Source organism: Ovis aries, chromosome X, assembly GCF_016772045.2.
Source record: "Ovis aries strain OAR_USU_Benz2616 breed Rambouillet chromosome X, ARS-UI_Ramb_v3.0, whole genome shotgun sequence".
Lineage (NCBI taxonomy): Eukaryota > Metazoa > Chordata > Mammalia > Artiodactyla > Bovidae > Ovis > Ovis aries.
Window position 1 is genome coordinate 119,677,848 of NC_056080.1, and position 144,179 is coordinate 119,822,026.

At 38.7% G+C, this 144,179-nt stretch overlaps 1 protein-coding gene across 2 annotated transcripts; it reads left to right on the forward strand.

The window, feature by feature from the left end:
• Positions 1-2,800: 2,800 nt before the first annotated feature.
• On the forward strand, positions 2,801-100,048 carry IL13RA2 (interleukin 13 receptor subunit alpha 2). 2 transcript variants are annotated; one of them, XM_012107504.3, is made up of 11 exons: positions 2,801-2,856; positions 5,987-6,038; positions 73,359-73,485; positions 79,133-79,284; positions 80,336-80,489; positions 81,484-81,604; positions 85,551-85,735; positions 87,103-87,245; positions 88,711-88,855; positions 92,380-92,495; positions 93,221-93,367. In XM_012107504.3, exons 1-11 carry the CDS (start codon positions 2,831-2,833, stop codon positions 93,251-93,253), a joined length of 1,254 nt encoding a protein of 417 aa, XP_011962894.1. In that variant the 5' UTR covers positions 2,801-2,830; the 3' UTR covers positions 93,254-93,367. The 2 variants fall into 2 exon arrangements, with proteins under 2 accessions (XP_011962894.1, XP_060264448.1); XM_060408465.1 differs by lacking the exons at positions 92,380-92,495; positions 93,221-93,367 and adding an exon at positions 98,006-100,048.
• Positions 100,049-144,179: the final 44,131 nt, after the last annotated feature.

The following is a 144,179-nucleotide window of genomic DNA, read 5'->3' on the forward strand; positions in this document are numbered from 1 at the left end:
AAGTATATCTGGCTCTAGGTGAGTGATCACACCATCATGATTATCTGGGTCGTGAAGATCTTTTTTGTACAGTTCTTCTGTGTATTCTTGCCACCTCTTCTTAATATCTTCTGCTTCTGTTAGGTCCCTACAAATTCTGTCCTTTGTTGAGCCCATCTTTGCATGAAATGTTCCCTTGGTATCTCTAATTTTCTTGAAGAGATCGCTAGTCGTTCCCACTCTATTGTTTTCCTCTATTTCTTTGCATTGATCACTGAGGAAGGCTTTCTTATCTCTCCTTACTATTCTTTGGAACTCTGCATTAAAATGGGTATATCTTTCCTTTTCTTTTTTGCTTTTTGCTTCCTTTCTTTTCACAGCTATTTGTAAGGCTTCCTCAGACAGCCATTTTGCTTTTATGCATTTCTTTTCCATGGGGATGGTCTTGCTCCCTGTCTCCTGTACAATGTCACAAACCCACCTCCATAGTTCTTCAGGCACTCTATCTATCAGATCTAATCCCTTGAATCTATTTGTCACTTCCACTGTATAATCGTAAGGGATTTGATTTAGGTCATACCTGAATGGTCGAGTGGTTTTCCCTACTTTCTTCAATTTGAGTCTGAATTTGGCAATAAGGAGTTCATGATCTGAGCCACAGTCAGCTCCCGGTCTTGTTTTTGCTGACTGTATAGAGCTTCTCCATCTTTGGCTGCAAAGAATATAATCAATCTGATTTTGGTGTTAACCATTTGGTGATGTCCATGTGTAGAGTCTTCTCTTGTGTTGTTGAAGAGGGTGTTTGCTATCACCAGTCCGTTCTCTTGGCAGAGGTCTGTTAGCCTTTGTCCTGCTTCATTCTGTACTCCAAGGCCAAATTTGCCTGTTACTCCAGATGTTTCTTAACTTCCTACTTTTGCTTTCCAATCGCCTATGATGAAATGAACATCTTTACGGTGTTAGTTCTAGAAGATCTTGTAGGTATTCATAGAGCTGTTCAACTTCAGCTTCTTCAGCATTACTGGTCGGATTACTCTTATATTGAATGGTTTGCCTTGGAAATGAACAGAGAGCATTCTGTCGTTTTTGAGATTGCATCCAAGTACTGCATTTTGGACTCCTTTGTTGACTATGATGGCTACTCAATTTCTTCTAAGGGATTCTTGCCCACAGTAGTAGATATAATGGTCATCTGAGTTAAATTCACCCATTCCAGTCCATTTTAGTTCACTGATTCCTAGAATGTCGATGTTCACTCTTGCCATCTCCTGTTCGACCACTTCCAATTTGCCTAGATTCATGGACCTGACATTCCAGGTTCCTATGCAATATTGCTCTTTACAGCATTGGAGTTTGCTTCTATCACCAGTCACATCCACAACTGGGTGTTGTTTTTGCTTTGGCTCCATCTCTTCATTCTTTCTGGAGTTATTTCTCCACTGATCTCCAGTAGCATACTGGGTACCTACCGACCTGGGGAGTTCATCTTTCAGTGTCCTATCTTGTTGCCTTTTCATCCTGTTCATGGGGTTCTTAAGGCAAGAATACTTAAATGGTTTGCCTTTCCCTTCTCCAGTGGGCCACGTTTTGTCAGAACTCTCCACCGTGACCCGTCCATCTTGGGTGGCCCTACACAGCATGGCTCATAGTTTCATTGAGTTAGACAAGCTTGTGATCCATGTGATCAGATTGGTTAGTTTTCTGTGATTTTCAGTCTGTCTGCCCTCTAATGGAGAAGGAAAAGAGGCTTATGGAAGCTTCCTAATGGGAGAGAATGACTGAGTGGGAAACTGGATCTTGTTCTGATGGGCGGGTTCATGCTCAGTAAATCTTTAATCCAATTTTCTGTTGATGGGTGGAGCAGTGTTCCCTCCCTGCTATTTACCTGTGGCCAAACTATGGTGGAGGTAATGAAAATAATGACGACCTCCTTCAAAAGATCCCATGTATGTACTGCTACACTCCCTGTTCCCAACCCTGCCACAGGCCACCACCGACCCATGCCTCTGCTGGAGACTCCTGGACACTCCTGGGCAGGTGTGGGTCAGTCTCTTGTGGGGTCACTGCTCCTTTCTCCTGGGTCCTGGTACTCACAAATTTCTGTTTTCTGTACTGAATACTAATTTCCTTGAGGAGAGAGAAACTATATCTTATGTTTGTATCAAGTACTTAGCTCTTGGTTTTTCAGTGGTAGGTGCTCAATTAATATCTGCTAAATAGAAATAGAAGAATATAGGAATGTAGACAACATTAAAAGGCAGTCTGGTTTCTATTCCCAAATAGAAAAATTATTGTCATGTGATCTTGGAAAATGAACTTTTTATTTTCCTCTTTTAGAAAATGGAGTGAATATTTCCTGTTCTTCTTATCTCAGTGGCTTCTTATGAAACTCACATGTAAAAATAAATATGAAATTTAGAGCTATGTATTGCTCTGATGTGTTCATCTTGTTTTTCAAATATAAACTACTTTGGAAGCTTAATAAAAAACTATAAAAGGAAAATGACAGAGGATAAAATGTTAACTGTGTCCTGAAAATTAAAATAAATGCCTTTTAGTGTGTTTTGCCTTTAGAATGCTGACACTTTCCTCCAGTTGTTCAAACAAATTGTTTAAATGAACATATTGTAAATGTTACAGGGGTTTTCCTGAAAAGGAGAAAGAAGGAAATGTAGACATTGCCTCCCATTTCCAAATGCTTCCTGTAGTCCAAGTGGTGTCAGCATTCCCTTTGTTCTTGTTTTAGTCAATTCTACTTAAAAAGAAATCATTTAGAGATAAGTGGAAAGCACAAAAGGGAAATCATTGGGACAACTTCCCCCATTTAGTTTCAGACTCATTGCCAGAGAATATGAAGGCTTATAGTCACATGAGAAGGTAAGTCTAAAACTTACCTTTCTAATACTTAACTTTCTATAAATAAAATGTTCATTTTCTAAGATCACATGACAAAACTTTTCTATTTAGTAATAGAAATCAGGCTGCCTTTTAATGTTGTCTATATTCCTATATTCTTCTGTTTCCATTTAGCAGATGTTAATTGCGCACCCACCACTGAAAAACCAAGAGCTAAATACTTATCATTTCTATTTTGTTAACTAAGGTAACCAAATGCCTTTGGGTGTTTTTTTTTTTTTTTTGAATGTGAGGAAACAAACTACGGGAGTTTAATGAAACTGGGGAGATGTAGCACCTTGGGAGAAAGGAATTTGATATTAAAATCTCAGGTTTTTAATAGGTAGAGTTCCCAGGAGTATGAAAAAAGTGAGGTTTATGTGGAGTGAGGCTGACCAAGTGTACCTGATCAAAGTTAAGTTTCATGAGCAATCCAGGTGAGATATTTTCTGATTATGCTTTAATCATATTTTCTTCTGGAACATTTTAATACTCTTTTCAGCTACCCCAAAACCACTTATTATACTCCTACTTCTCAAATCAACCCATGATTGTCTCCATTTTATTTTCACTTTTCTTGTGTTATTCTCCTTTACTCCTTTTGCTTCGTACATGTGTGCCCTAAGTGTTTACAGATAATACATATGTGACTGTGTATATGAATATATTTATCTATATAAATGATGAAGTACAACTTGTAACCACTGAATAAATGTTTTGAAATAAATAAATGAAGGTAACATCCAATAATATTTTGCAATTGGATGAATAGTCCTTGTCATTTCTGTTTTCAACTTCATGATTTATATTTTTACAAATTAATAATTTATTCATTCATTCATCAAGTATTGACAAATTACCTACTCTTACCCTGATGCTGGGAATATACTGCTGATCTCACAAAGCTTGCACATTTTACACAAGTATATATATAAATAAACCAATAATATAACCTCAGGTAGTGGCGAGTATGGCCAAAAAGTTGATTTTTTTTTCATAAGATGTTACAATATAATGAAGGAACTAAAACAGTGACTGGCATTGTGATAGTGACTGGCAATCACTTTCTCAGGCTGTGTTGGTGTCTAATTGACATCGGGTGGTGAGGGAAGGACTTTCAGAGGTGGTGACACTTCAGTTATGAATAATAAGCTGGTGTGACAGAAAAGCATTCCCGACAGAGAATAGAGCACGTTAGTACTGAGGCGGGATGACTGTGAGCTTTCAACTTAATGAGTTAACTGATGTTTGATGCCTTCAATAATATATCAAAATAGAGCATGTCATAGTGCCAATCTGTATACTCACTATCCCTCAGGGACTGTTCAACTCATTCATTCATTTAGGACATATTTATTGAGCACATAATGTGTGTCAGGTACTAGTTATAGGCACTTGGTCATCATCAGGAACAAAACAGACAAAAATAACTGCTACATAGAGCTTACAGTCTAGAGGAGGGAAACAAGCAATAAATGACAACTCACTAAATGATATTTTATATTAAAAGGAAATGCATGCTTTGAAATATAGAAGTAGGTGTGGTATGTGTTTATGCACGAGTGTGTGTGTGAGTGATTGGTACAGGTTGCAGTTTTAAACAGAGTGGGCATAGTGTTGGTCTTATTGAGAAGGAGATGCTTAAGAACCCAAGAGAGTAAGTCAGGTACTGAACCAGACCTTAGAGAGGCATTAGTTATTGTGTAATATATAGGAAGACAGCTTTTAGATTGACAATATCTTCATACACTCCAAAAGTTCAAATTCCAAATATATAACATGGCAATTAGACCATAAAAATGCATGGGATGCATTATAGAATTCTCTAACTTCACAAAATGAAATGGTCTGGAAATGAGGACAAGTATTCAGTGCTCAGCCAAAATATTTCTCTGATGACATAAGAATTAGGGAGCCAAGAACCACATCACCCACTCCAGATTTCTGGCTTCCTCCCAAGAGTCTAAACATTTGTTTCCTGAGAAATACCACTTGAATAATTCTTGACCTCTGGACAGGATATCACAAAGCTAAAACTATATTGCCTTATTTTTGAGGTTAAATTAGGACTTTTACATTTTTTTAAAAAATTTATGTTTTGTGCACTGTGGTTATACAGCTATATTTTGGATGATATTGGCAATTGCTTAATATTATTCTGAGAGAGAAAATCTTAGGTAAGGAGCAGATACTATAGACTCCATGTAAATTCAAGAGTTTTAGAGTGTAAAACATAAAAAGAGAAACTCAAATCCAGGCAGGCCTTACCAAAATTCTGAAGCAAGGCATTTACCTAGAGTAACAGAAAATAGGTCATGGGACATAAGAGATGTGTTCTGAGGGGAATGTTGAAGGAACAGTGTTCATCAACTCAGAGAAGAGAGGCCTGAGGGATAATTTAATAATTATCTTAAAATATCAGTTACTTAGATGCAGAGGATAGTCAATGGTTTCTTTATTCTTAGATGGCTAAATAAACTTAAGAAAGCATGGAAGATTTTTGTTACACCCTTAAGGAGGAAACTTGATTGTGAAATATTGGAAATGGATCCTGAGGAAAGTTGTGGAATCTTCTCTCTAAAGAGTTTTATAAATAGGAGAAAGTCTCATCTGTCTATGATGGTTTGAGTGGAGCAGCAAGACCTAGTGACTCCAAGGATTCTTCTGTAGTACTACATTTGGTGCACTAGCTCTTTTGGAATCATGTTGACTTCAAATAATGTTGGAGTGTACTGGCATGATTTGCATTTAAACTATTGGTTAAGTGATTAAAAAAAAACAAACTTCTGTAAGCAAGTTGAGATCTTTAATAGTTTCCTCTCATTTCAAAACATAAATGATGGCCTGAATAATATTTCAGTATGTTTCTTTACAGTGTCAGTAGTAATTATTTCATTGGTGGTGATTAGTATTAATATCACTCATTAGAAGGAGGGAAAATAATGTGAACTATGCCAGTCCACACAAGTTCTGTTGCCTTAAGCATTTAGTAAAAGCAAACTACTTATTTGAATAATTTCCTTTCCATAGATATCACCAAGAGGTTACCACATTTAATATCTTTTGTCTATAAGTTCATTTGCTTTTAACTCATAGTACTCTTCTTTCATAGGCCTTGTGGAAACAATTCACAAGAAGTGACTGAATCTCACACATTTGAAAAGGTAAGTTTTAATTTTCTTAAAATTTATAGTAAAATTGTATAAAGTAAATGTATCTGTAACAAAGCAAATTTTATTTTAAAGAATTTTTGGAGAATAATTAGAACTGAATATGACTTTGTAGGTCATCAAGCTTATTTTACTGTTGAAGAAATGGAGGTCCTGAGAAAGTAAATTTGTATTCAATGTAACAATAGTAGAATTAGGGCCAAAATTCAGGCTCCCTAACTCATGGTCTAGTGCTCTTAATACACATCACTAAATCTTTCTCTATTTTGGTGGTTTTGGGGGAGGTCTCAGGAGTGTGTGTATGTCTGTGAGTGATAAGAAACTAGATTCACGGAAGTTTGACAGGCTTATGAGAGAGAGAGAATTTAGAAGAACATGTTCTTTAAAAATGAAGGACACAGGAAGAGTACCATGGCAGAGGGAGACTCATATAGAAGATATTTCTTATGATTTTAGAAATGACCTTTTTCTTTTGGGTCTCATAATGGGCTAAGGAGGAGAAGGGAGAGATACTGATTTACCATGCATGGAAATAAAGAAAGTTGTTATCATAGGAATTTGACTCATTAAATATCACAGATGATAGTTAAGAAATTAAGTGTGGCTCCAGTTTCATCCATCTCATCAGAACTGATTCAAATGAATTCTTTTTAATGGCTGAGTAATACTCCATTGTGTATATGTACCACAGCTTTCTTATCCATTCATCTGCTGATGGGCATCTAGGTTGTTTCCATGTCCTGGCTATTATAAACAGTGCTGCAATGAACATTGGGGTACATGTGTCTCTTTCAATTCTGGTTTCCTCAGTGTGTATGCCCAGCAGTGGAGCCAATTATACAGAGTGAAGTAAGCCAGAAAGAAAAACACCAATACAGTATACTAACACATATATATATGGAATTTAGGAAGATGGCAATGACGACCCTGTATGCAAGACAGGAAAAAAGACACAGATGTGTATAACGGACTTTTGGACTCAGAGGGAGAGGGAGAGGGTGGGATGATTTGGGAGAATGGGAATTCTAACATGTATACTCTCATGTAAGAATTGAATCGCCAGTCTATGTCTGACGCAGGGTGCAGCATGCTTGGGGCTGGTGCATGGGGATGACCCAGAGAGATGTTGTGGGGAGGGAAGTGTGAGGGGGGTTCATGTTTGGGAACGCATGTAAGAATTAAAGATTTTAAAATTTAAAAAATAAAAACTAAAAAAAAAAAAAGAAAAAGAAATTAAGTGTGGTATATATTGGCGACAACAAATCTCACCAAACCTTATGAAAAAGAATGTTCACAGCTATTGAATTTTTTTCTAAGGTGTCCATAGTAAGGGAGCATCTGTGTAGCTTGGAATTAGAATCTGTGTCATTAAGTATTTGGATAACATAGCAGATGAAAATTGTCAAATAGTGTGTCACTCTAAAAGACTCATGGTAATGTGGAAGGCCAATGTTAAAATAAAAGAAAAAGCATATGGCCCAAATTTATACACAATCAAGCTACCTTGTTCTAAATAAAAACTATGTTTGCTGGACCCATCTCAATTTCTCCCTCCCTAGACAACTCAAGTCCTTCTTCATATTTTTCTTGTGTGCCAGAGAGGGTGGGTCAGAGGGAAGATAGGGAATACTTCCAATAATCCAAGGAGAAGATAGTGAGACTTCCTATTTATCATTTATCTCCTATTTCTCATTTAAAACTCCACGCAGACATCATCCCCTCACTGAAACTCACTGCCTGGATTTCCGTAGACCCATATGGAAAAAAAAAATGCTTCTCTCTATCAGTTAGTATTTAGTGGACTGCATTCCATTTGTCTTGTCACCTCTCTACCTTTCCTGGACTAGACTATCAGCTTCTTGAGGGAAGGAAATATATCTTTATGCTTTTCTCCTAATTTAGGTTTTTCAGCCTTTAGGAAGAAGTGGAAATGATAGCTGCTTTTTCACACTGGCTTCCTTACAATCCTTTATTCTATCTTTTGGGTCTCAGAGATTCTGCAGCCCACTCTGGCATATGGAATTGATAAACTAAGGAAGGAATCTGGTTATTGTTATTTAATGTTTAGGAACTTATAATTATCTGTAAATGTTACATCTTGAGACACTCTTTGCTACATTTTCTCTGAAGGATGGGCCTCTTTGATATCACTAGTGAAACTTAAAAGATTTCTATTAAGCATTTAAGGAAAATTGTTCCTCTTACTTAAAAAAAAAAAAACAGACAGCTTAGGCATAGTTGCCAATTGTGGGAATGAGGTCTTTGATGGTTTAGCAATTCTTGCTCTCCAATTTCCTTCCCTTTTCATATTTTCTTATTATGTTTATCTTCCCTCTTCTAGGATTTTTTAAAAATTTTGTTCATATGTGCATCTATGTATGTATACCCTCATTCCTTACAAATCACTAAAATTAGCAGCCCTAGTCTCTACTTTGGAGAAGGCAATGGCAACCCACTCCAGTACTCTTGCCTGGAAAATCCCATGGGTGGAGAAGCCTGGTAGGCTGCAGTCCATGGGGTCGCACAGAGTCGGACACAACTGAAGTGACTTAGCAGCAGCAGCAGCAGCAGCAGCAGTCTCTACTTTGCAAAATACTCAAGATAAGAATGAGTCATACTGTGCAAATGTGAAATATTTAACACATACCTGCCTCTTTCCCATATGGGGCTTGTAACCCCAATAGGTGGCAAGGGGTAAATCTTGACAAGTAAATGGACAGATAGAGCTTTGTTTTATTCAACCCTTGCCCAACCTTCTGATCAAAATCTTCTATCACCCAATTCACACATAGCCTTACTGTGTGCCAAGCACATAGTAGATGCTTTATACATATTCATTTAATTCTTGCTACAATTCTGTGAAGGGCTTCAGTTGGTAAAGAATCCACCTGCAATGCAGGAGACCCCAGTTTGATTCCTGGGTCCGGAAGATCTGCTGGAGAAGGGATAGCCTACCCACTCCAGTATTCTTGGGCTTCCATTGTAGCTCAGCTGGTAAAGAATCCGCCTGCAATGTGGGAGACCTGGATTCAATACCTGGGTTGGGAAGATTCCCCTGGAGAAAGGAAAGGCTACCCACTCCAGTATTCTGGCCTGGAGAATTCCATGGACTACAGTCTATGGGGTCACAAAGAGTCGGACACAACTGAGTGACTTTCACTTTCACAATTCTGTGACGTGAGACCTATTCCTATCTCCATTTTAAAGATGAGGAAAGTGAGGCATGAAGATGTTTTAGTACATTCTCTAGAGTTACACAACCAATAAGTAATGGTGCTGAAATTCAAACCCAGGCAGTATGACTCCAGAATTAATGTTCTCAGACAGTATACGAAGATCTGAAGCTGTTGTGATTAATTTTCTAAGTATATCTGCATTTCTCTTTGCTAATCTATGTCTTCTTCTAAATGTGTGTCACATATATATGCTAGAGAGCAGCTCAGAACCAAGGAAGATGGTATATAATTTGCTCTCAACATTCGAATACACAAGGATTAATGGGAATCTGCGAGAGAGATCAGTTGAAACTAGTAGTAACAGAAAGTCAGCACAACAATCCAGTGATACAGAATGAAATATTAAAAAAAATTTTTTTTAACAGCTTAGTGAAGTGTGGAGAAAGCAATGGCACCCCACTCCAGTACTTTTGCTTGGAAAATCCCATGGACGGAGGAGCCTGGTGGGCTGCAGTCCATGGGGTCGCTGAGAGTTGGACACGACTCAGTGACTTCATTTTCACTTTTCACTTTCATGCACTGGAGAAGGAAATGGCAACCCACTCCAGTGTTCTTGCCTGGAGAATCCCAGGGACAGGGGAGCTTGGTGGGCTGCCATCTCTGGGGTCGCACAGAGTCAGACACGACTGAAGCAACGCAGCAGCAGCAGCAGCAACAGTGAAGTATAATTGATATGCAAAGAACTGTACATATTTACTGTGTATAATTTGATAAATTTTGAGGATTTTTTTAAAGATATCTTTTGAGTCCTGAAATTATGAGTCTTTGTACAACTTTCTCTTCAGGGAAATTTTCATTTGTTGCCCCCTAGTTGTCACGAGAGCACAAAAATTATTAATTGGTCTTCGAACTTAAATGGAAAATAATGGAAATGAGGTGTCTTAAAGTAAGAAAGTTTCATATTTTAATGTGGTAATGCCACTAGCCAGGCAATGAAAAGTTCTAGAAAAGAGCTTTGTAAGAAGGAGTCTTATAAAGTGAATAAGACTGTGACTTTTAGAAGCTTAGTGATTAGCAGTGGAGTGTTAATAGTGCTGAGACCTTGACTATTTAAAATAGAATAAGTTAAAAGAGGACTGAATATACTTTTGTACTTGAGAATAAAGGACATAAAGATTAAAACCAGTGAACATCAATTAGTTTATCTACTGATATTAGATAGTTGTTTCAATCACCAAATGTTTATCTTTTGCAATTGTGTGGTAATTCTCTAGAATGACCCATGCCTCAACCTGCTACACAATCTAAAAATACAATCACCAGACAGTCTCATTCTCAGTCTCAGAACTTTAAGGACCACATATATATCATTAAGGCTTCCAAGGTGGCTCAGCGGTAAAGAATCCACCTGCCAATGCAGGAGACATGGGTCTAATCTCCGGTCAGGGAAGATCCCTTGGAGAAGGAAATAGCAATTTACTCCAGTATTCTTGCCTGGGAAATCCCATGGACTGAGGAGCCTGGTGGGCTATAGTACATGGAGTTGCAAAAGAGTTGGACACATCTTAATAACTAAAACAACAGCAATGTATCATTAACTCTAGTTCTGAGCTCTCCCCTATATTCTAGACTTGTGTATCCAACTGTCCACTCTGTATTTTCACTTGGAAGTTTAATGAACAACTCACTTACCATGTCCAAAATTGAATTCCTCATACCTATGCCTAGCCTGCTCCTCCCCTAGTGTGCCTCCTTTCAATAAATGGCATCATCATTTACCTAATTGCTTAGACTAGAATCCTTGGTATCATTTTAGATTACCCTCTCGCTCACATACCCCACATTTGATCTTTTAGAAGATCACACCAGACCTACCTTCAAAATATATTCAGAATATGGCACTTTCCACCATCATAGTACAAACTGCTAATATCTCTTGGCTAGAAAATTACTAGAAAACTGTTTCCTTTTCCAGTTTATTATCTATTCAGCAGCTGGAATTATATCAAAGATACAACTAATTTCATATACTCCCTGATCAAAATCTTTCGGTGACTCCCATCTCACTCAGAACAAAAGCCAAAGTCTAAAACGGCCTAGGAGGCACCACACAAACTGCACCTCTACCTCTCTGACCTTTCCTCTTCTTACTTTCTTTCTTGCTTACTCTGCTACCAACCCACAGAGACAGTCCCTCATTAGGGCCATTGTACTTGTTGTTCCATCTGCCTGAAACACTCTCTGCTGTTATCTTCGTGACTCCCTCCACCTTTTTATTCAGTTCCTTCCTCAAAGAGGCCTTCCTAATCATCCTTTCTAATAGCCTTGTTCCCTCACTCCACCCATCACTATTTAGCCTCTTAACCTGCCTCTTATGTTTTGTATGGCATTTATCATTACCTAACCTATTTTTGCTTGTTTGTTTTATGGTTTATCTCTAACACTGGCATATAAGTTCAGTGAGGGCAGGAATTCGTTCATTCATTGTTGTATGCTGCTTATCTAACACAGAACTCGATGTTTGCCAAATAAATGATTGACTGAATGAATGAATGATGGTAATCTAAGGAGACGGAAAAGGCAATGTCAACCCACTCCAGTATTCTTGCCTGGAGAATCCCATGGACAGAGGAGCCTGGTAGGCTGCACTCCATGGGGTCACAAAGAGTCGGACACGACTGAGTGACTTCACTTTCACTTTTCACTTTCATGCATTGGAGAAGGAAATGGCAACCCACTCCAGTGTTCTTGCCTGGAGAATCCCAGGGACAGGGGAGCCTGGTGGGTTGCCGTCTATGGGATCGCACAGAGTCGGACACGACTGAAGCAACTTAGCAGCAGGAGCAGCAACCTAAGGAGAAAGTAGGTCACAGTCTGAGGAGAGAAATGAAGCATTTCTTCAAAGATATGCTGGCAATCTAAAATATAATTCTCAAGATCTTCTCAATATTAGTTAAAATAATCCAGCTGTTCTCTTTTCAAGCAATATAACCACTTTGAAGCCAACTGTTAAATATGCAATAAATATGAACCATAAGACCTATAGTTTTCTTCTAAATGAAATGCAAAGATTAATAGGTGAAATGGTTTTGAAACCCAGTTTAGGAATTGTTTAAGCATTTTAAAACCCCTGTGCCAGTATTAGAATGACAACTTGAGAAAATTAAAATCTATTGTTGATCTTTATTTTTTCTAACATATGCTGTGCCATGGCTGTAGGAATTTTCTGCTGATTGTCCGGTCTCCAGCTGGGACTTAACTTCCTAACTTTATTGAGACTCAATCCAAGGATACACATGTGTAAACTCTGGTTTCCTGTTAGTAGTTCATTAACAAGTTCATCATGTGTTTATTCCTGTCTTAGCATTATCAAGAGACAAATCCGGAAAGGTCATGATTTTACAGTAAAATTCTATATGATTATTTCTCTGAACTCTTAATTGATGAACTGTTTCTATTATAGTACATTTAGATGTAAAAGGGGATAAGTGGAAGAGTTGTTTTGTAACTTGTATTCTTAGGAAAAATATTTTAGGTAGAAAAGACTCATCTGGAGAATAGTCTGTTTTAATGAATTTATGGGAAAAAGGCTTTACCATGTTTCATCAGTTATTTTCAAAAGATTCAAATAAATTAAACAGTATTTAATATTAAATATCAGTATGATAAAGTGGAAACTGTTTCTTATACCAGCTGTTACTGACTAAATGGCTTTGATTAGGTCATCTCTGTATTCAGGGCTTTAGTTTACTTGGCTGTAAAAAAGGGTGTTAGACTATGATTTTTAGATTAGTTTCAGCATTTTGGCAGTGTCTCTGAACATGATACTTTCTTACCTTTGAAAGTAGGAATATCAGTTTTCATGATATGATTAATAAAAATGTTATCTTGATAATTGTTGAATCTAGATAATGGGTACATGCAGTTTCATTATATTATTTCTACTTTTATTTATCTTTCAATATTCTTAAACAATAGTGAATTTAGAAATGTGAAAAAATGCTTGATAGCAGATGCTATACTATGTTGGAACTAATATTGTGAAGTCTATTTCATGTCTATGTTTTTCCTCTTATCATTTCAGGGCATATTTATTTTTTTGGAATTTATGCATTCTTTGATTTTTAGATTCCATGTGCAGATACCTTTGGGAAGAGTAACACATTAAGAAATATCAATTGTATTTTGAAAAATTGAAGTATTATTGATTTACAATATTAGTTTCAGGTGTACAGCATAGTGACTCTTTTTTTCTATAGGTTATTACAAGATAAAGGTTATAAAGCCCTGTGCTATACAGTAAATCCTTATTGTTTATCTATTTTATGTATAGTAGTTTGTATCTGTTAGTGCCATACCCTGAATTTTTCTCTCCCTCCCTTCTCTTTCATAACCATAAATTTGTTTTCTATGTCTGTGAATCTGTTTCTGTTTTGTGCATAAATTAATTTGTATTATTTTCCAGATTCTACATATAAGTGATTTCATATAGTGTTTGTTTTCTCTAAGTTACTTCACTAAGCATAATACTCTTTAGATCACCTATGTTTCTGCAAATGGCATTATTTCATTCTTTTTTTATGGCCAATATTCCATTGTTTATACATACCACATCTTCTTAAGCCAGTCCATTGTTGATGGGCACTTGGCTTGCTTCCATGTGTTGGCTATTGTAAGTAGTGCAGCTGTGAATTCAGTTGTACTTTAATGAGGATTTATCCCTATGTTATTTAGGGTTACACAGTAAGTTGTGATAATCAAGAGACCTTGAAATATTATGGCTCAAGCAACAGACCAAAGGTGGGCATGCAGCACTGCTGCAGGAGGTCATCCAAGCCTGAGGGTCCTTCTGCCTGTTGCTTGCTGTCTCCTAGTATGGTGACTTTGTCTATGTGGTCAAATTGGCTCCCATTATCATGTCTGTGGTGTAGTCAACTGGTTTAGTGAGGAGAGAGAAAGAAGAGGACAAGAGTTTTCTTGTCAAAATATGACCAAAGGTCACACACATCACTGCTGCTTGCATATCATTGTCTAAATTTCTCTCATACCTAACTGTGAAGGAGTATGGAAATGTAGTCTCTGGCTCAGAAGCCTTGCACACAGATAGAGCTCCTAAGATTCCATTACTAACAGGAAGAATATGAAAATGGATGCTGACAAAAAATCTTTGCTAAAGTTTATCAAACAACATTATCTTGACAAGTTTCCTGAAAGACCTAGGCCTTTGCAAATAGTGAGCTGTATGACTCAAGCTGGAATCAAGATTGCTGGGAGAAATATTAATAACCTCAGATATACAGATGACACCACCCTTATGGCAGAAAGTGAAGAAGAACTAAAGAGCCTCTTGATGAAAGTCAAAGAGGAGAGTGAAAAAGTTGGCTTAAAGCTCAACATTCAGAAAACTAAGATTATGGCATCCAGTCTCATCACTTCATGGCAAATAGATGTGGAAACAGTGGTTGACTTTATTTTGGGGGGCTCTAAAATCACTGTGGATGGTGATTGCAGCCATGAAATTAAAAGACGCTTACTCCTTGGAAGGAAAGTTATGACCAAACTAGACAGCATATTAAAAAACAGAGACATTACTTTGTCCACAAAGGTCTGTCTAGTCAAGGCTATGGTCTTTCCAGTGGTCATGTGTGGATGTGAGTGTTGAACTATGAAGAAAGCTGAGCACTGAAGAATTGATGCTTTTAAACTGTGGTATTGGAGAAGACTATTGATAGTCCCTTAGACTGCAAGGAGATCCAACCAGTCCATTCTAAAAGAGATCAGTCCTGGGTGTTCATTGGAAGGACTGATGTTGAAGCTGAAATTCCAATACTTTGGCCACCTGATGTGAAGAGCTGACTCTTGTGAAAACACCCTGATGCTGGGAAAGATTGAGTGCAGGAGGAGAAGGGGATGGCAGAGGGTGAGATGGTTGGATGGCATCACTGACTCAATGGACATGGGGTTGGGTAGACTCTGGGAGTTGATGATGGACAGGGAGGTCTGGCATGCTGCAGTTCATGGGGTTGCAAAGAGGTGGACATGACAGAGCGACTGAACTGAACTGAACTGATAACTCATAAAGAAATGGTTAAAAAGACAGTTGACCTGTTTGTAGTGCTTTCTAACATGAACTGATTATTCAGTCTCAGATTCTTTGACCCCAAATGATATCCTACCATTCAATTCAATGCTGATGCTATCTGTAGTTAGCAAAGACCCCACAGGTTAAGAGGTCAATCCCTCAAGACTGTCCCCACTTCAGATGCCAGTCAAAAGTTCCAGTACTTCTGACCAACCAGCTGTAAATTCAGAAAGTCCTAATGACTCATTTTAGGTTTGATAGTTCATTAGAATGACTCAAGGAACTTTGGAAAACACTGTACTGTCTATTAATGGTTTATTATAAGAGCAGCCAAGTGGGAGACATGTAAAAGGGCAAGGTATTCATGGCGGTAGGGGTGCTTCAATTCATGGAGCTTTTATTCTCTCTCCAAGTGTGTCAACTTCCTTGTATCTTGATGTGCTCACCAACCTTGAAACTCTCCACGCCAAGTTGTTTAGGAGTTTTTATTGAAGTTTCATTAGTTAGGCATAACTGACTAAATCTTTGGTGATGGAACTCAACTTCCAGCCCCCTCTCATCTCCCAGGAGCTCAGATGATGGGGATGATAGTTCCAACCTCTAATCTAAAGGTTGGTTCCTCTGACAACCAACCCTCATCCTGAGCTAAGTGGGGGCTCACCAATCATCACCTCATTAGCATAAGCTCAAGTTTGGCTGATAGGAGATCATTAAAAATACAGAAGACACTCCTTTCACTCAGTAAATCCCAAGAGTCTTAGGAAACTTGTGCCAAGAACTTGGGACAAAGAGCAAATATATTAGGAGCGTCAGTCTCCTACCTACTTGCCAACCCCTCTACTCCCCGCCCCCAAACCATCTCTTCTTAAAGACACTCACCTTTTCCACAACACATATAGAATGAGTTCTTTCCTCTTAGCTTCCTTAGGTGCCAATTATTCTGTCGTAGTGTACTGTTCCTATCATACAGAACTATAATTGTCAAGTTTCTAGTTTCTGTCCCTCTAACTAGAGTGTGAGCTACATGAGATAGTATCTAACTCACATTTATACCTTAAACATCTAGAGCAGTGCTTGGCACATCATTGCTATATGAACCATTGAATAAATGTGAGTGAATAGAAAACAGAATCTTGTACTACTGACCTTTGGCAGTCTATGTGTCTGTGTTTAAGTGTGTGTGGTGTTGATCTGGTGACTGCATCATGATGACGCTAATTGTATTTCCTAGCTTTTGTGGGTTTCCTGAGAATCTTAGCTCTGGTATCTTGCTGTTGAATCTGTGGTAGTCTGTAGAGGAATTTGGAGTTCACAAATGAGTAATAGCTGGTTTTAGAGTATTAAAAACTGGATTCAGGGGAATGCAGGCAGTCTAGATGCTGTCTGTCTCACAGAGTATGTTCTTTATAGCACACTGCTTTTCTGTAGACATGTCAACTCTACCAAATAACTTTTCAAGTCAGTTTTCTGGGGTGTTATGATTTTTAAAAAAATCCCCACAGAACCTGAGAAGTTTGACATTTGCCTGAAAGTTTAAAAACTGTTCTCAAATTCAAAGAATTTTTTTTTAGAAAGTGTATGTGTTTGTACATATAAACTACATATTCAATGGTTATTTAAATTATTTTCAAATACTTATTTTTCTTGTTCATGCTTATTTAATGTCTTTTAGCATTACAAAGAAAATAATACTATGGCACATTAAATAATGTCTTTGCTAATTGCCTCATTTTATCAAAAGTTCAAGAATTCCCATTTCCTGTTTTGGTGGGAGTTGCGTAACTTTACACAATGAAAAAGATATCATGACCCCTGCCAGTCAGCTATTTTAGCTGCTGAGGTATCAGGAAGAATCCCAGAAGTAGTTTTACAGGAAAAGCACTGGACTAGTTGTGAGGTCTACCCAAGTTTTATTTTTCTTGAATGTTTGATTTCTGGAAGTAATTTAACCTGTTGAAACTTGAATGACATTCATTTTTAAAACTGAAATCTTATCTACTTAACTATCTCAGGGTGCTAATGGAATAAATAAGGTAATAAATATGTTAAAGGAAATCAACCCTGCATATTCATTGGAAGGACTGATGCTGAAGCTGAGGCTCCAGTACTTTGGCCACCTGATGTGAAGAGCCCACTCATTGGAAAAGACCCTGATGCTGAGAAAGATTGAGGGCAGGACGAGAAGGGAGTGACAGAGGATGAGATGATTGGATGGCATCACTGACTCAATGGACAAACTCTGGGAGATAGTGAAGGAGAGGGAAGCCTGGTATGCTGCAGTCCATAGAGTTGCAAAGAGTTGAACTCAACTTAGCAACTGAACAGCAACAAAAAATACGTTCCTGCTAAAGAGCTCATGGATAGTACTTGTCTATCTTAGTAATATCAGCCTATGAAGGCTCAGTTCTGACATACTCTTGACCCAATAAGAACCATTCTGTTTTAGCAGGTGGAGGTTTGGAAAAAGCCTAATGTGTGCTATGCCTCTGAAATTGATCTGGGCCCCTGGGACACTTTGTAAGCTCAGGCTTTAGATTTTCTCTCTTACCCCATCATCTGCTACTGGCTGTTTAATTGGACTTTGGTTCCGATCTGAAGTTTAGTTCTTTTTCTGTGTCTCTGTTGAAATTGGGATCCAGGCCTAAATCTTTGGCCTAGGTTTTGCTGACCGCTTTTCAGGGATTGACTGCTTGCAGAATCATTTGTATCACCTTGACCAATTCTCTCAGAAGAATGACCTTATCCCAACTGTTCTTAGAAACTTCCCTGCTCTGAGGCTTTGATGTACCTCTTCATTTCATGTCCCTTGGGTTACACTGACCCTCAGTTCAGTTCAGTTAAGTTCAGTTGCTCAGTCAGGTCCGACTCTTTGTGACCCCATGAATTGCAGCACGCCAGGCCTCCCTGTCCATCACCAACTCCTGGAGTTCACTCAGACTCACGTCCATCGAGTCAGTGATGCCATCCAGCCATCTCATCCTCTGTCGTCCCCTTCTCCTCCTGCCCACAATCCCTCCCAGCATCAGAGTCTTTTCCAATGAGTCAACTCTTCACATGAGGTGGCCAAAGGACTGGAGTTTCAGCTTTAGCATCATTCCTTCCAAAGAAATCCCCGGGTTGATCTCCTTCAGAATGGACTCGTTGGATGTCCTTGCAGTCCAAGGGACTCTCAAGAGTCTTCTCCAACACCACAGTTCAAATGCATCAATTCTTCGGTGCTCAGCCTTCTTCACAGTCCAACTCTCACATCCATACATGACCACAGGAAAAACCATAGCCTTGGCTACATGGACCTTTGTCGGCAAAATAATGTCTCTGCTTTTGAATATACTATCTAGGTTGATCATAACTTTTCTTTCAAGGAGTAAGCGTCTTTTAATTGCATGGCTGCAATCACCATCTGCAGTGATTTTGGAGCCCAAAAAAATAAAGTCTGACACTGTTTCCACTGTTTCCCCATCTATTTCCCATGAAGTGATGGGACCGGATGCCATGATCTTCGTTTTCTGAATGTTGAGCTTTAGGCCAACTTTTTCACTCTCCACTTTCACTTTCCTGACCTTCATCAAATGTGGGTTTATACCCTTTTTTCGTTTTGGTATAGGATAACTTTCAGTAGTGGGAGACTGCTCCAACTAGTCTTGTCCCACTTCCTTTCTCTACACCAATTAGGCTTATTCCCAAATTCTCTCTCTCTCTCTCTCTTTTTTTTTTTTTCAGGAATTGCAACATGCTTTGTATCTGGGTCAGAGTAATGAGTGCTAAAGTATAAGCATACAAAGTATAACTGGCAACTTCTATTGATGTCACTAGAAAGCCATCAAGTAGGACTTTCAGTATATTAAAATGAGTTGTCTTTTTGGTGTCTTTCCCTTCACACCAAAGAGCAAAGCTAAGCCTATGCTTTCACTGACTAAGCTATCAAATCAAAGTAGAAGTTCAAATCTAACCAACTTTAATTTCTGAGGCATGGTGCATTATTGTTTCCAACTTCATTTTATCAACTATACAGTTAGCCCTCCAGATATGGGTATTCTGCATTCACAGATAAGGAGGGCCAGTTGGACTATACCATTTTATATAAGGGACTTGAACATCCATGGATTTTGGTATCCATGTGGGGATCATGGGACTAATCCCCTATGGGCACCAAGGTATGACATTTGATTTATGGTTTTGCCAACAAAAACACACAGTGTGAGAGTTGTGAGTTAAGTTTTATTTCAGGCAAAATGAGGACTATAGCCTGAGAGACAGCACCTCAGATAGCTCTGAGAAACTGCTCCGAAGAAGTAGAGGGGAAGGTCTAAAATATGTGATTTTGGTGAAGGGGAAGTACATGTAATCAAGCACATATTTTTTTACAAAAGTTTCTGCTAGTCTCTTGTAGGTGACTGCTAGTCACGATAAACAGGTGTCACCATTAATGATTTTAGTGATTTTCTAGATATGAGGAGATACAAGAATTGGGCTCATAAAATCAGCTCCTAAAAATATCTATCTGAAGACCTGTCCTGCCAACGGAGTTCAGGGCAGAGAGCAGGGTGCCTCATTTCTGCTCTCTGCCCTGAGCTCCTTTCAGGTGTTGTTGAAAGTCAGCAGCTGTAGCAGCACATGATTTAATCCTTGTAGAGGTAGATGGCAAGTGCCAATTTGTAGTTGACAGTTTGTCTGTCTATAAATAAATGTGCTGTGTTATGCTAAGATATTATTATACTTCTATTTCTTTAATTGTACCTCTCCATTATACTACATAGTATAATACAGTATTTGCAAGGGCCAGAAGATTTGGGGGAAACAGGAAGCTTGAAAACTTCCTAGAGAGTTTTTTTAAAGTAGAAGATAAATTAATTAATTGGAATTGTGATCACAGGGAAAAGAAAGATTTTGAATCTAGGTCTCTATTTCCTTATCATCTTGTCAGCAAATTCTGATTATAAAATTCCTCATGTAGGCCTGATAAGTAATTTCTGACAAAAGAACCAAACTAGCTGACATCTGAAAAGCAAATACCAAATTCCCTGAACAATTCTGTTTCTTTCCATCTTCAACTTCAATTTAAGGGGAAGCATTAACTATGCAAATGAATAAAAAAGGAAAAAGACTTAGGTAAAACAAAGTTAGTAATGGAGTGAAGACTGTAATCCACGGTCCCCTCTTCAGTCAGACTCTTTGCTTTTTATTTGTTTATTCATATATTTAATGTAAAATATATCTTTGTTATCTGAGAGAAGTTATCAAGTCTGAACCTGTGTTCCAAAGCAAGAAAGATACTTTTTATCCATTGGAATATTAGATGGTATATAGACTGAATCCAATCTCAGTTCATTCTTATTTTGGAATAAATCAGTCACCATTTAATCTACTTTCGAAAAACATCAAAAGTATCCAAGCTTCTTATAGTTTTGCATAGTTCCTGGTCATGGAGATAAAATCAGAAGTGTATTAAAAACTGTGGAGACTTGAAAGATGAGGGCCAACTTGATGGTGATCTGAGTTTCTTAATTTTGTCTGGGTTAACATAAAATCTTGTTTGGTTATGTAAAGGGTTATTTGAAAAACTTTCAATGGGAAAAAATATACATGACACTTACTGAGTTTTAATTACAACACCGGGAATATTAGAAATGAGGGAAAACCTTAGTCATCATCTAGTTCTAACTGCCAATTTTACATTTGAGAAACTGACTGTTTCTTAGGGGAAATGCAGAGGCAATTTTTGCTTGGAATTGAAAGTTAGACTAGATGAATTTTGAGGTTCCATTCAGTAAATTTTTTTGAAACTGAGGCCAAAGAAGTTAAAGAAATTGCCCAAGGTCACCTAGCTGACTGTGGGAAAGAGAGTCTAGAGTAGAATCCAGGTTTCCTGATTCCTTGTCCATCTATGATTCTTTACATACTTAAAGATATTTGAAACTCAACACAGTAAAGCACTCTGAGGAAACAACATAGTCCTGGCAATCACATATTTAAGTTTAATCACTTACTTATCTTTTAATTCCCAATGTGGTGAGTCACATAGTAAAATAACATTGGCATACTGCAATGCCATATAAGGAACTAATTAAAAGGGAAAGAAAATCATTCAGATGACCTTTGTGATTTCCTCTGAATCTTTTGACAAATATAACCTTGAATGCTGACCTGTTTGAATTCACATATTCTCATGACAGTACATTTGGTGGATAAGACTTTAGTTCTAAGGTCATTTAAAATCTGTTAAGCTAGAAAACTATTCATTGAGACAGATTTTAGTGACGTTGCAGAAGAATTCAATTAAAGCTGGACACATTATTTGCTTGTAGTAAGTCTGGAACTTAAATTTGAGGGAGGGAGTGTTGGGATTAGAGGTAAGCTATTTTGAATAATTTTTTGTTTCACTTTATTCACTTCTTTTAAAAGGGGCTCATAATTCTTTTTTGTGGCAAAAATTGACTTGACAATATTAATCTGTGGAAATATTGTAATATTTTACATGAAGTTAACTAATAGGTGATGGATAATCGGAGTAAATAACACTTGATTTTAATTTTTATTATTCTCGTCTTATTAGCTTTTCTTTTATATAAAAAATCATACCTTTTATAAGCAAACCTGGTCCATTAGAAATGGTAAAGATAGTTGCATTTTAGAATTAAGAGGTTTTCTGCGAGTTCTGTGTGATTTTTTTTTCTATAAATGTGAATTTTCCACTTCACTGTAACTTTTCTCTCTTAAGCTTAGAAATAACCATAGCGCTCCTTTAAAATGAATGATTTATTTTATATGACAGTTTGATTTAATGTATGGAGCATGCATACCTCTATATATGATGATATCATTTATTTGAATATTATGGTTACATATATAGTAAGTTATTAAAATAAAATTTCCAATTTTCACTGTTTTTGCTCTGAAGTCAACTAGCATTTTATGCATCTGATGTTGTCTTCTTTTGAAAGAATATATAGTTAACACTTAAATGTGACTATCACTTTTATACATTGCCCTCATTTTGGGTGCTTCCAGACTATCTTTCTTTTTTGAATATGTAAAAAGATATATAAAATTAGGGCATGAATACAGGGTGTCTATCAGCTGTCTTTGGTCAAATTTTTATTGATATACAGAATTTTTAGAGTGTTTAAGACTTAATCTCATAAATGATTTCTTATTGTTATTAAATAATAAACAAAAGACTAAGAGATCGAGTTTTCAGTTCTAGATCCTCCCATATAGTCCTGTGACCTTGGGATGGACATCCTCCCACCTCTCTGTCTTTTCTTCATCTGTAAAATGAACCAGGTGTCCTGACTCTGCCTAATGTTGTGAAAGGCAGTAGAAATGTTTGAAATGATTATTCAAACAATAAGATTAAACAAAAGAGAGACAGAACAACTATTGGATTCTTAATTTTTTTGATGCTATGATGTTACCTGTAAATGAAAAACTTGCCTTCAGGGTATTTTTTTTTTTTTTTGACAATCGGATAAATATCACCTGTACTTTTCTACAACTTGGAGAAGTTGCGGTGAAATAGATTGTTGTTCCCTTTGATATATTTTTCAGTGTCTCCAAAGAATTGATAAGAGGTGGCTCCTAGATATGGGAGAAGCTGAAGACAACTAATAGCAATTGGGTTTTCATGCCCAATATGCTGGGCTTCCCTGGTGGCTCAGACGGTAAATAAGCCACTTGCAATGTGAGATATCAGGTTCAATCCCTGAGTTGGGAAGATCCTCTGGATAAGGGAAAGGCAACCCACTCCAGTATTTTTGCCTAGAGAATTCCATGGACAGAGAAGCCTGGCAGACTACAGTCCATGGGGTCGCAAGAGTCAAACATAACTGAGTGACTTTCACTTTCACTCTACTTTCATCCCATTTAAGTATTTCCCAAGGAGATCCAACCAGTCCATTCTGAAGGAGATTGGCCCTGGGATTTCTTTGGAGGGAATGATGCTGAAGCTGAAACTCCAGTACTTTGGCCACCTCGTGCGAAGAGTTGACTCATTGGAAAAGACTCTGATGCTGGGAGGGATTGTGGGCAGGAGGAGAAGGGTACAACAGAGGATGAGATGGCTGGATGGCATCACTGACTTGATGGACGTGAGTTTGAGTGAACCCCAGGAGTTGGTGATGGACAGGGAGGCCTGGCGTGCTGTGATTCATGGGGTCACAAAGAGTTGGACATGACTGAGCGACTGAACTGAATTGAACTGAAACCCCGAGTATTACTGCTTCCATGTTATAGGTAAAAAAATTTAGGTACAGAAAGCTGAAGTGTGTTTTTTAGATCTGTGTGGCTGCAATGTCTGGGCTCTTCCCATTATTCCATGCTTCTTCTATAGTCTCATGGAGACAATACTGAGAAGATTTGGAATTATGTCTTTCATTTTTTCTGTTGGCTCAAGATTTATACTGGGGAGATAGATAACATAGAGTCACAGTAGGTAGGCAAGTGCCTACATGATATGATTTGCAAAGCAGTTGACAGGTGCCTGTCCACAAATATCATCTTCATTGACTCATCACGTTCACTTTCCCTGAGATTTTACCTCTAAATGATTACTTTGCTTGTTTTGTTTATCTTTGCCAGTGGAGATGTTGGAAGGACTTCCAAATGCACATACCCCTGGGAGAGTTCATGTATTAAGTCTTTCATCATTTAATATCTTAGCAGCAGTGTGAAATTACAGAAAGAACTCAGATTTAGGAGCGAGGAAGACCTGGAACTGAATTCTGATTCCACATGCTAATTAGCTGTTTAACTTTCATGGGATAATTAATCTCTCAGAACTTCACTTTCTTCTTGAGTAAAACAATAATAATAATATATGCATATATATTAATTACAACATATTAAACATTTGGTATGGGTAGCTGTGGTAGAGTGGGAAGAGCACTGGAATGGAAGTCAGGAGATTTGGTGTCCTGCCATGTTTTTTTTTTACTTGTGTAGGCAAATATTTATTGAGCATCCACTGTGTCATGCACTGTGCTAGGTACTGAGGATACAACAGGGAATAATTTGAAGTTCCTGCTTTCTTATATCTGAAATTCTAGTTTGGTGCTAAGCTAACTATATCCATATCATACACATGTAGAAAAGGATTAATGTTCTTCACGTTTTAGAGACGGGAAACTAAGGGTTAAAAGGTATCATAGTGAGCAAAGCAAACATACTCCCTAATGCTCATTGGAAAATCTCATGGACAGAGAAACCTGGTGGGCTACAGTCCATGGGGTTGCAAAGAGTCAGGCACGACTGAGCGGCTAACACTTACTTACTTAATCCTCATTGACTTTATTGTCTAATGAAGTAGAAGTTAATTAGATAAATATAAGGTTAAAACCATTATAAGTCTTTAAAGGAAAAGTAGTTAGTGCTCTAAAAGCATGTAACAGAGGATGCACATCAGCTTCTCTAAGTGACATCTGAGCTGAGATCTAATAAATGAATAGGAGCTAACCAGGTCATTCTACATGTCATTATTCAGATGGATTTCCTTCAGCTCTTTTATGCCCTCTTTGTTGGCTGTTGCAAATGGTCACTTCTCTTAAGTCTTCTACTCAGCTATTGCACATTTATTCTCAAGAGGTGGATTTGGGTCCTATTTAACATAGAAAATAAGAGCCACCAGGTGTGTCTGAACCTCTCCTCCATCTACCTCATCGTCTTTTATACATACATTGATTTGCATCTTCATCCATGCTTTTGTCTGAGGAAAAACTAGCCCTCTATCAATTCAAGTTCAATCTCTCTGCCTTTGTTTTAGATTCCATACCTTCCTATTGCTATTTCAGGGATCTTTTTTTATACAATTTTCACCTTTCTCTTCTGTACTTTTAACCCTTTCCTCTCTGTGAGTTCTTTTCTTAGCAAGAAGGGGACAAAGACCATTTCTTGACCCTTCTTTGTACAACCGAACTTCAATAATGGGTCCACACATATAACTGCCTTTACCATGGTCACTGCTGCTGCTGCTGCTAAGTTGCTTCAGTCGTGTCCGACTCTGTGTGAGCCCACCAGGCTCCGCCGTCCCTGGGATTCTCCAGGAAAGAACACTGGAGTGGGTTGCCATTTCCTTCTCCAGTGCGTGAAAGTGAAAAGTGAAAGTGAAGTCGCTCAGTTGTGTCTGACTAGTAGCGACCCCATGGACTGCAGCCTACCAAGCTTCTCTGTCCATGAGATTTTCTAGGCAAGAGTACTGGAGTGGCTTGCCATTGCCATCTCTGACCATGATCACTAATTACTTCTTATTTCCAGATGCATTTCAGTTCTTGTCTTGCTTGCCCCATGCCTTTCCTTCATTGACACACGAGGCTCTTGGCTGTTGAATGCTTTTTCAACATTCAATCTTCTGCTTCACTAATGTCAATGATTATCAGTTTCTCCTGTCAGTACCATTTATTACTATCAGATTAAGTCCAAAGTCTTAACAGAACTCAGAAGGCATGCTTATGTATCAACTGTTCATGGAATTTCCCAGGTAAGAATACTGGAGTGGGTTGCCATTTCCTGCTGCAGGGGATCTTCCCAACCCAGGGATTGAACCCAAGTCTCTTGCATCTCCTGCATTGGAAAGCAGATTCTTTACCACTGCACCACTTGGGAATGTACTGGTATACTGCAGCCAAAGCAAACCACTTGCATAATAGATCCATGAATTCATTAAGATTTCTCACTTACTTGCTTTTGCTTCATCAATTACCATTGAAGAGAAATCCTTTCCTCAAATTCCCCAGGCACACACCTACTCCTTATCTATGAGGATGTTTAGATACATATTCCTGTAAGGACACTTACTTGACTCCACCACACCCAGAGTAGATTATGTGCCAGTCCTCTGTGCTCCTAAGTGCTTGCCTCTCTCTTGAAACTTACCACACCTTATTATAATTGGGGCTTTCCTGGTGGCTTAGTTGGTAAAGAATTCGCCTGCAATGCAGGAGAATCAGGTTTGATCGCTGGGTTGGGAAGATCCTCTGGAGAATGGAATGGCTACCCACTCCAGTATTTTGGCCTGCAGAATCCCATGGACAGAAGAGCCTGGCAGGCTAGGGTCCATGGGGTCACAAAGAGTCAGACATGACTTTAACTTTACTTCATTATAATTGAAGTTCAGTTAGTTCAGTTTGGTTGCTCAGTCGTGTCTGACTCTTTGTGACTTCATGGCAACGTCAGGCCTTCCTGTCCATCACCAACTCCCGGAGTCTACTCAAACTCATGTCCATTGAGTCAGTGATGCCATACAACCATCTCATCCTTTGTCATCCCCTTCTTCTCCCACCTTCAATCTTTCCCAGCAGCAGGGTCTGTTCCAATGAGTCAGATTTTCCCATCAGGTAGCCAAAGTATGGGAGTTTCAGCTTCAACATCAGTCCTTCCAGTGAATATTCAGAACTGATTTCCTTTAGGATGGACTGGCTTGATCTCTCCAAGGGACTCTCAAGAGTCTTCCCCAACACCACAGTTCAAAAGCATCAATTCTTCGGTGCTCAGCTTTCTTTATAGTCCAACTCTCACATCCATGTATGACTACTGGAAAAACCATAGCCTTGACTAGACAGACCTTTGCTGGCAAAGTAATGTCTCTGCTTTTGAATATGCTGTCTAGGTTGGTCATAAATTTTCTTCCAAGGAGCAAAAGTCTTTTAATTTCATGGTGGTAGTCACCATCTGCAGTGATTTTGGAGCCCCCAAAAATAAAGTCTGACACTGTTTCCAGTGTTTCCCCATCTATTTGCCATGAAGTGATGGGACCAGATGCCATGATCTTCATTTTCTGAATGTTGAGCTTTAAGCCAACATTTTCACTCTCCTCTTTCACTTTCATCAAGAGGCTTTTAGTTCTTCTTCACTTTCTGCCATAAAGGTGGTGTCATCTGCATATCTGAGGTTATTGATGTTTCTCTTGACAATCTTGATTCCAGCTTGTGTTTCCTCCAGCCCAGCATTTCTCATGATGGACTCTACATGTAAGTTAAATGAGCAGGGTGACAATATACAGCCTTGATGTACTCTTTTCCCAATTATGAACCAGTCTGTTGTTCCATGTCCAGTTCTAACTGTTGCTTCCTGACCTGCATACAGATTTCTTAGGAGGCAAGTAAGGTGGTCTGGTATTCCCATCTCTTTAAGAACTCTCCACAGTTTGTTGTGATCCATACAGTCAAAGGCTTGGGCATAATCAGTAAAGCAGAAATAGATGTTTGTCTGGAACTCTTGCTTTTTTGATGATCCAACAGATGTTGGCAATTTGATCTTTGGTTCCTCTGCCTTTGCTAAAACCAGCTTGAAAATCTGGAAGTTCACGGTTCACGTACTGTTGCAGCCTGGCTTAGAGAATTTTGAGCATTACTTTGCTAGTGTGTGAGATGAGTACAATTGTGTGGTAGTTTGAGCATTCTTTGCCATTGCCTTTCTTTGGGATTGGAATGAAAACTGACCTTTTCCAGTCCTGTGGCCCCTGCTGAGTGTTCCAAATTTGCTGGCATATTGAGTGCAGCACTTTCACAGCATCATCTTTCAGGATTTGAAATAGCTCCACTGGAATTCCATCACCTCCACTAGCTTTGTTCGTAGTGATGCTTCCTAAGGCTCACTTGACTTTGCATTCCAGGATGTCTGGCTCTAGGTCAGTGATCACACCATTGTAGTTTTCTGGGTCATGAAGATCTTTCTTGTGTAGTTCTTCTGTGTATTCTTGCCACCTCTTCTTCATATCTTCTGCTTCTGTTAGGTCCATACCATTTCTGTCCTTTTTTGTGCCTATCTTTGGATGAAAATTTACCTTTATATCTCTGATTTTCTTGAAGAGATCTCTAGTCTTTCCCACTCTGTTGTTTTCCTCTATTTCTTTGCATTGATCACTGAGAAATGCTTTTTTTGTCTCTCCTTGCTTTTCTTTGGAACTCTGCATTCAAATGGATATATCTTTACTTTTAATTGAAGTTAGCATCATGAAATAGTCCACAAATGTGTTTATGTAAGAAGTTTCACATTGAAATATGTTCAGTTCCCTTGTATGCAACATTCTGCCAGATAAATAAAATATGCAATTTCAGCCAATACTTAAACCTCCTACTGGCTCAAGCAAATATGCTGAAACCTTAGACAACACCACACTGCCAAGGAAGCCCTTTTGGTCACTAATCAGTAATTTTCTGTCAACTCTATGATATAGTCTCTGATATACCATTTTGTCTCTGTCAGGTATGGTCATTTTTGGTTTGCTGCTGCTTCTTCTGTATCATGCTTAGGGGACTGGATGATTGCTGGAACTGAGTCCCCTGTGTCTAGAGCCCAGAATACTCATTACAATTTCTCTGAGCTTTTGCCCTTCCTTGGCTGCCACTATCGAATGTTGAGTTCTCCTGTTCTCCTTGCCACCTCTAAACCCTATCAGAGCCATGACTTCTTTTTGTCTATAGTGTATGTCCCTTTCTTTCTTGAATATCCTAAAAGAAATTCTATCTGTCTTCCAGAGACCTGCATTGGTACCTCCAAGCATGATCTCTCCAGTGAGCTTGGGTTTTGGGAATACAGAAGCCATGAAGCAAAGTCTGTGTGGAAAACTTCAAATTTCAGTCCTGGAAACTGGGGATTAGGGATCTCCTTAGGTGAGGTAAAGAAGAATAAAAAGGCTCAACTATCTTCTTGAAATTGTAGGGAGAAGTGAAAAAACTTAGACCAAAATACAAATACTTATCCCAAAATATATTGGCAATACTTGTGTGTTCATGAGATTCTCCCTTCACTAAATTGTGAGTGCCTTTTAACATACTGCAGAATTTCATTCCCTAATATTTCAGCACAGAGGAGACTTCCAAAATTCAGTCTGGGAAGAGGGAGTGCAGAAAGCTTATAGAAGTTAAGTGCTATGCATGCCTGCGTGTTCAGTTACTTCAGTCACTTCAGTCATGTCTGATTCTTTGTGACCCTATGAACCCTATGGAGCCCACCAGGCTCCTCTGTCCCATTGTTTTCTCCAAGCAAGAATACTGGAGTGGGTTGCCATGCTCTCCTCCAGGGGATCTTCCTGACCCAGGGATCAAACATATATCTCCTATATTGCTGGCAGATTCTTAAACAACTGAGCCACCTGGGAAGCCCAGAAGTTAAGTGCTACTTGAGCTAAATCTCAGTGACTAGGGGCAATCAATGATTAGGCTAGATAAAACAGGATTGGTATAAGGGGACCGGCATAACTGACAGCTTAAAGATACAAGACTCTACTTTTCAAGATCTATAAGTAGGAGATGAGACTGAAAGTGTTAATAAGATCCGGATAATAAGAAGTATTGATTACTATGTTAAAGAGTTTATCCATTATTTTATGAGAGGCAATGCTGTATAGAGATTAAAGCACAAACTCTGAATGATACTTGCTTGCCTTTGAATCTGTCTCCATTCATTACTACCTATGGGACCTTGTGATAATCATTTAGCTTTTCTGTGCCTCAGTTTCCTTATTGGTAAAATAGGATGACATCACTACCTATTTCATAATGCCATGGTCAGGATTAAGTGAATTAATACAGTGAAGTGCTTATACAAACACTGAGCACACTATAAGCAGCGTTGAATTGTGAGCCATTATAAACTGACTGTAAAGTAAAATAAAAAATAAATAAATAAAAAATAAATAAATATAAACTGACCTGTAGAGCAATGGGAAGCCAGTGAAGGAGTTTGAATGGATGTATTTGTGGTTTGAAAAGGTCACACTGGCTACAGCTTTGAAGATTGCTTGAATCTGACATATTGTATGGGGTAAAATGTATCAGGATGTAACTGTACTTCATCAGTCAAGGAATGGTGATGGTTAGGCTTAGGGTCATGACAGTGAAGATGGAGTGATATGGATGGGTCACAAAGGTATAATAATTAGAGAAGGAGATCATGGTTGAAGATAAATGAAAGAAAGTAATCTAGGATGATTCCTATGTTTCTGGTTTAGGACACTACTTGGGAAGTCATACTGTCATTTGGTACTGGAAATAGAGAAAAGAAAATTGATGATAAGTTGCATCAGTGTTTTGAATATTTATAATCCCCATGTGTATTCACGTTCTTTGAAACAGAGACAACTGAACTACATCATCTGTGTTTTGAAATCATGTACTGAAGGGTTATTTGGATATTTTAAGAAAATCTTCATAAATGGAATTTATCAGTGTTCCAGGAAAGATATACTTCCTTCTCCATGCCTTTCTTTGATAAGTACAGGTTTGTTATTTATACAAGTCAAAAATATTATTGGTGACTTATGTAGAAGTATCAAGGCACTATGATAGAGCATGGAGACTTTGTTTTGGATCAGGAGTCTGTCAGTTTTACAAAATTAGAGGGTCTCTGGAAATAACTAGTTCATAGTCAAATTCATATCGATTCATTCACTCATTCAGCAGACATTTATTGCCTACTATGTGACAGGCCTCATACTAATACAAAAGCAGAAGCAGTTTCTGCTCTCGTGGACTTTACAATAACCAGAATTGATGGACCCTACTCAAACAGTCACAATTATAAATGTGTAATTTTAAATTCTAACTACTTTGAAGGAAAGTTTCCAGTGTCAGTGTTTTATGAATTAAAAGGATTGTTTCTAGAATCAGACTGATTAGGCTGGAATACTGCTTCTTCCTACTTAAGTAAGTAAATGTTAGTTGCTCAGTCATGCCCGACTCTTTGCGACCCCATGGACTGCAGCCCACCAGGTTCCTCTGTCCATGTGATTTTTCCAGGCAAGGGCACTGGAATGGGTTGCCATTTCCTTCTCCAGGGGATCTTCCCAACTGAGGGACTGAACCCAGGCCTCCTGCACTGCAGACAGAGTTTTTATCGACTGAGCTACAGGGGAAGCACTTCCCTTGTACTTACTATCTTCCTACTTACTCTCTATGTAATCTTGGATCAGTAATTTAACCCTTCTGTGTCTCATTTTCTCATGTAAAATGGAGAAAATAATATGAGTAGAAGTGAACTAGTTCAAGGGGGATAGAAAGAGATACAAATATTCCAGAAAGATGGAATAATAAGTGCACCGGCCCTGTAGTGAGAGCCCAGAGCACAATATAGAAGAATTTATAAAAGGCATCTGTAAAAGTAGTCAGATGCCACAATACTTAGGACCTTGAGAATCAAGTCAAATATTTTTATCTTTATTCCAAAAGGAAGCCGTGAAGAATTTTTAGTAAGGAAGTTGCATAATCATATTTACATTTGGAAAACAGAAGAAAGGCACTTAACTTACAGTGTGGAAATAGGGTGGTGCCACAGTAAATTCAGGGACATGTATTAAGAAGTTATTGTAAGAGTCCAGGCAAATTATGATGATTTGAACTAGTATGGGAAGGAGACAGATTCAAGTAATTTCACAGGATGTTTGAAAAATGGACTAAATGATTATGGGTTAGATGTGAGATATAGATATTAGGTGTTTATTCTTTGATTACATGTCAATTCTTTGATTTCTGGTTTATACTGTTGAATAGATTCCACTGCCAGTCAGTGATATGGGACCACTACACCATGATACCTTGAAACTACTACACATCTGGCAAAAGGACCCCTTCTCAGTTGGAAGATTGTGATTTTGATATTTTGCATTTGTGTTGTGTTTGAGACTTCTAAGTGTACAATTTAAGAAAACGATTAGATATACAGGTCTGGTGCTCAGAACAGGAACAGTAGCTTGAGTGAGAGATAAATGTTTGAAAGTCATTAGCATATAGATGGTAATGGAAGCTAGGGAGTGGATAAATTTTCCTAGGGAGAACATAGAGTCAAAGAGACGAGGGTTTCAAAGAACTTCATTTAATATTAGGATAAGTAAATTGTGAACCTTTATGAAATGAAAAGTGTAGCCAGAGAGGTAGAAGGAAAACTGGGACATTGCTGTGAGAAAAGCCAAGGGAACACCGTTTCAAGAAGGATGGTGGTCAACAGATGAATTCCACTAAGACTGGGCTAAAAAAAGATTGATTGGATTCAGTCACATGAAGGCCACTAGTTATTCTTAGGGAAACCTGTTTCAGCAAAGTCATGGATTGGCAGAAGAAGCCGGTAGGAAATGGAGTGGTGAAGAGTGAGTGGGAGGTGTGAAAATAGCAAAGATAGACAACTCTTCCTAGAAATTTGACTGTGAAGAAGATGGGAGAATTAGAGCAGCAGGTGGAGACAAATATATGGGCAAGGTATTTTTTTTTTTAAGTTTGGGGAGAAATAAGATATTTTAATGCTAATGTATATGTTGAACTGATATTTATGTATTTGTACACACATCTCATGTATATTGAAGATATATGTAGTTGTTGTTGTTCATCTGGTAAGTCGTGTCCGGCTCTTGGGACACCATGGACTGCAGCACATCAGGCTCCTCTGTCCTCCACTATCTCCTGGAATTTGCTCAAACTCATGTCCATTGAGTTGATGATGCCATCCAACCTCTGTCACCCCCTTCTCCTGCCTGCAATCTTTCCCAGCATAAGAGTCTTTTCCAGTGAGTTAGATCTTCACATCATGTGGCCAAAGTATTGGAGCTTCAGCTTCAGCATCAGTCCTTCCAATGAATATTAGGGTTGACTTTTTTAGGAATAACTGGCTGGATCACCTTCCCTGTGGCTCAGCTGGTAAAGAATCTACCTGCAATGGGGGAGACCTGGATTCAATACCTGGGTTGGGAAGATCCCCTAGATAAGGGAAAGGCTACCCACTCCAGTATTCTGGCCTAGAGAATTCCATGGACTGTATAGTATACTGGGTCGCAAAGAATCAGACATGACTCCTGCTGTCCAAGGGACTCTCAAGCATCTTCTCCAGCACCACAGTTTGAAAACATTAATTCTTCAGCGCTCAATCTTCTTTATGGTCCAAACTCACACCTGTACATGACTACTGGAAAAACCATAGTTTTAACTATATGGAACTTTGTTGCCAAAGTGATGTCTCTGCTTTTTAATATGCTGTCTAGGTTTGTCATAACTTTTGTTCTAAGGAGCAATTGTCTTTTATTTTCGTGGCTGCATCAAGTGTCCTCAGTGACTTTGGAGCCCAGGAAAATAAAATCTGCCATTGTTTCCACTTTTTCCCCATCCATTTGCCATGAAATGATGGGACCAGCTGCCATGATCTTAGATTTTTGAATGCTGAATTTTAAACCAGCTTTTTCACTCCCCTCATTCACCTTCATCAGGAGGCTCTTTAGTTCTCTTCACTTTTCACCATTAGAGTGGTGTCATCTGCATATCAGAAGTTGTTGATATTTCTCCCAGCAATCTTGATTCCAGCTAGTGATTCATCCAGCCTGGCATTTTGCATGATGAACTCTGCATATAAGGTAAATAAGCAGGGTGACTATACACAGCCTTGACGTATTTATTCCCCAATTATGAACCAGTTCATTATTCTATGTCCGGTTCTTACTATTGCTTCTTGTCCTGCATACAGGTTTCTCAGCAGACAGGTAAGATGGTCTGGTATTCCAATTTCTTTAAGAATTTTCTACAATTTGTTGTGATCCACACAGTCAAAGGCTTTAAAGTTGTCAGTGAAGTAGAAGATGTTTGTTTGGAATTCCCTTGCTTTTTTGATGATCCACCAGATGTTGGCAATTTGATCTCTGGTTCCTCTGTCCTTTCTAAATCCAGCTTGAACATCTGAAAGTTATCAGGTCACTGTTGAAGCCTAGCTTGAAGGATTTTGAGCATTACCTTGCTAGCATGTGAAATGAGCTCAACAGTACAGTAGTTTGAACATTCTTTGGCATTGATTTCCTTTGGGATTTGAATGACCTTTTCTAGTCCTGTGGCCACTGCTGAGTTTTCCAAATTTATTGGCATACTGAGTGCAGCATTTCACATCATCTTTCAGGATTTGAAATAGTTCAACTGGAATTTCATCACCTCCACTAGCTTTGTCCATAGTGATGCTTCCTAAGACCCACTTGACTTTGCACTCCAGGATATCTGGCTCTAGGTAGGTGACTAACCAACCTATCATGGTTAACTGGGTCATTAAGACCTTTTTTTGGGTACAGTTCTTCTGTGTATTCTTGTCACCTCTTCTTAATCTCTTTTTTGTTGTTGTTGTTAGGCCCATACTGTTTCTGTCCTTATTGTGCCCATCTTTGCATGAAATGTTCCCTTGGTATCTCTAATTTTCTTGAAGAGATCTCTAGTCTTTCCCATTCTTTTGTTTTCCTCTATTTCTTTGCACTATTCACTTAAGACTTTCTTATCTCTCCCTGCTATTCTCTGGAACTCTGCATTCAGTTGGGTTTGGATTTATCTTTCCCCTTCTCCTTTGCTTTTCACTTCTCTTCTTTTCTCAGCTATTTGTAAGACCTCCTCAGACAAACATTTTGCCTTCTTGCATTTCTTTTTCTTGGGGATGGTTTTGGTCATCACCTCCTGTACAGTGTTATGAACCTCTGTCCATAGTTCTTCAATCACTCTGTCTACCAGATCTAATGTCATGAATTAGTTTGTCACCTCCACTGTGTAATTGTAAAGGATTTGATACCTGAATGGTCTAGTGGTTTTCCCTACTTTCTTCATTTTAAGCCTGAATTTTGCAATAAGGAGCTGATGATATGAGCCATAGTCAGCTCCAAGTTTTGTTTTTGCTGTATAGAGTTTCTCCATCTTTGACTGCAAAGAATATAATCCATTTGATTTTGGTATTGACCATCTTGTGATGTTCATGTGTAGAGTGGTCTCTTGTGTTGTTGGAAGAGGCTGTTTACTATGACCAGTGTGTTCTCTTGACAAAACTCTTAGCCTTTGCCCTGCTTCATTTTGTACTCCAAGGCCAAACTTGCCTGTTACTCCGGGTATCTCTTGACTTCCTACTTTTGCATTCCAGTCGTGTATGATGAAAAGAACATCTTTATTTGGTGTTAGTTCTAGAAAGTCTTGTAGATCTTCACAGAACTGCTCAACGTCAGCTTCTTTGGCATTAGTGGTTGTGACATAGACTTGGATTGTTGTGATGTTGAATGACTTGCCTTGGAAACTAACTGAGATCATTCTGTTGTTTTTGAGATTACCCAAGTACTGCATTTTGGACTCTGTTGTTGACTATGAGAACTATTCCATTTCTTCTAAGGGATTCTTGTCCACAGCCATAGATATAAAAATAGTCTTATTTAAATTCACCCACCCATATATTTTAGTTCACTGATTCCTATAATGTCTATGTTCATGCTTGCCATCTCCTGCTTGACCACGTCAAATTTCTCTGGATTCATGGACCTAACATTTTAGGTTCCAATGCAATATTCTTCTTTATAGCATCAGACTTTACTTTCATCACCAGTTCAGTTCAGTCGCTCAGTCATATCCGACTCTTTGGGACCCCATGGACCGCAGCATGGCAGGCTTCCCTGTCCTTCACCAACTCCTGGAACTTGTTCAAATTCATGTCCATTGAGTCTGTGATGCCATCCAACCATCTCATCCTCTGTCGTCCCCTTCTCTTTCTGCCTTCAATCGTTCCCAGCAGGAGGGTCTTTTCCAGTGAGTCAGTTCTTTTCTTCTCATCAAGTGGCAAAGTATTGGAGTTTCAGCTTCAGCATCAATCTTTCCAATGAATATTCGGGACTGATTTCCTTTAGGATGGACTGGTTGGATCTCCTTAATGTCCAAGAGACTCTCAAGAGTCTTCTCCAGCACCACAGTTCAAAAGCATCAATTCTTCATTGTTCAGCCTTCTTTATGGTTCAACTCTCACACCCATACATGACTACTAGAAAAACCATAGCTTTTAACTATACAGACCTTTATAAAAAGTAATATACAAAGTAATGTCTCTGCTTTTTAATATGCTGTATAGGTTGGTCATCACTTCCTTGTTGGCTCAGATGGTAAAGCGTCTGCTTACAGTGTGGGAAACCTGGGTTTGATCCCTGGGTCGGGAAGATCCTCTGGAGAAGGAACTGGCAACCCACTCCAGTACTCTTGCCTGGAAAAGCCCATGGACGGAGGAGCCTGGCAAGCTACAGTCTGTGGGGTCACAAGGAGTAGCACACGACTGAGTGAGTTCACTTTCTTTCTTTCTTTCACTTTCTAGGTTGGTCATACCTTTTCTCCAAGGAGCAAGCGTCTTTTAATTTCATGGTTGTAGTTACCATCTGCAGTGATTTTCAGTCAGTTCAGTCGCTCAGTCATGTCCAACTCTTTGCGACCCTATGAATCAGCATGCCAGGCCTCCTGTGATTTTGGAGCCCCCCAAAATAAAGTCTCTCACTGTTTCCATTGTTCCCCATCTATTTGCCATGAAGTGATGGGACCAGTTGCCATGATCTTAGTTTTCCTAGTACTGAGTTTTAAGCCAGCTTTTTCACTCTCCTCTTTCACTTTCATCAAGAGGCTCTTTAGTTCTTCACTTTCTGCCATAAGGATGGTGTCATCTGTGTACCTGAGGTTACTGAAATTTCTCCTGGCAATCTTGATTCCAGCTTGTGCTTCATCCAGCTGGGCATTTTGCATGATGTACTCTGCATATAAGTTAAATAAGCAGGGTGCCAATATTCAGCCTTAACATATTTCTTCTCCAATTATGAACCAGTCTGTTGTTCCATGTCCAGCTCTAACTGTTGCTTCTTGACCTGTATACAGATTTCTCAGAAGGCAGATAAGGTGGTCTGGTATTCCTATCTCTTTAAGAATTTTCCACAGTTTGTTGTGATCCACACAAAGACTTTGGCATAGTCAATAAAGCAGAAGATGTTTTTCTGGAATTCCCTTGCTTTTTCTATGATCCAACAGATGTTGGCAATTTGATCTCTGGTTCCTCTGCCTTTTCTAAATCCAGCTTGAACATTTGGAAATTTGTGGTTCATGTTCTGTTGAACCCTGGCTTGGAGAATTTTGAGCTTTACTTTGCTAGCATGTGAGATGAGTGCAGATGTGACATTGCCATTCTTTGGGATTGGAATGAAAACTGACCTTTTCCAGTTCTGTGGCCACTGCTGAGTGTTCCAAATTTGCTAACATATTGAGTGCAGCACTTTCACAGCATCATCTTTTAGGATTTGAAATAGCTCAACTGGAATTCCATCACTTCCACTAGGTTTGTTTGTAGTGATGCTTCCTAAGGTCCCCTTAACTTTGCATTCCAGGATCTGGCTCTAGGTGAGTGACCACTCCATCATCGTTATCTGGGTCATGAAGATATTTTTGTATAGTTCTTCTGTGTATTCTTGTCACTTCTTCTTAATATCTTCTGCTTCTGTTAGGTCTATACCATTTCTGTGCTTTATTGTGCCTGTCTTTGCATCAAATATTCACCACCAGGCACATCCATAGCAGAGCATCATTTCTGCTTTGGCCCAGCCTCTTCATTATTTCTGGAGCCATTTCTCTGCTCTTGCCCAATGGCTTATTGGACACTTACCCACATACAGGGCTCATCTTCTGGTGTCATATCCTTTGCCTTTTTATACTGTTCATGGGATTCTCGAGTCAAGAATACTGAAGTTGTTTGCCATCGCTTCTGTGAAGATATAGGAGAAAAGAAAATATTAAATTATAAAGACCCTGATAATGTGATCAAAGTTGGAGTCTAAAACACACATGAACGGTTTTACCTTGGTAGGGAATATACTCTTTTCTTTTATAACAGTAGGGAAGGAAGAGAGGATATGGGGAAAATGTGGAATCAAGAAAATGAGGGAATCTCCATACAATAGTTTCAATTTTGTTTTTATTTATTTGTTAAAATTTTTATTAGAGTATAGTTGATTAACAATGTTGTGTTGGTATCAGGTGTACAGCAAAGCGTGTCAGTTATACATATACATATATTCACTTTTTAAGATTATTTTCCCATATAGATCATTATAGAGCATTGAGAAGGGTTCCCTGTGCTATCCAATAGGTCCTTATTCAATTTTGCTTTTAAAGAGACAAAGTCATGTGCTGAGATCAAGGGAGAGGAAATGAGAGGATGGAAGATATTGGAAGAAGTTTATAATTATTGTCAAGAATGGAATAAAGCTAAACAGAGTCATATAATAGTGTTTCTGAGCAGTATTGTGGGTTCCTTTAAAATTGAATATTATAACTTTATCATGGAACTAATCTATTCTGAGACTTATTCTTTCAGCACTCACCTTCTGAGGTATGGGCCCAGAGAAAGCCTGAAGGTTGGACTCATTTTATTGGTTGGGATTTTCTTAGGAAGTTAGGACAAACAGGCAGAGGGGCAGTTTTAGTTTGAGAGTATGGGAGCTTATCTAGATTTAATAAAGAAAGGAAGAAGGCAAAGTCTGCCAAATGGATTTGGAAAAAACAATCCAGTTGTTGCAAAGCTGAAAAATCATCACAGTGACAGTACTTAAAATGTAAGCTAGAGTGAAAGGGGATTATGGGAAAATCAGTTAACTTCTCTGGCCTGTTTTCTCATCTGCATATAAGCCATGGTGACAGATGGTGGAAGCCAAGTATGTTTTTGGTGTGTAAATTTATATGTACTGTTCATACTGTTCATGGGGTTCTCAAGGCAAGAATACTGAAGTGGCTTGTCATTCCCTTCTCCAGTGGACCACACTCTGTCAGACCTCTCCACCATGACCCGCCCATCTTGGGTTGCCCCACAGGCATGGCTTGGTTTCATTGAGTTAGACAAGGCTGTGGTCCTAGTGTGATTAGATTGACTAGTTTTCTGTGAGTATGGTTTCAGTATGTCTGCCCTCTGATGCCCTTTGCAACACCTACCTTCTTACTTGGGTTTCTCTTACCTTGGGCGTGGGGTATCTCTTCACGGCTGCTGCAGCAAAGGACAGCCGCTGCTCCTTACTTTGGACGAGGGGTATCTCCTTACTGCCGCCTTTCCTGACCTTCAAGGTGGGATAGCTTCTCTAGGCCCTCCTGCACCTGCGCAGCCACAACTCCTCGGGATGCTCCTCCCAGCCACCGGCCCTGGCCTCGGGCGTGGGTGGCTCCTCCCAGCTGTCGCCCCTGGTCTTGGGCTCGGGGTGGCTCCTCAGGGTCACCACCCTTGGCCTCGGGTGCGAGGTGTCTCCTCCTGGCCGCCCCTGACCTCGGATGCGGGGTGTCTCCTCCCAGCCGCCGCCCCTGACCTCGGATGCCAGGTAGCTCCTCTCGGCTGCCGCCCCTGACCTCGAACGCTTATTTAACTTATATGCCAAGTACATCATGAGAAATGCTGGACTGGAAGAAACACAAGCTGGAATCAAGATTGCCAGGAGAAATATCAATAACCTCAGATATGCAGATGACACCACTCTTATGGCAGAAAGTGAAGAGGAGCTAAAAAGCCTCTTCATGAAAGTGAAAGAGGAGAGTGAAAAAGTTGGCTTAAAGCTCAACATTCAGAAAATGAAGATCATGGGATCTGGTCCCATCACTTCATGGGAAATAGATGGGGAAACAGTGGAAACAGTGTCAGACTTTATTTTTTTGGGCTCCAAAATCACTGCAGATGGTGATTGCAGCCATGCAATTAAAAGACGCTTACTCCTTGAAAGAAAAGTAATGATCAACCTAGATGGTATATTCAAAAGCAGAGACATTACTGTGCCGACTAGGGTCCGTCTAGTCAAGGCTATGGTTTTTCCTCTGGTCATGTATGGATGTGAGAGTTGGACTGTGAAGAAGGCAGAGTGCCAAAGAATTGATGCATTTGAACTGTGGTGTTGGAGAAGACTCTTGAGAGTCCCTTGGTCTGCAAGGAGATCCAACCAGTCCATTCTGAAGGAGATCAACCCAGGGATTTCTTTGGAAGGAATGATGCTAAAGCTGAAACTCCAGTACTTGGGCCACCTCATGAGAAGAGTTGACTCATTGGAAAAGACTCTGATGCTGGGAGAGATTGGGGCAGGAGGAGAAGGGGGCGACCGAAGATGAGATGGCTGAATGGCATCATGGACTCGATGGACTTGAGTCTGAGTGAACTCCGGGAGATGGTGATGAGCAGGGAGGCCTGGCGTGCTGCAGTTCATGGGGTCGCAAGGAGTCGGACACGGCTGAGCAACTGAACTGAACTGAACTGAAATTTATATATATATATATATAATTCTTTTGTTAGTAAGTATCAAGAGAATTGGGGCTTCCTTGGTGGCTCACTGATAAAGAATCTGGCTGCCAGTGCAGGAGACCTGGGTTCACTCCCTTGGTCAGGAAGATCCCCTGGAGTAGGAAATAACAACCCACTCCAGTATTCTTGCCTGGAGAATTCCATGGAAAGAGGAGCCTGGTGGGTTACACTCCATGGGGTTGCAAAGCGCCAGATATGACTGAGCAACTAAACAACAACCAAGAGAATCAACAGGGCCTAGGGATTCCTGAAGAGCTAACTGCCCATTTCTAAGAAATGAAACAGGGTTGGAGGGTAGAAGGAATTGGTCATTCTAAATCTCCCATGGATGGCCCATCAAAGGAAGGCAAAGCCATTCTTTTCCAGGTTTGATTCTACTACAAATAGTTATTTTTTTCTAGGTATGTGTGATTACTCTCTGTCTTTGGAATCAGCCATTTTATTTATCTAGCACTTCGGCAGGAAGAACAGTGTACATTATTATTGGAATTAGTACTGATTCATTGAGAATTTGAACTTCAGGGCATTTTGAGAATAAACAAAGCATGTGGATGAGCTGTCAACATATGAAAAAGGTGAAACAGCATTGGACTAAAAATATGTGCATGCACCATCAGAACATCATTCAGAAAGCTGTGGCAACAGCAGCTCATGATGGAGGGGAGAGGGCTATGGTACCTGTTAAGTTCCTTATATTAGCAGAATCTGAAAATGGCCAGAGAGCATTCTCTGGCATTTATTTGGAACAGTAAGGACTTTGAAGGCCTCAAGGAGGAATACTGAACTGCTGTCACATTGTATTTTGTCACTGTGAAAAGTTTCTATTTCAGCATTTTGTGATTTATAATATTTATAGGTGGGATGGATCAGTATGATGTTTTCCCCAGATATCTGGTTGGAGACTCCAGCCAAGGGAAGTGCTACGTCATTTAAATGTTGCCCTTTGCATGAATGAACTGAGTGACTTCTTGTTGCTTCCAAGTTTTTGCAGTTGTGAATAAAGCTGCTATAAATATTTGTATGCAGGTTTTTCTGTGCACATAAATTTTCAACTCCTTTTGGTAAATAATCAAGGAGCATGACTGCTGGATCATATAGTAATAATTTGTTTAGTTTTGTGCAAAATTGCCAAATTATCTTCCAAAGTGGCTGTACCATTTTGCATTCCTACCAGCAATGAATGAGTGTTCTTGTTGCTTCACAGCCTTATCAGCATTTATTATTGTCATCAGTGTCCTGAATTTTGGCCATTCTGATAAGTGTGTTTTGAGTTACTGTGTTGTTTGTTTTGTTTTTCTTTTTTGCTCTCCTTCAGTAAACTTGATGGCAGGGAACTCTGTGTCTAGGTCAATTGCATATCTGTAGCCTTGAGAGCAAAGAAGAATGCTTAGGAAATGTCTGTGAAATGAAGATCTGGATGGATGCCTATGACCATGTCAGTATCAATAGAGCAATCAATGGCACAGGCCATAAAAATAGACACTCTGAGGTTCTATTTTGGTGAGAAGACTCTGAAGTCATTTAGTAAACATTGTCTAACCCATGCTCAAAGGCAGCTATCAAAAACAGTGAGAAAATGGGTAAGTAGGCAGATTTACCACTTAAAATTATGAAGTGAATTTACAGCTTTTAAGCAGATAAAGAACCAGTCCTCTTAAAGCAGGAAATTCATTTTTATGAAGGGCAGTCAGCCCAGTGAAAAACAATAAAGGTCTGCCCACATACAAGTAAAAAAGAACTTTCTTGGTCATAAACACTTTTAAAAAGTAAACTTACAAGGTTACAAAACTGGACTAATCTTCTAGTAATGCTTGGAAAATATTCTGAAGCCAAAGAATTAAGGAAAATATATTAAGAAAAGAGAATGTGCTGTGCGTAGTCACTTAGTTTGACTCTTTGCAACCAAATGGACTGTAGCCTGCCAGGCACCTCTGCCCATGGGGATTCTCCAGGCAGGAATTCTAGAGTGGGTTGCCATGCCCTCCTCCAGAGGATCTTGCCAACCCAGAGATTGAACCCAGGTCTCCTGCACTGCAGATGGATTCTTTACCATCTGAGCCACCAGGGAAGCCCAGGAATTTTTGAGTGGGTAGCTAATACCTTCTCTAGGGGATCTTCCTGACCCAGGAATTGAACTGGGGACTCCCACATTGCAGGCAGATTCTTTACCAGCTGAGCTACCAGGGAAGCCCCAAAGAGAGAATGCTATAGTCTTTTTGAAATAAGAACAGCCAGAAGTTTAAAAAATATATATTTATTTCCACCTAATGGAAAAGAAAAAACATCAATAAGAGAGGGAAAGAGGGAGAAAATAGAAAAAGAAGAATATAAGGAAAGAAGATGAGAGATCTGTGGGAGAAGAAACAAACAGCAGGAGTGTGAATGATGAAATAGGACCCTCTATGCTGAGTTTCAAATAGACTGCTAATCTAAGCCAGAATACAAATCTTCTTGCTTAAAGATACACACTTATTGGAACCCTTTGGGAGTTTGTATAGTTTTATTATTTGATCCCTTTGTTTCAAAGTTTTCAAAATACCATATAGGTTTTATGTTCCCTAGAATCAGAATTCTGATATGCCTTCATTCTGATCTTCAGTCATATTTCTAGACCAATAGCCAAATTTTTAAAGTGCCTTCACTGTTATGATATTAGATAAATATGGAAGTGAATGCATTCCACAGGATCATTTTTTTTTAAAAAAGGAATTCTGATTCTGTTTTCTAAAGAAATGTTGTAAAATTCTTAATTTGGATCTATTTATTAGTAAGAGTTTCAGCTTTCTTCAGCTGCCAGTGTGTTACTCATCTTTACCGTCAAACTTGGAGTAAGAGATTTTTGTTTGTTCTCATATGATCAATATTTGAAAAATTAAAATCTTTCTTTGGGGGAAAACTCTTGATTATTCTGCCATAACAGATTATGTATTAACTTGTAGATTCAGTGGTTCAATACCTATTTAGTCACTTGCTTATGTTTCCAGAAGGATTTCTTATATTGGTGACGATAAAGATGGTTGACAATAAAGATGGTTGGGGAGGGGGGATATTTTTGTTCTTGATGTACCCTGTTTTGAAACTAGAAATCTGTCCTGTGACATGCAAAAGAAAGCAAATTATTTTTAAAAGAACCCCCCCCCAATATAAAGTTGTTTCTTTAGTTGTTACTTTTGCTGCAGAAGACAAATTTAGAAGAAAAAGAATGAAATCCCAGATTGCACATAGATGGAAAGTAAAGATGTTCAATGGTCTGGAAAAATTGCAGGCTTTTAAAAATAATATTTCATTGGAAATGTGAGAAGATGCAGATACCTTAGCAAAACAATTTGAGCAGATGTGAAGTATTTGTTAAAATAATCACTGGTGAAACTAAACTGTGATCGTTTCTAATTGTCTCAGAAAAATGTTTTGCCTTAGTATGGTATGCTTTGATAAGGATCAATACAATCCTAAAATACTCTGACCTGCATTCTTAAAATAAGAACATTCACTGTTACTAAGCAGGTATGACCAAAACCCAAGTAACAACAGTATCAAGCCTTTATGTAAGATGTTCTCCATTCATGTCTTCAAAGGGAAGAAGTGAGTGACTTCCTCCTAGCAAGAGCACCTTATGTTCTTTCATTACAAAAGTCTCAAGAGAATTAATTATCCATACTCATTGTCTCTAATTTTTACCCTTCCATTTGTTTCCTGAACCCACTTTAATCTGTTTTGCTCCAGACATTCCACTTGTTCCCTTATCAATGTTACCAGTTATCTTCAGTTTGCCAAACTTATTAGACCATTCTCAGGCCTCATCTTACTTGGCCTATTGACAGCTTTTAAAAAAAATTTAAATTATTTTTAATTGAAGGATAATTGCTTTACAATATTGTGTTGGTTTCTGCCATACATCAACAGGAATCAGCCTTAGGTATACATATGTCTCCTTCCTCTTGAACCTCCCTCCCACCTCCCACCCAATCCCACCCCTCTAGGTTGTCACAGAGCACCAGATTTGAGCTCCTTGCATCATAGAGCAAATTCCCACCAGCTATCTATTTTATGCATGGTAATGTATGTTTCCATGCTACTCTCTCAATGCGTCCCACACTCTCCTTCCCCAGCTGTGTCCACAAGTCAGACTTACTGACAGCTTTTGACATTGTCTATCACTTTATCCTTGAAGCATTTTCCTTACTTGGTTTCTGAGACACCACAAATTTTGGGTTTCTTTCTCTTTTCCTTGGCCTCCCTTTAGTGCCTTTTGTTGGTACCTTCTCATCACTTTGGCCTCTCTATATTGGAGGGTCCCATATATCTCAGTCCTTGCTCCTCTTCTCTTTATCTTATCTACACTCTATCCTGTGTGGGTGTGTGTGCTCAGTGGCTCAGTTGTGTCAGATTCTTTGCTACCCATGGGCTGTAGCCTGCCAGACTCCTTTGTCCATGGGATTTTTTTCCAGCAAGAATACTGGAATGGGTGGTCATTTTCTCCTCCAGGAGATCTTCCTAACCTGGGGACTGAACTTGCATCTTCTATGTTGGCAGGCAGATCTTTACCACTGAGCATCCAGGGAAGCCACACACTATACCTTAGGTGACTTTAATTAATCCTATGGCTTTAGATACTACATACATACTGATGACTAGAGACCTCAAGAAAATTAGAGATACCAAGGGAAAATTTCATGCAAAGATGGGCACAATACAGAACAGAAATGGTATGGCTCTAACTGAAACAAAAGATATTAAGAAGAGGTGGCAAGATTACACATGATTACTCATGATCTTAATGACCCAGATAACCATGATGGTATAATCACTCACCTAGAGCCAGACATCCTGGAGTGCAAGTCAAGTGGGCCGTAGGAAACATCACTACGAACAAAGCTAGTGGAGGTGATATGAACAAAGATGGTGCAGGTGTTGGAACTCCAGCCGAGATATTTCAAATCGTAAAAGATGATGCTGTGAAAGTGCTGCACTCAATATGCTAGCAAATTTGGAAAGCTCAGCAGTGGCCACAGGACTAGAAAAGGTCAGTTTTCATTACAACCTCAAAGAAAGGCAATGCCAAAGAATGTTCAAACTACTGCACAATTGTACTCATCTCACGTGTTAGCAAAGTAATGCTCAAAATTCTCCAAGCCAAGCTCCAACAGTACACGAACCAAGAACTTCCAGATGTTCAAGCTGGATTTAGTAAAAGCAGAGGAACCAGAGAACAAATTGCCAACATCTGTTGGATCATAGAAGAAGCAAGAGAATTCCAGAAAAACATCTACTTATGCTTCAATGACTACTCTAAAGCTTTTGACTGTGTGAATCACAACAAACTGTGGGAAATTCTTAAAGAGATGTGAATACCAGACCACCTTACCTGCCTCCTCAGAAACCTGTATGCAGGTCAAGAAGCAACAGTTAGAACTGGACATGGAACAATGGACTGGTTCCAAATTGGGAAAGGAGTACATCAAGACTGTATGTTGTCACCCTGCTTATTTAACTTAGGTGCAGAGTACATAATGCAAAATACCGGGCTGGATGAATCATAAGCTGGAATCAAGATTGCAGGGAGAAATATCAGTAACCTCAGATATGCAGACGACACCAACCACCCTTATGGCAGAAAGTGAAGAGGAACTAAAGAACCTCTTGATGAAGGTGAAAGAGGAGAGTGAAAAAGCTGGCTCAAAACTCAGCATTCAAAAAACGAAGATTATGGCATCTGGTCCCATCAATTCATGGCAAATAGATGAGGAAACAAAGGAAACCGTGACAGACTTTGTTTTCTTGGGCTCCAAAATCACTGCAGATGGTGACTTCAGCCATGAAATTAGAAAATGCTCGCTCCTTGGAAGAAAATCTATGACAAACCTAGACAGCATATTAAATAGCAGAGACATTATTTTGCTGACAAATGTCTGTATAATTAAAGCTATGGTTTTTCTACTAGTCATTTATTTATGAGTGTGAGAGTTGAACCATAAAGAAGGCTGAGCACCAAAGGATTGATGCTTTTGAACTGAGGTGTTGGAGAAGACTCTTGAGAATCCCTTGGACTGAAAGGAGATCAAACCAGTCAATCCTATAGGAAATCAGTCCTGATTATTCATTGGAAGAACTGATGCTAAACCTGAAGCTCCAATAATTTGGCCACCTGATGCAAAGAACCTACTCATTGGGAAAGACCCTGATGCTGGGAAAGATTAAAGGCAGGAGGAAAAGGAGGCAACAGAAGACAAGGTGGTTGGATGGTATCACTGACTCAATGGACATGAGATTGAGCAAGCTCTGGGTATTGGTAATGGACAGGGAAGCCTGGCGTGCTGCAGTCCATGGGGTCATAAAGAGCTGGACACCACTGAGTGACTGAGCAACAGCAACAACATGTATTGGTGACTCTCAAAAATATATCTATAGCTCCAATCTTTCCCCTAATTTCCAGAACCAAGTCCAACTGCCTACTCACCTTCTCCCTTTAGATGTTTAATTGATCTGGTGGTGGTGAAAGTCACCCAGCTGTGTCCAACTCTTTGTGACTCCATGGGCTATACAGTCCATGGAATTCTCCAGGCCAGAATACTGGAGTGGGTAGTCTTTCTCTTCTCCAGGAGATCTTCCCAACCCAGGAATTCAACCCAGGTCTCCCGCATTACAGGCAGATTCTTTACCAGCTGAGCCAAGAATTCTCCAGGCCAGAATACTGGAATGGGTAGCCTTTCTCTTCTCCAGGAGATCTTCCCAACCCAGGGATTCAACCCAGGTCTCCCGCATTACAGGCAGATTCTTTACCAGCTGAGCTAAGAATTCTCCAGGCCAGAATACTGGAATGGGTAGCCTTTCTCTTCTCCAGGAGATCTTCCCAACCCAGGGATTCAACCCAGGTCTCCCGCATTACAGGCAGATTCTTTACCAGCTGAGCCAAGAATTCTCCAGGCCAGAATACTGGAATGGGTAGCCTTTCTCTTCTCCAGGAGATCTTCCCAACCCAGGGATTCAACCCAGGTCTCCCGCATTACAGGCAGATTCTTTACCAGTTGAGCCAAGAATTCTCCAGGCCAGAATACTGGAATGGGTAGCCTTTCTCTTCTCCAGGAGATCTTCCCAACCCAGGGATTCAACCCAGGTCTCCCGCATTACAGGCAGATTCTTTACCAGCTGAGCCACAAGGGAAGCCCAAGAATTCTGGATTGGGTAGCCTATCCCATCTCCAGCAGATCTTCTTGACCCAGGGATCAAATTGGGGTCCCCTGCATTGCAGGTGGATTCTTTACCAACTGAGCTATCAGGAAGCCATAAGATGTTTTGTTAGGCAGCTCAAACTGAACCATGTAAAACTGAACCTTTGTCCATCATCCTCATGCCCCACAAACAATTATCTAGTTTCCCATTACAAAAATAGAGGAATCATCCTCTGATACTCCACAGTCAATGGATCAGTAAAATCCTATCAGTTTCTCCACTGCTGGCAAATTGGTGCAAGTCACCGTCAGCTCTAGCCTGGTTTATTGCTTCTACCCTTCCCTTCCATATAGAGTAGACTTTTCAACTATAATGGACATCATCTCACTCTACTCACAACTATCCAACTGCTTCCCATTTTACTAACTATAAATAGGAAATTCTGTACCATTGCCCACAGTCAGCCTATCTTTGTGAGATTGTCTAACTTTATCTGTTTCCTATCCTACCAGTCTTGCTAGAACTACTAAGCTGATTCCCTCCCTAGATACTTCTGAATGTGCTAATCCTTCAACATGGGTTCCATCCCTGGTCTGAGAAGATTCCGTAGAGTAGGAAATGGCCAAGCACTCCAGTATTCTTGCCTGGAGAATCCCATGGACAGATGAGCCTGGTGGGCTATAATCCATGGGGTCACAGTGTCAGACAAGAGTTAGTGACTAAACAACAACATTCCTTCTCCCTGGAAGTTTCTTTCCCTGTATTTTCACCTGGTTCAGACCCTCACTTCACTGAGGTCCTTAATGTTATTTTTCTCAGAGAGGCATTTCCTGATCACCCTATATAAAATGAACTCTCTTTCATATTATCCTGCTTTATTTTTATGAAAGTTATAATTATCAGATACGTTTATTGTCTGTCTCCCACTCCAGAAAGTTAGTTCTGAGAAAGCAGGTTCTTTGTTTTGTGCACTGCTGTTAACTCCAGCGGCTGGAACAAATCCTGGTATGTAGTAGGCTTCCAGAAATAATTGATGAATAATGAATACATGCTAGAAATATTTGTGTCTTCTTAACATTCTTTCTGTTACTGATGGCATGATATATTACATAACGCCATATTTTCATACATTTACATGCTCATGAAAAGACATATTTTACTGTTATGAAAGATTATTTCCATCTTATAAAATTTATTTCAGATTTTAAATGTATTTCTAATAGCTTTTAGGTTACACTCACTTTTTATTCTTCTTAAATATGTGTCATCCAAATTTAACCCTTTTGAAATTGCTGACAACTCATAATTTTATTGAAGAGATGATAGTCATTTTTGCCTTATAATTATTAATACAAAATATTTTCATTTTCAGATTTAGAAATCCTAGGTAAAATGGTTAATATTTTTTGTTGTTGTTATCTTTTTTAATTGATTTTTTAAATTGAAGGATAATTGCTTTCAGAGCTAGAATAGTTAATTTTTTTTTAATGTCTACACTTTTTAAATTTTAATTGAAGGCTAATTACTTTTAAAAATTGTGGTGGTTTTTGCCATACATTCACATGAATCAGCCATGGGTGTACATGTGTTCCCCATCCTGAATCCCACCTCCCACTTCCCTCCCCATCCCATCCCTCAGGGTCATCCCAGTTCACCAGCCCTGAGCATCCTGTCTCATGCATTGAACCAGTACTGGCGATCTATTTCACATATAATAATATACATGTTCCAGTGCTATTTTCTCAAACCATCCCACCCTCGTCTCTCCCACGGAGTCCAAAAGTCTGTTCTTTACATCTCTGTCTCTTTTGCTGTATTGCGTATAGGGTCATCATTACCATCTTTCTAAATTCCATATATATGTGCTAAGATCTGATAGACAGAGTGCCTGATGACCTATGGATGGAGGTTTGTGACACTGTACAGGAGACAGGAATCAGACCATCCCCAAGAAAAAGAAATACAAAAAAGCAAAATGGCTGTCTGAGGAGGCCTTACAAATAGCTGTGAAAAGAAGAGAAGCAAAAAGCAAAGGAGAAAGGAAAGAAATACCCATTTGAATGCAGAGTTCCAAAGAAGAGCAAGGAGAGATAAGAAAGCTTTCCTCAGTAATCAATGAAAAGAAATAGAGGAAAACAATAGAGTGGGAAAGATTAGAGATCTCTTCAAGAAATTTAGAGTTACTAAGGGAATATTTTATGCAAAGATGGGTTCAATAAAGGACAGAAATGAAATGGACCTAACAGAAACTGAAGATATTAGGAAGAGTTGGCAAGAATACACAGAAGAACTATACAAAAAAGATCTTCATGACCCAGATAATCACGATGGTATGATGACTCCCCTAGAGCCAGATATCCTGGAATGTGAAGTCAAGTGGGCCTTAGAAGTATCACTACAAACAAAGCTAGTGGAGGTGATGGAACTCCAGTCGAGCTATTTCAAATCCTGAAAGATGATGCTGTGAAAGTGCTGCACTCAATATGCCAGTGAATTTGGAAAACTCAGCAGTGGCCACAGGACTGGAAAAGGTCAGTTTTCATTCCATTGCCAAAGAAAGGCAATGCCAAAGAATGCTCAAACTACCCCACAATTGTACTCATCTCACACACTAGTAAAGTAATGCTCAAAATTCTCCAAGCCAGGCTTCAGGAATAATGAACCATGAACTTTCAGATGTTCAAGCTGGATTTAGAAAATACAGAGGAACCAGAGATCAAATTGCCAACATCCGATGGATCATTAAAAAAGCAAGAGAGTTCCAGAAAAACACCTATTTCTGCTTTATTGATTATGCCAAAGCCTTTGACTGTGTGGATCACAATAAACTGTGGAAAAATCTGAAACAGATAGGAATACCAGACCACCTGACCTGGCTCTTGAGAAATCTGTATGCAGCTCAGGAAGCAACAGTTAGAACTGGACATGGAACAACAGACTGGTTCAAAATAGGAAAAGGAGTACATCAAGGCTGTATATTGTCATCCTGCTTATTTAACTTATATGTAGAGTCCATCATGAGAAACTTTGGGTTGGATGAAGCACAAGTTGGAATCAAGATTGCTGGGAGAAATATCAATAACCTCACATATGCAGATGACACCACCTTTATGGCCGAAAGAGACTGAACTAAACTGAACTGAACTGAAGAGAAACTAAAAAGCCTCTTGATGAAAGTGAAAGAGGAGAGTGGAAAAGTTGGTTTAAAGCTCAACATTCAGAAAACTAAGATCATGGCATCTGGTCCCATCACTTCGTGGCAAATAGATGGGGAAACAGTGTCTGACTTTATTTTTCTGGGCTCCAAAATCACTGCAGATGGTGACTGCAGCCATGAGACTAAAAGACGCTTACTCCTTGGAAGGAAAGTTATGACCAACATAGATAGCATGTTAAAAAGCAGAGACATTACTTTGCCAACAAAGGTCCATCTAGTCAAGGCTAGGTTCTTCCAGTAGTCATGTATGGATGTCACAGTCCAACTATAAAGAGGGCTGAGTGCAGAAGAATTGATGCTTTTGAACTGTGGTGTTGGAGAAGACTCTTGAGAGTCCCTTGGACTGCAAGGAGATCCAACCAGTCCATTCTGAAGGAGATCAACCCTGGGATTTCTTTGGAAGGAATGATGCTAAAGCTGAAGCTTCAGTACTTTGGCCACCTCATGCGAAGAGTTGACTTGCCGGGGTCCAGCCCCGCTGGATCCAGGGTGATTCAAAGGTGGGGACAGAGTTGGCATCCTGGAAAAAACTTATTTAATTACAGATATAGAGGGGGATTAGAAACAGATAGTGTAGTAGGAAGATTAGTGGAGAAAAGAGGCTGAACAACTGGTTTACATGGAATACCAATCACCACCTACATAGGCCACAGGCATCTTTCATTCTCCCAAAGGAGAGGAGGCACTGAGGCCTCCCTGGTCCGATCTCAGAAGCCCAGGCAGAATTAGCAGGCTTGGTGAGTACCCACATTTCAGATGGTAATTCAGCCAGGAAAGCGGAGAGCAAGAAAGAAACGACACGGGGGAATCAGTCTTTCTAGAAACTGATCCGATTTCTTTATTTTTCAGGTTTGTTTATATACCTTTTTGTTATACTTAGGGATGAATACAGAGTCACGCAGGGGTCAGCAGACCTGACCCTTGTCACAATCAGGTGCTTCATATAAAATTATACAAAGGTCTTATGAGTTTCATCATCTTTTAGCCATGAGGTCTGCTGACATTTTATGGCCCTTTCTGATACTGGTCAGTTAACCAGAAAACTTATTTTTCCAGGGGTGATTTTTTTTCTTAAATCAGGCGCCACCCTCCAAATAAAGTTGCATTCCTATAGGGTGAGGGTGTAGTGAGTTACAATTAAGAAAGGAATTTACTTAACCTAAGGTTTAACATGATTAATCTTAAAGGTTAATACTTATTTCTCCTATATGCTAGTTATATTCATTATAAGGACAGGAATATTGAGATTTAGCAGCAAATATTGGCTCAACAAATGTAAACCCTTCACCAATGTTCCCCTTAAGATCTATTTTGTCTTAAGATAGTGATAAAGTTACATTTTTCCATAGCAAGGACACAGTGATTTATAACAAAGTACAGTGGTCTATAATAAAAGAGAAGATTCATTAACTCAAAAAGTCTAGTATTGCTAACATCAAAAAACTACTATATTTCCTTTTCTATATTCCAAATACATTGATTAATATATTCCCAGGTGCCTAAGGATATGGAGGCCTGATGGCAATCATTGACTCATCAATGAAAAAAGCCCTATGCTAATACTCCAAACTCTCTGTGCTCTTTATGGCTGAGAGGCTGTCACACAACCTAGTCTGTCAGCAGAGAGGTTTGACCTGAGACATCCTTGTCACACCCAGGGCAGGAAATTAGCAGTAATTATTGGCAGGACAAATGAAAAAACCCTTCACCAACATAATTCCTAATCAACCTACTAATACTATACTAATGATATTCTAACTTCTCAAAAGAGTCTGTATTTAGAAAGTTTTAAAACATCCCGTGCCTCTCACAGTTGGGAGGCTGTAAACAATCACATGCGGCCAGACGAGCCTGATCAGGCAGGCCAGAGAACCTCCAGAGTTAGTAAGTTGAAACACTCTTGTCACGCTCAGGAATTTTTATTAACTGGAGCTGCAGGTTAACTTCTTCTCTGAGAGAAATGGCTATGGGGGAGAGCTCCCCATAAAGTACTCTGGTTTTGGGGTAGATGCTCAGGAACACGGGGTTTCCTGAGGCTTGATCACACCTTTGCGTATGCCAAGCTTTCTTCCTCATGACCTTTGCCATGGGCGGAGTTCCTCACGCCGACTCCCAACATTGATTCGTTGGAAAAGACTCTAATGCTGGGAGGGATTAGGGGCAGGAGGAGAAGAGGACGACCGAGGATGAGATGGCTGGATGGCATCACGGACTCGATGGACCTGAGTCTGGGTGAACTCTGGGAGATGGTGATGGACAGGGAGGCCTGGCATGCTGCAATTCATGGGGTCCCAAAGAGTCGGACACGACTGAGCGACTGAACTGAACTAACACTGTTCTCCATAGTGGCTGTACTAGTTTGCATTCCCACCAACAGTGTAAGAGGGTATCCTTTTCTCCACACCCTCTCCAGCATTTGTTATTTGTAGATTTTTGGATAGCAGCCATTCTCACCAGTGTGAGATGGTACTTCATTGTGGTTTTGATTTGCATTCCTCTGGTAATGAGTGATGTTGAGCATCTTTTCATGAGTTTGTTAGCTATCTGTAGGTCTTCTTTGGAGAAATGTCTGTTTAGTTGTTCGGCCCATTTTTTGATTAGGTTGCTTAGTTTTCTGGAATTTTGCTGCAGGAGCTGCTTGTATATTTTTGAGATTAATTCTTTGTCAGTTGCTTCATTTGCTATTATTTTCTCCCATTCTGAAGGCTGTCTTTTCACCTTGCTTATAGTTTTCTTCTTTGTGCAAAAGCTTTGAAGTTTAATTGGGTCCCATTTGTTTAGTTTTGCTTTTATTTCCATTACTCTTGGAGGTGGAACACAGATCATTCTGCTATGATTTACCTCAGAGAGTGTTTTGCCTATGTTTTCCTCTAGAAGTTTCATAGTTTCTGTTCTTACATTTAGATCTTTAATTCATTTTGAGTTTATTTTTGTGTATGGTGTTAGAAAGTGTTCTAGTTTCACTCTTTTAGAGGTGGTTGACCAGTTTTCCCAGCACCCCTTGTTAAAGAGATTGTCTTTTCTCAATTGTATATTCTTGCATCCTTTGTCAAAGATAAGGTGTTCACCAGTTCAGTTCAGTTCAGTCGCTCAGTCATGCCCGACTCTTTGTGACCCCATGAATCGCAGCACGCCAGGCCTCCCTGTCCATCACCAACTCCCGGAGTTCACCCAAACTCACATCCATCAAGTCAGTGATGCCATACAGCCATTTCATCCTCTGTCGTCCCCTTCTCCTCCTGCCCCCAATCTCTCCCAGCATCAGAATCTTTTCCAATGAGTCAACTCTTCACATGAGGTGGCCAAAGTACTGGAGTTTCAGCTTTAGCATCATTCCTTCCAAAGAACACCCAGGGCTGATCTCCTTCAGAATGGACTGGTTGGATCTCCTTGCAGTCCAAGGGACTCTCAAGAGTCTTCTCCAACACCACAGTTCAAAACCATCAATTCTTCAGCGCTCAGCTTTCTTCATAGTCCAACTCTCATATTCATACATGACTACTGGAAAAACCATAGCCTTGACTAGACGGACCTATGTTGGCAAAGTAATGTCTCTGCTTTTGAATATACTATCTAGGTTGGTCATAACTTTCCTTCCAAGAAGTAAGCGTCTTTTAATTTCATGGCTGCAATCACCATCTGCAGTGATTTTGAAGCCCAGAAAAATAAAGTCTGACACTGTTTCCACTGTTTCCCATCTATTTCCCATGAAGTGATGGGACCAGATGCCATGATCTTCGTTTTCTGAATGTTGAGCTTTAAGCCAACTTTTTCACTCTCCTCTTTCACTTTCATGAAGAGGCTTTTTAGCTCCTCTTCACTTTCTGCCATAAGGGTGGTGTCATCTGCATATCTGAAGTTATTGATATTTCTCCCAGCAATCTTGATTCCAGCTTGTGCTTCATCCAGCCCAGTGTTTCTCATGATATATTCTGCATATAAGTTAAATGAGCAGGGTGACAATATACAGCCTTGACATACTCCTTTTCCTATTTGGAACCAGTCTGTTGTTCCATGTCCAGTTCTAACTGTTGCTTCCTGACCTGCATACAGGTTTCTCAGGAGGCAGGTCAGGTGGTCTGGTATTCCCATCTCTTTCAGAATTTTCCACAGTTTATTGTGATCCACACAATCAAAGGTGTTCATAGGTGTGTGAATTTTTCTCTGGGCTTTCTATTTTGTTCCATCCATGTATGTTTCTGTCTTTGTGTCAGTACCATACTGTCTTGATGACTGTAACTTTGTAGTGTAGCCTGAATTCAGCCAGATTGATTCCTTCAGTTCCATTCTTCTTTCTCAGGATTACTTTAGCTATTCGAGGCTTTTTGTATTTCCATAGAAACTTTGAAATTATTTGTTCTAGTTCTCTGAAAAATAACACTGGTAGCTTAATGGGGATTGCATTGAATCTATAGATTGCTTTGGGTAGTACATGCATTTTCACTATATTGATTCTTCTGATCCATGAACATGGTATATTTCTCCATCTATATGTGTCATCTTTGATTTCTTTCATCAGTGTTTTTTAATTTTTTATATGTAGGTCTTTTGTTCTTTAGGTAGATTTATTCCTAAGTATTTTATTCTTTTCATTGCAATGGTGAATTGAATTGTTTCCTTCATTTCTACTTCTGTTTTCTTATTGCTAGTGTATAGGAATGCAAGGGATTTCTGTGTGTTAATTATATATCCTGCAACTTCATTGGTTAGCTCTAGTAATTTTCTGGTGGAGTCTTTAGGGTTTTCTAAATATAAGATCATATCATGTGCAAACAGTGAGAGTTTTACTTCTTTTCCAACCTGGATTCCTTTGATTTCTTTTTCTTCTCTGATTGCTCTGGCTAAAACTTCCAAAACTATGTTGAATAGTACTGGTGAGAGTTGGCATCCTTGTTTTGTTCCTGACTTGAGGGGAAATGCTTTCAATTTTTCACCACTGAGGGTTTATCATATATGGCTTTTATTATGTTGAGTTATGTTCCTTCTGTGCCTTCTTTCTGGAGGGTTTTTTTTTTTTTTGTCATAAATGGATGTTGAATTTTGTCAAAGGCTTTCTCTGCATCTATTTAGGTAATCATATGAATTTTATCTTTCAATTTGTTAATGTGGTGTATCACATTGATTGATTTGTGGATATTGAAGAATCCTTGCATCCATGGGATAAAAGCCCACTTGGTCATAATGTATCATCTTTTTAATATGTTGTTGGATTCTGATAGCTAGAATTTTGTTAAGGTGTTTTGCGTCTATGTTCATCAGTGATATTGGCCTGTAGTTTTCTTTTTTTCTGGCATCTTTGTCAGGTTTTGGTATTAAGGTGCTGGTAGCCTCATAGAATGAGTTTGGAATTTGACCTTCCTCTGAAATTTTCTTGAGAAGTTTCAGTAGGATAGGTGTTACCTCTCTCTAAATTTATGGTAGAATTCAGCTGTGAAGCCATCTGGTCCCGGGCTTTTGTTTGTTGGAAGATTTCTGATTACAGTTTCAATTTCTGTGCTTGTGATGGGTCTGTTAAGATTTTCTATTTCTTCCTGGTTCAGTTTTGGAAAGTTATACTCTTTTTAAGAATTTGTCCACTTCTTCCAAGTTGTCCATTTTATTGGCAGAAGTTGCTGATAGTAGTCTCTTATGATCCTTTGTATTTCTGTGTTGTCTGTTGTTATTTCTCCATTTTCATTTCTAATTTTGTTGGTTTGATTCTTCTCCCTTTTTTTCTTGATGAATCTGGCTAATGGTTTGTCTATTTTATTTATCTTCTCAAAGAACCATCTTTTGGCTTTCTGATTTTTGTTATAGTCTCTTTTGTTTCTTTTGCACTTATTTCTACCCTACTTTTTATGATTTCTTTCCTTCTACTGACCCTGGGTTGCTTCATTTCTTCTTTTCTAGTTGCTTTAGGTGGAGAGTTAGATTATTTATTTGATTTTCCTCCTGTTTCTTGGGGTAGGCTTGTATGGCTATGAACCTTCCCCTTAGCAATGCTTTTAGTGAATCCCATAGGTTTTGTGGTTTTTCCAGTGGTCATGTATGGATGCGAGAGTTGGACTGTGAAGAAAGCTGAGAGCCGAAGAATTGATGCTTTTGAACTGCATCTATTTAGGTAATCATATGGATTTTATCTTTCAATTTGTTAATGTGGTGTATCACATTGATTGATTGATTTGTGGATATTGAAGAATCCTTCCATCCATGGGATAAAAGGTGTTGGAGAAGACTTGAGAGTCCCTTGGACTAAAAGGAGATCCAACCAGTCCATTCTAAAGGAGATTGGTCCTGGGTGTTCTTTGGAAGGAATAATGCTAAAGCTGAAACTCCAGTACTTTGGCCACCTCATGTGAAGAGTTGACTCATTGGAAAGGACTCTGATGCTGGGAGGGATTGAGGGTAGGAGGACAAGGGGACGACAGAGGATGAGATGGCCAGATGGCATCACCGACTCGATGGACATGAGTTTGAGTGAACTCTGGGAGTTGGTGATGGACAGGGAGGCCTGGCGTGCTGCAATTCATAGGGTCACAAACAGTCAGACACGACTGAGAGACTGATCTGAATCTGAATAGGTTTTTGGTTTTTGTGTTTTCATTTTCATTTGTTTCTATGCATATTTTGATTTCTTCTGTGATTTGTTGGTTATTCAGAAGTGTGTTGTTTAGCCTTCATATGTTTGTATTTTTAATAGCTTTTTTACCCTGTAGTTGTCACCTAATCTTACTGTATTGTGATCAGAAAATATACTTTAGATGATTTCAATTTTTTTTTTTAATTTACCAAGGCTAGATTTATGGCCCAGGATGTGATCTATCCTGGAGAAGGTTCTGTGTGCACTTGAGAAAAAGGTGAAATTCATTGTTTTAAGTTGAAATGTCTTATAGATATCAATTAGATCTATCTGGTCCATTGTATCATTTAAAGTTTGTTTTTCCTTGCTAATTTTCTGTTTAGTTGATCTATCCATAGGTGTGAGTGGGCTGTTAAAGTCTCTCACTATTACTGTGTTATTGTTAATTTCCCCTTTCATACTTGTTAGCATTTGTCTTACATATTGTGGTGCTCCCATGTTGGGTGCATATATATTTATAATTGTTACATCTTCTTCTTGGATTGATCCTTTGATCATTATGTAGTGTCTTTCTTTGTCTCTTTTCATGGCCTCTATTTCAAAGTCTGTTTTATCTGATATGAGTATTGCTATTCCTGCTTTCTTTTGGTCTCCATTTGTGTGAAATAACTTTTTCCAGCCCTTCACTTTCAGTCTGTATGTGTCCCTTGTTTTGAGGTGGGTCTCTTTTAGACAACATACATAGGGGTCTTGTTTTTGTATCCATTCAGCCAGTCTTTGTCTTTTGGTTGGGGTATTCAACCCATTTACATTTAAGGTAATTATTGATAAGTATGATCCTGTTGCCATTTACTTTGTTGTTTTGAGTTTGAGTTTGAGTTTATACACAGAATAGGTGTATAAACCTTCTCTTTCCTGTCGAGAGAAGACCCTTTAGCATTTGTTTTAGAGCTGGTTTGGTGGTGCTGAATTCTCTCAGCTTTTGCTTGTCTGTAAAGCTTTTGATTTCTCCTTCGTATTTGAATGAGATCCTTACTGGGTACAGTAATCTGGGTTGTAGCTTTTTCTCTTTCATCACTTTAAGTGTGTCCTTCCATTCCCTTCTGGCTTGAAGAGTTTCTATTGAAACATCAGCTGTTATCCTTATGGGACTCCTCTTCTCAGTTATTTGTTGTTTTCCCCTTGTTGCTTTTAATATTTGTTCTTTGTGTTTGATCTTTGTTAATTTGATTAATGTGTGTCTTGGGGTGTTTTGCCTTGGGCTTATCCTGTTTGGGCCTCTCTGGGTTTTTTGGATTTGGGTTATTTCCTTCCCCATTTTGGGAAGTTTTCAACTATTATCTCCTCAAGTATTTTCTCATGGCCTTTCTTTTTGTCTTCTGGGACTCCTATTTTGAATGTTGGGACATTTAACATTGTCCCAGAGGTCTCTGAGGTTGTCCTCATTTCTTTGTATTCTTTTTTTCTTTTTTTCCCTCTCTGCTTCATTTATTTCCACCATTCTGTCTTCCACCTCACTTATCTTATCTTCTGCCTCAGTTATTCTACTGTTGGTTCCCTCCAGAGTGCTTTTGATTTCAGTTATTGCATTATTCATTATTGATTGACTCTTTTATTTCTTCTAGGTCTGTTAAACTTTTCTTACATCTTCTCAATCCTTGTCTCCAGACTAGTTATCTGTAACTCCATTTTGTTTTCAAAATTTTGGATCATTTTTACTATCATTATTCTTAATTCTTTTTCAAGTAGACTCCCTATCCCCTCCTCTTTTGTTTGGTTTACTGGGCTTTTATCATGTTCCTTTATCTGCTGAATATTTCCTTTTCATCTTGTTTAGGTTACTGTATTTGGGGTGGCCTTTCTGTATGCTTGAAGTTTGTGGTTCCTCTTTATTGTGGTGGTTGCTCCCTATGGGTGGGGTTGGATGAATGAATTGTCAAGGTTTCCTGGTTAGGGAAGCTTGCATTGGTGTTCTGGTGGGTGGAGCTGTATCTCTTCTCTCTGGAGTGCAATCAAGTGTCCAGTAGTGAATTTTGAAGTGTCTATGGGCTTGCTGTGACTTTTTGCCACCTGTATTCTAATGCTCCTGGCTATGTTCCTCTGTTGTTGGAGAATTAGCTTGGTATGTCTTGCTCTGAAACTTGTTGGCTCTTGGGTGAAGCTTGGTTTCAGTGTAGGTATGGAAGCTTTTGGATGAGCTCTTGTCTATTAATGTTCCCTGGAGTCAGAAGTTTTCTGCTGTTCTCAAGTTTTGGATTTAAGCCTCTTGCCTCTGGTTTTCAGTCTTACAGTAGCCTCAAGACTTCTCCATCCATACAGCACTGATGACAAAACACCTAGGTTAATGGTGAAAAGATTCTCCACAGTGAGGGACACCCAGAGAGGTTCACAGAGTTACATGGAAAAGAGAGGAGGGAGGAGGGAGATAGAGGTGACCAGGAGGAGAAGAGGCAGAATCAAATGGGGAGAGAGCAGTCTAGCCAGTAATCAATTCTCTATGTGCTCTCCATAGTCTGGAACACTCAGAGAGGTTCACAGAGTTGCACAGATAAGAGAAGAGGGAGGAAGGAGATAGAGATGACCAGGAGGAGAGGAGAGGGAATCAAAAGGAGAGAGACCAATCTTGTCAGTGATCAGTTCCCTAAGTGTTCTCCACAGCCTGGAACACTCAAAGAGATTCACAGATTTGGGTAGAGAAGAGAAGAGGGAGGGAAGAGATAGAGGTGACCTGGGGGAGAAAAAGGAGAGTCAAAAGGGGAGAGAGCAATCAATCCATTAATCACACTGCTAAGTAAAAATGGGTACTGAATACTGGATTCTTAAATGCACAAAATTGATAACAAATACCAAAAAGCAAAGATTAAAAATTTAGAGTAGAGGTTAAACTCTTAAAAATACAATATTAAGAAAACAAAGCAAAATCGCAAAAGTTATGAAAAATATATGAAATTTGCTTTAAAAATAGGGTCTTTTTTTGCAAGGTAATAGTAGGTTTTAAAAGGGAAAATTAAAGGATCAATAAAGAACTTAAAAATTAAAAAAATTAAAAATTAAAAAATGATAATAGTAAAATATATCTAGGAACTTTTCTGGAGCTGTTGAGGGCAGTGTTGCATCAGTTCAGTTTCAGATAGTTCTTTGTTCCAGCTAATACGTTTTCTCAAGGTCTATATGTTGCTTCCAATGTAGTCAAGGCTAACTATAGGGTTTTAATCTGTTGCACCTGTCACTTCCAAAGTGGTTCCCTCTTCTTTGTTTACTTTGGCTTCCTCTGTCTGCAAGCCTCTTCAGTATCTAACTTTCACCCTGACACAAGGGGTTGAAGGTGGTCATTTATTTGGGCTCACTTGTTCAGTTGTGGTGCGGGGAGGGAGAACACTACAAACAAATATCACTGGCATGTGTGGGGAGTGCTTGCAGTGCCTGGGCCACATTGGGTTTGCCTCTGCTCAGGTGTGTGTGTTTTCCCGGTCTACACTGCTCAGGCTCCAGGTTGCTCTGCAAGGGAACTGTCTAAAGAGGGCCCTGGGTTGGGTGCACTTCGCAGGTCTAAGCCTCTCAGGTTCAGGTTCTTGGGTACTCCGCAAAAGCACAACCTTGGTTGGGCCTGCGTTTTGTGCCCTTCCCAGGTTCGAGCAGCTCAGGCGACCAGATGCTTGGCGAGTGCTCTCTACCTAGGTAGGGTGGTGCATCTTATCTCCTCCCCAGTCTTGGTTGCTTGGTTTCCCGGGTGCACAGTGGGAGCACCTTCTCAGGTGTGCCGTGTGTCTCCTCTGGGGAGCTGATCTTTGGCTGCGACCCTCCTGATGGGTGTCAACCATCCAGGATCCCAGGAAGACTTGGTTAGCATCTGGGAGCCTGCTCGCAGTTTAGTAGAGGATGCCATCTCTCAGGCTGAGTTTGCCCCTTGCCTTCCGGCTCTGGCTGTTGCCTGCCTGCCTCCCTGGCTCCAGTAGGGGATGGGCCAGTCCGCTGCTGGCTAGCTCTCCTCTGGTATTCGCTCAGTCCTTTGTTTTGTGAGCAGGCCCAGCAGTGCCTTAGGTTAGAGCTTTTTGTAGGGAAGTTCTCTCTCTCTCTCTCTCTCTCTTTCTTTCCTCTTTTTTTTTCCCCCTCTCTCTGGCTATCCCAGTTTGGGTTGCTATCTCCCGTTAGCTCCCTCAGATTACCCTCAGGGCATTCAGGCCCAGTCCTTACCTTAAGCAATGCACCCTGTGCCTCTCTGTTCAGCCCCTGCTTCCTGGTGGCAGACGCGAGCATCTGGGCTACTTCTCTGCTGGGAGTTGCAGTTAGGGGCATAATCTGTGGGTTTTATTTATTTATTTTTTCCTCCAAGTTATGTTGCCCTCTGAGATTCCAAAACTCCCCCCAGACCCTCCCCCCACCCCAAGTGAGAAGGTTTCCTGGTGTTTGGAAACTTCTTCTCATTTACAACTCCCTCCCTGGTATGAGTCTCTGTCCCTAACTCTTTTGTCTCTCTTTTTATCTTTTATATTTTGTCCTACCTCCTTTCGAAGACAATGGGCTGCCTTTCTGGGTGCTTGGTTTCCTCTGCCAGTGTTCAGAAGTTGTTTTGTGAAAGTTGCTCAGCATTCAAATGCTCTTTCGATGAATTTGTGGGTAAGAAAGTGGTCTCCCTGTCCTATTCCTCTGCCATCTTAGGACCACCCTAAATGTCTACACTTTTAATTTCCTTCCAATCACATTTGTATCATGCCTGTCTGTAGTATTTGCCCACCTACAAACAGTATCAAGTTTGGTGCACAAAAACAAGGAAATTAATAAAAGAATAAAGAATATTGTCACACATTCTTTAGCAAATTGGGATGATCAGTTCTTTGTCACAAAACACTGGAAGATGAACTGGGTTATGTTTTTGTTTTGTGCTCAGAAATGTTTTGTTCATCCATCAATTCTGGAGTTGAAAAAAGTTTGGGTGTAAGAGTTGGCTTGTGCATCAGGGAGAAATGCCCCACTTCCAATAGCCCTGCCATGCTCAGTTGTTGCTGGCAACAGCCTGGAGAAAGTGACCAACTTAGTGGCTCCAAAGGTGTGGCTAATTGTTAGTCAGCTCTGTTCCCTATACAATAAATATTCTAGATGAGAGAACTAGGTGGCCCAACTCCATGATCACTATGGAGAGGGGACCGGGATTATGATCTTTTTTTTTTTTTTTTTTGCATCCCTAATAACTTTTTATCGAATGCCACATACTGTTTATGTGGAGATAAACTGAGGCTATGGGTATTATCTTTTTTCAAATATAATTTCCTTTTGTTTCTGAAGACCAAGTAGGATAAAGGTAGGGACAAATAAACTTTTTTTTTCCCACTTACATAATTGCTTGTAGTTTATTCCTTTCCTTTCCTCTTTTCTCTGTGCATTTTTAAAAATTAATTTATTTATTTTAATTGAAGGCTATTTACAATACTTTGGTGGTTTTTGCCATACATTGACATGAATCAGCCATGGCTGTACATGTGTCCCACCCATCCTGAACCCTCCACCCTCCTCCCTCCCCACCCCATCCCACCAGGTTTGGGTTCCCTGCCTCATACAATAAATTTGCCTTGGTCATCTATTTTACATATGGTAATATGCACGTTTCAATGCTGTTCTCTCATATCATCCTACCCTTGCCTTCTCCCACATAGTCCAAAAGTCTGTTCTTTACATCTGTGTCTCTTTTGCTGCCTTGCATATAGGACCATTGTTACCATCTTTCTAAATTCCATATATATGCATGAATATACTGTATTGGTGTTTCTCTTTCTGGCTTACTTCACTCTGTGTAATAGGCTCCCGTTTCATCAACCTCATTAGACATGACTCAAATGCGGTTTTTTTTTTATAGCTGAGTAATATTCCATTGTGTTTATCTATCACAACTTTCATATCCATTCATCTGCCGATGGACATCTATGTTGATTCTATGTCCTAGCTATTGTAAACAGTGCTGCAGTGATCATTAGGGTACATTTGTCTCTTTCAATTCTGGTTTCCTCGGTGTGTATGCCCAACAGTGGGATTGCTGGGTTGTATGGCAGTTCTAGTTCACGTTTTTTAAAGAATGACTTTTAAAGTTGTTATTCCAAAGTTGTTACTCTAAGTGAATGTTTTGGGTACACAGTATTTGTTCACACTAGTATTGGGGAACATTTGGGGGTGAGAAGAAGGGTGTAGAAGAAGGGTGTTAAACAAACAAAAGAGATTGTTTTGCTAGTTCCAGAGCAAGATACTGCATTGCTCTTCAGCTGTGACTTAATTTGAATAGAATGTAAGGTGTATTTAATAATAAGAATTTTACCTATTTTAAGAAATTGATGACCTGGAAGATTTTTTTAAAGGGTTGTAAAAGCCTGTTGTTGGTTTATTGGATGGAATTATAAAGTAAAAGGCTCTGATCTGCCCAGACTAGGAACAGATTCTGAAATGTGTAAGCTGCTTCATGAATTAACACTATAAACCTGTCAGTTGCCATGGTGTAAATTTGACTCATTGGAAAAGACTCTGATGCTGGGAGGGATTGGGGGTAGGAGGAAAAGAGGATAACAGAGGATGAGATGGCTGGATGGCATCACCGACTCGATGGACGTGAATCTGAGTGAACTCCAGGAGTTGGTAATGGACAGGGACGCCTGGCGTGCTGCGATTCATGGGGTCGCAAAGAGTTGGACATGACTGAGCAACTGAACTGAATAGCTTAAAACCTAATTCTGTAGCTTTGATAGTACTTCAGGAAACTTGTCAATTGGATGAACTCAAGATATTATACAGGAAACCATCTATAAAAAGAATTAGGGAATAAGATGACTACTTATGTTTTACAAGATTTATTGAACATGTTTCATAAATGTCAAGAAACAATGTTAGTATGTAATGCTGACAGGAACACAAATATAATCATGTTATGTATAACTGGATGCTAAAGTGGTATTTGTTAAAAGGAGATCCTACCTGTACTTTATTCATCTGTAGTGACTTTCATTATTCATCACGTGCCTTTTTTTTGCATTTTTGTGGGAAATGACAGTTGACTAAAAGCAAGCATGACGAATCTGTCTGATTCAAAGTCCTTTTATATTTGAAAGTACACTAAGTCATCTTCAGCATTCTTTATAAGTTACTCCACTGCAGGAAATAATAATTGCCACTTAGTATCTAAATCAGAATTGACTCATCAGGAGTTCATAGACTGATTTTACTATTATTGAGCTATGCATTGATCTCAAAATGTTGCTGGGCCTCAGGATCTGGCAGGTTCCAGAGGTGCTGATTATGATGTGGAGTCATGGCTATACTCTAGAAACTATGAATAAATATTTGTACATGTTGGATGGTCTCCTTGAAACAAGATTGCTTATTCAGGAAGCTGGCACTTTTGAGTCAAATCCTGAAACCATGGATGGATTCACACCAGATTAACTGATGGAACAGAATGATATCCTAGGGATAATTCCTATGACAGGAAATTGAGTTTCACTAAAGTGAGATTCTCCAGTATTCTTGCCTGGAGAATCCCATGGATGGAGGAGCCTGGTAGGCTACAGCCCACGGGGTCGCAAAGAGTCAGACACGACTGAGCGACTTCACCTTCACCTTCACCTAAGTGAGATGGAAAGACACTTATTATATGTTAAAAGGAACATAGTCTTTAGAATTAGATGTGGACATAATTTTTGCTTAAATTGTAGGACCTTGAATAATTTACTTAACCTTTCTGAGCCTCAAACAACTCATTTGTAATATTGGGATATTGTAATAATAATAGTAACTAGCAACATTTGTGAGACTTAAATGAGTTGATCCATATCAAATATCTGTAACAGAGCTTGACACCTGGTAAGAACTTAAGAAACTATAGTCCCTATTATTATCATTTTCTAAATCCCCTGCTAACATTGATGCTAGAGCCCAGATCTTCTAGTCAATGTCTTCTCATGTAAGACCATATAAATTTATCATTTCACTCAAAGACAACATTTAAGCCTTTGCAATCACCTTGAGGCAGGAAAGACAGGCCAGCACAAGGACGGGCTCCTCATGTATAGGCATTAGGCAGAAGGCAAAGCCACCTCCCTGTTTTGCACTTAATGAGACCATGATGCAGAGAAGAATGGCATCTAGAACGAACCCTTTGTAGCATCTGAGCAAGAAACTCTGACCTTGAAAAGCATGGAGGATGTGCAAATAAAAAATCACAGGTTGCTGATGACCCTTTAGGAATTTTCACATGTGGTGCTCAACTAGTAAGGGAAATTTTAAGGAAAACAGCTCTTAAAGAGCACACACAGTGGCTTTAGGAGACAAGTGCACAGGACTGGAAGCTGGTGCTACCTGCTACCTGGTGCAATCTGAGCCAAACCTCAACCTTCCCTTCAATAAATACTCCACCCCTCATCAAAAAGACCCCCACCCATTCACAGAGCTGAAAATGAGATTAAAAGGAGGGCATCAACACCCTGTGGGTATTCCTCACTCAGGAGGATGCCCACACCCTTTGCATCTGCCCTGAATAAACGGCTTCTCTCTGTTCTCTTTGTTCCTCAGTCTCAGTGTGAGTTTGTGTGTGTGTGAGTGTGTGTATTTTTCCTTGGTTTCTTGTGTTCCTTACCCAGATTCTTTCGGACAAGTTGAAAAAGAGCTTGGACTTTGGTAAAGCTTTTCCTGTATCAAATCTACTTTTCCATTTCTGGTAACTCAGATGGTAAAGAATCGGCCTGTAATTCGGGAGATCCGAGTTCGATCCCTGTGTTGAGAAATTCCCTTGGAGAAGGAAATGGCAACCTATTCCAGTATTCTTACCTGGAGAATTCCATGGATAAATGAATCTGGTGAACTTCAGTCCATGGGGTTGAAAAGAGTCATACATGACTGAGTGACTAACACACTACTCAAGCATAAGTTCTCTTCTATTTTCCCCATTTTCTTGTTCTCCTAACCCTATTCCAATTGCTTTGACTGATATTTTTAAATAGTTTAAATAATGTGAATAGAAAGCATCAAATTTCATAACACTGATTTTTTTTTTTCTAAACGACAATAGAAATAACACGGCCATACTTCCCTTTAGGTGGTTTTTATAAGCCACATTAGTGACATTGCAAAACTTCATTCATCATTTTCGATAGATAATATTTGTCTTTGTAACTTAGTAATTGCCTTTTTAAAGAACCTGTGGCCATTTCAGATACTTTGGAAGAATCTTTTTTTCTTCTTTGTCAAGGTAGAGAAGAAACTTTGCTACAAAACCATACTATGTAAGTGATTGCATTATTAGCCTTACAACATATTTCTGTTCCTTGCTTCTTTTACCTTTCATTTCAGTGTGGATTTTGCAAGCAGTGGGATCTTTTTCAAGTCACATTACTTCTCTAAACCCCAGTCTTAATGATTGTAGATATGTAATACAAACTGTTATACCTACAGATTTGTTAAAATAATTCAATATATTTTTGTAAACTATAAAACATTTAAAAAATGCAATAAATTGTTATTACTAAGACAAAAACCAATTAAGGTAGCTAATGGGTCAAAAAGAATGGTAAAAGAGGTTAACAATAAGGGCCTTTTTATCAACTGTGCACAAGTAGATTTTGCTGAAGTAGTAGGAGGAAACGTGTGGATTTGGAGTGTTTTCTAGTTTTTTCTGAGTAATAAGATGCTCAGAAGCAAACCCCTTAGAGCAATTTACTATTCTCTTTCACATACATTATCTCATTTAATCTTAAACCCAAAACTGCCAGGCTGGAGTCATTACCTCCACATTATAGATGGAAATTGAGTTATAATTTACCTCTAAGCAAATTAGTTTTCCAAATTTGCTGGCATATTGAGTGCAGCACTTTCACAGCATTATCTTTCAGGATTTGAAATAGCTCAACTGGAATTCCATCACCTCCACTAGCTTTGTTCATAGTGATGCTTTCTAAGGCCCACTTGACTTCACATTCCAGGATATCTGGCTCTAGGTGAGTGATCACACCATCATGATTATCTGGGTCGTGAAGATCTTTTTTTGTACAGTTCTGTGTATTCTTGCCACATCTTCTTAATACCTTCTGCTTCTCTTAGGTCCATACAATTTCTGTCTTTTATTGAGCCTGTCTTTGCCTGAAATGTTCCCTTGATATCTCTAATTTTCTTGAAGAGATCTCTAGTCTCTCCCATTCTGTTTTTTTTCCTCTATTTCTTTGCATTGATCGTTGAGGAAGGCTTTCTTATCTCTTCTTGCTATTCTTTGAAACTCTGCATTCAGATGCTTGTATCTTTCATTTTCTCCTTTGCTTCTTGCTTCTCTACTTTTCACAGCTATTTGTAAGGCCTTCCCAGGTAGCCATTTTTCTTTTTTTCTATTCCATGGGGATGGTCGTGATCCCTGTTTCCTGTACAATGTCACGAACCTCCGTCCATAGTTCATCAGGCACTCTATCTATCAGATCTAGTTCCTTAAATCTATTTCTCACCTCCACTGTATAATCATAAGAAATTATATTTAGGTAATATCTCAATGGTCTACTGGTTATCCCTACTTTCTTCAATTTAAGTCTGAATTTGGCAATAAGAAGTTCATGATCTGAGCCACAGTCAGCTCCTGGTCTTGTTTATGCTGACTGTATAGAGCTTCTCCATCTTTGGCTGCAAAGAATATAATCAATCTGATTTCGGTGTTGACCATCTGGTGATGTCCATGTGTAGAGTCTTCTCTTGTGTTTTGGAAGATGGTGTTTTCTATGACCAGTGCGTTCTCTTGGCAAAACTCTGTTAGTCTTTGCCCTGCTTCATTCCGTATCCCAAGACCAAATTTGCCTGTTACTCCAGGTGTTTCTTAACTTCCTACTTTTGCATTCCAGTCCCCTATAATGCAAAGGATATCTTCTTTGGGTGTTAGTTCTAAAAGGTCTTGTAGGTCTTCACAGAACCGTTCAACTTCAGCTTCTTCAGCATTACTGGTTGGGGCATAGACTTGGATTACTGTGATATTGAATGGTTTGCCTTGGAAATGAACACAGATCATTCTGTCTGGAAAAGGTCAGTTCTCATTTGAATCTCAAAGAAAGGCAATGCCAAAGAATGCTCAAACTACCACACAATTGCACTCATCTCACACACTAGTAAAGTAATGCTCAAAATTCTCCAAGCCAGCCTTCAACAATACATGAATCGTGAACTTCCAGATGTTCAAGCTGGTTTTAGAAAAGGCAGAGGAACCAGAGATCAAATTGCCAACATCCGCTGGATCACGGAAAAAGCAAGAGAGTTCTAGACAAACATCTATTTCTGTTTTATTGACTATGCCAAAGCCTTTGACTGTGTGGATCACAACAAACTGTGGAAATTTTCTTAAAGAGATGGAAATACCAGATCACCTTACTTGCCTCCTGAGAAATCTGTATGCAGCTCAGAAAGCAACAGTTAGAACTGGACATGGAACAACAGACTGGTTACAAATAGGAAAAGGAGTACGTCAAGGCTGTATATTGTCACCCTGTTTATTTAACTTATATGCAGAGTATATCATGAGAAATGCTGGGCTGGAAGAAGCACAAGCTGGAATCAAGATTGCCAGGAGAAATATCAATAACCTCAGATATAGAGATGATACCACCCTTATGGCAGAAAGTGAAGAGGAACTAAAAGCCTCTTGATGAAAGTGAAAGAGGAGAGTGAAAATGTTGGCTTAAAGCTCAACATTCAGAAAACGAAGATCATGGCATCTGGTCCCATCACTTCATGGGAAATAGATGGGGAAACAGTGGAAACAGTGTCAGACTTTATTTTGGGGGGCTCCAAAATCACTGCAGATGGTGATTGCAGCCATAAAATTAAAATATGTTTACTCCTTGGAAGAAAAGTGATGACCAACCTAGACAGTATATTCAAAAGCAGAGACATTACTTTGCCAACAAAAGTCTGTCTAGTCAAGGCTATGGTTTTTTTCAGTGGTCATATATGGATGTGAAAATTGGACAGTAAAGAAAGCTGAACACCGAAGAATTGATGCTTTTGAACTGTGGTGCTGGAGAAGACTCTTGAGAGTCCCTTGGACTGCAAGGAGATCCAACCAGTCCATTTGGAAGGAGATCAGTCCTGGGTGTTCTTTGGAAGGACTGATGCTGAAGCTGAAACTCCAATACTTTGGCCACCTCGTGTGAAGAGTTGACTCATTGGAAAAGACTCTGATGCTGGGAGGGATTGGGGGCAGGAGGAGAAGGGGACAACAGAGGATGCGATGGCTGGATGGCATCACTGACTCGGTGGACATGAGTTTGGGTGAACTCCCGGAGTTGGTAATGGACAGGGAGGCCTGGCATGCTGCAATTCATGGGGTCACAAAGAATCGGACACAACTGAGTGACTGAACCGAACTGAAAGCACATTAGTGGTTGAGGCAGGGCTGAAATCCATTTTGATATTGGTATTATTTTGTTTGTATTATAACAAGCTCCTTGGCCATATATCTATTGGTTTATTCAAAAATTAGTCAGTCCTGTCAGCTTTTACAATACTGTGCTGTGATTCTATATTTGCTTTAGATGGCTTTTAGCCCCACCTTTAAACTCCCCTATCTTGTGACTTATAGAATCTGTGTCCTGGCCCCCTGGCTGTTTCAGGAAAGCCTATTTTTATTCAGTGTGCTTGATTGTCAGACAGGAAGGAAAGTATTAGAGATTCAATAAATGTCTCTAAGTTGGAAAGGGGGAAAAGGGGGGCTATGATAATTACTTATGATAATCCATTTCTTGAGAAACAATGTTATTGGTAAGTACCTGGAGTTTCTCCAGTAATGCAAGAATTGTTCCTGCCAACACTTAGAACAAAGAGTTTATCTAGCATGGCTTTCAAGAGGTGGGGAAGGGAGGCTGAAACCAGGAACTAGCTTTAGGCTTGCCTTCCCAAAGATGATTCTTAGTGGAAAACTGTCTGAGCAACAGTGTTATGTAAAACTGGGTGGACAGAAACAAGAAGTTGTTTGCCACATTGATCTTAGGTCTGGAACCTCTCTAGTGTAGTGGTTATCAAGGTGTCTGACACTAGGCTCTCTAGGTTCAAATCCAAGCTTCACCATTTATGGCCTGTAGTAACTTGTAGGAAGTTGTTTAATTTCTTCTCTTCTCAGTTTCTGGTTTTTAACATGGGAATAAAAATAGTGCATACATCCAAGGCTGACTGAGTATTAAATGAGATTATACATATAAAGGGCTTAGCACAGGCCAGTGCCTGAAATGCTGGGAATGCTGAATCAATAGTAGGAGATATTTTTATCATTATTATAGATGTTATGATTCATCACTTGCACCTTGCCTCTTCAGACAAGATTTATCTGGAATAGTATTTGGCAAAAAAAAAAAAAAAAAGCGCAATCAAAGTTTGTTGAATTATTACTCTGCTAAAAATGTCATGATGATAAAACTGTGTGGTGGGGTTGATGGTTTTGGTGGCAACTGTAGGTTTAGGAAAGTTTGCAGGGAGAGACTTCTTTCTGGAAAGATAGGTGCAGGATAGACTTCTTATAACAAGAAAATTTAGTCAGCAGAAAGGGCTCAAGAGAACTATTTTTCAGACCTAACTCTACTCCCCATAAGTTGTTTAAGCTAGGATGACTCACTTTCCTCTTTGGGTATTTCCTCATTTTAAAAAATAAAATGACCAGATAAGTGATTGTTAACTGTGGGCTGGGAATGGGGAGTATATCTGAAACTGTTTCAAATTTTGTATCTCTGCATTTCTATCCCCCATCTTTCATTTGCCTTCAGATCCCTTGTGAAAAACTCTGTCCTTCTGCTAACTACTGGAGAAGGAAATGGCAACTCACTCCAGTACTTTTGCCTGGAAAATCCCATGGATGGAGGAGCGTGGTAGGCTACAGTACCTGGGGTCGCAAAGAGTCGGACATGACTCAGTAACATCACTTTCACTTTTATGCTAACTCCCTCATTGCACTAGTGACAGTCTTGTAACCCAGAAGCTGAGGAAAGAATTGTCTTCACGTTCACTTGGGTAAGAAAGTCTAGGTGGGACACTAAGTGTTATTCAGGAATTCCTTTTGTGGATTTCTAGATAATTGATTCAGGAAGCCAGCTAGCCTATTTCCTATTTTTGCTTAAATGTGTTTAACTGATCCAGGAAATGCTATTTGATGGTCTGAGTTTAATTTCAATACCCTATAAATAGAATAGAAGCAAGTTATTTTTAACTCTTTATTTAGCTTTTATGCTGTACATGACGAGGGGCTAATGAAATATTTAAGGAGAGATTGATAGTAGGGCAAGCATGATTGTCTTCATCCTTATAGGTAATATGAAAGAATTTGTTTGTCAGACCTATTGCCTTGGATCCAAAAGTAACCAGTCTTTTTAATCTCAATCTGTAAGAGCATCTCTATGGCAGAAATGTGGCCTTCTGTTCACCAAACCCACTTATTACTTACACATGCCTTAGAAGGCAGCAATGGGCTGGTGATGGGGATGAAGGAATTGTGTAGAGAGATTCATTGGACCTCAGTAAGAGGAATGGCATCCCCTTACAGTTGTATGAGACATAGAAAAAGAAATAGCATGGTGTTGCTTCACCCTGGCTAGCTAACTTAAGGAAGACTTAAATGCTGGAGTCCCAAGGGAAAAGCTTTCATAATACTGAGCCAAACATGTGGGATCCAGCATATTAGGGTGGAAGGGCACTAGACTGGGAATCACATCTCTGTTCTACTTCCAGCTTTGTTACTAATTTACTAACTTACTGTGTAATCTTGGGCAAGTCTGAGTTTTACTTCCCAATATATAAAGGAGGATTGGACTAGCATTGCCTCCAATATACTTGCTGGCTCTAACAGTCTGATTCCAAAATTCCATTATGTAATAATTGAAGCCTAGCAACATGAGAACATTACAACTGGAGCAGGTAAGACTGAGAGGGTGGGGCAGGGAAAAGGGTCTGTCCTGCATAATTAACTTAAGTAGGAGAAAAGAAAGGCAGTCTCTGACTGTTGGGGTAATTGACTTTTAATCCTTCCTGTGAAATTGTTGGTTTTAAGAATATAGACTGAAAGAGAAGTGTAGAACTGGAAGTAATGCTTTTTCATGGAAAGGAGAGTATTTTTTGATTGAATAGATGTGTGGAGACATGAATCCTTTTAGTTTTGATCATAAAACCAGTATTCTTCTGTGGAAAAAAATTATTAAATTTTATTCTGTGTCAGTAAATTGCTGTTTTAAGAGAGGTGATGAATTCAGATTTGTCCTTACTGTATGTGATGTGAAATGGTTTGGAGGCAGGAAAGACTGGATAAGGAGATCCCTGATGATGAGATCCTCAGCTTAGGAAGGTGTAGTGATAATGGAGAAATTGGATGGGAGAGGGAGGGATTCAAAAACCTCAGGTTTCTGGTTTGGACAATTGGGAAGATTATGGTGCCATTTACTGATATAAGAAATACAGGGAAGAGTAGAACAGATAGGAGAGTAGATGATGAGGATTTAATGTTTATGAAGAAATGAAACAAAGTTCTGAGTTATCTGAGGCTTTGGTATATTTGCTATTGATTCTGAGATTTTATCAATATTCAGATAACTTTCAAATAATTTTTGTCTCAGAAAAGAGTGTGTGTATGTATTAGTGTGTCTTCTTGGTGGCTAGTGGGGAATATCACTATGGAGACCAACGATATAATTCCCCCCACAAATAGATAAGAACTCTCAGGTGGGTCTGGTTCAATCTTCAGGCTGAAGGCTATTTGAGGTCATCATATCTTGGTCATAGCATGTGATGTATAATGTGTGTGTGTGTGTGTGTGTGTGTGTGTGTGTGTGTGAAAGCCGGGGGCTGAAAGGATATGTTTGTGTCGCCTTGTTTTTGCTTTCATAAGAAGGATGAGACAAAAATCTTCTTTTCCAATTATTTTGGTTTCAAGCTTGATTTATGTTTTTTCTGTTTAAATGGTTCTATGGGGCACAGTTTTCCCAGTTCTTGGTGGAAAGCCCACAAAGAGTTCCCAACTGTATTTTTAATCACATTTAATCCATATTGAAGTATGATAATGTTAAAATTTTATCTTTTTCCTTCTTAGAGTGGACATTTCAAGGTATTAAATCTTAGAGAAATGGCTTTCATTCATTTGGATATCAGATGTCTATATACCCTTCTTATTTGCACAGCTTTTGGCTCTACTTTGTCTTCAAATGCTGAGATAAAAGGTAAACCAAGAATGGAGTAGTTTTAAAATCAGAGATATTAACTGCCTTGTCAACCTACCATATGAAAGAGCATAAATAGATAAATTATTATTGGAAATATTTCAGGGAGCCCATACACAAAAGATACGTTCTTACTAGTCAGCCTCATGTGTAATGTAACTGATGATAATGTTTTATGGGATAAATGCCAAGCTAAAATATACTTTCTATACCTTTTCATATAATCTTTTCTTTTTTTCTTTTTTGGTTATTGACTTTATTTTTTTAATTTAAATTTATTTATTTTAATTGAAGGCTAATTACTTTACAATATTGTATTGGTTTTGCCATACATCAACATGAATCTGCCACGGGTATACACATGTTGCCCATCCTGAACCCCCTCCCACCTCCCTCCCTGTACCATCCCTCTGAGTCATCCCAGTGCACCAGCCCCAAGCATCCAGTATCATGCATCGAACCTGGACTGGTGATTTGTTTCATATATGATAGTATACATGTTTCAATGCCATTCTCCCAAATCATCCCACCCTCTCCCTCTCCCACAGAGTCCAAAACACTGTTCTATACATCTGTGTCTCTTTTGCTGTCTTGCATACAGGGTTATCTTACCATCTTTCTAAATTTCATATATATGTGTTAGTATACTATATTGGTGTTTTTCTTTCTGGCTAACTTCACTCTGTATAATCGGCTCCAGTTTCATCCATCTCATTAGAACTGATTCAAATGTATTCTTTTTAATGGCTAAGTAATACTCCATTGTGTATATGTACCACAGCTTTCTTATCCATTCATCTGCTGATGGACATCTAGGTTGCTTCCATGTTCTGGCTATTATAAACAGTGCTGTGATGAACATTGGGGTACATGTGTCTCTTTCAATTCTGGTTTCCTCGGTGTGTATGCCCAGCGGTGGGATTTCTGGGTCATAAGGCAGTTCTATTTCCAGGTTTTTAAGGAATCTCCACACTGTTCTCCATAGTGGCTGTACTAGTCTGCATTCCCACCAACAGTGTAAGAGGGTTCCCTCCTCTCCACACCCTCTCCAGCATTTACTGCTTGTAGACTTTTGGATCGCAGCCATTCTGACTGGTGTGAAATGGTACCTCATTGTGGTTTTGATTTGCATTTTTCTGATAGTGAGTGATGTGGAGCATCTTTTCATGTGTTTGTTAGCCATCTGTATGTCTTCTTTTGAGAAAATGCCTGTTTAGTTCTTTGGCCCATTTTTTGATTGGGTCGTTTATTTTTCTGGAATTGAGCTGCAGGATTTGCTTGTATATTTTTGGATTAGTTCTTTTTCAGTTGCTTCATTTGCTATTATTTTCTCCCATTCTGAAGGCTGTCTTTTCACCTTGCTTATAGTTTCCTTTGTTGTGCAGAAGCTTTTAAGTTTAATTAGGTCCCATTTGTTTATTTTTGCTTTTATTTCCAATATTCTGAGAGGTGGGTCATAGAGGATCTTGCTGTGATTTATGTCAAAGAGTGTTTTGCCTATGTTTTCCTCTAAGAGTTGTACAGTTTCTGGTCTTACATTTAGATCTTTAATCCATTTTGAGTTTATTTTTGTGTATGGTGTTAGGAAGTGTTCTAGTTTCATTCTTTTACAAGTGGTTGACCAGTTTTCCCAGCATCACTTGTTAAAGAGATTGTCTTTTCTCCATTGTATATTCTTGCCTCCTTTGTCAAAGATAAGGTGTCCATAGGTGTGTGGATTTATCTCTGGGTTTTCTATTTTGTTCTATTGATCTATATTTCTGTGTTTGTGCCACTACCATACTGTCTTGATGACTGGCTTTGTAGTAGAGCCTGAAGTCAGGCAGGTTGATTCTTCCAGTTCCATTCTTCTTTCTCAAGGTTGCTTTGGCTATTCGAGGTTTTTTTGTATTTCACAAATTGTGAAATTATTTGTTCTAGCTCTGTGAAAAATACCGTTGGTAGCTTGATAGGGATTGCTTTGAATCTGTAGATTGCTTTGAGTAGTATACTCATTTTCACTATATTGATTCTTCTGATCCATGAACATGGTATATTTCTCCATCTATTAGTGTCCTCTTTGATTTCTTTCACCAGTGTTTTATAGTTTTCTATATAGGTCTTTAGTTTCTTTAGGTAGATATATTCCTAAGTATTTTATTCTTTTCATTGCAATGGTGAATGAAATTGTTTCCTTAATTTCTCTTTCTATTTTCTCATTATTAGTGTATAGGAATGCAAGGTATTTCTGTGTGTTGATTTTATATCCTGCAAATTTACTGTATTCATTGATTAGCTCTAGTAATTTTCTGGTGGAGTCTTTCGGGTTTTCTATGTAGAGGATCATGTCATCTGCAAACAGTGAGAGTTTTACTTCTTCTTTTCCAATTTGGATTCCTTTTAGTTCTTTTTCTGCTCTGATTGCTGTGGCCAAACTTCCAAAATTATGTTGAATAGTAATGGTGAAAGTGGGCACCCTTGTCTTGTTCCTGCCTTTAGGGGAAATGCTCTCAATTTTTCACCATTGAGGATAATGTTTGCTGTGGGTTTGTCATATGTGGCCTTTATTATGTTGAGGTATGTTCCTTCTATTCCTGCTTTCTGGAGAGTTTTTATCATAAATGGATGTTGAATTTTGTCAAAGGCTTTCTCTGCATCTATTGAGATAATCATATGGCTTTTATTTTTTAATTTGCTAATGTGGTGTATTACATGGATTGATTTGCGGATACTGAAGAATACTTGCATCCCTGAGATAAAGCCCACTTGGTCATGGTGTATGATCTTTTTAATGTGTTGTTGGATTCTGATTGCCAGAATTTTGTTAAGGATTTTTGCGTCTATGTTCATCAGTGATATTGGCCTGTAGTTTTATTTTTTTGTAGCATCTTTGTCAGGTTTTGGTATTAGGGTGTTGGTGGCCTCATAGAATGAGTTTGGAAGTTTACCTTCCTCTGCGATTTTCTGGAAGAGTTTGAATAGGATAGATGTTAGCTCTTCTCTAAATTTTTGGTAGAATTCAGCTGTGAAGCCATCTAGACCTGGGCTTTTGTTTGCTGGAAAATTTCTGATTACAGTTTCAATTTCTGTGCTTGTGATGGGTCTGTTAAGATCTTTGATTTCTTCTTGGTTCAGTTTTGGAAAGTTATATTTTTCTAAGAATGTGTTCATTCCTTCCAAGATGTCCATTTTATTGGCATATAATTGCTGATAGTAGTCTCTTATGATCCTTTGTATTTTTGTGTTGTCTGTTGTGACCTCTCCAATTTCATTTCTAATTTTATTGATTTGATTTTTCTCCCTTTGTTTCTTGATGAGTCTGGCTAATGTTTTGTCAATTTTATTTATCCTCTCAAAGAACCAGCTTTTGGCTTTGTTGATTTTTGCTTATGGTCTCTTTTGTTTCTTTTGCATTTATTTCTGCCCTAATTTTCATATAATCTTTTCTAAAAAAGAGGCTGTTTACCCAAAACCTCATTGTCTGGTACCCAATTAACTGAAAACATTCCTTAATTACTCAGTTCAGTTCAGTCGCTCAGTTGTGTCTGGTTCTTTGAGACCCCATGGACTGCAGCACACCAGGCTTCCCTGTCCATCACCAACTCCTGGAGCTTGCTCAGACTCATGTCCATTGACGTTGATGCCATCCAACCATCTCATCCTCTGTCATCCCCTTCTCCTCCCACTTACAATCTTTCCCAGCATCAGGGTCTTTTCCAATGAGTCAGTTCTTTGCATCAGGTCGCCAAAGTATTGGAGTTTCAGCTTCAGCATCCGTCCTTCCAATGAATATTCAGAACTGATTTCCTTTAGAATGGATTGGTTGGATCTCCTTGCAGTCCAAGGGACTCTCAAGAGTCTTCTCCAACACCACAGTTCCAAAGCATCAATTCTTTGGCACTCAGCTTTCTTTATAGTCCAACTCTCACATCTATATATGACTACTGGAAAAACCATAGCTACCTTAACTTATAAGACAATTAAATAAGTTTTAAAAATACATAAGTTTAAAATGAATTTTAAAAATAATTACACAATTATTAAGTCATGTCTAATGAACTTTTCATTGCAGAAGATAATTAGAAAAATGTATTTAACAAAAACTTCTAATCATGAGTTGAAACAATAGGATTGTCATTTCATCTTCAACAGAGACCTTCTTTATTTGGTTCATGGGGCTCTCATTTCAAATCATTATTTGTGGCATCATTTATTTCTGTTGATTTTTTTTACTTTTCTCAATAAGTAATATGAAGTAAAGTATTAAAATGAAAAGCAGAGCAGAAATGAGAAGAAATTATTAGCAGAAAGGCAACATGAGGGCAGTACTATGTACTAGATTTGCTAGTAGGTTTAGTAAGTTTATGGGACTTCCCTTTTAGTTCAGACAGTACAGAATCTGCCTACAATGTAGGAGGCCCAGGTTTGATCCCTGGGTCCAGAAAGTCGCCTGGAGAAGGGTGTGGCTACCCACTCCAGTATTCTTGCCTCAAGAATTCCGTGGACAGAGGAGCCTAGCAGACTATAGTCCGTGGAGTTGCAAGAGTTGGACATGACTGAGTGACTAACACTTAGTACATTTATAGAATAATTTGTTAATTTTTATTGCTTTCTAAATCAACAGATGAAGGAGCCATTGCCTCCTGCTGCCCCCTCCCTTGAAATAAAATAAGTTGTTTCCTGTCACTCAGCTGCCTGCCACTTTTTTTTTGAGTCCTTCCAAAAAATGGTTCAGGTTTGCATATTCTACAAATAGCTCTGAGCTTTAGTTAACCAGAGGATTCAATTATCTTGAATGGACCAACAAAATTGGCCTGTTCCCCTAATTCTTAAGGCACTTAGCCAGAGTAGTCATATTTTATATTTTCTATCCCTTTTTGTGTGTGCCATATTTTATATTTTCTGTCCCTTTGTATGTGTGTGCCATGTATGTTATGATGTTATACATATAGTAAACACTAGATTAATACTGACAGGTTCTTGCTATGAGAGAGATTTATGTAATAAAATGTTCCTACCCAAGACCAAATTGTGGTCTATATGACTGCAGAGATAACTCCATGTTGAATTTCTTATTTCTATGAAAACAATACCTAGATAGGCTAAGTCACATTTACATATGCAATTTCTTAAAGAAGGGAAAACTATGTAATAGTAATCTAGATTTTTAAAAACAGCTTTTCTGAGAATTAATTCACAAGACATAAAACTTATTATTTTAAAGCATACTGTATACTTGTTTTTAGTATATTCACAAAGTTGTATAACAGCCACAATTATAAAATTCCAGAATAGTTACATCACCACCAAAAGAAATTTCATATCCATTCAGTAGTTACATCCCATTCGCCCCTCCCTCCAGCATCTGGCAACCACTAATTGATTTTCTGTCTCTATGAATTTACCTATTCCAATATCTCACATAAATGAAATCATGTAATATGTGGGCTTCTTTTACTTAGAGTAAGGTTTTCAAGGTTCAGTCATGTTCTAGCATATATCAGTATTTTATTCTTTCTTATGGCTGGATAATATTCCATTTTATGAATATATCATAGTTTATTTTTTTTCATTCATCAGTTGATGGACATATGAAAGTAATCTAGATTTAGAAATCTTTGTCATAAAATACAGAATAAATTAAAATATTCTATTGGTTTTATTTCAGTTAATCCTCCTCAGGATTTTGAAATAGTGGACCCTGGATATTTAGGTTATCTCTATTTGCAATGGCGACCTCCAGTGTCTCTGGATAATTTTAATAAATGCACTGTAGAGTATGAATTAAAATATCGAAATGTTGATAGTGAAAACTGGAGGGTAAGTAAAGCATGCACTTAAGATACTAGAGTGCTTATTAGTTTTCTTGTGATTCCTGATGTCGGTGTCTGCTCTTGTTTCTCAATATCTCTTGTATCTCAATAGCTATTATTAAGATATAAGTTGCATGCCTGCTGCTGTCTCCTGTGCATCCTGCAATGTCTGTTTTCACCCCAACCACTATTAAGACTACCATTGGAAGTACAGGAAAGGAAAATCTGATCTCATGGAATATGGACTTATAGACTTATACATTTTACCATATTTCAGAGTTACTTAAATACTGTGTATGGGTCTTACATATGCTACTGGATGATGTGAGCTTTTTCTTTGTAGTGAATTAAGCCTTATTTTTCTTTGTACTCACCCTACGGAACACAGCATGGTTCTTTGCATATATTGTAGTAAGTGCTCAGTGAAAGTTTATTGAATTATTAACTATTTATATAGTCAACAAGCATGTTCTTTCAAAGATTTTGATTGTACAAGGAATTCTGTTATCTTCTTAATTCAGCTAGGTAGTTTCAAAGAACGATTAAAATCAAACATTCATTGAGCAACTTTTTTCTGCCAGCTACTTCACTAGCTAGGTATCAGGAATAGAAGGATAAATGATATATGATTTTAGTCCTTCAGATAGTCACACTTTGTCTGGCTTCCTCCAGTTACCACCAAGATTGTATATGATTCCTATTTCATATGATTTTTGAAAGGTGATAAATTGTCATGTAATAGGCATATGGTACATGAAAATTATCCCTTGAGCTATAAGTTGGTTATAGCTCAAGTTCCTGCCACAGAGCCTTTTTTGTCTTCCAGAATTTGTTTTGAATAAGGTGTTAAGATTCAAATGATCTCATCAAATGAAGTAATATGCAGAAGGTGAACTCTGCCAAAAATATATCTGGGACATTTTATCAGATAATCATCTGGAATTTCTTAGCTATTGAAGACTCTCCAGAGTATTAATGACTTTTTAGTCTTAATAATGTGGCTTATGATACCATTATTGTTTCTAAGCTTGACTTTGTCTCATCTTTTTATCAAACAGACGATCATCACTAAGAATCTACTTTACAAAGATGGGTTTGATCTTAACAAAGGTGTTGAAGCAAAGATACACGCACTTCTGCCAAGGCAATGCACAAATGGATCAGAAGTTCAAAGTTCATGGTCAGAAGCTACTTACTGGATATCATCACAAGGTTAAAACAAAGCTCTCTTTTCATAGTTAATACTGTTAGAAAAATCTATATGGGAAGTAAGTTCTTTAACACTTATACAGAAGATTATATGTATAGTTGAGAATGTGGCACAAAATAGAATCCTTCTGAGGAGTGGGTGACTGGTGTTTTGAATTCTTTTTTTTTTAAATTTTTATTTTTACTTTATTTTACTTTACAATATTGTATTGGTTTTGCCATACATTGACATGAATCCGCCACGGGTGTACATGAGTTCCCAGTCCTGAACCCCCTCCCACCTCCCACCCCATATCACCTCTCCGGATCATCCCCGTGCACCAGACCCAAGCATCCTGTATCGAGCATAGACTGGCGATTTGTTTCTTACATGATAGTATACATGTTTCAGTGCCATTCTCCCAAATCATCCCACCCTCTCCTTCTCCCTCAAAAGTCCAAAAGTCCGTTCTATACATCTGTGTCTCTTTTGCTGTCTCGCATACAGGGTTATCATTACCATCTTTCTAAATTCCATATATATGTGTTAGTATACAGTATGGGTGTTTTTCTTTCTGGGTTTTTAATTCTTTAAATCAGAAAACATATGTGGCAAAACCTACATATTATTTCATGCATGCATGCTCAGTCATGTGCAACTCTTTGTGGCTCCATAGACTATAGCCCTTATTAGGTTAATATAGATCCCAGTTTTGGGCTCATATCAGTGAATATACATGCAACTATGCAGCTGCTCAGAGCATCCTAGAATTATTAATTTGGCACTTCTGCATATGCTTACACTAGTACCAATAAATGAGCCCTCAAAAGTTTTTGATTTTGCATGTTCCACTTAAAGTGAAGTGATTTCCAACAACTTCCTTTGGGGATTTTCCTGATTATGTTGATTGCTAAATGAAGTGGAGAGGTCAAAGGAAATGAAATAAAATTGCTTAGTGATTTCCCAAGTGATTCATTACCATGTCTTTCAAGCATTCACAGTTTATTCATTTCTTAGGAAATTTGGACACTAAAATTCAGGATATGGATTGTGTATATTACAACTGGCAATATTTACTCTGCTCTTGGAAACCTGGCATGGGTGCCCACTTGGATAGCAACTACAGCTTATATTACTGGTAAGTATTTTATAATAAGAATTCCATATCCAGAAGATATCTATCAAAATTAATCCACAGTATTAGTAACTGTATTTTCATTAGGGCTTCCCAGGTAGCTCAGATGGTAAAGAATATACCTGCAATGCAAGAGACCTGGGTTCAATCCCTGGGTTGGGAAGACCCCCTGGGGAAGGGAATGGCAACCCACTCCAGTATTCCTGCCTGGAGAATTCCATGGACAGAGAAGCCTGGAGGGCTACAGTCTTTGGGGTCGCAAAGTGTAGGACAGGACTGAGCAACTAGCACATACATACATACCTAATTCAAACTTTAAAACATACAAACAAGGCAAACAAAACAAATACTTGGGCCTCTAGATGGGCTTCCCTGGTAGCTCAGCTAGTAAAGAATCCTCCTGCCATGTGGGAGACCCGGGTTCGATCCCTGGGTTGGGAAGATCCCCTGGAGAAGGGAATGGCTACCCACTTCAGTATTCTGGCCTGGAGAAGTCCATGAACTGTATAGTCCATGCAGTCACAAAGAGTTGAACACTACTGAGAGAATTTCATTTTCATTAAACTGAATTCATTACACTTTTTCAGAGCTGGATTTATGATGAAGTTTATTCACAATTATTTAGGGTTTTCAATGGGAATAAGTACGTTTAGGCTGTAGCTACTAGAAGGCAGTCTATGGGTGATATAAGGAATACAATCATTGTTTCTGTACTGAGTTAAATTTTGCATCTTGTAGATATATGGAATTATAACCTAAAAAGTTCTGACATATTTCATATTCTTGCTTTTTAAAAAACCATGTAGCTATTAAAACCGGATCCTTTTTCTGACTTCCCTGCCTTTGTTAACTCTCACTAAGGGTTTAAAGTGTTGTCACTGCTTTTAATACACCATTTAGGTTTGTTGTAGCTTTTCTTCCAAGAAACAAGCATCTTTTAATTTCATAGCCACTTTGCCAACAATCATATAGTCAAAGCTATAATTTACCCAGTAGTCATGTACAGATGTGAGAGTTGGACCATGAAGAAGGCTAAGCGCCAAAGAATTGACACTTTCAAACTGTGGCGCTAGAGAAGACTCTTGAGAGTCCCTTGAACAGCAAGGAGATCCAACCAGTCAATCCTAAAGGAAATCAACTCTGAATATTCATTGGAAGGACTGATGCAGAAGCTGAAGCCCCAATACTTTGGCTACTTGATGTGAAGAGCCAGCTTATTGGAAAAGACTCTGATTCTGGGAAAGGTTGAGGACAGGAGGAGAAGAGGGCAACAGAGGAGTTACTTGGATGGCATCATTGACTCAATGGACAAGAGTTTGAACAAATTCTGGGAAACAGTAAAGGACAGGGAAACCTTGCAGTCCATGAGTTTACAAAGAGTCGGATATGACTTAGCAAAATATTTGGCATAAAGTGAATTCAATGGAGTCCATATATTTGTACCAGTACCATATCAGCTGCTAGGCTGATATTTTGGCTGCTTTTACAGATAAATTAAATTTTGCATTAGAGGTTATTTAGGAAAATAAATAGGGCATTTATTCCTTTGGAAATTAGTAGGGAAATCCCCCCTAATTCCCATTAGCTTTATTACTTGAAAGAGGTTAAATTTCAATGATACAGCAACATTTCTTATCTAGGAGAATGGAAAACTATATATTTACTTGCCAAACAGCTCTTCTTTCTCTTTTTGAACCCCTGTTGGCTTTTTTAAAATTAAATACGCTCACTCCTTGGAAGGAAAGTTATGACCAACCTAGATAGCATATTCAAAAGCAGAGACATTACTTTGCCAACAAAGGTCCATCTAGTCAAGGCTATGGTTTTTCCAGTCGTCATGTATGGATGTGAGAGTTGGACTGTGAAGAAAGCTGAGTGCCAAAGAATTGATGCTTTTGAACTGTGGTTTTGGAGAAGACTCTTGAGAGTCCCTTGGACTGCGAGGAGATGCAACCAGTCCATTCTAAAGGAGATTAGCCCTGGATGTTCTTTGGAAGGAATGATGCCAAAGCTGAAACTCCAGTACTTGGCCACCTCATGCGAAGGGTTGACTCATTGGAAAAGACTCTGATGCTGGGAGGGATTGGGGGTAGGAGGAAAAGGGGACACCAGAAGATGAAATGACTGGATGACATCGCTGGCTCGATGGACATGAGTTTGGGTGAACTCCGGGAGATGGAGATGGACAGGGAGGCCTGGCGTGCTGCAATTCATGGGTTGACAAAGAGTCGGACACAACTGAGCGACTGAACTGACTGGCTTTTTTGGGATTTATCCCTATGTGTATTATGTTCTCAGAGGATTTTCACTCATTTTATAAAACATAACAATATTTTATGTCTGCTTTTATTTTAAAAATGTTTTAATTAAATTTTCTCTTTAATTTTTATATTTTATTTACTTTGAAATTTATTATTTTATATTAGAATATAGTTGATTTACAATGTTGTTAGTTTCAAGTGTACAGCCAAGTGGTTCAGTTATACATATACATATATCTATTCTTTTTCAGTTTCTTTTCCCACATAGGTTATTATAGAATATTGAGTAGTTTCCTGTGCTATACAGTAGGTCTTTATTGATTACCTATTTTGTATATAATACTGTGTATATTTTAATCCAAACTCCTAATTTACCCCACCACCACCTTTACCCTTTAGTAACCATGTTTGTTTTTGAAGTCTGTGAGACTGTTTCTGTTTTCATTTGTATCATTTTAAATATTTAGATATGTGATATCATGTGATATTTTTATTTCTCTTTCTGATTTAGTTCATTTGTATGATAATATCTAGGTCCATCCATGTTGTTGCAGATAGCATGATCTCATTTATTTTTATGGCTAAGTAGTATTCCATTTTGTATATTTACCACATCTACTTTATCCATTCATCTATCAATGGACATTTAGATTGCTTCCATGTCTTGGCTACTGTAAACAGTGCCACTATGAATATTGAGATGCATGTATCTTTCCTAGTTAGTTTTCTCCAGCTTTATGCCCAGGAGTGGGATTGTTGGATCATATAGTAATTTTATTTTTAGTTTTTTAAGGAACCTCCATACTGTTCTTTATAGTGGTTATACCAATTTATATTCCCACCGACAGTGTAGGAGGGCTCCTTTTACTTCACACCTGCTCCAGCATTATTTTTCTTTCTTTTTTTTCCATTGAAGTGAGGTTGACTTACAGTGTTGCTCCAATCTCTGCTGTACAGCAAAATGACTCAGTTATATACATATATACATTCTTTTCCATTGCGGTTTATCACAGGATATTGAATATAGTTCCCTGTATTATACATTAAGAGCTTGCTGTTTATCCATCCTAAATGTAATAGTTAGCATCTACCAACCCCATTTCCAGCATTGATTGTTTGTAGACTTGTTGATGAAGGCCATTCTGACTGGTGTGAGGTGACACCTCATTGTAGCTTTGATTTGCATTTCTCTAATAATTACTGATGTTGAACATCTTTTCCTGTGCTTCTTGGCCACCTTGTAAATCTGCTTTTAAATCTGCTTTCTTCTAGTAAATTCTTCAGTACTGTATTTTAAAAAGCAGTACCATTCAGGATTATCAATATAAATCAATATAAATTGATTTATCAATATAAATCCCATGTTTTCCTAATAGGAATCACCACAATCCTATTGGTGAATCAACATAACCTAAGTATATGAGTAAGAATTCTTGCCTTATATCTTAGATTTTATAAAGATTCCCACCAGATTGTAAGCTCTGTAAAATAATGGCCTATGTCTACTTTCCTTACTGTTGTACCCCTGGCACTTTTCATAGGATCTGGCACATAGTTGGTATTAGGTAAATATTGTATGTTATTAAATTATTTTTCTATTTACCTGGTATTTTAAAATAATTGAAACTGAGCACCATACTACTAGAAGATACTGATAAACACAATTCTTACCACACTTCTTTTTATAGGTATGAGAGCTTGGACCGTGCGTTAGAGTGTATTGATTATATCCAGGCTAAAGGAAAAAATATTGGGTGCAGATTTCCCTACTTGGAGTCATCAGACTATAAAGATTTCTACATCTGTGTTAATGGATCATCAGAATCCCAATTAATCAGACCCAGCTATTTCATTTTTCAGCTTCAAAATATAGGTGAGGTAAACAACTTCAAAATGTTTCTAGTATAGACCATTTACAACCGACCACGTGGAAGAGAAGAGGTAGATAAATAGATATCTACTGGAATGTAGGCTTCCCTGGTGGCTCAGAGGATAAACATCTACCTGCAATGCACGAGACCTGGGTTCGATCCCTGGGTTGGGAAGATCCCTGGAGAAGGAAATGGCAACCCACTCCAGTATTCTTGCCTGGAGAATCCCATGGACAGAGGAGCCTGGTGGGCTACAGGCCATGGGGTCACAAAGAGTCGGACATGACTGAGCGGCTTCACACACTGGAATGCAAAGCCAGAAAACTGGAGGCCAACAGAGTACAAGGAAGAACTAATTAAATATAAAAGTATGGAAGATAAAGAATTGAATGAGTATAAAGCATATTGTTCATTTAGAATTCATAATTTGTTTCCCAGCTTCAGAGTTTGTCTTCTATAAAGTATTTTTGTCTAATTTTAATAATAGAATAATTATGGAATCACTCATTCCCAATGCTCAAAAGGCCCTGGGAATATGTTGGATATTGTCTGAGTCTGTGTTCTCATTTCTAACAGTTACAAGAATGACAGGTTCTAGAGCCAGCCATAAATTTTGAATTTATTACATTCTAGCTATATGACTTTGGGTGAGTTACTCTTAATATGTTTCAATTTCCTTTTCAGTAAAATGAAGATAATAGAGGACCACCTCATAGATTTATTGTGAGACATGAATAAGTTTATGATGTAACATTCCTGGTTTACTTCCTGACACATCATAAGCTCTAAATAAGAATTAGCTATTAATAAAAATAAAAATACTAGTAGTAATTTGTTGTGGTAGTTGTTTCTAATGCCATGAAATGCAAAAATGACTGTAATGATTTGGATCCTCTAGCTTTTCTCTTGGACTTACGTATTTGTCAATATGCGGCTTAACAAAAAATCAGTTTCCCAAATAACCAAGTTTCTTAAACTGATCTTGGTTAGCAAGTGGCTTTGATTTTAATTCACATTGGGGCTTCCCTTGTAGCTCAGTCAGTAAAGGATCTGCCTGCAGTGCAGGAGACCTGGGTTCGATCCCTGGGTTGGGAAGATCCCCTGGAGAAGGAAATGGCAACCCACTTCAGTATCCTTGCCTGGAAATCTCATGGACAGAGGAGCCTGGTGGGCTGCAGTCCATGGGGTCTTAAAGAGTCAGACACGACTGAGCAACTAATGCTTATTTACTTACTTACTTATAGAGAATAGTCTTGAGCCACCTGATTTATCCTGGATGCTTCTGTTAATAGGTGCCACTAGCTTTTGATAAAGACTACTGCTAAACTTCAATAACTTTCATGTTGAAATTGTTTCCTTTTGTTTTCAGTTAAACCTTTGCCACCAGACTACCTTAGTCTTACTATGAAGAATTCAGAAGTCAACCTGAAATGGAGCATTCCCAGAGGACCTATTCCAGCAAAATGTCTAATTTATGAAATTGAGTTCACAGAAGATGATACTGCCTGGGTGGTATGGACATTGCATTTATTTGGGAAAATCGTAAACACAGTCTTTTAAATAAAATAGTAAACATAAGAACCAAAGTCAGTTGCTATTCACGTGAGGATGGAACATGACATGCACCTTAGTTTAACTTTCAGAAAACCAAACAATCTTGTGGACAAAAGAAAGATGCTTGCAGTCTGAAAGTATAATCAGCTAATTATACCAACTTTAAAGCTACATAGGTCTTTAGAGATAACCTAATCACTTATTTCCAAGTTGTTATATATTAATTTTATTCATCGGTTTCCAGCTTAGGGAGTGGTGGAGACAAGTGTGTGAACCACTAGTTCTAATCAATTCATTTCACATACAGATGAAAAAACTGATTTTTCTACTTGAAAAAAATAGATTTACAAGTCCCAAGGAAGTGAATGACTTATAATAAACTTATGTAGCTAGAACGAGAATCCAGATCTTATTCCCAGTCTACTTTAATTTACATTACATTATGCTAGCTCCCAAGAAAAGTTACAACAAATGTTGTTTTGGATGAGAAACACTCTTTGGCTCTTTTAAATGCAAAATTGAAATAATCATGAAGTGATTTTTTTTTTTCTTTTGAGATCATCCAGCTGTGTGTATTCTCATATCGGAAGGGGTGGTTTCATGTTAGGCCCTGAGCACTGTTATACTGGTCTTATGATTAAACAAAATAAGAATAAGGGAAAAAAAGAAGCTTTGTGTGTATGAGCTTTACAGTATCCATAGAAACAACCTTCACATGATGACTCTTTTTGCTAACTCAGTATATGTAGCACTTTCTAATTTATGGGGCGTTATAGTGTGGCTCAGACGGTAAAGCATCTGTCTACAATGTGGGAGACCTGGGTTCGATCCCTGGGTCGGGAAGATCCCCTGGAGAAGGAAATGGCAATCCACTCCAGTACTATTGCCTGGAAAATCCCTTGGACAGAGGAGCCTGGTACGCTACAGTCCATGGGGTTGCAAAGAGTTGGACACTATACTGGTCTTATGATTAAACAAAATAAGAATAAGGGAAAAAAGAAGCTTTGTGTGTATGAACTTTACAGTATCCATAGAAACAACCTTCACATGATGACTCTTTTTGCTAACTCAGTATATGTAGCATTTTCTAATTTATGGAATCTGGACAATTTGAAACTAATCCAAAATGGGAGTCATAAGCACCAAAACTACCTAGGAATTTTGCCCTGTCATATATGCCCTTTACTACCAGTAATCCATTATCACTACAGGAAAAATGTTAGATATAAATAAGGAAGAAACAATGAAAAGTAAAACACCATACAGCGATGGCCACTGTTAGGATACTGGTATATACCTTTCTAGGCATTTGATGCATTTATTTCATGTAACAAAACTCACTTTAAAAATGACAAATCAAATAGAGTATGGCTAGCTGCAGTTAGATCAAATAATGACATCTTATTTTTTTCTTGGCTTTCAGACTACCACAATTGAAAATGAAATATACATCACAAGAACATCAAATGAAAGTCTCCAATTATGCTTTTTAGTAAGAAGCAAAATGAATATTTATTGTGCAGATGATGGAATATGGAGTGAGTGGAGTGATGAACAGTGCTGGAAAGGTATGGGATAAAAGAACAGTAGAGTATTTCTAGCACTGTTTGAGGAAGAAGATGCCTTATTGGATGTCATAGGTCACTACAATTCAGTGACACAGGTTATCAATATCATAGGGCCAATCCTTCTTCACCATTTTTTTTTTATTGAGGTATAGTTCCTTGAGATATAAGGTACATGTGTACAATGTAGTGATTCACAATTTAAAAGGCTTTACTCCATTTAAAGTTATTATAAAATATTGGCTATATTACCTATTTTTATAGACGTCTATAATATTAATTGGGCTGTATCTTTTCCACACTGCTAGGTTTAATAAATTCTGTCTGATTCTTCCTATTTTCATTTGATAAGCTAATTTTACCTGTTTTGCTTTGATTTTGCTAGTGGATTACCTTCCAATGGTAGTCTTAGCTCCAAAATTTGGTGGTACTATTCTTGAGTTTCTTATATACTTACCAGATGTTAACCAAATCTGTATTAGTACCAATTGGAGTTGCAGTAGTACATTTACTCTGAAGTTTTACTTACAAGCATATATGTATTTTATCAGACCCTTGGGTATATTATGTGTCTTCTTTATATGGTTTTGAAAAATTATATGCTCATTATTCAAGATTTTTATAGTCTATACCGCTTCCCCATTGAAATTCAAATGAATCCATTTAAATGTTAGAAAGAGGGAACAATCATAAAATATGTTGATATAGTTATTGAAGAAAATATATTTTAAAAAGAACAGTAACTAAACTATTTGCTCTTTGCTAGCAAAATTAATTTTCTCTCAGTGTATTTTGTAATTATGGAAGTCCAAATGCTCTTGCAGATAGTCTATAAACAGAAAAGATAAATTAGCAAGCACCTCAATTGAACATAGATTTATAGGAAATCTAATGCTCGGTTTTAGCTAGTTTAAGTTGTCTTAAAGTTGACTTTATTCAGAGTCTTGTTTTAGTTCAGTTATCAATATTCTTGTTTTTCTGTCAGAAGAGAGAATGTGCTAGTGTTTTTGTGGGGAAGACTATTTTTATCAGTATTTTCCTATGCTTTTGATTTTCAAGAGAACAGAAATCTTAAACAAGACACTTGTTTTCGAGTGTCTGGTATCATGACTAATGAATATTTTTCTGATTAATATGTTATCATTAGTAAAATGTACATTCTGTTTACTTCCAACACTGATTTAAAGTGACTTATGGTAAAAGATATATTTCAATTAAATATGTTTGGGATTGACATGTACACACTATAATTAAAATGGATAACCAACAAGGACCTACTATATAGCATAGGGAACTCTGCTCAATACTCTGTAATAACCTAAATGGGAAAAGAATTTGAAAAAGAATATATATATAGCCCACCAGGCTCCTCTGTCCATGGGATTCTCCAGGCAAGAATACTGGAGTGGGTTGCTATTTCCTTCTCCAGGGGATTTTCCTGACCCAGGGATCGAACCCAGGTCTCCCACATTGCAGGGAGACACTTTAACCTCTGAGCCACCAGGGAAGCCCTATAGGGCTGCAAAGAGTCAGACAGGACTGAGTGACTTTCACTTTCACTTTCATTAGTCAAGGCAATGTTTAAAGAAGACATGGTTTTCATTTTTAACATCCTTTTATATATTCTACATATACTCTTTTTTAAAGTTGGAGTATAATTGATGTACAATGAAGTTTTTTTTGTTTGTTTTTGTTTTTTAAACTTTTTGTATGTAATCTTAACCTTTTTTTAAAATTTTTATTTTTACTTTATTTTGCTTTACAATACTGTATTGTTTTTGCCATACATTGACATGAATCAGCCACGGGTGTACATGAGTTCCCAATCCTGAACCCCCCTCCCACCTCCCACCCCATATCATCCCTCTGGATCATCCCTGTGCACCAGCCCCAAGCATCCTGTATCCTGTATCGAACATAGACTGGCACTTCGGTTCTTACATGATAGTATACATGTTTCAATGCCATTCTCCCAAATCATCCCACCCTCTCCCTCTCCCTCAGAGTCTAAAAGTCCATTCTATACATCTGTGTCTCTTTTGCTGTTAACCATGTTTTTGATGACAGATTTCTTTTGCCCTGATGTCTATCTCTTAATAAGTTTGAGATTAGAAACAAAGACTTTTGAGGTGCATGTGGTCTTATTTCTTTTGTACATTTCTTATTGGATGTTTTAAGTTGTAGAAAAATAGCACAGTAATCTTTTGAAAATGACTATCTTATTCAGGATTTACTCTGAAACTTCACAAAAAAAGCCTGTTTCTTGCTGTTAATTTTGCATGCCAGAAGCTCATATCATTAGTCATTTCTCTGGATTATATCCTTGCAATCCTTAACTGGGCCTATGAATTTGGTAATTTTCTAATAGAAAATAAGATCCTAAATGAATAAGACACCAAGAAAAAAGTGGGGCTGGAGATAGTTTTGAGTATAGATATAGGCCTAAGATTCAAAATGTTCCATAGTATTTCAAAAACGTGGGAGATACTGGTTTTGGAAGGACAAACCTTGTATACATTTTCAATTTGTCTAGTGATTGCTCATTTCTTGCTATGCAGTGAAGGTGTCAGTTACTCAGTTGTGTCCGACTCTTTGTGACCCCATGGACTGTAGCCCACCAGGCTCCTCTGTCCATGGAATTCTTTAGGCAAGAATACTGGAGTGGATTGCCATTTCCTTCTCCAGAGGATCTTCCAAACCCAGGGATCAAACATGGCTCTCCCTCATTGCAGGCAGACACTTTACCTCCTGAGCCACCAGGGAAGGCCCTGCTATGCAGAAGAACCATTAAAATTTCATCCCTAAAAAAAAAAAAAAAAAAAGCTCATTTCTTTAGTCTCCAGAATGTAAGACAATTTCAAAAACATGACTTTTAAAGACTAGCTCCATTATTCACACTGAAACTTATTGAAGACCAACTTTCACTCACTACTGCATTGTATGATATAAACATTTGACTTATTGAGAGTTAAGAGATACATATGGTGTGTTTATCTAATCACTCTGTTAATATTTTACCACTGTGTTATTGTGAAAAATTCACAAGAACAAATTTGAAACAAAATCATGTAATAAAATAAGAATGGGGGGGGGAATTCCCTGGTGGTCTAATGGCTAAGACTCTGCAGAGGGGCCTAGGTTCTAACTCCAGTCAGGTAGCTAGATCCCACATGCCTCAATTTAGAGAGTTTGAATGCTGAAACTAAAGATCTTGTATACCACAACTAAGATCTGGCACAGCCAAATAAATAAATATTTAAAAAAGAAAATAGAATGGGGCTTCAGGTAGTTATATCTCTAAGCAAAATGAAGACCTGTCACAGTCCAGTAAAGTAGTTGTTCTATAAAAAAAAAGTTCACGAATGAAAGGAATCCAGACTCAAACATCACTTACTGGGAGATATGGCAGAAGTTGCCATGTTTAACTCAGTTCTTCTCCATTTACAAGTTTATTTATAAAATAATTCTATTTTCAAAATAATTGTACACATCTAACCCTTCCCCTTTTTTTGTGATTTTAATCCTAGGTGACATATGGAAGGAAATCTTACTATTTTTCTTGGTACCATTTGTTCTTGTCTCATTATTTGTTTCAGTAGTTACTTGTATACTTTTATATAAGCAAAGAAATTTATTGAAAATGGTAAGTTCTATATCATTACCATGTTTAGTCTGAGCTAATAGATAAAGAATATTTTGCTTTAGAACTAATGAACCTACATTTTATAACTGCCTGTACACTGTGAATGTACAATGATGTTGTGTAGACTATGATGATGTCTTAAGAATGAACAGTAATTTAAAATATTAATCCTAAAAAGCTACATATTGGGGTGGACTTGCTTTTGATGATATATAAGAATAATGCTTTAGAACATGAAACAATACCTTTAGATTAGGGAAAACATGAGAATTACAGGAGAAAAGCAAGATGAGGAAAAGAAAAGACTGACCTAAAATGTACGCAGTCTGATATATATTACTAGTGTGTCACAGGTGAAAGATCACAAAAATTTTAAAAATCTTGATGTGTAACCTCCGAGAGCTCACACTCCAGTTCTGCTAGCCGTATAGTAGAATCTATACAAAAAAACATAACCTGCATTATGAGCTGATTTTAGCTGTTTGAGTTATACAGATAATGCTATCGATCGACCACTATATCTTTGGTGAGCTTTAAGAAGGGAATGTGACTTAGAGAAAAAATACCATAATGCCAAATCTTTTAAAGATAAAAGAAATGTAAATGTGCATGAAATGTTATTCCCCACTGAATGATTTTTTTTTCTATTTCTCTGAGTTATTAATCTAAGTGAAATAGTTTGTGTTATTAATGACTGTTAATAATGGAGCTTTTCTTAATTTCAGGTTTTTCATACCAAAAAAAGAAGACCTTTCTAATCAAGATTCACTCTGTTGACTCAATAAATCCCAATCTTATGGCAAAATGTTAGATATGAGTCTTATCAAACTGAATTTTTTCCTAAATGTTGAATAAATTTTATTTTGAAAACATTGTTGTCTTTAAATAGGCACTTGATTATTAAAATCCTCAATTAGTAAGGAATTTTATGGATTCTATTAACAGATTTTTTTTTTCTTTTTAAGACACGAAGTTCAGAGACTTCCTTGGCAGTCAAGTCGTTATGACTCTGCTCTTCCACTGCAGGATTCTGTCCCTAGTCAGGGAACTAAGATCCCTCATGTTGGGTGGTGAGGTCAAAAACAAAAACAAAGTTCAACCAATTAAATTGAAGATCTAATTGCCTTTATTAGGTGATTCATGAATCAGACTGCATCCTACCTAGCAACTAGAAGGGTACTCTGAGGGGTTGTACAAAACAGAAGGTTTTTATAGAAAGGATAGGGCAAGGAAGCTACTAGCAAAAGAAAAAAGGATTATTTTTAGGCCAACACATCTTTTTTGAAGGGGGAAGGGAAAGGAAGGAGTTTTAGCATGCAGATTTCCTTTTCTTCTCTGAGGGGATATAGAGAGCCCATGTAGCAGGTGACCTCATTGGTGCTGACCAGAAAATTCCAGACTGGTTGATTAAGATTATGTTTCTGGTGAAGGTCAAAACTGCAATTAGGTTAGTTGTTTAATCTACATTTGCTATCATGGGCTTTAGCACAAGTTGTGCCATTCTGGGCCTGTGATTTTCTCTGTAACATTTCCTCAATCCAAGATGAGAATGTTACATATAGAAAAGTCAAGGGATGAGTCAGAATCTAATCTGTGATGTCTGTAAAACAATGTGATTTTGAGAATGGCACTGAGTCATAGAGATATTGTCAAATATGGAATATGAGATTCTAATTTTTTTTATTAATTGCACTTGGGATGAAAGTATTCACCACAAATGAGGTTGTTTGGCTTTAAAATAAGCTGTGGAGGGGATTAATAAGAAGCAAGAAATTTTAAATACATTCATAGTCTAAATGTGTGCTTCCCATTTCATGAAAAGGTGGGAAGCATGCAGTGCTTCAAGTCAGTTCAGTTCAGGCACTCAGTCATGTCTTACTGTGACCCTAGGGAAGGCAGCACGCCAGGCTTCCCTGTCCATCACCAACACCCTGAGCTTGCTCAGACTCATGTCCATTGAGTTGGTGATGCCATACAATCATCTCATCCTCTGTGATCCCCTTCTCCTCCTGCCTTCAATTTTTCCCAGCATCAGGGTTTTTCCAATGAGTCACTTCTTTGCATTGGATGACCAAAGTATTGGAGCTTCAGCTTCAGCATTAGTCCTTCCAATGAATATTCAAGACTGATTTCCTTTAGGATGGACTGGTTGGGCCTCCTTTCTGTCCAAGGGACTCTCAAGTGTCTTCTCCAACACCACAGTGCAAAAGCATCAATTCCTTGGCACTCAGCTTTCTTTACAGTCCAACTCTCATATCCCTACATAACTACTGAGAAAACCATAGCTTTGACTAGATGGATCTTTTGTCAGCAAAGTAATGTCTCTGCTTTTTAATATGCTGTCTAGGTTGGTCATAGCTTTTCTTCCAAGGAGCAAATGTCTTAATTTCATGACTGCAGTCACCATCTGCAATGATTTTGGAGCCCCCCCCAAATAAAGTCTGACACTGTTTCCACTGTTTCCCTATCTATTTGCCATGAATTGATAGGACCAGATGCCATGATCTTAGTTTTCTGAATGTTGAGTTTTAAGCCAAATTTTTCACTCTCCTCTTTTACTTTCATCAAGAGGCTCTTTAGTTCTTCTTCACTTTCTGCCATAAGGGTAGTGTCATCTGCCTATCTGAGGTCACTGATACTTCTCCTGGCAATCTTGATTCCAGGTTGTGCTTCATTGAGTCTGGCATTTCACGTGATGTACTCTGTATATAGGTTAAGTAAGCAAGGTGACAATATACAGCCTTGATGTACTCCTTTCCAAATTTTGAACCAGTCCCTTGTTCCATGTCCAGTTCTAACTGTTACTTTTTGACCTGCATATAGATTTCTCAGGAGGCAGGTCAGGTGGTCTGGTATTCCCATCTCTTTAAGAATTTTCCATAGTTTGTTGTGATCCACACAGTCAAAGGCTTTAGCATAGTCAATAAAGTAGAAGTAGATGTTTTTCTGGAATTCTCTTGCTCTTGCTATGATCCAACGGATGTTGGCAATTCGATCTCTGGTTCCTCTGCCTTTTCTAAATCCAGCTTGAACATCTGGAGATTTTCGGTATATGTACTGTTGAAGCCTAGCTTGCAGTGCTTAAAAGGCTGAAAATAATGAAATGACGAGAGATCATATTTGAAATATTCAGATATTACAAACTATGTAATATAAGCTTGAGAGTTTCCTATGCTAGTTGGCAGGCAACATTTCCTGTTTTCTGATGGTGTGATTTTTTTTTTTTAAATTCGTTCAGAGACCGAAAAGCACAACTTCAGACCAGTTGACACTTAACTCCTAGAAGAAGATGTGGCAACCGAGCTATAGACAGTTACTTTAAAATTTAGAGATTAATGACTTATAAATTACAATCAAGTTTTAGATCAATATCTAATATTATTCAGAATGGTTCTGCTCTGTGGTCCAGAGACCAATAGAGTGGGTATTTCCTGGGAAATTATTAGAAAAAATGCAGAATCTCAGACTCCAACCCAGACCTACTCAATTAACAGTCTTTAACAACATCTCCAAGTGATTCATTTGCACATTCAGTTTGAAAAACACTAATATATTGCAATATTCTAGAATGAAAAAGACTAAAATAATATAATGGATATATTAGACAATGGCCAGATTAACTGCAGCTTTGACTATCATTGTCACAGATCATCTGTCTCTAAAAGGATAGAAAAGACCTAAAACTGAGATATAAACTAGAATACCATCCTATACTACCACTTGTATTCAATGATAGGATGCACCACCATTTCCTTAAGTAGATCTATACTTGTGGAACATTAAAACCCCCATGTAGGGCTTCCCTGGTGGTCTAGTGTTTAAGACTGTGTTTCTACTGCAGGGGGCATGAATTTGATCACTGATCAGGGAACTAAGATTGTGCATGCCACGTGATGTAGCCAAATAATAATTATAAAATTTAAAATTAGAAAATGAAAAGCAGACTACAAAATTAAAAAAAATGACAACCCATAGTATTGCTGAGCCTATGAATTGATAAAATATATTTGGCACATTACTCTCAAGTCAGAGCTTTCTAAAGTTGTTATTAGTGTACTGAGGGATTTGAGGAGGAAGGAGAAAGGAAGAGGGGAGAGGTCAAGGCTAGACAGGGAAATGGTAGGCAACCCCATCCTTGAAGGCTGAGTGGGTCGTGGGAACCTAGTGTTTCCATTCCCTAGTTCAGGACATGCATAACAAGCTCTTCTAATCAAAGACTTATGGATTTACCTCAAAGATTTACATCATAGTTTCTTTCAGGTTTTGGGAGTATCATTTATTTTAGACCCTTTCAGCTAATAGAACAAAGAAATATACGTATGTATATTCATGTGCCACCTATTTACTTGTTCAATTCAAGTATACATGTATAACAGTATCAGGATTGTTAACCTATACCCCTATGAGAAAGAACACTATCAACTAGATTACCGTGTCTTTTTCTTTTGCTTTTAGTCTTGCAAACTCCGTTCATTTCCAAAATTACTTAAGTCAGGATCTTAGTGAGGAGGTTGCATACATTTGTAATATAATTAGATTGTTTAGTCAAATTCTGCATTCCATTCTTGATGTCAACAAGTGTTTTTTTTTTAATATGAATATATTGATTCACTTTTTGTACTGTAACATTCTACTGGTTTTGACAAATATGGTGTCATGTATTTACCATAACATCATACAGAAGAGTTTCACTGCCCTAAAACATCCTCTATGCCTGGAGAAAGAAATGGCAATCCACTCCAGTAGTCTTGCCTGGGAAATCCCAGGGACAGAGGAGCCTGGTGGGCCACAGTCCATGGGATCTCAAAGAGTCAGACACGACTTAGTGACTGAGCACAGTCATTTTTTTTTCTAATATCTAATGAAGTTTTAAAATTTTATTATTTTAATATGAGGATAATTTATCTACATTATCGTGGTGGTTTTTGCTATACATCAACATGAATCACCCATGGTGCACATGTGTCCCCCATCCTGAACACCCTCCTACCTACCTCCCCACCCCACCCTCTGGGTTGTCCCAGAGACTGGCTTTGACTGCCCTGCTTCATGCATGGAAATTGAACTGGTCATCTATTTTACCTGTGGTAATATACATGTTTCAATGCTATTTCCTCAAACATCCCACCCTTGCCTTCTCCCACAGAGTCCAAAAGTCTGCTCTTTACATCTGTGTCTGTTTTGCTTCCTTGCATATAGGATTGTTGTTACCTTTTTTCTAAATTATATATATGTGTGTTAATATACTGTATTGGAGTTTCTCTTTCTGACTTACTTCACTCTGTATAATAGGCTCCAGTTTCATCCACCTTATTAGAGCTGACTCAAATGTGTTCTTTTTTATAGCTGAATAATAATCCATTGTATATATGTACCACAACTTCCTTATCCATTCATCTGAGCACAGTCATTTTTAGGAACAGTGTAGGCCATACAAAACACATCAGTGGCTCCTAGTTTGTTACCTCTGGTTTAATATCTTTTTTCCCACTTGGCTCTCTGCTCCACAGGGGCACATGCCTGCTACTCTGCTCACCCAGTGTCTGGATTCAACAAACGGAAAAATAAAAATAGAAGATGGACCCACCCTCCCAGTAGAGCACCAGGTTCAGAAAGAAAACACCAGCAAGATGGCATTCTGTCACTCCTCGTCTCTTTTTTGATTGCCTGCTGGAAATGTCGCTGCCAGGGTCCAGCCCCAGTGGATCCAGGGTAATTCGAAGGGGAGACGGAATTGGCATCCTAGGAAAAAACTTATTTAATTACAGATATAAAGAGAGATTAGAAAAGAATAATATAGTAGGAAAATTAGTGGAGGAAAAGATGCTGAATAACTTGGTTTAAGTGGAATACCAACAAAACTCCAAGACAAGGGGTTTGCCGAGTATCTACGCTCCAGATGGGAATTCAGCCAGAAGGGAAAAGAAAGAACAACACGGGGGAATCAGTCTTTCCAGAAACTGATCCGTTTTCTTTATTTTCAGGTTTGCTTATATACTTTTTGTTATACATAGGGATGAATACAGTGTCACGTGGGGTCAGCAGACCTGACCCTTGTCAAAATCAGGTGCTTCATATAAAATTATGCAAAGGTCTTAGGGGTTTGACATCATCTTCTGGCCATGAGGCCTGCTGACATTTTATGGCCCTTTCTGATAACGGTCAGTCAACCAGAAAACTTATTTTTTCCAGGGGTGATTTTTTCTTAAACCAGGCGCCACCCTCCAAATAAAGTTGCATTCCTATAGGGTGAGGGTGTAGTGGGTTACAATCAAGAAAGGAATTTACTTAGCCTAAGGTTTACATGATTACTCTTAAAGGTTAATACTTATTTCTCCTATATGCTAGTTATATTCATTATAAGGGCAGGGAATATGGAGATTTAGCAGCAAATATTGACTCAACAAATGAAAAACCCTTCACCAATATAATTTCTAATCAACCCACTAATACTATACTAATAATTTTGTAACTTCTCAAAAGAGTCTGTATTTAGAAAGTTTTAAAGCATCTTGTGCCTCTCACGGTTGGGAGGCTGTAAACAATCGCATGTGGCCGGATGAACCTGTTCAGGTAGGCTAGAGAACCTTCAGAGGAGTCTGTAAGTTGAAACACTCTTGTCACGCCCAGGAATTTTTGTTAACTGGGGCTGCAAGTTAACTCCTTCTCCGAGAGAGGTGGTGAGGGGTCAGACCCCGTAAAGTCAGAGGTATAGGTGAGAGCTTAAAACAGTAAAGTAGGCACTCTGGTTTTGGAGGTAGATGCTCGGGAACAGGGGATCTCCTGAGGCTCGATCTCACCTTTGTGTAATGCTGAAGCCTCCTTCCTCATGACCTTTGCCATGGGCGGAGTTCCTCACGCTAGCTCCTGGCATCTCCCCCTTTTCTTGTATTTTTTTAAAAAACAGTCAGGTGCAGCTCAGTCGCGAGCTTCTGAATGCTCTGCCGAAGAATCCTGACAATACAAGGAAGAATGATTATAAGAAGTAAAATTAGAGCGCCAACAGCAGCATAACTGAAGATATTAGACAGAATGTTTTTTCCAGAAATAACGTTAGAGAAGGTGTGGAAAAAGTCATTAGCTGCTCCTGCGGCAGTAAAATCCAGTTGAGAGTGTTCCAAGGTCTGTATCTGATTCTGAAGTTTTCCTAAGTCCAGGCCAATATCAGAGCTGTTCCAAACACCTGAAATATGATTTTTATTTTTTTCCCACTCATAATCTCTCTCGTTTACTTTCAAAGATGTCACGCACATCCACCGGTAATTGGCATGGCATGAGAGAGCCATTTTTACTTTTAGAGCCTGTAGTTCAGTCCCAATATGCATTATTGCTTCTTCCAAGGCATCCACCCTCATCTCTAACTTTCTATCTATAGCTTCCTGTGTTGCCAGAGTTAAAAAAAACATTTTTAGACATAGTGTCAACATATTGGGCAGTATGCACTTGTTGAGTCAATGATATTGTTGCCACAGTAACAGTAATAGTAACAGTAATAGTAATAGTAACAGTAACAGTAGTAGTTGTTGTTATTAAAGCTGAATTCTCTAAAATTAGTAAGCCCACAAACCGTCCTGATTGCATTAAATCTTGTAGTTGTTTTAACGCAGCAAGACCATAATTATCATATCATAAGATATGGTGGATGTTTCAACACTACAAAAGAACAAACATTATATTGAGGAGTTAAGCAAGATGAAAGTATACATTTTTCACAAGACACTACATTAAGTCCACCTGTATAATTCATTTGTATATTCAGTTTTCCAGAATCGTTTGCAAAGAAAGCAAAAAAAAAAAAAAAAAAAAAAAAGGAGAGGGTAGACATGCTAAAATAGAATAAGTAGAATCATTTTCTGGTCAGAGTTCGCGCTGCAGCAGCTGTTAGTCCCTCCAGTATCTTGATGTTTATCTTTCCTCTCCTGCTGGCGGCCAAGCGAGCGCGGACTCTGGCGGGGCTACCGGCTGCCAGCGCGGCGCACTGGGTCCGGTCAGCCAGGCTGGCCCCGCCCATGGCTCCCAGCATGTTGCCATGTCCCTTTAAGCCCTACTCCCAGTTGACCCCTGCAAGCTTCTTTATCCTCTGCCCTGAAGTCATCACAATAGCCACATGAGTTCTGGCCGGGGCAGGGCCCTCTGTGATATCATGAAGAGCCCAGCCCTGCCTGGTCCTCAGTCTCCAGGTGCCAGGGCAGACCAGCACACCAGGAGCCATTTCCTCTCTTCTCACCATGTGGTCCCTGAAATAGCTCCTGTTCTTATCTATGTGTGTCTCCTGTTTCTACGATTTAAAGTTTTATCTGAGAGAGAAAGCCAAAGAGCTCCAGGGGAATGTGCTCTGTGGGGGGCACGTTCTAATTCAGCAGAATCTACCAGAGCATGCCCAAGACTGGCTTGAGATCATGTCGCTCTGACTTTTCTTCATTGTTGTGATGTACATGATAGTGAAGGTAGCAGGAGAGAGTTGGTGAGAGTAAATGTGCACTCCTGCCTGTTAGGGCAGTTCATTTGGCTCTCCAGGAGAGAAAAAAAGACTTCCCTTGACAGGCTATACCTTTGATACCTTAATCCAGGTCAAGATGGACCTTGTGAAATTTGTGTCCAGGATGCAGAATCTGAAACTCTCCAGGGCAACCAGTGGTAACCTAAACCTCCCCAAATTCAAAGTGCCTGCAGATGCACACAATAATATTAAAATATATGAGCTATGGGGTGACAAAGACCCCCAATAGAGTGGATTTGTGTGTCAAAGTAGGAGAGGAAAAGTTGAATGTTGACAAACTGCATCCAAACTAATAAAACTATTTTGAAGCAAAAGAAAAAAAAAACTGAGATTTTTTTTTATTCGCTCTACAGTTTTATCTTTTCCAGAATGTCCTATAATTGGCATCATGCAGTGTATAACCTTTTCCAGACTACCTTATTTTACTTAGTAACATCCATTCAGATTTCATCCATTTCTTTTTGTGATTTGATAGCTCATTTCTTTTTAATCATGAATAGTATTCTGTCATGTTGATGTACCATAGTTTGTTTATCCATTCATCAATTAAAGAACACTCTGGTTGCTTCCAATTTGTGTGTGTGTGTGTATGTGTGTGTGTGAGAGAGAGAGAGTATGAATTAAGCTGTATGAAATTCATGTGCATGTTTTTGTGTGGGCATTAGCTTTTAAATCATTTGGTTAACTATCTAGGAGCATAATTGCTAGATCATATGGTATGACAAAGTTGAGCTATGTAAGAAATTGCTTCCAAAGTGACTGTTCAGTTTAGTTCAGTTCAGTTGCTCAGTCATGTCCAACTCTTTGCAACCCCATGAATCGCAGCACGCCAGGCCTCCCTGTCCACCACCGTCTCCCAGAGTTCACTCAGACTCACATCCATCGAGTCCGTGATGCCATCCAGCCATCTCATCCTTAATTGTCCACTTCTCCTCCTGCCCCCAATCCCTCCCAGCATCAGAGTCTTTTCCAATGAGTCAGCTCTTTGCATGAGGTGGCCAAAGTACTCAGCTTCAGCTTTAGCATCATTCCTTCCAAAGAAATCCCAGGGTTGATCTTCTTCAGAATGGACTGGTTGGATCTCCTTGCAGTCCAAGGGACTCTCAAAAGTCTTCTCCAACACCACAGTTCAAAAGCATCAATTCTCTGGCACTCAGCCTTCTTCACAGTCCAACTCTCAAATCCATACGTGACATTTTGAATTCCCACTAACAATGAATGAGAGTTCCTGTTGTTCTTCATCTTTGTCAGTAATTGACTTTGTCAGATTTTTGTATTTGACCATTCCAATAAATGTGTAGTGGTATCTAATTGTTTTCAGTTCACCAGTCTACTCTAAAAAGTTATTTCCATTTATAATATCGTATAAGAAACGAATCGCCAGTCTAGGTTCGATGCAGGATACAGGATGCTTGGGCTGGTGCACTGGGATGACCCAGAGGGATGGTATGAGGAGGGAGGTGGGAGGGGTGTTCAGGATTGGGAACACATGTACACCTGTGGCAGATTCATGTTGATGTATGGCAAAACCAATACAATATTGTAAAGTAAAAAATAAATAAATAAAAGAATCACAGAGACCAAAAAAAAAAAAAAGAGTTATTTCCATATTTCCTTTGTGTTTTATTACCATAAATTCTTCAGGTGTTTTTATCTTTAATCTGAGGTTTAAATAGATATTCTGCTCAGCAAAACTTCTGCTGCTGTTTATACCATCAGTTATTACTTTGCTTAATTAGTCCTCTAATAATTTTTCATGAAGGACTGATAACTTGAAATCATGTATATTGGAAAATATTTATCTTTAATTGAACAATACTGACCACATTTTCTTTTCCTGAGTATTGCTTCATCCACGAATATTGAGTGCCTCCACACAAAAGTTTAATTTCAGCATGAACTTCTCCCCTTTTTGTTGGTTTCTTTTGATTTTCTTATATACTTATTTGATGTTCACCAAATCTGTATTGGTACCAGTTGCAGTTGTACATTTACCCTGAAGTTTTACTTAGAAGCATATATGTATTTTATCAGAATCTTGAATTTATTATGTCTTCTTCATATGGTTTTGAAAAACTATATGCTCATTATTCAGGTTTTTTATAGTCTGTGCCTCTTCTCCATCGAGATTCAAATGAATCCATTCATATACTGTTAGAAACCAAGAAAAATAATAAAATATATTGTTATTGAAGAAAAAATATTTTCTAAAGAACAGTAACTAAACTATTTGCTATTTGCTAGCAAAATCAATTTCCTCTAAGTATATTTTGTATTTATGAAAGTTCAAATGCTCTCGTATATAGTCTGTAAACAGAGAAGATAAATTAGCAAGCAGCTCAGTTGAACATAGATTTATAGGAAATCTAATGTTCAGTTTTAACTTGTTTAACAGAGTCTTGTTATAGTTCAGGTATCAACATTCTTGTTTTACTGTCAGTAAGGAAAATGTGCTAGTTCTTTTGGGGGGAAGACTATTTTAATCTGTATTTTCCTATGCTTTTGATTTTCGAAAGAACAGAAATCTTAAACAAGATACCTGTTTTTGAGGGTCTAGTACCATGCCTAATGAATATTTCTCTAAGTAGTATGTTATCATTAATAAAATGTACATTCTGTTTACTTCCAACACTGATTTAAAGTGACTTATGGTAAAAGATATATTTCAATTAAATATGTTTGGGATTGGCATGTATGCACTGCTATATTTAAAATGGATAACCAACAAAGACCTACTGTATAGCACAGGGAACTCTGCTGAATACTCTGCAATAACCTAAATAGGAAAAGAATTTGAAAAAGATATATATATATATATATATATATATATGAACCACTTTGCTGTATACCTGAAGCTAACACAACATTGTTAACCAATAATATGGCAACATAAAATAAAGGATTAAAAAAAGAAAATAAACTTTCATAGAAGACAGAAATAGCAATATAAACTAAACAACATCGAGAAAGAGGCAAAATATTATTGTGCTTAACAGTATACTAGATTATCAATATAAAGTCATTATTTGAAACGGAAGGAAATTAACTCAGCATTGCTGTTTCACATGAAGTCATATAAATACATATAAAGATATAGATACAAACATATAATGGCACTTCTATCAATCATTCATCTCCTTTTATTTTGTTTCATTATAATAGAATGTTTGTTATCTCTCAATTCAGTTCAGTTCAGTTCAGTGGCTCAGTCGTGTCTGACTCTTTGCGACCCCATGAATCGCAGCATGCCAGGCCTCCCTGTCCATCACCATCTCCCAGAGTTCACTCAGACTCACGTCCATCGAGTCCGTGATGCCATCCAGCCATCTCATCCTCGATTGTCCACTTCTCCTCCTGCCCCCAATCCCTCCCAGCATCAGAGTCTTTTCCAATGAGTCAGCTCTTCTCATGAGGTGTCCAAAGTACTGGAGCTTCAGCTTTAGCATCATTCCTTCCAAAGAAATCCCAGGGCTGATCTCCTTCAGAATGGACTGGTTGGATCTCCTTGCAGTCCAAGGAACCCAAGAGTCTTCTCTAACACTACAGTTCAAACGCATCAATTCTTCGGTGCTCAGCCTTCTTCACAGTCCAACTCTCACATCCATACATGACCACAGGAAAAACCATAGCCTTGACTAGACGGACCCTAGTCGGCAAAGTAATGTCTCTGCTTTTGAATATACTATCTAGGTTGGTCATAGCTTTTCATCCAAGGAGTAAGCGTCTTTTAATTTCATGGCTGCAATCACCATCTGCAGTGATTTTGGAGCCGAAAAAAATAAAGTCTGACACTGTTTCCACTGTTTCCCTATCTATTTCCCATGAAGTGATGGGACCAGATGCCATGATCTTCGTTTTCTGAATGTTGAGCTTTAAGCCAACTTTTTCACTCTCCTCTTTCACTTTCATGAAGAGGCTTTTTAGCTCCTCTTCACTTTCTGCCATAAGGGTGGTGTCATCTGCATATCTGAGGTTATTGATATTTCTCCCGGCAATCTTGATTCCAGCTTGTGTTTCTTCCAGTCCAGCATTTCTCATGATGTACTCTGCATAGAAGTTAAATAAGCAGGGTGACAATATACAGCCTTGTCATACTTCTTTTCCTATTTGGAACCAGTCTGTTGTTCCATATCCACTTCTAACTGTTGCTTCCTGACCTGCATACATATTTCTCAAGAGGCAGGTTAGGTGGTCTGGTATTCCCATCTCTTTCAGAATTGTCCACAGTTTATTGTGATCCACATAGTCAAAGGCTTTGGCATAGTCAATAAAGCAGAAATAGATGTTTTTCTGGAACTCTCTTGCTTTTCCATGATCCAGCGGATGTTGGCAATTTGATCTCTGGTTCCTCTGCCTTTTCTAAAACCAGCTTGAACATCTGGGAGTTCATGGTTCACGTATTGCTGAAGCCTGCTTGGAGAATTTTGAGCATTACTTTACTAGCATGTGAGATGAGTGCAATTGTGCGGTAGTTTGAGCATTCTTTGGCATTGCCTTTCTTTGGGATTGGAATGAAAAGTGACCTTTTCCAGTCCTGTGGCCACTGCTGAGTTTTCAAATTTGCTGGCATATTGAATATGATGGTATCATTCACTTTCATACATCAGATTTTTGTAAAGCACCTACTATGTGTCACAGTGTTTCAGCCACTGGAGGTACAGAGGTTAAAAATAATCCTTGTCCTCATTGAATTTATATTTTATTCCCAAGTTAAGTAGAGATAGATAATAAGCAAAGAAGCAAAATATATAATCACTCAGGGCTATGGAGAAAACACAGGCAAAGAGATAAAGAACTCAATTCACTAAAGATACATTGAATCATAAAGAACATTTACTAGTTCTATGTTTTTCATTTTTGTCTCTAATATAAGATATCTGAGACTCTGTGGGACTGACATTGAGAAAGTCATGCCCTGAATTATATCTATCATAGTCAATGCAGTGTTTAATGTAGACATGATGAGTTTTTAGCCATATCCTCAAAATATACATGATTTTATGCATTTAAAATACTGTCTTCTTTATTTTTATATTCCTTTATTTAAAAGATATTTATTTATTTATTTTAATTGGAGGATAATTACTTTAGAATATTGTGGTGGGTTTTGCCATACATTCATATGAATCAGCCATTGAAGTACAGTCCATAGGGTCACAAAGAGTCAGACATGACTGATCAACTAAGGACAGCATATAGTTGGTTGGCAATGTTGTTTCTTTCTTTTTGCTTTTTTAGCTTTTTATATGCAATCTTAACTGTGTTATTGTGTTATTGAAGGTAGATTTAATTTGCCTGATGGCTATCTCTTGGTAAAATCTTAATGTTTGAGATTAGAAACAAAGACTCTCCTGAGATGCACGTGGTCTTTAAATGTACACAATAACATTATAATATATGAACTATGGGGCAACAAAGACTATGATTGAATGGATTTGTGTGTCAAAGTAGGAGAGGAAAAACTGAGCGTTAACATATCTTATCCAAATTAATAAAACTATTCTGAAGCAAAAGAAAAAACTGATATTTTTTAATTCACTCTACAGTTTTACCTTTTCCAGAATGTCCTATAATTGGCATCATGCAGTGTATAACCTTTTCCAGACAAGCTTGTTTTACTTAATAACATCCATTCAGGTTTCATCTGTTTCTTTTTGTGATTTGATAGCTTATTTCTTTCTATTCTTGAATAATATTCTCTTATGTTGATGTACCATAGTTTGTTTATCTATTCATCAATTAAAGGACACTTTGGTTGCTTCCAATTTGTGTGTGTGTGTGTGTGTGTGTGTGTGTGTGTGTGTGTCTGAGAGAGAGAATGAATTAAGGTGTTATAAAATTCATGTGCATGTTTTTGTGTGGGCATTAGCTTCAAATCATTTGGTTAACTATCTAGGAGCATAATTGCTAGATCATATGGTATGACAATGTTGAGCCATGTAAGAAATTGCTTCCAAAGTGACTGAATCATTTTAAATTCCCACTAACAATGAATGAGAGTTCCTGTTGTTCCTCATCTTTGCCAGTAATTGACTTTGTCATTTTTTTTGAACATTTGAGTAAATGTGTAATGGTTTCTCATTGTTTTCATTTTACCAGTTTACTTTAAAAAGTTATCTTATTTCCATTGTGTTTTATTACCATAAATTCCTCAGGTGTTTTATCTTTAATCTGAGGTTTAAATAGATCTTCTGCTCAGCTAAACTTCTGCTGCTATTTATACCATCAGTTATTATTTTGCTAAATTAGTCCTCTAATAATTTATTTCATGAAGGACTCATAATTTTAGATCATGTATATTGAATAATATTTATTTTTAACTGGACAACACTAACCACATTTTATTTTCCTGAGTATTGCTTTGTCCACGAATGCTGAGTGCCTCCACACCAAAGTTTAATTTCAACATGAACTCCGCTCCCACCTTTCTTTGCTTCTTTTGATTTTTGCCTGAGTCTTCCTATTTCTGAAATCCAGGAGCTTTACTAGGATAATGTCTTGATGTCCATTATTCTTGGAATGTCATCTGTTCCTTTTTTTAAATATAAATTTATATATTTTATTTTATTTTTTTAATTGGAGGCTAATTACTTTACAATATTGTATTGGTTTTGCCATACATCAACATGAATTTGCCACGGGTGTACACGTGTTCCCCATCCTGAACCCCCATCCCGAACCCCCATCCCACCTCCCTCCCCATACCTTCTCTCTGGGTCATCCTAGTGCACCAGCCCCGAGCACCGTGTATCATGCATTGAGCCTGGTCTGGTGATTCATTTCACATATGATATTATAGATGTTTCAATGCCATTTCCCCAAATCATCACACCCTCACCCGCTCCCACAGAGTCCAAAACACTGTTCTATACATCTGTGTCTCTTTTGCTGTCTTGTATACAGGGTTATCTTACCATCTTTCTAAATTCCATACATATGCGTTAGTATACTGTATTGGTGTTTTTCTTTCTGGCTTACTTCACTCTCTATAGTAGGCTACAGTTTCATCCACCTCATTAGAACTGATTCAAATGTATTCTTTTTAATGGCTGAGTAATATTCTATTGTGTATATGTAACACAGCTTTCTTATCCATTCGTCTGCTGATGGACATCTAGGTTGTTTCCATGTCCTGGCTATTATAAACAGTGCTGCGATGAACATTGGGGTACAGGTGTCTCTTTCAATTCTGGTTTCGTTGGTGTGTATGCCTAGCAGTGGGATTACTGGGTCATAAGACAGTTCTATTTCCAGTTTTTTAAGGAATCTCCACACTGTTCTCCATAGTGACTGTACTAGTTTGCATTCCCACCAACAGTGTAAGACAGTTCCTTTTTCTATGCACCCTCTCCAGCATATATTTCTTGTAGACTTTTGAATCACAGCCATTCTGACTGGCGTGAAATGGTACCTCAATGTGGTTTTGATTTGCATTTCTCTGATAATGAGTGATGTTGAGCATCTTGTCATGTGTTTGTTAGCCATCTGTGTGTCTTCTTTGGAGAAAATGCCTGTTTAGTTCTTTGGCCCATTTTTTTGATTGGGTCATTTATTTTTCTGGAATTGAGCTGCAGGAGTTGCTTGTATATTTTTGAGATGAGTTCTTTGTCAGTTGCTTCATTTGCTATTATTTTCTCCCATTCTGAAGGCCGTCTTTTCACCTTGCTTATAGTTTCCTTTGTTGTGAAGAAGATTTTAAGTTTAATTAGGTCCCATTTGTTTATTTTTGCTTTTATTTCCAATATTCTGAGAGGTGGGTCATAGAGGATCTTGCTGTGATTTATGTCAAAGAGTGTTTTGCCTATGTTTTCCTCTCGGAGTTGTACAGTTTCTGGTCTTACATTTAGATCTTTAATCCATTTTGAGTTTATGTTTGTGTATGGTGTTAGAAAGTGTTCTAGTTTCATTCTTTTACAAGTGGTTGACCAGTTTTCCCAGCACCACTTGTTAAAGGGATTGTCTTTTCTCCATTGTATATTCTTGCCTCCTTTGTCAAAGGTAAGGCATCCATAGATGCGTGGACTTATCTCTGGGCTTTCTATTTTGTTCCATTGATCTATATTTCTGTCTTTGTGCCAGTACTATACTGTCTTGATGAATTTGGCTTTGTAGCAGATCCTCAAGTCAGGCAGGTTGATGCTCTGGGCCCATTCTTCTTTCTCAAGATTGCTTTGGCGATTCAAAATTTTTTGTATTTCCATACAAATCTTGAAATTATTTGTTCTAGCTCTGTGAAAAATACCGTTGGTAGCTTGATAGGGATTGCTTTGAATCTGTAGATTGCTTTGGGTAGTATACTCATTTTCACTATATTGATTCTTCTGATCCATGACCATGGTATATTTCTCCATCTATTAGTGTCCTCTTTGATTTCTTTCACCAGTGTTTTATAGTTTTCTACATATAGGTCTTTAGTTTCTTTAGGTAGATATATTCCTAAATATTTTATTCTTTTCGTTGCAATGATTAGTGGAATTATTTCCTTAATTTCTCTTTCTCTTTTCTCATTATTAGTGTATAGGAATGCAAGGGATTTCTGTGTGTTGATTTTATATCCTGCAAACTTACTGCATTCATTGATTAGCTCTAGTAATTTTCTGGAGTCTTTAGGGTTTTCTATGTAGAGGATCATGTCATCTGTAAGCAGTGAGAGTTTTACTTCTTCTGTTCCAATTTGGATTCCTTTTAGTTCTTTTTCTGCTCTGATTGCTGTGGCCAAAACTATGTTGAATAGTATTGGTGAAAGTGGGCAACCATGTCTTATTGCTGAGTTTAGGGAAAATGCTTTCAATTTTTTACCATTGAGGATAATGTTTGCTGTGGGTTTGTCATATATGGCTTTTATTATGTTGAGGTATCTTCCTTTGATTCCTGCTTTCTGGAGGGTTTTTATCATAAATGGATGTTGAATTTTGTCAAAGATTTTTTGTACATCTATTGAGATAATAATATGGTTTTTATCTGTCTATTTGTTAATGTGGTGTATTACATTGATTGATTTGTGGATATTGAAGAATCCTTGCATCCCTGGGACAAAGCCCACTTGATCATGATGTATGATTCTTTTCAATATGTTGTTGGATTCTATTTGCTAGAATTTTTTTAAGGATTTTTGCATCTATGTTCATCAGTGATATTGGCCGGTAGTTTTCTTTTTCTGTGACATCTTTGTCAGGTTTTGGTATTAGGGTGATGATAGTCTCATAAAATGAGTTTGGAAGTCTACCTTCCTCTGTAATTTTCTGGAAGAGTTTGAATAGGTGGGTTTTAGCCTTGCTCTAAATTTTTGGTAGAATTCAGCGGTGAAGCTGTCTGGTCCTGGGCTTTTGTTTGCTGGAAGATTTCTGATTACAGTTTCAATTTCAGTGCTTGTTATGGTTCTCTAAGATTTTCTATTTCTTCCTGGTTCAGTTTTGGAAAGTTGTACTGTTGTAAGAATTTGTCCATTTCTTTCAAGTTGTCCATTTTATTGGCATATAGTTGCTGATAGTAGTCTTTTATGATCCTTTGTATTTCTGTGTTGCCTGTTGTGATCACTCCAATTTCATTTCTAATTTTGTTGATTTGATTTTTCTCCCTTTCATTCTTGATGAGTCTGGCTAATGGTTTGTCAATTTTATTTATCTTCTCAAAGAACCAGCCCTGGCTTTGTTGATTTTTGCTATGGTCTCTTTTGTTTCTTTGCATTTATTTCTGCCCTCATTTTTAATATTTCTTTCCTTCTACTAACCCTGGGTTTCTTCATTTCTTCCTTTTCTATTTGCTTTAGGTGTAGAGTTAGGTTATTATTTGACTTTTTCTTGTTTCTTGAGGTAAGCTTGTATTGCTATGAACCTTCCCCTTGGCACTGCTTTTGCAGTGTCCCATAGGTTTTGGGTTGTTGTGTTTTCATTTCATTCATTTCTATGTACATTTTGATTTCTTTTTTGATTTCTTCTATGATTTGTTGGTTATTCAGCAGTGTGTTGTTCAGCCTCAATATGTTGGGATTTTTAATAGTTTTTCTTCTGTAATTGACATCTAATCTTACTGCATTGTGGTCAGAATAGATGCTTGGAATGATTTCAATTTTTTTTTCATGTACCAAGGCTAGATTTATGGCATTCATTATTCTACTGTTTGTTCCCTCCAGAGTGTTTATCTCATTTATTGCATTATTCATTATATATTGACTCTTTTTTATTTCTTCTAGGTCCTTGTTAAACCTTTCTTGCACCTTCTCAATTCCTGTCTCCAGGCTATTTATCTGTAACTCCATTTTGTTTTCAAGATTTTGGATCATTTTCACTATCATTATTCAGAATTCTTTATCAGATAGATTCCATATCTCTTCCTTTTTCATTTGGTTTGGTGGGCATTTATCCTGTTCCTTTACCTGCTGAGTATTTCTCTGCCTTTTCATCTGGTTTATATTGCTGTGTTTGGGGTGGCCTTTCCATATTCTGGCAGTTTGTGGTCCCTCTTTATTGTGGAGTTTCCTTGCTGTCGGTGGGGTTGGATGGGTGGCTTGTCAAGGTTTCCTGGTTAGGGAAGCTTGTGTTGATGTTCTGGTGGGTGGAGCTGGATTTCTTCTCTCTGGAGTGCAATGAAGAGTCTAGTAGTGAGTTTTGAGATGTCAGTGGGTTTGGTGTGACTTTGGGGAGCGTGTATGTTGAAGCTCAGGGCTATGTTCCTCTGTTGCTAGAGAATCTGCATGGTATATCTTTGCTCTGGAACTTGTTGGCCCTTGGGTGGTGCTTGGTTTCAGTGTAGGTATGGAGGCTTTTGATGAGCTCCTATCAATTACTGTTCCCTGGAGTCAGGAGTTCTCTGGTGTTCTCAGGTTTTAGACTTAAGCCTCCTGCCTCTGGTTTTCAGTCTTATTCTTACAGTAGCCTCAAGACTTCTCCATCTATACAGCACTGATGATAAAACATCTAGGTTAATGATGAAAACTTTCTCCACAGGGAGGGATACCTGGAGAGGTACACAGAGTTACATGGAGAAGAGAAGAGGGACGAGGGAGATAGAGGTGATCAAGAGGAAAAGAGGGGGAATCAAAAGAGGAGAGAGAAAGCTATCCAGTAATAACTTCCCTATGTGCTCCCCACAGTCTGAATCCCCCAGAGATGTTCATGGAGTTTCACAGAGAAGAGAAGAGGGAGGAAGCAGACAGAGGTGGCCAGGAGGATAAAAGGGGGAATCAAAAGGAGAGAGATACATCCAGTCAGTAATCTGTTTCCTAAGTGTTCTCCACAGCCTGGAACACACAGAGAGATTCACAGAGTTGTGTAGAGGAGAGAAGGGGGAGGGAGGAAATAGAGGTGAGCTGGTGGAAAAAAAGGAGAGTCAAAAGAAGGAGAGAGTAATCGAGCCAGTAATCTCGCTCCCAAGTAAAAATGAGTGCTGAAGATTGGGTTCTTAAATGTACAAAATTGATAACAAATACTAAAAAGCAAAGCTTATAAATCTAGAGTAGAGGTTAGATTCTCAAAAACACAATATTAAAAAAAAACGAAGTCACAAAAATTATAATATATATATATATATATATGAAGTTTGCTTTAAAATAGTCTTTTTTTTGCAAGGTGATAGTAAGTTATAAAATGAAAATTAAAGGAGTAAGAAAGGACTTAAAATAATTTTTTAATTTAAAAAATGATAATAGTAAAAATATATCTAGTGCTTTCTATGGAGCTGTTGTGGACAGTGTGGGGTCAATTCATTTTCAGATAGTTTCTTGATCCAGCTTATACTACCCAGGATCTATAGGCCCCATCCTATGTGGTGGTGCTGCTGCTAAGTCACTTCAGTCGTGTCCAACTCTGTGTGACCCCATAGACGGCAGCCCACCAGGCTCCCCTGTCCCTGGTATTCTCCAAGCAAGAGCACTGGAGTGGGGGGCCATTGCCTTCTCCGCCCTTCCTATGTACTTGGTGCTATCTACAGGGTTGTCATCCATTGCACCTGTCACTTCCAAAGCAGTTCCCTCTGTTTATTTTAGCTTCTTCTGTTTGCTGGTCTCTTCAGTGTTTAATTTCCACCCTGACACAAGGGGGTGAAGGTGGTCACTTATTTAGGCTCACTTGTTCAGTCGTTCTGTGGGGGAGGGAGGAACACTGCAATCAAATATCACTGGCATGTGTGGGGAGTGCTCACAGTGTCAGCCACATTGCATTTGCCCCTGCTCATGGCGTGTGTGATTTCCCAGTCTACACTGTTCAGGCTCTAGATTGCTCTGCTGGGAACTGTCTGAGGCAGACCCTGGGTTGTATGCACTTCCCAGGTCTAAGCCACTCAGCTTCAGGTTCTCGGGTACTCCACAAAGGTGCAGACTTGGTTGGACCTGTGTTTTGTGCCCTTCCCAGGTCCAAGCAGCTCTGTGACCAGGTGCTTGGTGAGCACAGTCATCCGTAGTTGGAAGCTGCATCTTATCACCTCCCCCATCCCAGCTGCTCGGTTTTCTGGGTGTACAATGGGGCACGCCTTCTCAGGTGTGCCTTGTGTCTCTTCTGTGGAACTGAACTCTGGCTGCAACCCTCCTGGTGGATGTCAACCACCTGGAATCACAAGAAGTCTTGGTTAGCAATGAAGCCTGCTTGCAGTTTGGTAGAGGGTGCCTCTGTGCAGCAGCAGTTGGCCCCTTCTGGCTCTGCCTGCCCTTGCCTGCCTGTGTCTGGTGGGGATGCGCCAGTCCACAGCCGGCTAGCTCTGCTGTGTCCTTTGTCCTGGTGGTGTCTTAGGTTAGGGCTTTTCACAGGATCAGTTCAGTTCAGTTCAGTAGCTCAGTCGTGTCTGACTCTTTGAGACCCCATGAATTGCAGCACGCCAGGCCTCCCTGTCCATCAACAACTCCCGGAGTTCACTCAGACTCATGTCCATTGAGTCAGTGAAGCCATCCAGCAGTCTCATCCTCGGTCGTCCCCTTCTCCTCATGCCCCCAATCCCTCACAGCATCAAAGTCTTCTCCAATGAGTCAGCTCTTCACATGAGGTGGCCAAAGTACTGGAGTTTCAGCTTTAACATCAGTCCTTCCAAAGAAATCCCGAGGTTGATCTCCTTCAGAATGGACTGGTTGGATCTCCTTGCAGTCCAAGGGACTCTCAAGAGTCTTCTCCAACACCACACTTCAAAAGCATCAATTCTTCGGCACTCAGCCTTCTTCACAGTCCAACTCTCACATCCATACATGACTACTGGAAAAACCATATCCTTGACTAGATGGACCTTAGTCGGCAAAGTAATGTCTCTGCTCTTGAATATGCTATCTAGGTTGCTCATAACTTTTCTTCCAAGGAGCAAGCGTCTCTTAATTTCATGGCTGCAATCACCATCTGCAGTGATTTTGGAGCCGAAAAAAATAAAGTCTGACACTGTTTCCACTGTTTCCCCATCTATTTCCCATGAAGTGATGGGACCGGATGCCATGATCTTCATTTTCTGACTGTTGAGCTTTAAGCCAACTTTTTCACTCTCCTCTTTCACTTTCATGAAGAGGCTTTTTAGCTCCTCTTCACTTTCTGCCATAAGGGTGGTGTCATCTGCATATCTGAGGTTATTGATATTTCTCCCGGCAATCTTGATTCCAGCTTGGGTTTCTTCCAGTCCAGCGTTTCTCATGATGTACTCTGCATATAAGTTACATAAGCAGGGTGACAATATACAGCCTTGACATACTCCTTTTCCTATTTGGAACCAGTCTGTTGTTCCATATCCACTTCTAACTGTAGCTTCCTGGCCTGCATACAGATTTCTCAAGAAGCAGGTTAGGTGGTCTGGTATTCCCATCTCTTTCAAAATTGTCCACCGTTTATTGTGATCCACACAGTGAAAGGTTTTGGCATAGTCAATAAAGCAGAAATAGATGTTTTTCTGGAACTCTCTTGCTTTTTCCATGATTCAGTAGATGTTGGCAATTTGATCTCTGGTTCCTCTGCCTTTTCTAAAACCAGCTTGAACATCAGGGAGTTCACGGTTCACGTATTGCTGAAGCCTGGCTTGGAGAATTTTGAGCATTACTTTACTAGCGTGTAAGATGAGTGCAGTTGTGCAGTAGTTTGAGCATTCTTTGGCATTGCCTTTCTTGGGAATTGGAATGAAAACTGACCTTTCCCAGTCCTGTGGCCACTGCTGTTTTCCAAATTTGCTGGCATATTGAGTGCAGCACTTTCACAGCATCATCTTTCAGGATTTGAAATAGCTCTACTGGAATTCCATCACCTCCACTAGCTTTGTTCGTAGTGATGCTTTCTAAGGCCCACTTGACTTCACATTCCAAGATGTCTGGCTCTAGATGAGTGATCACACCATCATGATTATCTGAGTCATGAAGATCCTTTTGTACAGTTCTTCTGTGTATTCTTGCCATCTCTTCTTAATATCTTCTGCTTCTGTTAGGTCCATACCATTTCTGTCCTTTATCGAGCCTATCTTTGCATGAAATGTTCCCTTGGTATCTCTAATTTTCTTGAAGAGATCTCTAGTCTTTCCCATTCTGTTGTTTTCCTCTATTTCTTTGCATTGATCGCTGAAGAAGGCTTTCTTATCTCTTCTTGCTATTCTTTGGAAATCTGCATTCAGATGCATATATCTTTCCTTTTCTCCTTGGCTTTTCGCTTCTCTTCTTTTTTCACAGCTATTTGTAAGGCTTCCCCAGACAGCCATTTTGCTTTTTTGCATTTCTTCTCCATTGGGATGGTCTTGATCCCTGTCTCCTGTACAATGTCATGAACCTCATTCCATGGTTCATCAGGCACTCTATCTATCAGATCTAGGGCCTTAAATCTATTTCTCACTCCCACTATATAATCATAAGATAGCTATCCCATAGTCTGGTTTGCTCTCTCAAGTTAGTTCCCTCAGATTGCCCTCAGGGCATTCAGGCCCGGTTTTTACCCTAAGCAATGCAGCCCTCGTCTCCCTGTGCAGCCCTTGCTTGCTAGTGGCAGATGCGAGGGTCTGGTATGCTACTCCACTGGGAGTTGCCTTTAGGCATGTAATCTGTGGATTTTAAATATTTATTTATTTTTCTTCCCCGTTATTTTGCCCTCTGAGATTCTAAGGCTTGCTACAGACCCACTGGTGATAGTGTTTCCTGGTGATTGGAAACTTCTCTCTTTTTTAAGATTCCCTTCCCTGGACGGATCTCCATCCCTACCTGTTATCTCTCTTTTTATCTTTTATATTTTGTCCTACCTCCTTTCGAAGACAATGGGCTGCCTTTTTGGGTGCCTGATGTCCTCTGCCAGCATTCAGAAATTGTTTTGTGGAATTTGCTCTGCATTCAAATGTTCTTTCAATGAATTTTTTGGGGAGAAAGTGGTCTCCCTGACCTATTCCTCTGCCATCTTCAACATTACTTTTTAGATTATGCACATGGATACAGATAGATTTAGTTATTTTATTTTAACCACTGTGTGAAAAAAAATGCAGTTTATTTAGTGGTTCTCCAACTGAGAAATGGTACATTATTTCAATTTTTCCACTTTTATATAGAGTAATTCAATAAACATCCTCATATATGTTTTTTACTCACATGTACAAGAGTTTGTGTACATGGGCTTCCCTGGTGGCTCAGACAGTAAAGAATCCACCTGCGATGCAAGATACCTGAGTTCAATCCCTGGGTGGAAAAGATTGCCTAGAGAATGAAATGGCAACCCTCTCCACGGTTCTTGCTTGGAGAATTTCATGGACAGAGAAGCCTGGTGGGCCACAGTGCACAAGATCTCAGAGTTGGGCATGACTGAGTGACTAACACACACAAGAGTTTATCAGGGTAGACATATAGATGTGGAATTGCTGAAGAATGAAGAATGCTTGGTTATTTATGCTACATAACAAATCACCTTAAAAGTTAGTGGCTTAAAACAGTACCTATCATGTACTTTTGCTTGTGAATCTGCAATTTGGGTGGGAATGGTTCATCTGTACTCCACACAGTATCACCTGAATGGCTCTACTGAACCTGGAGCATCCACTTGCAAAATAGATCCTTCTCATTCTTGGCAAATTGGTGTTGGGTTGTCAGATGGGCACTCAGACAGCACTGTTGGCTGGGGACCTCAGTTCTTCTCTACATGTTACTCTCCATGTGTCTGCTCAGATTTTCTCACAGCATGGTAGATGAATTTCAAAAAGTCTCAGGCAGAAGATCAAGGTTTCTTCTGATCTTGTTAGTAGAATCTTAGAATGTCACATTGTATTCCATTAGTCAAGCAAGTCCCTAAAGACTGCTCTGATTGAATGGGAGAAGTGACAGTTAATTTGCAGCCATTTGAAACCTACCACATTTCCCTCTCTAACCATAAATTATTTAAATTTTTCATTCATACAAAATATACCCACTCCCTCCCAAGGCCTCCAGAAATCTCAGTCTATTTTGACATCAAGTTCAGGTTTGAAGACCAAGATCTTGTTAGCTAAATCAAGTCTGTGCGTGCTAAGTCACTTCAGCTGTGTCCATCTCTTTGCAACCCTATGGACTCTAGCCTGCCAGACTCCTCTGTCCATGTGGAGTGGGTTTCTGTGCCCTCCTCCAAGGGTCTTGTTTATGTTCATAATAATATAAAGTATTAATAATAATCAGTCTGCATGGAGAGATTATAACTGATTTTTTAAAAAAATTTTCTGCAGTGAATATATTGCTTCTATAATCAAGTATAGAAACAATAAATATTGCCTTTAAATAAAAAGTACTGTTCCAGGGATTCCTATCCTGGGGTCTATATGAACCCCTACAAGGTTCATAGCAGATTTCTGGAAGACTTTGTACTCCCCAAAATTGTATACTAAATTTGTATGTGTGGGTGTGGATGATTAGAGCTCATGCACATTGTTTTGAGAGGATGGCCCATAGCTTTCATCAGCCCATGGCCCAACATATTTAGAACTGTTAGCAAAATGATTGGCCTATGAATAAAGAAAAATGATTAAGCCTCTGCCTGTTTTACAAAGGCCTTGGGTTTGATTTTCTGTGATTCGAGAGGTTTTCCAGATGGCTGGATTTTATGAATAAACAGTGGCTGTAAGTAGGCTCAGACCCGCCAAATGCCATCCAATATGGCATGCATAGATCATAGGTCCCACAGTCATCAAAAGTTATTTTGATGTCCTACAAAACATGTTGAAGGTAGGCACTGATGAGCTGGGGCTGATGCATCTCAGTTAGGCCCCTTCCTCTCCAAGCTCATCAAAATCTTCAGAGCCTTAACAGAACAAGGTAGATACTATATTCTACAATTCAATACCCTGCCATTCAGTTAGTCATTGTGCTTCTACTTGGAACATCAAATTTCAAAAGGAGAAATAATTTTTAAAAAACAGCAGCTAGCATTTACCAGGGATTTGCTCTGTTAAGCACTGCACTCAGTGGGTTTTAAAATTTTATATGTCATTTAGTCCTCAAGACAACACTGTGAAGTTGGTATTATTTTAGCTCCATTTTATTGATGAGAAAATTGAGGCTCAAAACTGAGGTTGTGACTACCCAAAATCACACAGCTAGTAAGAGATGAAGGTATCAAAACTAATGGTATTTACCTCTCGACTGTAGTGCCCCTTCCCTATCCACCAAATTACCCCCTAACACAGTCCATATACTCTCTCAAGGTGTTGGTATCCACAGGAACAACAACCAAAGCTTCCCCCCCCCCTTTATTTTATTTTATTTTTTACTTTACAATACTGTATTGGTTTTGCCATACATTGACATGAATCCGCCATGGGTGTACATGAGTTCCTCATCCTGAACCCCTCTCCCACCACCCTCCCCATATCATCTCTCTGGGTCATCCCAGTGCACCAGCCCCAAGCATCCTGTATCCTGTATCGAACCTAGACTGGTGATTCGTTTCTTACATGATAGTATACACGTTTCAATGCCATTCTCCCAAATCATCCCACCCTCTTCCTCTCGCACAGAGTCCAAAAGACTGTTCTATACATCTGTGTCTCTTTTGCTGTCTTGCATACAGAGTTATCATTACCATCTTTCTAAATTCCATATATATGTGTTAGTATACTTTATTGGTATTTTTCTTTCTGGCTTACTTCACTCTGTATAATAGGCTCCAGTTTCATCCACCTCATTAGAACTGATTCAAATGTATTCTTTTTAATGGCTGAGTAATACTCCATTGTGTATATGTACCACAGCTTTCTTATCCATTCATCTGCTGATGGACATCTAGGTTGCTTCCATGTCCTGGCTATTATAAACAGTGCTGCGATGAACATTGGGGTACATGTGTCTCTTTCAATTCTGGTTTCCTCAGTGTGTATGCCCAGCAGTGGGATTTCTGGGTCATAAGGCAGTTCTATTTCCAGTTTTTTAAGGAATCTCCACACTGTTCTCCATAGCGGCTGTACTAGTTTGCATTCCCACCAACAGTGTAAGAGGGTTCCCTTTTCTCCACACCCTCTCCAGCATTTATTGCTTGTAGACTTTTGGATCGCAACCATTCTGACTAGTGTGAAATGGTACCTCATTGGGGTTTTGATTTGCATTTCTCTTATAGTGAGTGATGTTGAGCATCTTTTCATGTGTTTGTTAGCCATCTGTATGTCTTCTTTGGAGAAATGTCTATTTAGTTCTTTGGCCCATAAAAATACTTAGAATGTGCCAACACTTTGCTGTTTTTTATACAACATTTTAAATTTAATGCTAATAACAAAATCCAAAACTCTATTGTCAATATTTAGTGTAGGTTTAAGAGACAGACTAACATTTTACTGTAGAAACCAAAGCTCAGAGAGGTTAAGTAACTTGCCTAAGGTGACACAGGTGGTAAGTGGCAGAGCTGAAAAATGAATTTAAGATTATCTGACTCCAGAGGCTTATACACAAGAAAAGTCTTTTAAAAATGTTTTAATGCAAGACAATTTTTCATCAAGGTTTATACTATTTCATGAGGTGGGAAAAAGTTGTAGACACTTAGCTTCGTTTTCCCTTCCCTGTGACATATTCTCTTTCCTTTGTCCCTCTCTGTGTGACAGAACTTCACATGCAGTAATTTGTGCTAACATGAGCATGAGACAGAGCCTGGGCCCTGTGCATACATAAGTCAAACAATGCACGAAACTTCCAGTCAACTAAACCAGTCTTGCCAGATTTATGAAGACAAAAGTGTAGAGGACGTGACCAAAATACACTCTCACTGAGAGGGACTTTTTTGTCTACCACCACACCCACCCACACTTTATTGCCTTGTTAAACAAGAATTATGGCAGAAAGCATAAGGCTTATATCACAAGCCGCTCACATGTGGTGCTGGTGATGTGCAGCTCTTATCTACCCCTAGCAGATTCACTTACAGCTCTCTTCTGTCTAGGCACATTTTCCTGAATATAAACGTGCTTGCTAAGCTTTTTGTACCTTGCTTCTACTCTTTCCCTGCACTTGACTTGGGTGGGAAACACACAGCATCCTGGGATCAAACATGAGGCTCCAGAGTGAGACAATAATCTTTTTAATAGAAAGGGGGAGATCTACTGCATTTTTGTTGCAGATGGCATTAGGGGAGGGGGAGAAGTAATCAGAATACTAAATCACCTTTCTATGTGCACATGGTCACATTTTCTATTCGAAATTCAGCAAGCTATGAAAACATGTCACTGAGCACGGCATCCAGGCTTGGCAGCTCCTCTTTTTCTGTTGGGATGAGTGCCCAACCTCAGGGAATAGTTCCTTTAGGTGTCAGCTACACACCTTGCCCAGAGAAAGCTTGACTTATTCCAAAGAACCCCATGGCAACTGAAAGGCTATTAGCATGGTTAGATGTCAGGTAGGCTGAGCTGCACTTGGGGAAAGGTAAGGGAGTGGAGATGAGAGGGATATTGTTGATAGAAGTTTTACAAGTGGAGAAAAAGCCCCTAATAACTTGCAGAAGAATCTTAGGCTCTTTTCATCAAGGTAGCATAATGGTCAACACTGAGGTTAACTTCTGTAGAACTCTTCAACTCCAGATTTTATTGTTCCAAAAAAGTGTACTCTTTATGAAAGGTTAAAATCTTTCCATATGGTACTTGGAAATAGCATTATGAGATTGTCGACTTGAGGATTTCAGCATTCCCACCTTCATGTTCACTAATTTGCACAACTCTTAAGCAAAGGTTACAAAAATATCACACATTGGGGATTTTTCAAGAATTTCCACAGGGAATGTTTTATTCAAAAAAGCAGGATTTACCCATATTTATCGGCTAATGACCCAGAAATATTTATTGTGAGCTTTAATGGTTAAAAGAACATGTTAAGAACTTAGACTTAGCTTTGAGTCCCCTCTCTGCCATTCACTGACTGTATGATCTTTAACAGATGACTCAACCTCTCTCTGACTCAATTTCCTCATCTATAAAATGGAGATCTTAACAATCCCGTAGAGTTGTTGTATTGAGCAGATAATACATGTAAAGTGCTTGGCACAGCACAGAGCACATATCAAGCATTTAATAAATGGTAGGTTTAAGTAGTAGTGGCATTTTAACCACTAGTCACAGTGTGGGGGAAACAGTAGGGTATGAGACACAGCCCTTTCCATCAGAGTTAAGAAAATAAATTATTCCCCCCTCCAAAAATTACTACTAACACTTGACAGAAAATGTTAACTGCCACATGAGTGAAGAATAAGAAATTTCTGGGTGATCCTGTGGTTAAGACTCTGCCTGCCAATGCAAGGGACACAGGTTCAATCCCTGGTCTGGGAATATCCCACATGCTGCAGAACAACTAAGCCCGTATGCTACTGAGCCTGTTCTCTAGATCCAGGAACTGCAACTACTGAGTCGAAGCACTGCAACTACTGAAGTCTGAGCACCGAGAGCCTGTCTCCCTAAGAGAAGCCACCACAATGAGAAGTCTGCACACTGCAACTAATAGTAGGCCCTGCTCGCCACAACTGAGTGGCGAGTTTATTTATTTGGGCTCCAGAATCACTGCAGATGATTGCAGCCATGAAATTAAAAGACGCTTACTCCTTGGAAGGAAAGTTATGACCAACCTAGATAGCATATTCAAAAGCAGAGACATTATTTTGCCAAAAAAGGTCCATCTAGTCAAGGCTATGGTTTTTCCAGTGGTCATGTATGGATGAGAAAGTCCACGTGCAGCAATAAACACCCACCACAGCCAATAAAAAATCTTTTCTCCAAAAAAGAAAACCGCTACTCAATAACAAAAAAGACAAATAACTGAATTTTTAAAGGATTTGAACAGAGATTTCTCCAAAGAAGGCATACAAATGGCCAATAAACCCATGAAAAATTCTCAGCATCATTAGTCATCAGAAAAATGCTGATGAAACACCACTTCACATCCACTAGGATGGGTAGAATCAAAAAGACAAATAATAACAAGTATTGATGAGCCTTCATACATTACTCATGGGAATATAAAACGGTGCAGGCACTTTGGAAAACAGTCTGGTTCAGTTCAGTTCAGTCGCTCAGTCGGTAGTTTCTTTAAAAGTGGAACAGAGCTACCATCACTTCAGTTGCTCAATCATGTCCGACTCTTTGCGACCCCATGAATTACAGCACACCAGCCCTCCCTGTCCAACACCAACTCCCGGAGTCTACTCAAACTCATGTCCATGGAGTGGGTGATGCCATCCAGCCATCTCATCCTCTGTCTTCCCCTTCTCCTCCTGCCCCCAATCCCTCCCAGCATCAGAGTATTTTCCAATGAGTCAACTCTTCACATGAGGTGGCCAAAGTATTGGAGTTTCAGCCTCAGCATCAGTCCTTCCAATGAACACCCAGGACTGATCTCCTTTAAGATGGACTGGTTGGATCTCCTTGCAGTCCAAGGGACTCTCAAGAGTCTTCTCCAACACCACAGTTCAAAAGCATTAATTCTTCAGTGCTCAGCTTTCTTCACAGTTCAACTCTCACATCCATACATGACCACTGGAAAAACCATAGCCTTGACTAGATGGACCTTTTTTGGCAAAATAATGTCTCTGCTTTTGAATATGCTATCTAGGTTGGTCATAACTTTCCTTCCAAGGAGTAAGCGTCTTTTAATTTCATGGCTGCAATCATCTGCAGTGATTCTGGAGCCCAAATAAATAAACTCAGCCACTGTTTCCAGTTTTCCCTTTTTTTTTTTTTTTTTTTTTGCCATGCAGTGATGGGGCCAGATGCCATGATCTTAGTTTTCTGAATGTTGAGCTTTAAGCCAACTTTTTCACTCTCCTCTTTCACTTTCATCAAGAGGCTTTTAGCTCCTCTTCACTTTCTGCCATAAGGGTGGTGTCATCTGCATATCTGAGGTTACTGATATTTCTACCAGCAATCTTGATTCCGGCTTGTGCTTCATACAGCCCAGTGTTTCTCATGATGTACTCTGCATACAAATAAGCAGGGTGACAGTATACAGCCTTGACATACTCCTTTTCCTATTTGGAACCAGTCTTGTTGTTCCATGTACAGTTCTAACTGTTGCTTCCTGACCTGCATATAGGTTTCTCAAGAGGTAGGTCAGGTGGTCTGGTATTCCCATTTCTTTCAGAATTTCCCACAGTTTATTGCAATCCACACAGTCAAAGGCTTTGGCATAGTCAATAAAGCAGAAATAGATGTTTTTCGGGAACTCTCTTGCTTTTTCCATGATCCAGCAGATGTTCGCAGTTTGATGTCTGGTTCCTCTGCCTTTTCTAAAACCAGCTTGAACATCTGGAAGTTCATGGTTCACATATTGCTGAAGCCTGGCTTGGAGAATTTTGAGCATTACTTTACTAGCGTGTGAGATGAGTGCAATTGTGCGGTAGTTTGAGCATTCTTTGGCATTGCCTTTCTTTGGGATGAGAATGAAAACTGACCTTTTTCAGTTCTGTGGCCACTGCTGAGTGTTCCAAATTTGCTGGCATATTGAGTGCAGCACTTTCACAGCATCATCTTTCAGGATTTGAAATAGCTCTACTGGAATTCCATCATCTCCACTAGCTTTGTTCATAATGATGCTTTCTAAGGCCCACTTGACTTCACATTCCAGGATGTCTGGCTCTAGATGAGTGATCACACCATCATGATTATCTGGGTCATGAAAATCTTTTTTGTACAGTTCTGCGTATTCTTGCCACCTCTTTGGACCACGCAGAAGCATGCAGGCTGTGATGGACTACACAGAAGCATGGCGGAGAGGAGCTACCCCACATCCGATGTCAGGGGTGGCAGCCGAGAAGAGCTACCCCATGCCAGAGGTCTGGGGACACGGCTGAAAGGAGCAACCCCACATCCAAGGAGCGGTGGCTGTGCGGGCACAGGAGGGCCAAGAGGAGCTACTCCACGTTCAAGGTCAGGAGGGGCGGCCCTGAGGAGATACTCCTCATCCAAAGTAAGGAGCAGCAGCTGCACTTTGCTGGAGCAGCCGTGAAGAGATACCCCACGACCAAGGTAAGAGAAACCCAAGAGGGTAGGTGTTGCGAGAGGGCATCAAAGGGCAGACACACTGAAACCATAATTACAGAAAACTAGCCAATCTGATCACATGGACCACAGCCTTGTCTAACTCAGTGAAAGGATATCTAACTTGGTAGAGAGGTCTGACAGAATGTGGTCCACTGGAGAAGGGAATGGCAAACCACTTCAGTATTCTTGCCTTGAGAACCCCATGAACAGTATGAAAAGAGCTACCATAGGACTCAGCAATTCCGTTCCTAGGTGTATTCCCAAGACAGTTGAAAGCATATGTTCACACAAACGTTCATGTCAGCATTATTTATAATACCAAAAGGTGAAAACAACCCACATGTCCATAAAATGATGAATGGATAAATAAATCTGTCATATGCATACATTGGAGTATTATTTAACAATAAAAAAACAAAGTATTGATATATGGTACAACATGGATGGAGCTGGTGAAAGAAGACAGATACAAAAGGTCACATCCCATTCATATGATTTCACTCATATGGGATGTCCAGAGTAGACAAATCCATAGACAGATTTGTGGTTGCCTAGGTGATGGTGATATAGTCAAAGCTATGGTTTTTCCAGTAGTCATGTATGGATGTGAGAGTTGGACAATAACAAAGACTGCTGAAGAATTGATGCCTTTGAACTGTGGTGCTGCAGAAGACTCTTGAGAGTCCCTTGGACTGCAAGGAGATCAACCAAGTTAATCCTAAAGGAAATCAGTCCTCAATATTCATGCGAAGGGCTGATGCTGAAGCTGAAACTCCAATACTTCGGTCACCTGATGTGAAGAGCCGACTCATTAGAAAAAACCCTGATGCTGGGAAATGTTGAAGACAAAAGGCGAAGGGGACGACAGAAGATGAGATGGTTGGATGTTATAACTGACTCAATGGACATGAGTTTGAGCAAGCTCCGGGAGATGGTGAAGGACAGGGAAGCCTGGCATGCTGCAGTCCATGGAGTCACAAGAGTCAGACACTACTGAGCAACTGAACAACAACAAGTGGTGGTGATAGTGATGGCTGGGGAGTGTTGGCTAAGATGTTTCAGTTTGGGGAATAGGTAATGAAAATGTTCTGAAATCATAGTGGTAAATATTGTAAACATTTACAGAGTTGCGGCGGGCTACAGTCCATAGGGTCGCAAAGAGTCAGACATGACTGAAGCGACTGATGCCTCACGCATGCATGACCTTCACTCGGAGGAGTGAGGGTCAGGAAAGAAGAAGCCTGGTGATTGTGGATTAAAGAGGAAGTGGGAAGTAAGAAAATGAATATGGTGAATGTAGGCAGTTCTCTGGAGAAGCTTGGATGAAAAGTAAAGAATATCTATGGAGGTAATAAAGAGAGACATCCAATGCTAAAAAAGCTTTGTTTCATTCTGTCTCTGTAAACTTGCCTTATCTGGGCATTTCATATAAATGGACTCACTTAATATACAGCTTTTTGTGTCTATCTCCTTCCATTTAGTATAAAATGTTGAGGTTGATTCATGGCATAACATGTATCTACAATTTGTCCCCTTTAATGGCTTAATGGTATTTCATTGTATGGAAGAACTTTTTATCTCCATTTTCTGATTAATGTGCATTTGGATTCTGTTTTTCACTATTGTGATTAACGTTATGGGCATTCATATATGTAAGTGCCTGTTTACATATATGAAACAAATGTTTGCATTTCTCTTGGGTAAATACCTAGACATGGGACTGCTGAGTCATTTAGTATTTGTATTGAACTTTTTAAGAAATTCTCAGTAGCTGTACTATTTTATATTCCCACCAGCTCCAGTTTCTCTATGTAGCAGCGTCTGCCTTTTTATTATAGCCAATCTAGTGGGTGTTGTAGTGGCATCTCACTGAAGTTTTAATTTGCATTTTCCTAATGATTAATGATGTTCAGTATATTTTTATGTGCTTATTATCTATTCATATATCTTCTTTGGAGCAATGTCTCTTAAGAAACTTGACAATTTTTAAAATTTGAGTTACTTGTCTTATTATTGAGTTGTAAGTGTTCTTTAAATTTTTAAATATAAACTCTTTATCAAATATATTATTTGCAAAAATCTCCCAGTCTATGGCTTATATTTTTCACTTATTTAATGATATCTTTTTAAATTAAACTTTTAATTTTGAGATAAGTGTATGCCCACATGACATTGTAAGGAAAAATACAGAGATACTATGTACCCTTTAACCACTTTCTTCCACTGGTAGCACCTTGCAAAACTATACAGTATCATAACTGGGGTATTGACGTTGATATGGTCAAGATACAGAACAGTTTTATCTCCACAAGGATCCCTCATGTTACCCTTTTGTAACTACACCCAACTCCCTCCCAATCCCCTCCTGCATCCTTAACTCTGGCAAATGCTAATCTGTTCTCCATTTCAAGTTTTTCCCTTTAAGAATGTTATATAAATTGAGTCATATAGTATAGTCTCTTGGGGCAGATTGTTTTCTTTTTCTCAACTTTATTGGGGGTATATTAACAGTTAACAAATTAAAATTGCAATATATTTAAAGGGCACAATGTGATGATTTGTTATACATATACATTGTGAAAGGATTACTGTCATCAAGTTAATTAACACATCACTCACATCTTTACCTTTTTGTTGTTGTTGTTGTTGTTGTTGTTGTTTGGTGAGAACACTTAAGTTCTATTCTCTTGGCAAATGTCCATTATCCAATACAAATTTTCAAGTGTGTGTGTGTGTGTGTGTGTGTGTGTGTGTGTGAAAGTCGCTCAGTCATGTCCATCTCTTTGCAACTCCATGGACTATACAGTCATGGAATTCTCAATGCTAGAATACTGGAGTGGGTAGCATTTCCCTTCTCCAGGGGATCTACTATAGTCACCATGTTATACATTAGATCCTCAGATCTTATTCATCTTATGCTGAAGGTTTGTACCTTATTACTCTATTTCCCCTACACCCCAGTTCTGGGCAATACCATTCTGTACTCTATTTCTATGAGTTTAACTCTTTTTAAAGTTCCAAATATAAGTGATACCATGCTATATTTGTTTTCTTCCGTTGGTTTACTTTATTTAGTATAATATTCTCCAGGTTCATACATGTTGTTGCAAATAGCTGTATTTCCTTCCTTTTAAAGGCTAAATATATTCCTTTGTGTGTATATAACACATTATTCTTATCCATTCATCTGTCAATGGATACTTAAGTTGTTTTCATACCTTGGCTGTTGTGAATAATGGTGCAATGAATATATAGCAGTACAGCTATCTCTGCTGCTGCTGCTAAGTCACTTCAGTTATGTCCAACTCCATGCCACCCCATAGACAGCAGCCTGCCATGCTCCCCTGTCCCTGGGATTCTCCAGGCAAGAACACAGGAGTGGGTTCTCATTTCCTTGTCCAATGCATGAAAGTGAAAAGAAAGTGAAGTTGCTCAGTCGTGTCTGACTCTTAGCAACCCCATGGACTGCAGCCCACCAGGCTCCTCTGTCCATGGGATTTTCCAGGCAAGAGTACTGAAGTGGGGCACATTGCCTTCTCCAACAGTTATCTCTTCAAGATAGTTATTTTGTATCACACTATTGGAGAAGGCAATGGCACCCCACTCCAGTACTCTTGCCTGGAGAATCCCATGGATGGAGGAGCCTGGTAGGCTGTGGTCCATGGGGTCACAAAGAGTCTGACACGACTGAGCGACTTTGCTTTCACTTTTCACTTTCATGCATTGGAGAAGGAAATGGCAACCCACTCCAGTATTATTGCCTAGAGAATCCCAGGGATGGGGGAGCCTGGTGGGCTGCCGTCTATGGGGTCACACAGAGTTGGACACGACTGAAGTAGCAGCATGGTATTTCTATTTTCAAATTATTTTGGAATCTTCATACTGTTTTTCGTAGTGGCTACACCAGATTACATTCTTGCCAACAGTGTACAAGGATTCTCTTTTCTGTGCAACCTCACCAGCATTTATTTCTTGTTTTGTTTTGTTTTGGTTTTTTATAATAGACATCTTACCAGGTGTTAAGTGACATCTCCCTGTGGTTTTGATTTGCATTTCTCTGATGATTAGTGATGTTGAACACCTTTTCATATACCCATTGGCAATTTGTGTATCTTCTTACAAGATGTCTGTTCATGTCCTTTGTCCATCTTTGAATTGCCCATTTTTTGCTTTGGAGATGTGTGGTTCTTTGTGTATGTTAGATATTAACCTCTTGTCAGATATGTGGTTTGCAAATATTTTCTCTCATTCCATATGTTGTCTCTTCATTTTGTTTATGGTTTCGTTTACTGTGCATAATCTTTTTAACTTGAAATAGTCTCATTTGTTTATATTTTATTTTGTTGCCTTTGGTTTTGGTGTAAATTAAAAAAAAAAAAATAACCAAGGCCAATGTCAAGGACCATAACCTGTATGTTTTGTTTTGTTTTTAGCAGATCTCAAATTCAAGTCTTTAATTCATTTTGAGGTTATTTTGTGTTTGTGTAAGATAGGGGTCTAGTTTCATTTTTTTTCCATGTGGATATCTAGTTTTCCCAGCACTATTTTTGAGAAATTATTCTTTCCTCATTGCATATTCTTAGCTAGTTTGTCAAAAATTAATTGGCCTTTTTATGTATGGGTTTATTTCTGGGCTATCAATTATGTTTCATTGCTATGTGTCAGTTTGCATGTCAATACCATACAGCTTGATGACCATATATAGTTTTACAATATAGTTTGAAATGAGGAAGTGTGATGCCTCAAACTTTGTTGTTCTTTCTCAAGATTGCTTACCTATCCAGGGTCTTTCATGGTTACATATGAATTTTAGAATTGTTTTTTTTTTCTATTTCTGTGAAAATGCCTTTGAAACTTTGATAGGGATTACATTAAATCTGCAGAATTCTTTGGATAGTAAAGATATTTTAACAATATTCTTCCAATCCATGAGTGTGGCAAATATTTCTGTTTGCTTGTGTCATCTTCAATTTCTTTTATTGATGTCTTATAGTTTTCAGTGTACAGGTCTTTTACCTCCTTGGTTAAATTTATTCCTAAGTATTTTATTATTTTGAAGTTATTGTACATGGCATTTTTAATATAAATTTATTTATTTTAATTGGAGGTTAATTACATTGTAAATGGCATTTTTTAAAATTTCTCTTTCTGATAGTTCATTGTTGGTGTATAGAAACACAACTGATTTTGAAGCATGCAACTTTATTGTATTTACTAGTTCTGATGGTTATTTGGTGGATTTTTTAGAGTTTTCTAAATATCAATATAATACAATGTCATCTGAAAACAGACAATTTTACTTCTTCCTTTCCAACTTGGATGCCTTTTATTTCTGTTTCTTGTCTAATTGCTCTGACTCAACTTAGAGTAGTATTGAATAAAAGTAGTGAGAATGGGCATTCTTGTCTTCTTCCTGATTTTAGAAGAAAAGTTTTATTTTTCCCATTATTGGGCATGATGTTAGCTGTGAGCTTGTCATATATGGCTTTTTTATGTTGGTGTACATTCCTTCTATATTCAATTTGTTGACAGTTTTTATCATGAATGGATGTTGAAATTTATAAAATGGTTTTTTTGCATCTATTGAAATGATATATGATTTTTATTTTTTATTTTATTAATGTGGACTATCACACTGATTGATTTGCATATACTGAACTGTGCTTATATCCCAGGAATAAATCCCATTTGATCATGGTGTATGATCCTTTTAATGTATTGTTGAACTCAGTTTGTTGAGAATTTTTGAATCTGTATTCATCAGGGATATTGGCCTGTAATTTTCTCTTCTTGCACTGTCCTTGACTGGCTTTGATATCAGAGTAATACAGGCTGATTAGAACCTGGACCCTCTAGCAGCAGCTGGGAAGTAGTCAAACTCCTACCAGGGAGAAACTGGGAGATGCATGGTTTTCGCCTGCTCCTGCTGCATGAAGAGTGATCCTGTGCTTGTTTAAAGACTGTGTCATTGTTTGCTTTAGTCCTATGGAACTCATGAATGCTAGCTATGTTGGCTTCCAGAGCTAGGTGATTTGGAAGCCTAATACTCAGGTGGCAGCCATAAAAGTTAAGGCACTAGATATGTGGACAAGCTCCTTCAAGGGAAGTACTGGAAAATTGGTTTTATTGTTGGAGAGAACAAAAGGGAGAAATTGAGGAAAGTGCCCACCAGATTTGGGGGCTCCAGGAAGGAATGCAGTAATCAGCTGCATGCTAATTAAAACCTTGACCCTCAGGCAGCCGTTGTAAAATATGCAGTCAAACTCTTTTATGGGAAAGATTGGGAGATGAGCATGTTTGTGTGTTCCCTCTGCACTGAGCCCTGGAGGTCACCCACAGTTGAGTGCTTGCATGCCTATTACTGAGCTGGTTCTTTGTTTGCCATAGTCCTGTGGGACTCAGGAATGCAAACCCCATTGGCTTTCAGAGCTAGGTGTTTTGGGGGCCCATCTCTCAGGTGAGAGTCTTAAAACTTGGGGCAGTAGATGTGTGGTCCAAATCTTTTCTTCCTCAGCGAGAAGCTAGGAGTTTGAAATTCATTCCTATTTGTATGGTACTGTGTTAGGGGTGGGGTTTATGGCTAGTGCCTCAGTCTTTCCTATCTGTTCCAATGATGGTATTTCCTCAGGCACTTGATGTTTAAGAGTCACTCAGCTAGTTTCTGGATTTCTCTCAGAGGAAATTGCTCCATGGGTAGCTGTACATTCAGTGTGTCCATGAGAGGAGGGAAATTCAGGATCCTCTTATGTTACCATCTTGGTCTGGAATCTTCTTGTACTGAGTTTTTTTCACTCAGTATAATTCCTTGCAGACTCATCCATATAGATGTATAAAATAATAGTTCATTACTTTTCATTCCTGAGTAGTATTCCATGATGTGGATGCATGTACATTTGTTTAACCACCCGCCTATTGAAGAATATCTGGGTTGTTACATTTTATGGCAATTAAAAATAAAGCTGCTCTGAACATTTGTGTGTAGGTTTTTGTATGAACATAAATTTTTATTTCTTTGGGGAAAATGACCAAGAGTGCAATTTCTTAAGAATGGCCTATGAAATACAAGTGCTTTTAATTTTAAGTCCACTTATCAGCTTTTCATGGATTGTACTTTTGATGCTGTATATAAGAACTCAAGGTCATGAGTTCCCAGGGTCATGAAGATTTTCTCCTATGTTTTTTTTTCAACCAGTTTTACAGTTGTAGCTCTTACATTTAGCTTGATTACCTACCTTGAGTGGATTTTTATATATATCCCCAAATTCATTCATTTTGCAAGTAGATATCCAATCATCCTGGCATCATTTGTTAAAAAGACTATCTTGTAATTGAATTTCTCTGACACTTTTGTGGAAAATCAGTTGATCATAAGTGTGAAGACTTATTTCCGGACCCTCAATTCTGTTCTATTGATCTATATGTCTATCCTTGTGTCATCACTATACTGGCTTGTTAACTGTGGCTTTATAGTAAATTTTAAAATTAGTAACATATTGCCTCAAATTTTGTCTTTCTTTTTCAAAAAGTATTGGTTCTTCTAAGTCTTTGCATGTCCATATACATTGAGGGTCTATTTATCAGTTTCTACCAAGAAAAGAATGCTAGGATTTTAATAGGGATTTCAGTGATTTATAGACCAATTTTGTGAAAATGGCCATCTTTACAATATTGAATACTCCAATCCATGAAAATGAAATGTCTTTCCATTTATTTAGATCCTCTTTAATTTCTCTCAACAATGTTTGTGGTTGTTATTATACAAATCTTTTACTTATTTTGGTAAATGTATTCCTAAGCATTTTATTCTTTTTGAAGTTATTATAAATGGAATTGTTTTATTAATATCAATATCCTATGGTTTATTATTAGTATGAAACAATACAACTGAATTTTGTACATTGATCTTGTATCATGAAACCTTACTAAAGTCATTTATTAGTTCTAGTAAGTGTTTTGTGGATTCTTCTTCTACATCATGCAATCTGCGAATAATAGCAGTTTAAAATCTTTCATTCCAAATGATGCATATTATATATTTATTCATCATTTATTTATGTTTGTTTTTGCCTTATTACACTAGTTAGATATTTCAGTGCAGTGTTGGAAGAAATGGTGAAAGCAGAAATCCTTGCCCCGTTCCTGAACTTATGGGAAAGTATACAGTTTTCACCAAAAGTATGATGTTAATTGTGGATTTTTTTTTAGTAAGCACTGTTTACTAGGTTGAGGAAATTCTCTTTTATTTCTGGTTTGTTGCATCATGACTGCTAGCTTTTGTCACATTCTGTTTGTGTTTCTCTTGAGATTATCATGTTTTTTCTCTCTTTATTCTATTAATATAATACTGATATATTACATTAATTGATTTTCAGATATTAAACTAATTTAGTGTTACTAGACTAAATCTCATTTTTGTCATGGTGTATAATCCTTTTTATATGTTGCTGAATTTGATTTGCTAATTTTATTAGTTTTCTTTACTGTGTAACAAATGATCACAAACTCAGCAGCTGAAAAGAACACCCACTTATTAGCTCACAGTCCTGTAGGTCAGAGGTCTAGCATGTCATGACTGAGTTATCTGCTCAGTGTCTCACAAGACTGAATTCTATCACACTAATATTTTCTTAAGGGCATTTGCATCTATGTTCATGAGGGATATTGGTTTGTACTTGTCTTTCACTGGGATATTTGGATCTAACTTTGGTATCAGGTAACACTCTGAGCAAGGACTTTTAAAATTTTTATTATTTCATTTTCTTTACTTGTTATAGCTCAGTTCAGATTTTCTATTTCTTCCTGGATCAGTTTCATTAATTTGTCTCATCCTAGAAGTTTGTCAATTTCATATAAGTTTTTCAATTCATTGCCACAAAAGTTGTTCATAATACCCCCCATATACGATAATATTGTCTCCCTGCAAAGTTCATGTCCACCCAGAACCTCAGAATGTGACCTTATTTGGAAATAGGGTCTTTTCAGATGCAATTAATTAGGATGAGATCATCCTGGATTAAGGAGAAGGCAATGGCACCCCACTCCAGTACTCTTGCCTGGAAAATCCCATGGACGGAGGAGCCTGGTAGGCTGCAGTCCATGGGATCGCGAAGAGTTGGACACGACTGAGTGACTTCACTTTCACTTTTCACTTTCATGCATTGGAGAAGGAAATGACAACCCACTCCAGTGCTCTTGCCTGGAGAATCCCAGGGATGGGCGAGCCTGGTGGGCTGCCATCTATAGGGTCGCATAGAGTCGGACACGACTGAAGCTACTTTGCTGCAGCAGCAGCCCGGATTAAAGTGGATTCTAAATATGGGTCCTCTTACGGTTACCTGAAGACACAGAGTAGGCACACACATATGAGGCCACAACCCCTGGAATGCCAAGGATTGCCAGCAACCACCAAAGGCTGGAAGAGGCAAGGAAAACTCTCCTAGAGCTTTTGGAGGGAGTGTGGCTCTACCAACACCTTAATTTCAGACTTCTAGTCTCCAGAATTGTGAGAGAATAAATTTGTTTTGTTTTAAACTACCCAGTTTGTGGTAATTTGTTACAGCAATCCTAGGAAATGAACAAACTTCCTTAAAGTTCTTTTAATTTTTGCAGGGTCAGTAGAGTTTTCTTTTTCATTCCTAACTTTAATAATTTGTGTCTTGCCTGTTTTTTTTTTTTTTTGGTAGTCAGTCTAGTTAAAAGTTTGTTAATGATAATCTTTGCAAGGAAATAACTTTTGTCTTTAACGATTTTTATTTATTTATTTATTTATATTTTGTTTTCTCTTTCATGGTTTCCCTCATAATCATATTATTTCCTTCTGCTTACCTTGGGTTTAATTTCCTCTTTTTTTTTTTTACTCATGGTAGAAGCTTAGATTGTTGACTCAATTCTATTTTTTTAAGCATATTTTTTGATATAGGCATGTAAAGCTACAGTTCAATTCAGTCATTCAGTCGTGTCTGACTCAGCAACCCCAGAGACTGCAGCACATCAGGCTTCCCTGTCCATCACCAACTCCTGGAGCCTGCCCAAACTCATGTCCATAGAGTCGGTGATGCCATCCCACCATCTCACCCTCTGTCGTCCCCTTCTCCTCCTGCCTTCAATCTTTCCCAGCATCAGGGTCTTTTCAAATGAGTCAGTTCTTCACATCAGGTGGCCAAAGTATTGGAGTTTCAGCTTTAGCATCAGTCCTTCCAATGAATACCCAGGAATTCTTCAGGATGGACTGGTTGGATCTCCTTGCAGTCCAAGGGACTCTCAAGAGTCTTCTCCAACACCACAGTTCAAAAGCATCAATTCTTCAGCACTAAGCTTTCTTCACAGTCCAACTCTCACATCCATACATGACAAATGGAAAAACCATAGCCTTGACTAGACGGACCTTTGTTGGCAAAGTAATGTCTCTGCTTTTTAATATGCTGTCTAGGTTGATCATAACTTTTCTTCCAAGGAGCAAGTGTCTTTTAATTTCATGGCTGCAGTCACCATCTGCAGTGATTTTGGAGCCCCCAAAATAAAGTCTGTCACTGTTTCCATTGCTTCCCTATCTATATGCTATGAAATGATGGGACCAGATGCCATGGTCTTATGATATTAATATAGCCACTCTAGGTCTCCTATGATTACTGTTATAATGGAATATATTTTTTCCATTCTTTTATTTTCAACATATTTGTGTTTTTAAATATAGCATGTGGTCGAATGCTTTTTTAAAAAAATCCCGTCTGATCTCTACCATTTGTTTAGGGTATTTAAACTATTCAGATTTAATTTAATTCTTATTATAGATTAATTTCATTTGCCATTCTCAATTTGTTTTCTATATGACTCCTGTCTTTGCTATTTCATTTACTTCCTTCTTTTGTGTTGAATATTTTCAGTGTACCATTTCATCTCTCTACTAATTTTTGTCACTACAGTTTTTGATGTTTTATAACTGAGTACTCTAGGGATTACAATATTTATCACAATCTACTAATTTATCACAATATATTTAAAATTAATACTAAATTCTGATAAATTTTGCTCTGATATAACTCAATTTACTTCTCCCACCTTTGTGCTATTATTGTCATATGTATTACATCTCTCTATATTTTAAGCCCAGCAATACAATGTCATAATTATTGCCTTATATAATCTCAGGTTGTTTTGAGGATTAAATGAGTCAGGGTAAGGACACAGTAAGTGCTCAATAAATAGTAGTTGCTATTAACTACATGTGTCCTTCTCTTTCTTTTTACTTACTAGTATTTTCTAAATTTTCCACATTGAACATATTTTGTGTGAAAAGACTAAATGGTGGTATTTGGATAGACGAGAGAGTGACTTTTAAAGTAGTATTCCTTCAGCCTAGAAGAACCATCTCATCCCATTTTTTTCAGATCTTCACCCAAATCATCTTTTAAGGAGATTCATGTGACTTCCCAGCAATAGAATATTTGTATTGTCTCTCCCAAACTATTTCTGTTACAATTTTAGAGGGAGGAACACCAGGTTGGATTTGAAGCTCCCATTTCTCAAAGATTATAATTCATAAGCCTAAAATGTGGAAGAGAGGAAATTTAAAGGGGGAGCCTTCATTCATCTTACTCAGAACTAAAATTTCTGAATTTCAACTCATCCCCTTGTTAAAAGAAATAGGAAGGCTACAAAGAGAGGATTCTCCACTTGGAAAATTAACTCCCAACCCGCTTGGAATTTCAGGAACTGTTCATGTGAACAAGCTCAATTTCACACTCTGCTCTCATCTTCAATATCCAAGAAAACCAATTCAACAGGAAACAGTTCTTTTAGGCTAGTGCCACATGGCAACCCGCTCCAGTGTTCTTGCCTGGAAAATCCTGTGGACAGAGGAGCCTGGTGGGCTGCTGTCTATGGGGTCGCACTGAGTCAGACACGACTGAAGCGACTTAGCAGCAGCAGCAGCACATCAATTTACTTGGTGTTTTTCAAGTGTTGATGAAGCAGGGAGAGGCCACTTTCCTCAATCCAACGCTGCAGGAACCTGAGCGGCACTGTGCTTCAATGCCCCTAGTGGCCTAACAGGTTTATAAAACACCAAAGCTGGTTTCTTTCAGTCCCGTTTCTATAGGCTGGATGGTTTCCAGAGCTGAGTGGCCTAGATACTTCCAATGTAGTGACTTTTGACCCAGGACCTCCTGGTGGGCCTCAGGAATTCCATGAACCCACTAAAACTATATGCTCAGTTTTGTGTGTTTGTGCTTTCCCCAGATTTCCAAAAGACACCATGACCCAAAGGCAGACACTTCTCTCAAAGATGTGATTTTACATCTACCATTGATACAGTTTTTAACTACAAAAAAATGAAACCTTACTGGATTTTTGAAGGCCTAATGAGGAGGACCAGCAACCTGGATTGAAGAAATGGTTTAAGTGGTGAGACTGAAAGGCCATTTGCCTTAAATACATCCTTTCCATTGGTTTACCAGGGTGCCCAAAATTCTTTCCATCAACATAGCCCTGTAGGGATCTCCTTTGATGACATTCAAAAGCTTTTAGAGAATTTAGTTTCCTCTTGCCAAGAACAAGAGAAATGCTGCATAATATACAAAAGCATTCTCTTAAAAATATTTACATGATTAAAGGATAGTGTGAGAACTGTCAGGTCATGTTTTCAGAAGAAAGCCTGATCCCTGAGAAGTAAACTGGGTATCAGAACACATCAAAACCACTTTACCCTGAGAGAGCATTTGCTGATATAAACTCTTTGAACATCAGTTCCACTGTCTCAAGGGGCTAAGTACAAAGATGGCAAGGCCCAGGGTCAAACTAAGTAAGGTTCAGTTCAGTTCAGTTCAGTTGCTCAGTCATATCCGACTCTTTGTGACCCCATGAACTGCAGCACGCCAGGTCTCCCTGTCCATCACCAAATTCCAGAGTTTACCCAAACTAATGTCCATTAGTTTGGTGATGCTTCAATCTTTCTCAGCATCAGGGTCTTTTCAAATGAGTCAGCTCTTTGCATCAGGTGGTCAAATTACTGGAGATTCAGCTTCAACATCAGTCCTTTCAATGAACACCCAGGACTGATCTTTAGGATGGACTAGTTGGATCTCCTTGCAGTCCAAGGAACTCTCAAGAGTCTTCTCCAATACCACAGTTCAAAAGCATCAGTTCTTTGGCACTCAGCTTTCGTTATAGTCCAACTCTCACATTCATACATGAACACTGGAAAAACCATAGCCTTGACTAGACAGACCTTTGTTGACAAAGTAATGCCTTCACTTTTTAATATGCTGTCCAGGTTGGTTATAACTTTCCTTCCAAGGAGCAAGCGTCTTTTAATTTCATGGCTACAGTCAACATCTGCAGTGATTTTGGAGCCCAAGAAAATAAATTCAGCCACTGTTTCCACTGTTTCCCCATTTTTTTGCCATGAAATGATGGGACCAGATGCCATGATCTTAGTTTTCTGAAGGTTGAGCTTTAGGCCAACTTTTTCACTCTCCTCTTTCAGTTTCATCAAGAGGCTCTTTTGTTCTTCACTTTCTGCCATAAGGGTAGTGTCATCTGCATATATGAGGTGATTGATATTTTTCCCAGCAATCTTGATTCCAGCTTGTGTTTCATACAGCCCAGTGTTTCTCATGATGTACTCTGCATATAAGTTAAATAAGCAGGGTGATAATATACAGCCTTGACATACTCCTTTTCCTATTTGGAACCAGTCTGTTGTTCCATGTCCAGTTCTAACTGTTGCTTCCTGACCTGCATATAGGTTTCTCAAGAGGCAGGTCAGGTGGCCTGGTATTCCCATCTCTTGAAGAATTGTCCACAGTTTATTGTGATCCACACAGTCAAAGGCTTTGGCATAGTCAATAAAGCAGAAATAGATGTTTTTCTGGAGCTCTCTTGCTTTTTCGATGATGCAGCAGATGTTGGCAATTTGATCTCTGGTTCCTCTGCCTTTTTGAAAACCAGCTTGACCATCTGCAAGTTCACAGTTCATGGTTACTGAAGCCTGGCTTGGAGAATTTTGAGCATTACTTTACTAGCGTGTGAGATAAGTGCAGTTGTGTGGTAGTTAGAGCATTCTTTGTCATTGCCTTTCTTTGGAATTGGAATGAAAACTGACCTTTTCCAGTCCTGTGGCCACTGCTGAAGTGTTCCAAATTTGCTGGCATATTGAGTGCAGCACTTTCACAGCATCATCTTTCAGGATTTGAAATAGCTCAGCTGGAATTCCATCACCTCCACTAGCTTTGTTCTTAATGATGCTTTCTAAGGCCCTCTTGACTTCACATTCCAGGATGTCTGGCTCTAGGTGAGTGATCACACCATTGTGATTATCTGTGTCATGAAGATCATTTTTGCCCAGTTCTTCTGTGTATTCTTGCCATATTTTCTTAATATCTTCTGCTTCTGTTAGGTCCATGCCGTTTTTGTTCTTTATTGAGCCCGTGTTTGCATGAAATGTTCCCTTGGTATCTCTAATTTTCTTGAAGAGATCTTTAGTCTTTCCCACTCTATTGTTTTCCTCTATTTCTTTGCATTGATCACTGAGGAAGGCTTTCTTATCTCTTCTTGCTATTTTTTGGAACTCTGCTTTCAAATGGGTGCATCTTTCCTTTTCTCCATTGCTTTTCACTCCTCTTCTTTTCACAGCTATTTGTAAGGCCTCCTCAGACAGCCATTTTGCTTTTTAGCATTTATTTTTCTTGCGGATGGTCTTGATCACTGTCTCCTGTTCAATGTGATGAACTTCCATCCATAGTTTATCAGACCTAAGTAAGGTAAGGAGTCTTAAAGGAGATCCAACACACGTAAAGCTGATACTCTAAAGGGCTCTAAGTCAGGGTATGGACAAACTACAACTAAATCAGCTCCCCTAGGAAGAATACATGTATATGTACGACTGAGTCTCTTTGCTGTTCACTCAAAACCATCACAGCATTGTTAACCCACTATAGTGCAATATAAAATAAAAAGTTTAAAAAGTAAAATAGGGAAAAGATTATAATTAAAAATGAATAAATAAATAAAAATAGCTCCCCTATATCAATTAGAACTCGGTCAGGAAACCAGAAGTCACCCTGTGTACCAAGTATGAGGAGGTTTTTTTTTTGTTTGTTTGTTTGTTTTTAAAGATTTCTACAGTAGTATTGTTGGACTTCCCTGGTGGCTCAGATGGTAAAGTGTCTGTCTACAATGTGGGAGACCTGGGTTTGATCCCTGGGTTGGGAAGATCCCCTGGAGAAGGAAATAGCAGTCCACTCCAGGACTATTGCCTGGAAAATCCCATGGACAGAGGAGCCTGGTAGGCTACAGTCCATGGGGTCACAAAGAGTCGGACACGACTGAGTTACTTCACTTCACTTCACTTCACTTCACATTGTTGATTTACAAAGTTGTGTAAGATTTTTAATACAAAGGAACAGGGACTTACATATCTGTTGGAAAGGCTAGGGAAATAAAGGTCAGGGAAAGTGCTGGCAGAGTTTTCAGCCTGCAGCACCAACGCAGGTGATAAAATCTCACCTAGAAATCTCTGTGAATCTCAAGAACCATTGGGTAGCTCCCATCAATATAACATATTTCTGACTCCTTCACAGTGAAAATCTAAGCTCCTAATAACATTAGCATACTTATTTGCTTTATCTTGTGATACACATTCAATTATTTCAGAATTCAAGTAGTATTAACAATGAACCTAATGAAGAAAACTAAGATGTCTCAAGTTATTTTTTCTCAGAATATGTCTCACTGAATATTTATAAAATACTATGTTCAAAGGTTACTTGGAAGATGATTTACTCTGCATACACAATTAGGTTCTTTGAATATGTGGTAGAACCCTGGTGGAGCCATCTAGTCCAGAAGTTTTTCTGTAGAACAATTTTTCCACAGTTAAAAAGAATTCAAACCAAAAGGTTGACAGAATTAGAAACTGCATAGCTATATACCTCTATCTATTTTTAGTATTTTGTCTTATTTGATTTATGTAAATAAATAGTAGATGAACACCTTTTATTTATAAATAGTAGATGAACACCTTTTATTTTTTGCTGAACCATTTGAAAATTGCAGGGGTTGTGAGAGTTCACCTCTAAATTTTTTTAGTGTGCATTTCCTAAGAATAAAGACATTCTGTAGAACCACAATATTATCATACCCAAGACAATTAACAACAATTCCCTAGTAACATCTAATATTTGATTCATACTAAAATTTCCCCATGTCCCCAAGATATTTATAGTTTTTATAAAAACACTACAATCAAAGTTTGTGAAATGAATTTTGGTTTTTGGCCACATGACATGTGGGATCTTAGTTCTCAGATTATGGATTGCTCTCATGCCGCTGCATTGGAAGCACGGAGTCTGAACCACTGGAGTGCCAGGGAGATTCCATACATTTGGTTTTGATGTCTCTTTTGTCTCTTTCTTTTTTTGTTGAATATAGGTGAGATACAATATTAGGTAAGCTTCAGGTGAACAACATAGCAATCCCAACTTTAAAAGTTATATTCCATTTATAGTTATTATAAAATATTGGCTATATTCCCTGCATTGTGCAATATATCCTTGTAGATTATTTATTTTATACATAGTTTGTACCTCTTTAGTTTCTTTTAACCAAGAACACGTCCTTTAACTTTTTCTCCATAACATTTGCGTTTCGTGGAATCCAGGCCCATTTGCTTATAGAATGTCCCACATTCTGGACTTAACTGATTGTTTCCTTCTGGTGGCTTTAACTTATCCCTCTATCCCCTAAATTTCTTATAACCTCAAAGTTAGAGCTAGAGCTATGGTGTCCAATACATTAGCAACTAGCCATATGTTTGCAACGTGGTTAGACTAAAATGAAATGCAGTGTAAGTATAAGATATACAATAGAATTTTAAGACATTGTTTAAAAAGAATGTAAACTATCTTATTAATAATTTTATATTGATTCCATGCTGAAATAATACTTTGGCTATATTTGGTTAAGTGAAAAATATTATTAATATTGGTATCATCTATTTTTACTTTTAATGTGGTTACTAGAAATTTAATATGACACTTGTGGCTTGCATCATATCTCTTTTGGACAACATTGGTAGAAGCTTGAGTAAATTCAGGTTAAATGTTTTGGGCAAGAAAACTTCACCGGTAGTATTGTGTACTTCATATTACATCACATAAAGTGACTGCTGCTGCTGCTGCTAAGTCACTTCAGTCGTGTCCGACTCTGTGCGACCCTGTAGACGGCAGCCCACCGGGCTCCCCCATCCCTGGGATTCTCCAGGCAAGAACACTGGAGTGGGTTGCCATTTCCTTCTCCAATGCATGAAAGTGAAAAGTGAAAGTGAAGTCGCTCAGTCCTGCCGACTCTTCGCGACCCCATTGACTGTAGCCTACCAGGCTCCTTTGTCCATGGGATTTTCCAGGCAAGAGTACTGGAGTGGGTTGCCATTGCCTTCTCTGCATAAAGTGACTATATTAGCCTATCAGACTACTGTAAAAAAAAATACTATATCTTGGGTGACTTAAAATACAAATATTTATTTCTCACAGTCAGGAGGCTGGAAAGTCCAAGATCATGATGCTGGCAGAATTGGTGTCTGGAGAGAACCTGCTTCCTGGTTCATACACACTTTTCTTCTCACTGTCTCCTTACACAGTGGAAGGGGCTAGAGAGCTCTCTGGGGTCACTTTTACAAGCGTGCTAATCCCATTCATGAGGGCTCCACTCTCGTGACTTCATCACCTCCCAAAGGCCCCATCTCCTCATAACATTACATTGGGGCTAAGATTTCAACATATGAATTTGGTAGGGGACACAAACATTCTGTTAATAACATTTTGGCCCCTGAAACTTCATGTCCTTCTTGCATGCAAAATACATTCATTTCATTCCAACAGCTCCAGAAGTCTTAACTGGATCCAGAGTTCACTAAAGTCTAAGTTCAAGGTCTTATCTAAGTACCACCTAAATCAGATATGGGTGCTAAACTCTCAACGGAATTGCCTTTAAAATTCTGTTCACAAAATTGTGGGCTTTTCCCTCACATGCATCTCAAAACCCTTTCAGCCTCTACCCTTTACCTGATTCCAAAACTGCTTCCACATTTTTATGTATTTATTATAGCAGCACCTCACTTCTCAGTATCAACTTCTGTCTTAGTCCATTCAGGCTGCTATAACAAAAATACCGTAGGCCTCAATAATGAACATCCATTTATCACAGGTCTGGAGGCTGAGCAGTCTGAGATGAAAACACTGGCAGATTCTGTGTCTGGTGAAGATGTGCCTCCTTTTCAGGTGACTGTCTTCTTTCCGTGTTCCCACATAGCAGAAGGAGTGAGAGAGCTCTCTGCAGTCCCTTTTATAAGGGCACTAATTCCATTCATGACCCAATCACATCCCAAAGATCCCAACCATAGCTATATGATATTTCATTCTATCATTACACTCAGTTCAGTTCAGTCGCTCAATTGTGTCTGACTCTTTGCGACCCCATGAATTGAAGCATGCCAGGCCTCCCTGTCCATCACCAACTCCTGGAGTTCACTCAGACTCACGTCCATCGAGTCCGTGATGCCATCCAGCCATCTCATCCTCTGTCGTCCCCTTCTCCTCCTGCCCCCAATCTCTCCCAGCATCAGAGTCTTTTCCAATGAGTCAACCCTTCACATGAGGTGGCCAAAGTATTGGAGTTTCAGCTTTAGCATCATTCCTTCCAAAGAAAACCCAGGACTGATCTCCTTCAGAATGGACTGGTTGGATCTCCTTGCAGTCCAAGGGACTCTCAAGAGTCTTCTCCAACACCACAGTTCAAAAGCATCAATTCTTCAGCACTAAGCTTTCTTCACAGTCCAACTCTCACATCCATACATGACCACTGGAAAAACCATAGCCTTGGCTAGATGGATGTTTGTTGGCAAGGTAATGTCTCTGCTTTTGAATATGCTATCTAGGTTGGTCATAACTTTCCTTCCAAGGAGTAAGTGTCTTTTAATTTCATGGCTGCAGTCACCATCTGCAGTGATTTTGGAGCCCAAAAAGATAAAGTCTGACACTGTTTCCACATCTATTTCCCATGCAGTGATGGGACCGGATGCCATGATCTTCGTTTTCTGAATGTTGAGCTTTAAGCCAACTTTTTCACTCTCCTCTTTCACTTCCATCAAGAGGCTTTTTAGCTCCTCTTCACTTTCTGCCATAATGGTGGTGTCATCTGCATGTCTGAGGTTATTGATATATCAAACAGCAATCTTGATTCCAGTTTGTGCTTCATACAGCCCAGCATTTCTCATGATGTACTCTGCATATAAGTTAAATAAGCAGGGTGACAATATACAGCCTTGACGTACTCCTTTTTCTATTTGGAACCAGTCTGTTGTTCCATGTCCACTTCTAACTGTTGCTTCCTGACCTACATATAGGTTTCTCAAGAGGCAAGTCAGGTGGTCTGGTATTCCCATCTCTTGAAGAATTTTCCATAGTTTATTGTGATCCACATAAAGGCTTTGGCATAGTCAATAAAGCAGAAATAGATGTTTTTCTGGAACTCTCTTGCTTTTTCGATGATCCAATGGATGTTGTCAATTCGATCTCTGGTTCCTCTGCCTTTTCTAAAACCAGCTTGAACATCTGGAAGTTCACAGTTCACGTATTGCTGAAGCCTGGCCTGGAGAATTTTGAGCATTACTTTACTAGCATCATTACACTAGGCATTACTTAAATCTCCTATGGTATGTCATTTAGCTTCATTCCAATTTTTTTTTAATTATAAAGAATACTGCACTGACATCACTGAGAAGAGCGTATTCCTTATTTAAA

Coding starts and splice junctions, on each gene's coding strand:
- IL13RA2 (XM_060408465.1), top strand. CDS start 2,831: ATGAAGGCTTATAGTCACATGAGAAG. Junction 73,486..79,132: donor TTCAAATGCTGAGATAAAAG/GTAAACCAAGAA, acceptor GTTTTATTTCAG/TTAATCCTCCTCAGGATTTT. Junction 88,856..98,005: donor TGATGAACAGTGCTGGAAAG/GTATGGGATAAA, acceptor TCTGCTCCACAG/GGGCACATGCCTGCTACTCT.